The sequence below is a fragment of the Lycorma delicatula genome, chromosome 1, assembly GCF_047948215.1.
Source record: "Lycorma delicatula isolate Av1 chromosome 1, ASM4794821v1, whole genome shotgun sequence".
In the NCBI taxonomy this organism is placed as follows: domain Eukaryota; kingdom Metazoa; phylum Arthropoda; class Insecta; order Hemiptera; family Fulgoridae; genus Lycorma; species Lycorma delicatula.
The window spans coordinates 100,140,502-100,267,577 of NC_134455.1; the positions used below are offsets into that span (position 1 = coordinate 100,140,502).

Here is a 127,076-nt window from a genome sequence, read left to right on the forward strand (position 1 = left end):
CGATCCCCAGAGAGAATTATGAGCATTAAAGTCACCCATCAGTAAAACAGGTGGGGGGAGCAAGATGAAAAATGAATCTTGCTATTTCATCCTTATTCCAATCAAAATTCGGCAAGTATATGCTGCAAACAGTGACCTGAAACGGACGCTTCATTCTAATGGCGACCGCTTGCAGGTCTATTTAGATCAACAGCTTCGGCGGTAGCTCTGGTCGATGTTAGTATCGCTACTCCACCTCTAACTCTAATATTTGGCGGTTGATCTCGCTAAAATATATCGAATCCTTTTAATTTAAAATTTTCATTTCGGCGGAAATGCGTTTCTTGCAGACATATACAAATCGGGTCTACATCATGTACCAAGCGTTGGAGCTCATGGATGTTTGAAAAACATCCATTAATGTTCCATTGTACTATCGACTCGCTGATTTTAAATTATATTATAGCCTAGGTTTTCCCTTCGGCCATCCTTTTTTTCTCCATCTTACGAACAGCATCGTGTTCGTGGAGAAGGTCGTCGCCCGTAAAGCTTCCGGTCTCCGAATCGGAGACCGCCGACGACGACGGGCATGGATCGGCACCGGTTACAGGCGCCGATTGTGGGGCGGCAACTTGGCCGACACCAAACACGGGGTCGCACCGGTTACCGCCTGTGGAAGGGGGGACACTCGTCCCCCCTGTGAAATTTTTTGTGGCCCCTGAGGCTTAGAGGCCACTTCAGTTACAGGAGGCTTGGGAGCCTCCATAAAAGACTCTGTAGCTGTCACTTTCTTTTCATCAACTAAAATCTCACTAAGACGGACTTGGATTTCAGGTTTAGTGTCCGTTTTCTGCTGTACTGGAGCGACTTTCTGTTTTGGAGATGTATCTTCAGGAGGCTGTAAAATTATTCTTGGCTTAACAGGTTCTTTAGTGCTGAGAGGCTTCATTTTATTTTCAATTATCCTTTCAATTAAGCCAGCTAAGGTAGGTGCGAGTTTGTTGATGATTGCACTCTCATCAACAGCATATATAATTTATTTTTTAATAAAGTCAATCTGCCATCTTGTTGTTATAATTTAAATATGGCGTTGTTAAATAAACGAAATACAAATCGAATAATTTATTTTTTTAAAGTCAATCTGCCATCTTGTTATAATTTAAATATGGCGGTGTTAAAAGAAACGAAATAAAAATTGAATATCTAATTTTTAATAACGTCAAGCCGCCGCCATATTTTTATTATTTAAATATGGCGTTGTTAAAAAAACGAATTAAAAATCGAATATTTATTTTTTAATAATATCAAGCCCCCATCTTGTTATTATTTAAATATAGCGTTCTTAAAAGAAACGAAATAAAAATTTAATATTTAATTTTTAATAATCTCAAGCCGCCATCTTGTTATTATTTAATAATGGCGTTGTTAAAAGAAACGAATTAAAACTCGAATATTTACTTTTTAATAATGTCAAGCCGCCATCTTTTTGTTATTTAAATATGGCATTGTTAAAATAGACGAAATAAAAATCGAATATTTTCTTTTAAATAAAGTCATCCCGCCATCTTGTTATTTTTTAAGTATGGCGTTGTTAAAAGAATACAATTTAAAATTGAATATTTACCTTTTAGTAATGTCAATCCACCATCTAGTTTTAATTTAAATATGGCGGTGTTAAAATAAACGAAATAAAAATCGAATATTTACTTTTTAATAATGTCAAGCCGCCATCTTGCTATTATTTAAATATGGCGTTTTAAAAAGAAACGAAATAAAAATCGAATATTTAATTTTTAATAATGTCAAGCCGCCATATTTTTATTATTTAATAATGGCGTTCTTAAAAGAAACGAAATAAATATTTAATTTTTAATAATGTCAAGCCGCCATCTTGTTATTTTTTAAATAATGGCGGTGTTAAAATAAATGAAATAAAAATCGAATATTTCATTTTTAATAATGTCAAGCTTAAAAGAAACGAAATAAAAATCGAATATTTACTTTTTAATAATATCAAGCCGCAATCTTGTTATTATTAAATGTGGCGGCGATAACAGAAACGAAATAAAATCGAATATTTAATTTTTAATAATGTCAAGCCGCCATCTTTTTATTTAAATATGGCGGCGATAACAGAAACGAAATAATCGAATATTTAATTTTTAATAATGTCAAGCCGCCATCTTGTTATTATTTAAATATGGCGGCGATAACAAACGAAATAAAAATCGAATATTTAATTTTTAATAATGTCAAGCCGCCATCTTGTTATTATTTAAATACGGCGTTGTTAAAAGAAACGATTAAAAATCGAATATTTAATTTTTAATAATCTCAAGCCACCATCTTGTTTTTATTGAAATACTGCGGCGTTAACATTAACGAAATAAAAATCCAATATTTACTTTTTAATAATGTCAAGCCGCCATCTTGTTATTATTTATATATTTTGCGTTAACAGAAACGAAATAAAAATCGAATATTTACTTTTTAATAAAAAATATAGTTAAAAGAAGAGACAGACTTATAGGCCACATATTAAGGCATACTGATTGCTTTAATATAGGATGAACAGGTAGAAGGGAAAAATTGTGCAGGTAGCCTACATTTGTAAAACAAATTGTTAGGGATCTAGGAAGTAGGGGTATACCAAAATGAAACGACTAGCACTAGATAGGGAATCTTGGAGAGCTGCATCAAACCAGTCAAATGGCTATCTATTTACATAGTGTATATAGGCAGCAAATTCAAAATGACCCTTACTTTAAAACATATCTCATATGTTTTCTGTTTTTAAATTACAAAAAAGTACTTAATTTAATTATGTAAAATTTAAAAGCAATTTTATTATGAAAAGTTATACTGGAAGAGATCCTAGTATTTAAAATTGAAATATCTATTTAAAAAAAACTTCTCTTTAAATTACATAGCTGTAAGATAACATAACATGCATGGTACATCTACAACACCATACATCCACAATGTATTTGCATTTGTGTTTTTGACTGAGTTCTGCAAAGATTTGTCATTGATAAGTCAGTTCTATAGTCACAAAAATAAAATTAATAATGGCCACTCTGCTTTCCATTTGTATCGGAATAGCAGCGTTCAGTAATCTGGTTTTTCTGTAGCATTAAGTGTATCAGGGATGAAATATTTAGGTAGAACACATTTCTACCTAAATTTGTTAGCAACATGGAAACAGGGTTTACCACATCAATGTCTATGAGTAGATTGAAAGATTGAAAAAACCACAAGTGTTATGTATGAAGAAGGTGTAATGACAACATTGAGCGAGTATGTAATGTGACTCTGAAAGAGAGAAAAAGTGAATAGTGATGAAGTGGCAAATGGTTTATAAATTAATCAAGTTCTGCCTATGAAATGACCCACACTAGAGTTAAAATTCATAGGTTCTTCAGGGCGAGTCCTAAAACAATTGAATGCTACATAATTAAGTGAACAATGAAGGTGTGCCACCTTCATATATTTAAATATATATTAAAAATATATATATATAAATATATATTTGAATCATCACTGGTGATGAAATGTAGGTATCTCAAGTCTCTGAGTACATGGGAAATTATGGAATGGAAACATCCACAATTATCAATGAAGAAAAAGTTCATAAGTTTGTTGTTGGCGAATAAAGGTAGGACAAAAAAGTAAAAACATGAACAAAAAAAAGAGGAAAAATACTAATCATATCAAAAATGGGGTATCATATTTTTTGCAAATTTTCATGTTTTAGGGTTAAACTAATTCATCAAAAAAAGCAAAATAACATATGTATATTTTTAATATACATAATTATTGATTTTTCACACATATGTTGACTGCTTTTGGGTCTTACATCTCAGGACTGATGAAACTAATTCTTTTCAAATCTGGCTTTCAAGCCAGATAAAATTAATTTTTTCAAAATTTTTTAATGTGGTGGAGTAAACCCCCCCCCCCCCACTTAAAGCTAAAATATATTTTTTGTTCTTTTGCACTGCCTCCCTTCGGTTTACATTTTCAAAAAATTTTTAACATGTTTTTCTTTCATTGTGTAAAAAGGGTCAAACCTGAATATTTATATTTGTATTTTTGTGGTACTTGAATTTTTCAGCCGCCATCTTGAAAGTAAGGGTTTAACCAATTTTTTAATTTATCTTAAAAACTATAACTCCTTCAGAAATTTATTTTAAAAGTGCTTTTTTGTAGATAATATTATCTACAACTTTTATTAACTTTTTGTTGTTACTTTTTTTTTAATAAAAGTCAAACGAAAATAAATAAAAACTTAAGGGATGAATGCTATCAAAGCATAACTTTTTTCTGTTTACCTAGTGAACAATTTATATCACAGCTTTTTCATATACCTTTTCTTATCAAATAATTTCATCTACTAATGTTTGTAATTTTCTTTATTTTTTGAGATATTTTAGCACTTTAAAGTGAACCAACTAAAGGGTCATTGAGGTACATAAGTGTATAGAAACTTTATTTATATTTATTTTACATGTTATTTTCTTATATTTTAGTCAATTATTTATTTATAAGTAATAGTAAATAATCTATGCTTTCTCTAGCTGTGATACAACTTACAACAAAACTGAAATTTCTTTTGATTTTTGAAAAATGTCCTCAATCAACATCTGGAGTAGAACTCTTTCTAAACAAACAAGTTAATCCAGATCTACTGAGCCTGACTTGGTGGTAGTGGTGACAGCAGCAAAGGAGCTGCTGTCACAGCTACTGTGTTGCACCTAAGTTCGCTTCGCTGATTTAAGAATTTCCTTTTTAACATTCTCCCATTCTTCTTCTACATTTTCTACCTTATCTTTTTTACTCAGACTTCTTCAAAAATCTTCTTTACCTCCTTTTCTTTAAATTCCACCGATTCATCTGACACCTTTTCTTCAGGTTTTTAAACACCAATCTACACTTCACTATCACTAAATTATGGTCGCTCTGCTTAGCTCAGTTATTTCAATCATAAGTCAGGTGTTAGCAATAGTAGTTTAGTCATCTTGTTTATATTTATCTACTTACAAGTGCTGCAATTTATGATCCCTTCAAGGGCGAAGTACAAGCAGTAATTCATTTTTTTATGCCAAAAATCAATTCTGTGGCTGAAATTCATAGGCAAGGTAAATTTTGATGTTTATAAGCCAGATGTTATGAGTAACGCTAAAGACAAATGAACATTCATGATAAATAAAGTAATAGCCAGTAATCAGTGTGAAAATGGATGATTTTGAGAAAATTGGCACTTCTCCATGTCACAATTGTCTAATATTTACTGATGGTTCTTTGATTTATGAGGTTTTGACTGAAAAATTGTGTGCCAGATGAGTGCCAGAGATGTTAACATTCACAGACCCACCTTTACTGAGCCAGCCTATTGAGATCAGTCTGAAAAGAATTTGTCTAGAACATACCTCTTGTCACTAACTGGTACACTTCTCAGGATATATATACTGTACAGATATATTTGAATTTTTCTTATCCAACCATTCAAGCTAGCTAACGTCATTTATTCTCGTTCTTCCTCCCATTATAAGTTACCATGCTCTAGAGTAAGGAGTCATTTGCAAAAGCATGAGTATTGCTGCCTTCTGGTGAAAAAATTGAATGCTTCACCTAAAGCTAGACTTTTGCACAGATTTAAAAATGATAATATATATCTGCATATTTCATAAAAATGTCAGTCTGTATGCTACAAAACGTTTGATGAATTGGATGTAATTTGTTATTTAAGCAACAGGTCGATCTGCACCAATGTGGTATTGTTGAAGTTTAGAAAGCTCATTTAACATGCAAGATGAGAATAGATATCAGAACCAATGAGTGGTTTCTTGTAACCAATACCATCCTGTCTTAGTTCACTATCCCTACAATGTACAATTAGCAGCAATGATGTACTAACACTACATCAGATAACCCAGGTACAATTGTTAGACATCTATTTGTTTGTACTTTCTAAATTTTGATGAGCAATACCAACATACATGTTGGTAATTTACAGCTTAAAAGTTCACATTATGATAATGATATATAAGGATATTTTTGGTAAAAAATATCAATTTCTCAAGTCCACACCATACAAATAGAGCAGTTGTATATATGAAGTTCATATAAACATGCCCTAAAATTTGTTGCTCTTTTTAGTTATTCAGGCCTGTCCTTAAGTTAATCAGCCACATCCATAATGCAGACATTTTAATTCCTCACAAGAATGTATTTTTGTTTTGTATACAACATTTCATCCATCCAGACGCAAAAATCTAAAGGTGTTAGATCAGACAATCTTGGTGGCCAGAAATTTAGACCCCACGATGACCCATTTCTCAGGGAAATGATGATTTAAGTAATTGTAAATGGCATAAGAGAAGTGGAAAGACACACCATCATGCTGAAAGTATACTTTGCGTCCCAACGCTAGAGGAACATTTTCAAGCTTGGAGAAAGTGCAAGTAGACCTCAGCATTTAAGTGGCCAGGAGGAAATATGTATGCCCATTGCCTAAATTGTTGATGGCATCTCAAGTGAATGCCTCATCAGTAAACAAAACGTACTTGTAGAGTCATCGATTTGTATTCCTCCAGCTGTAGAACTTATTCAAAGCATATTCCACCAGCCGCAGAACTCCAAACAACGTGGACCATCTCATCTCCTGGGTGTAGATATTGAACTGGCTGTTTATGATAAGGATAAAATTAGCTTTGTTTAAGTGTCCTCCAAAATATTGAATGCAAAACTCTGATCCAGTCAGAAAGATGTCATGTACTGATGCATGGAGTGCATCAATAATTTTATAAATAACAGCGTTGTATTTGGCAGATCATTCATTTATTGGCTATATTATTGATTATTATTTATTGATTGGTTTATATTATTGCATGCATATCAATGCAATACACATTGCTTTTTTGTTTATTTTCATAAATAAATATAATTTAGTAAGTTTATTCACTGGCTCATACACATATTTAGGTAGTGAATCTGTTTCCTGAAGATTGCGAAAAGTCATACTAATTATTTTGGAATCTGGACTCCTGCGATTTGAAAAATGTATCTCATACTCTACTGTAGCATTACCATTACACACCAAAAATGAATACCATATCAGTGTATTCCTCTGTTGTAAATAAGTATGCCATTACTTCAGTGGCAAATTTGATCACATGCATACAAAAATTCACAGAAAACCTTTTCTAATGACAGCATATTACCCAATGCACTTAATTTACCTCATTCAATGATTTAAACACTGATACAGTATTGTGCATTGCTGTTCAGCTGTTCAGCTGTTTTTTTTGCCTACTTTTTGATTAATTTCATTAATCGAAAAACTACCCACTAATAAAAACATTATCAAGTAATTTGTATTTATTTTTATTTTACAATTGTGTAATTCTTTTTAAATTTTTTAACAGTAAATTTTGTTTTTACAAATTACTTAAATCACCAATAAAAGTTTGGTTTTGGTTTACATTAAATAAGTACTTTTATAACAAATGTAGGCCTACTGTTTCTAAATAATATTTGAATTTTTCTAACTATTCTTTGTTTTATTCAACTTGTATAACAACATTTTGTTCAGAATTAAATTCTCTGTAGGTTCTGTTAAATTTTTTTTTTGTTTTTATTAATCAATTAACAAAGTTATTGTATGTCAAACATAAGAGACAGGGTTTTTTACCCCAGATTTGTCAAAAACTACTGTAGTCGTGGTTCTGGAACCTTTCAGGTCAAAAACCATAAAACCACTAATTCTTTCCCTTAATTAATGTCCTAAAAATTGACTTTCTGTATATATATAATATATATATATATAATGTGTGTGTGTGTGTGTGTGTGTGTGTGTGTGTGTGTGTGTGTGTGTGTGTGTGCATACTAAACAAAAAAACAGTACCACAATACTAATGTAAGTAATCATTTTTATTCACACACCAAATATAAAAATATAAATAAAATTTATTCAGAATACCAAATACAAAAATAAATATAAACATATTTTTAAAAATTTAACATTATAAATTTTAACATTATAAATTTTAACATTATAAATTAATGAAATGACCATAAATTCTTTCCTTTCTAAGTTATTCAAGTTATTCATTTAATTTTTTATATTGCATTTTCACACAAATAATACAATTGCCCATTTTTGACAAAGGGCAGTCTTTTATATTTACATTTATTAACATTGTTGGGCTACTTATTTTTTACCTATCAAAATTTAGGAACCACTATCTTCAACTGTGTTACATCACTTGCTGATTTTTTTTTATCTTGCAGTTTTGGCAAGATCCTATTTTTATTTATGTTTTTGTTTGTTTTGTTTTCTTCCATTTTATCTTTTACTTGCATCTTATATTTATTGAGATCTACTTTGCATTTGTCTACCTGTATTTTCTGTAAAAATAAAAATTTTTTATTGTTGCCACCAATAATTAGTAAATAATACTTGCTATTTATATAAAGTAGGATAATGAAGTGTTTCATATAATGGGTAAAATTACCCATTAAAATTTTGTGAACAGTTTCTATGAACAGGAATCTATATTTATTTTTGTACTTATGACCTTGCATGATACTTAAATATTTTAATAAGCATGAAAATGTTAAGTGGCTGTAAAAAATAGCAAACCCTTAACAGTAATCGAAATTATGACCAGCTTGCATGCTGACCTACTGTCTGGTCAAGGATACCTTTACTTAAAATTTAGCCTTATGCACTTATGAATTATGGTGGATATTTAAAAACCCTTTTTACACTCGTAATGTGTATCTCTACATGTATTTTACCAAACAAAAGATGAAAACAACAAAATCATTCAAAATGGTCCCACAATTTTTTAATTTATTGATTGCAAATAAAAAGAGTTCAGTTGCATATTGTTTGCATCTTTCTTATTCTACATATTATATTCACATGTAACAAAAAAAATTATTTAGGGTTTTAAAAGAAGATTTGATATTAAATAGACATTACAATGAAAAAAACCAAAAAATAAACCAATTTTTAGTGGTCAGACATTTTATAATTTTTTGAGCCTCATTGTAGTAAACGTAAGTTTTTGTAATTGTGAAACAAAACTTTTAAACTATATAAAGATAATATGAAAACGTTATCACATAAAAAACCATATAAGTTACCGGCTATTTAATTTTGGTTGCACAATTAAATGAAAACTATTAAATGATTAGTTTTGACAAGCACTGGAAATTTTGACTTTCAGAGCTAATTAACATCTTCTTCACTGGAATTACTGGTAATGTTCTACTAAAGAAGCAATTGCCAGTGAAACAATTACCAATAATTCCACTGAGAAGTAATGCCAATTAGCTCAGAAAGAAAATGATTTTAAAGTGTTATAATGTTTTACGAATTTATGTAAAGATCTCTTTGTTATTAAAGATGAATGCAAGTATTCATCTGCAACAAGATCCAACAATATCGTTTTGATTTATGACATCTAAATAAAATACTGAGCATTAATAATAAATCTTATAATCCCTGTGCACATAGACATCATAAAGCAATATCACTATCTAAATAAAAATTTTACTTGGGGAGCTGAATTTATTTATTGGTTTATTTCGTCATGGTGATCATACTAGTCAGACTTTCAAATTAGCCCACTAGATGGCTACCCAAACTGTTCCTTTTAAGAACCTCTACCAAGCTGGCTCAATCATTGCTGTTAACTCTAGGAGCTTACAAACCACACCAGCTCTTCTGAGCCGACCTATTGAGATCAACTTTCAGAGCTCTTAAATACACCAGTTTACAAATGCCTCTTTTCTCTAACTGGTAAAACTTTTCAAAAATATATATGCTGTACTTTAGATAAAGGTATATTTGAATTGTTTTCTTATCCAGCTATTCATGATGTTTAATGCCATGTGAATGTTCAAACTTTTGAACCAGTGGTCAAATTTTTTAACATTGATGATTTCTGCCTGACTTTTGCACAAATTTAAAGTCATCCTGCAGTTTTTCACAATCCCACATTGACAAGGAGGATTTGAAATAGTCAAATTTAATTTGGGAAAATGAAAAGTTACTTCATTATTAACAAAAATTTCATATAATAATAGTAATCTGAATGATATGAAAGTTAAGAGCCACAATTTTGTGGCTTGTCGAGGTATTCCTTGAGTCTTTCGTGATCAAATATTCATATAATTTGTAAGAATAATAATTGCTTATCTTAATCAGATACCTTCCATTTATTGAGTACAGCAACAAGCATAGTCCTCTAAGCTGAAAGCAGCCAAATCAAGGTATCTGTTAAACAGTATACTGAATTTATATACTCTGTGCAATAAAAAATAGATAAAATGCCAAACCTTGACACCAATTAATGAATTGACAATTCTATCAAGAGGAAAGCCAAATCAGTGTTTCATTTAACTATCTTAATATTATTTAGAATTTTTTTTATGGCAATTACCTACTTTTTAATTTTGTGAGACAGTTTTAATCAACATTGCCAATAGTGTTCCTTGATCCCTCCAGGTAATTTTTGGCAGTTCCACTGGAACAGCTGCTAAGTTGTTTCATGCATGGAGTAACACATGACATGATTTGTCTGGTATATAATTTATTCACTGATTTAAATAAAACTATGCACCTGTTTCATGTTAAATCTTAAATAAATCCTACCAGTCAGATAAGTTTGAGTAAATTATTACATAAAGTTTTCACTATTAGACAATTAATATAACTACTTAGTACTTAAAATTACTGTACCTTCTCTAAGTACATTTTCTTTAAATCTTTGCTTTCTTTCTCACGTTTTTCTACTTCTATTTTCATACTTAAGACTGTAGCTTTTAAAGCATTCTCTACGCTTTTTTGAATCTGTGGAAAACACCATGATTAGCTGATTAAAGTAGTACATAGTAGTGCTTATATTTTTTTAACCAATTAATTATACATGTTTTATTTTTAAAAATTAAGCATTTTAACAATCTCAAGGCTAGCATGCAATAAGCATGATAGGATACCCAGGCCAGTATTATTATTTGAAACCCTCATGAATCAGTTCTGATTCATGAAAAGGCTTTAAAGTAATCTCTTTCTACTGTAAAGTACTTATTCCAGTGTTTAGGAAGCTTCTTGATTACAGAAGAGTCTTTGGTTATATATTGACAACCCTTGCTAGATTTAGTGATCTTAAAGAGGGAGAAAATTCAACTCGACTGAAGCATTCTTTCTCTTGTAAATATTCTTATGATGGCTGGCAGAATAGACAATATTGTACAGTATTACATTTGGGGAAGATTTTCATCCAACAATGTGGGGCAAGCATTGTCCTGGAGAAGAAACAAACAAGACTTCCCTTGCAATGGATTGCAAGCTTCAATCTGTCTTTTTAAATTATTAAATCTCTTTGAATGCATGAAGAAGGTTGCTGTTATTTCACCAGCTTAAAGCTAGAAACTTAAACTTCATTAAGTGCCTCCTGTAAGATATAGTACTTCCTTAATTGCATATTACCAGTTTTTTAAAAAATCAGTACAAGTATTAATTGATAAATTTACATCTCAACTGCTAGGTGGCAAGCAAGGTCGTTCATTAAATTTCCTTAAAAATTATGTTTTGAGCTATAAACAAAATCCTGACAGTAAGAAGAACTTTCAAAAAAAAATGTAGGTCTGCTAAACTTTTCGCTGAAAATATCCATAATCTGGCAAATACAAACAATTTAGAGGGAATATCTGCTAGATAGGTAGAAATAATGTAATTAATGAACATCAAGCAGGCTTTAAGGGAATTACATAAAGATATGCAGGTGTTTGTGTAATCAAGGCCTAACAGAATTTTAAGACCTTTTGTGGTTTAGGAAGGATTTTTTTTGTTTCACTATTAGACAATGTAATTACTTAGTATTTTTTTTTAACCTCTGTTAGGTATTGCTTCAGCAGATGAGATGAATGACAATTTTTGTAGCATGTGAAAATGCCAGGATTCGAACCCGGGACCTCCAGATGAAAGGCTGAGACACTACCACTCGTGTCACGGAGGCCAGCCAATTACTTCATACCTAAAATTACTGTACCTTCCGTAAGTACATTTTCTGAAAAGTGTGTGGATAGATTTACCCTTGCTGTACACCAACGATCTGGTACTTTAGCGTCAACAGTTCTTTAGGACTGCAAAAGAAATTTAAAGGATTATTGCGAAAAATGGAGTCTTTCTACAAATCAGGATAAAATTATTTCGCTTAACTCCACATGAGAAATGGTTTTGGAGAAGGGAAAAAATTCAAGTGATGATTATAAATACTTGGGTATTACCTGATCACCTTTTATGCATTTTGGAATGATTGTAAGGTAATTATTACATTTTGTACACTTGGAAGTGTAAAAGTTACCTAATATGTGATCTTAATATATAGTTGTTTTTGTTATGAAAGAGCGAGCATCAACAGCTACGGTCATTAGCCCGCTGAAAACTGTAGCATATGAAAAGATGCCATGCCTAACCGGAATTCAAACTCAGGACCTCTGCATGAAATATTAAGTAAATTTGAATTTTTTTATTCATTATCACGAGCAATAGGAGGTGAGCAGGTGTAGGGGTACAGTCTTTAGAGACCCTATAATGATTTTATAAAAAAAAAAATTTTTATTTTGTTACATTCTTAAATTACGAAGGATATCTCTAAAGTAAAGACCGCTGGGAAATTTCTCTCCTTAAGGTTGGCGAACCTGTATCGTTCATGGCCACGTTGGTAATGTACACACTGCATTGTTGTCTCTAAGTTATCACATTGTAGTATCTTTGATTACGTGTTAATTATTACGTTATAAATGAATAGGAAAATCGATGTTGCCGCTGACTGAAATACGTGGAGTCATACGTTTTTTAAACCATCAGAACGTTAAGCCGGCTGAAATTGATACAGTCGGTTGCTGTGTACGGTGATAATGTAATGAATGAAAGAAACTTCCGAAAATGGTGTGAAAGGTTTAGAAATAACAGAATTAATGTGCATGATTAAGAACGTTCGGGGAGGCCCTCGATAAACACCGAGGACTTGTTGAAACGTGTCGATGATGAAATCAGAAAAGATCGTCGCTCAACGATTTCCGACCTGGCCCTTCTTTTTCCTGATGTTTCAAGAGCTGTTATCGGTCGCATTGTTCATGACCATTTAGGTTTCAGAAAGGTTTGTGCACGTTGGGTGCCGCACGTTTTGAGACGGAAAGTCACAAAAAATCCGAATGGGACTGCTTTGGAATTTTTGATGCGATGGACAGAAAAAGGTGACGAGTTCTTTAATTCGGTTGTTGCCGGCGATGAAACGTGGATTTCGTATTACACGCCAGAGAGAAAACGGCAGTCAAATGAATGGCGTTATCCTTAATCGTCAACCAAACCAACGAAGGTCAAGCCACAGCCATTTGGACGCAAACTGATGGCCACAGTCTATTAGGATCGGTTTGGCATACTGCTGATTGATTTCATTCCAAATGGAACGACTATAAATGCAGATACTGCGTAATTCTACATACGTTACGGCGCGCCATTCAAAATCGGCAACATGGACGGCTGACCGACGGGGTCGTACTTCTGCATGAAAATGCACGTCCACATGTTGCGTGATTTACTGTCAACATTTGGATGGGAAATTTACAATCACCCACCATATAGTCCGGACTTAGCTCCTTCTGATTACCATTTGTTTGAGAAATTGAAATAATTTTGAATGGTAAGCAATTCGCGGGTGACAATGAACTTAAAAATGATGTTCATGAGTGGCGGCAGCAAAATGCGACGAGGGTATATTGAAGCTGGTGTATCGCTACGATAAATGTCTTAATTCGTGTGGCGATTATACAGATAAGTAGTACAAGGTATGTAGTTAAAGTGAAATAAAACATTTCATTTTACAATGAAACGGTCTTTACTTTAGACATAACCTCTCGTACATTAAAGCTATGTATTGAAAATATTAGTCCTACTAGATCATCGACGGCTACATATTCCAGCTATGAAAACTACTGAGAGCTGGCTGGATAGGATGGTACTAGGAGTAGATGTCTTTGGCTGAGAGGTATAAATGTGAATCGAGTAATGGTATAAATGGGTGTTGGGCAGTGTATAGAACTGTTATACCGGTTGATTAGATGTAAGGAAAGTGAATTTAGAAACAGATGTTATTCACATGCAAACAGAGCACACTGTTTTAGTTAATAAGCAGAAGAAGGGCTTACGAGACGTCATTATTTTAAGGTTAGGTTTAGTAAAAATGTATTTTTTTAAATTCTTTAGTAGATATATTTGCCATTTACATTTTGGCCCTGGTTGGGAAAATGTACATCTTCAACGCTTGCAGTGTAATTTTTGGGGAGAAAGAAGATATTGTGTATTTTCTTGGAAAGTACCCAATACTTAATGGTGTAATAGCAGAACAGTGGGTGCAAGATCAGACTATTGCTTACTAATTTCTTCGGCTTATGTTTTTTAAGTTTAAGTTAATTTAGTTTTTGTGTTCAGTTATTAAGCCCATCCAACTCACATGCTGAAGAATGATACACTTCCACATATCTCAGGAATGTATGTTAATCCATGAGGTCATTATTAGTAAATATTGTGAATTTATTTGTCTTCTCCTGTGAATCAGAGCTGCATTCTTTTATCTTTAACATGCTATTAATTCATTTCATTTCCATCATACTAGCCCTTATTTTGAGAAAAAAGCAGGTGTGATGGTCATCGCAGATTACAATAACTGTGCTTAGAGGTATCCTTCTCTTGGCATATAAAAATAAATATGAAGTTCACTTATTAAGTTAAAGACACTATAAGCACTTTTTTTCAAAATATTGCTTAACCTGAATCAGATTATTTGATAGATAAGCCTGCTTACACAAGCAAACTTTCTGATTCAAAAATTCTGCAGCAATGAATTCTGTTAAAACAGCAGTGCAACAGGGATTAAAAACATTTAATCTAACTACAATTTATGATTAGTTTAAGTTCAGTTCTGTGTATTTAAAAAATAATAATTTTCTAGTATTACAGTTCTGCAAGTCAATTACTTTATAAGCTTTATTGTTTTGGAGTTATTTTACCCTTTTATTAATAAAATTCCGGGCGATGATAACGCCCAGGTGTTTTTCGCCCACAAACAAAAAAAAAAAAAAAAAAATTGAGTCGATAATTCATTTCTAGATTACTTAATTATAAGATGATGAATGCCAAGTTTTACTCATACCTGAAGGGACTGTGAATAGAATAACTTGAGCATAAAGTTGACCTATTTTTGGTTTTGCTTTAAGAAAAAAGTCATACAAATGTAATAACACCTACAATTGTTTAAACTTAGTTACCTATAGGAAACAGATTATTAGATATGGTACAGAAGTCTATTCTAACTTCATGTGCCTCAAATTTTATGATACGTTCTTCAATGTATTTCAGGTGTTCTGCATGCAAGTTATCATCATACATGGATCAATTTTTCTTTAAATAATTACTAATTATATTATTATTGTTATTGATGTATTACTACAGTAATAATGTACAAAGTACAGCAACTCCTACAGTAAACAGAGTGAAAAATGACTCTTGTAGGACTGATATACCTGCATTTTGGTCCGATTAGTGACCTGAGACGTTACTATTATATTTAGTAAAGAAGGCAAAGAAAAGGTTATAATTGAATGATAGTTTGTTTGTTATTCCTAAGACTGGCTTTGCCATTTTCATAGTGAATTGCCTTATGTCAAGTCATTTACAACCAATCCATTGATACATAACTTGCCAATAGGCATGTTTTAATACATTGATATTACTGGACAATTTTATTGTGTCATTGTTCAGTAGAAGATCATTAAATTCTTTTTTAATTCTACTAATAATTTGACCATCATTAATTTATGCTTTTGAAAACAAACTTGACATTGTATTGCAACTCCTTTCATAGTTCATCACCACTTGCAGAAAGGTTTTTTTTACATATCTTAAAATTAAAAAAATCCAGTGGGTATCTGGAGGTATTTCAAGAGAAATTATAAATATAATCTAACCAAACTTAACCTACTCTCGCTAGTCACGGTTAGCGAGCGTAGGTTAGGTTTGGATATATTATTTTAAAATTTCTCTGCAAATATACACTGATTTCGAAAATTTTTTTTGTTACGACTTTTATGCAGGCCGTCACACCACACACAAAACTGATAAAACAGTACGCCATGGCCGAGTGGTGAATATGTTTTAAGTGAGTAAGCTGTGGTTACGAGAATACTTTAAATTGCAGTGCAATACAGTGCAATGCAGTGCAATGATCGTCACCGACAGCGTCATTAGCTGTGTCTGCAGTTGAGCGAATGGCGCCGCCGGCTGACCATTTCTACAGTATCGGGTTGTAAAGACAGCATTAGACTTCTTACAGTATCTTTTTACCCGTCTCAATATCGCACGATCAGAGTGCCGTGTTTAGTTGTCATACTCGTTTAAACGTGTCTTTTTTTCCTTATGTTAAAGTGTCCAGATTTCCGTGTCTTAAACAGTACCCAAACTTCATTGTTTTTAGTTTTGAAGATTCGAAACCACAAAAACAAACACATCACGCTAAGTATATTTCAAAAAGCAGAAATTCTTTATATATTTGACAAAGGCGAAAAAACTGACGACGAAGCTTCACTGTACGGAATTGGACATGCAACTATTTATGATTTGAAAAAATCTGTAAAAATAGAAAAATTTGTAAAAGATAATGATAATGGCAAAAGTGATCGGCAAACATAAAAAACCGGTTTCTTCGTCCCTCCCACATGCTAGCCATGAGGTGTTTCGCCATCAGTGAAGTTGTATTTTTGTTGTGTGTTGCGAAAATGGAGCATCGGAATTTAGAGCAACATTGTGCAATCAAGTTTTGTGTTAAACTTGGGGAATCTGTGAATGTGACCTTTGAAAAGTTGAAACAGGCCTATGGGGAACATTGCTTATCAAGAGCACAAGGTTTCCGCCGGCACAAATCATTTTTGGAAGGCCGAGAACACGTTGAAGATCAACCTCACGCAGGGAGACCTTCAACTTCAAAATCTGACGAAAACGTTGAGCGTGTGAGGGTTCTTGTGAGATCAGACCGTCGTTTAACAATAAGGATGATGAGTGAACAGTTACATTTAAACACTTTCACCGTACATCAAATTTTGACAGACGATTTGGACATGCGAAAGGTTTGTGCGAAATTGGTGCCGGAAACCTCACAACGGAACAGAAGGACAATTGAAGAAACGTGTGCGTTGATCTTCTTGACAGGATTGACAATGACCAAGAATTCTTCAATCGTGTGATCACAGGTGATGAATCCTGGATATTTGAGTACGATCCTGAAACAAAGCGGCAAAGCGAAGAGTGGCACACTCCGTCACCTCCTCGACCGAAAAAATATCGAATGAGCAAATCCAAGATCAAAACCATGCCGATTTGCTTTTTTGGCAGTAGGGGTATCGTGCATAAAGAATTTGTTCCTCCAGGACAAACTGTCAACCAAGTGTTTTACAAAGGTGTCCTTGAAAGGCTCAGGAAAAGTGATTCGCGTGAGACCAGACATTGCAGACAAGTGGATGCTTCATCATGACAATGTCCCGTGTCACACAGCCATTTCCATCACGGAATTTTTGACCTCAAAAAGCATTCCTACAGTTCCTCAACCAACCCCCCCCCCCCCGCCACCAAATTCACCTGATTTGAGTCCTTGTGACTTTTTCCTTTTCCCGAAATTGAAACATGTCTTAAAAGGACCTCATTTTTGAAGTCATTAACCTCATTTTGGGAGAACATTCAGAAGACTATGACCGATTAGTTAAAAGCCCTACCAGTTTCCAGCGCTGCTACCAAGTGGGAACAACGACTCTGCCAGTGTATAGCTGCCCAAGGGAATTACTTTGAAAGGAATAATATTGTTGTAAAAAAAAGTAAAAAGTAAGTCTCATTACTTTACTCACACACCTCGTATGATCTCGCACAAGCATGAGAAAAAATTCCCACAAAAATAATAGTATGCTCTTGGAAAATTTGTGACCAACTCATCCTCTATTACATTTATACGAAAAAACAAAAAAACCCATTGAAAATTAACAAATACCGACAACATCCGAAAGTAGTAATTTCAGTCCTGATCCTGAAATAAACATTAGAGAGTCGCTAGCCCAACTTTGCAGTCAGGATGACCAGAAGCACTGACAAGACGATGTGAATGAATCTGACTAGAATTGAAGATGAAAATTATCAATTGATGACTGACCGGGACATAATTGAAGAAATGCTGGAAAAGGGTGAAGAAATGATGACAGAAAAAACATGACACCTTCGCCATCGATTAGTACAGTCACGAAAGTGCTCTGAGTGCGTTTAACGTGTGTATCAAGTGAGCTGAAATAAAAAGAAGTGGCTCCCTCCGATATTTTATAACAATAAAACGTTTGGGAGAAAATAATTTTAAACTGTCCATTAAAGCAAAAAATAAAAAAGAAGACTATTGACCACTATTTTTCTGTTTAGCAAGTAGTTAGTTGTATGTAATATTAACAATTAATGAAATCCACCTTACCAGCAGATTGATATGAACTCAAGATCTTTCAGCTTACTTGAAAGCCATCATCAGCAGATAAAATTATTGCATTGAAGTAAAAATTTTCACAGTTAAAATGTAAAACTGTCATGAATGCCCGGTCCTACCAGTACACAGAAGGAATATGTATTCTGGTGGATTAAAATGAAATCAAAGAGAACCATGTTATCAAAGAGATAATTATTAGATTAAATTATTACTTCTTTATATTTAGTATGTTTTTAAGTAATATATAAATTTTTAAAGATTTTTGTTAAATGTTCATTATTACAGTATATATTATGATATATTTCCAAATTACAAGTATTATAATATTTGTAAGAAATATGTAAGATTTTCATGAAATTGATTTTATTGTAGAATTTATAGTACCAAGATTAAAACCGTTAGCAACAGCAATGCTTTTAATTATTTCTATTTAAGGAAATTTTATTATGTTTAAGGTATTTTATGAATGAATTAAAAACGGCCATCTTTTGGGACCAAAGATGAAATGAATGGTAATTAATATTGTGTTATTTAATGTGTCTTTACGATATATTTCTACTTTTATTTTATCTATTTTATTATGTATTTTTATATTGAAAAAATATATAAAAAAATGAATTAACACCTCCATATTCTACTAATAACAAATTAATTAAATATATTAATAATAATTTTAATTAAATGTCATATGATAATGATACCAAATTTGATAAACAGTGAGTACAGTCTTGTTTGTGAGGATTGTGATGTGATATACGTGGGCATGAGCAATCAAAAATTTTCCACACGTGCAAAAGAGCACATAAACAACATTAAAAATAATAAAATAGAAAACCCCATTTTTGTCAAACATATAATAGAATATGGTCATACATACAATCATAACAATTTCATGAAAATCTTACATATTTCTTATAAATATTATAATACTTCTAATCTTTTCTTTTTCTTTTCTTTTTCCTGTTTAGCCTCCGGTAACTACCGTTCAGATAATACTTCAGAGGATGAATGGGGATGATATGTATGAGTGTAAATGAAGTGTAGTCTTGTACATTCTCAGTTCGACCATTCCTGAGATTTGTGGTTAATTGAAACCCAACCACCAAAGAACACCGGAATCCACGATCTAGTATTCAAATCCGTGTAAAGATAACTGGCTTTACTAGGACTTGAACACTGAAACTCTCGACTACCAAATCAGCTGAATTGGGAAGACGCGTTCACCACTAGACCAACCCGGTGGGTTAATACTTCTAATCTGGAAAAATATCATATATGCTATAATAATAAAAATTTAATTAATGAACAAAAATTTTTTAAAAACGTACTAAATGTAAAGAAGTAATCTAATAATTATCTTTGATAACATGGTTCCGTTTGATTTCATTTTAATCCTCCAGAGTACATGTATATTCCTTCAGTATTCTGGTAGACTGGACAGTCATGACTGTTTTATCTTTTAACTGTAATTTTTTAATTCAATGTAATAATTTTTATCTCCTGATGATGGCTTTCAAGTAAGCCAAAAGATCTCGAGTTTATATCAATGTGCTGGTAAGGTAGAGATTTCATTAATTGTGTTAATATTATTTATTTAACCGTGTTCGAGAAATTAGTTGCATGTATAATTGTTATTTTTTAATCAAATTACACCTGTTACTCAAATTAATAAATGTATATGAAAGTATCTAACATTTTCTGTTAGTTATTCCATTGAAATTTGGGTAATTCCAATAATCTAACAAATTCCAGTAATCCATTTTATTTATTACATGCATTTTTTATTTAATATCACACTACCTCAAAACCAGTTTAAACTCGGTTTCAGGCTGGTAGATATCCTCATCCAATTTCAAACCTAACAGATTTGAAATTATGTAATTTAATTTAAGTATGCTTATTCCTTTTAATTTTTTACTCACTCACTGCTTTATGCATCACATTATTAAAAATAAGAAAAACACATTCAAATACATTGGATTTAGTGCATACTGATCTTAAATCAACATTTTGGATTTTCGGTTACAATTGATTTGAGGTTTCATCTTTAGATTTCAGAGTAGTCAGGTACCATTTTTACGTTCCATTTTTCCTTGCACCATCGTTTTCATGATGAATATTGCCTGGTGAAGGATTCACTTTCTTAGTCACTGATAGTACCAAAATTGTTGGGAAAAAACCAAATGTGAATGTTAAGAAATTAATTTTGAGAGTTACATTACATTCAAGCTCTAATTCTGAAGGAGCTCACTCACATATTTTCCATAGTTAAAACACTTTATAATTTCCCAAGAGGTTGTTTGTTACATTTTGAAATTATTTACATAAGCCAACCTCAACTTACACGAGTTGAGGTTGAGGTACGCTGCAGTAGATGTACACGACGTCTACTGCAGCGTATGAATGTTGGCACTCCCTCGTTCTTTCCAGCATGTCCGTGCTCGAATCCCCCGTGGAGAATAAACCATGTAAATTTTACGTTTGATTTTACAACGTATGATAAACAATCAACGCCACCTATTGTTTACCAGCAGGTGTTCCAGTTTCTCTTCACAAAGTCGAACCCAGACGTGGTGGTATACACTGATGGGTCGAAGCATGACGGTAACGTTGGTTGTGCTTTTGTTTTCAATGAACAGACTTATATGTTTGGCCTACCCGGTGTTACGAGTGTGTTCACCGCGGAACTACTCGCTGTGGATAGAGCTAGTATTGTAAAGTATCGTTGGCCCTAAATATAGGAACATTCTTATTTGCAGTGACTCATACAGTGCTCTCCAGGCGTTGGAAAACCTTTATTCCGGACATCCTGTCGTCACTGGCATTTATGATAAAATCGCTGAGTTAGAAAAACGAAACAATGGGGTAGGTTTTTGCTGGATCCCTAGCCACGTTGGGATTCTTGGTAATGAGAGGACAGATTCTGCTGCGAAAGATGCATGTATTCAGCCTCCTTTCACCACCTGATTTACTACCTTTGATTTTATTAATCATATAAAGAAATCACTGCGAGCAAGGTGGCAAAGTGGCTGGACGGCTGCCGTCGATAGTAAACTTTGACGGATTAAAGACTCAGTGTTGCCGTGGGGCTCCTCTTGCAGGAACTCTCGTCGTGAGGAAGTGGTCCTCTGCCGGTAACGGTTGGGACATACGAGGATCACACACGAATATCTAATGTCAGGAGGAGACCCACCCCTGTGCACACGATGCAACTGTCGCATGACTGTGCACCACATTCTCGTGGACTGTGTATGTTATGCAGTGTTGCGTCGTCAGTTTAATATACCCAGCAGCATTCGTGATGTCTTGGGCAATGATGGCAGGGTTTTGGAGCGAATGTTTCTCTTTTTGCATAGTACTGGGTTACTGCAAAGGATTTAATATACTTATATATGTTTTTCTGTAAGGAGAGTTTAATAATTTTAACCTTTATTTTTGACTTGATTTTTTAGTTCTATGTGTTTAATTTTACTATCCAGGGTGGGGATTTTGCACAACCCATCACAGTTAGGTAAGTTTTTATACTTTCTTTATTCTATTATTTTATCTTTAATAGTTTATCAACTTTGTCTGTGATATTAGTTTTGGGTTTATTTTGCTTTCTTGGCTTGTTTAAGTAAATTTTTATTTTATGATTAATATTACGTTTATACCTTATATAGCTTATAATTTTGGAGTTATATTACCCTTTTATGTATTCTAAATGATAACAATAGTAACTAATGTCTATCACAGAATATGCCATTTGATTTATCACTGTAGTTGAAATGAAATAAAAATATTTATTTAATGACATTTAAATTCACTAAATTTTACTCTGTGGAGTGTATGCATGATATTTGCTGATTAATACAAATAAAAAAACAACCAGAAATACATAAGATAATGCAAAAATTAGCTTTTGACAAAATCATTATTGACCAACAAAATAATAGGTTACAAACACTTCTGCTTCTTTGTTACTAAATATTTACAGTGAAATAGTTAATCACACATTCTTATACAAAGAGTAAATAATGGGTTATTCAACTTAGTAATATGGCTATCTCATTAGTGGTGTAACATCTCATCCCATTTTAATCATTTTTATATTATTTTGATTTGAAAACAAAACAATTCACATTATTATTAAATTCATAGTATTATATATAACAGACCTGTACATTTCAATAATACTTTTTTTAAAGATATTTTCAGTAAATGATGCATTTTATAATTGCTTTAAATGTTAAATCACATTCCATTTATAATAAACATTATGAATTATTTTGTCAGAATCTATATTATTTTATAGAAAATTTTGATTTTACTTACTTTTAGTTCTTTATTTTTATCCGCTAGTTCACGTCGTATCTTCAAAAGGTCTTTCTGTACATCAGGTCCAAGCATGTGAGACATCTGCTGTCTAAGTGAACTTAATTTCTCCTTATAATCTTCAATTTCCTCATTCTTTTGTTTAATAGACTCTCTGCACTGCATTAATGTTTTTTGCTGGTATCGAACCTTCTTTATCAAATTCATTCTAGTCGGATCAGAACCCTGTTAGTTATAAAATCATAAATAAAAGATTTCATTTTATTTGGTTTAAAATAGTTTATTTTTTATTCTTCCGATATTTCTTGAAGCTTCCTGAATACATTACAATAATGTCTGTGTTGTAAAATAACAAATTTTAATTAGTAGTGTTAACGAAATGGATTATCAGTATGCAAGAATTCTGAGAACCAAGTGTTCCTTCAGTCATATTTACATTTCATAGAAAATAATATAGAAATATTAAAAAATATTTTTATCATTTTAAAGTTATCTACTTTTCCTTACCTCTAACTTTCTCCACCTATGAACATTCAGTGGTGTTTGGATCGTTTGTTCCAGTGCCCTGCATCTTAATTTTTCATTCAATAACTCTTTCTCTAAATAATATATTTCTTTACGCAGGTCATTAATACTTTCAGAGCATCTAATATTCTTTACTCGTTCGTTTCTGAAAACCAAAGATTTTAATAAATATCTAATGAAATATAGAATGTAATGTTAACTTTTAGTAGCAAACTTAATTCTGGTTTTAGTTCTATTTTTCTTTTCTGGATATCCAAAATATTTAATATTTCTTCATTACTTCTTCAAGACAAATAATCTGGTACCAAACTGATTGATCAGTAAGTAAAATTCTTTTTATTTATGAAATTTTTTTTTCTTTTTATTGTTGAAAATCACTTCCTTTTCATAATAATTTTATCTAGTACAGTAGAAGTTCCCTATTTCTTTTCCCTTCAACAAAGAAGAAGAGGGAACGAGCCCAGCAGCCACAGACAGCATAGAAGAAAGAAGAAAGCTGCACTTTCCCCCGTTCAGCCCTTCGAGGCCACGGGAATATCAAGGGTAATGGTATATAATTTCGGTTACTACCAAGTCTCGGAAAGTGCAGGCCAAAGAAGAACAAAGAGGTCATCTGTAGAAGAAGAGGAAGAAGATGAAGAAGAAAGAAGACCCTCTACGTGACCCGACGTCACGGACAGGAGTCCGGAAAAGAGCCCAGCAGAGAGCATCGTTAAGGGCAACCATTAAAGAAGTGGATGAAGATCTTCTCCTATCCATTCCTAAAAATACTTACAATTAAATAACTTAAATTAAATCAGCAATTGCGACTTCCTCCGGTGACGAGGGCGCATTGCTCCCTCCAAACAGCTAGTGCCCCGTTGTGGCATATTCCTGCTAGCCTATGAAGCGTTAGCACCGAAAGGACTTTAGTGGACGGTCTGAAAGGGAATTACGTCGGGAGCACGGGTTCTAAAAGCCTAGTCTCCCGTGGTCGGACCCAGAAATGGGTGTGAGAACGCTGGACTCGTACAGATATGGAACGCTGTACAAAAAATCAGTCCATAAAACTAAAAGAAACCTTTAAACTCAAAACCCGACATTAAAATAAACCCCTTAACACGCCCGATTAATAGAATCATACAGCAGCAAGGGACACTGTCCAGGCTCTGCGATTTCAAAGGGAGAAATTTGTGAAGCTCCTGCCACTTTTGCGTTCCGTTTCAGTACAGTAGCATGCAAAATTAATCCAAACACAAGAAATGTTTTGTATTTCTATCTTGTGGCTACACGCTTGACCATACTGATTATTTAATCTGTCTGTGTAATGTGAGGTCATTGTTCTTTGGTTATTTGGCAATTTTCATGTTACAGTGTTTTGTGAAAGTTTATTTCACTTTTTATTACATCATATTTCCATATGTCACGTGTCGTTATGTTTTTTTCTTAAATTTTAAATAAATAATAATAGAGAGAATTCCAAGAATGCGTTAAATTCTTTCTCTTTCTGAGCATAGCAGTGTGACACAATGGCAAATAGCTTCCAAGTGTGGCATTGGATTAGGGATAGTGAATGCTACTTTAAAACAATTTAAAGAAACTAGTTCCTTTACACCTCAAAGGAAAGGAAAGGCAAATGTGGCTGTGAAAAAAGCTACTCCAAAACAGGATCGATTATTAGTTGAGAAAAAGTAAACTTGATTCAAAATATTCTTCTGTGGACTTAAACTGAGAATTAACAACCAGTGGAACAGATTTACATGTGACAACTGTTATATGCCAGCATCTTACTGCAGTTCATTGGCTAACTAAAAAGCAGCTTTTAACACCAGTAATGTGCAAAAAAAGGTAGGCCAAAGCACACATAACCGGTCCAAAGAAGAATGGAAAAATTTTATGTTTTCTGACACGTCACATTTTTATTTCACGAGCAACAGGTTCTATACATGTCAACAGGTTCCATCACCAGCTCATGTCCAACAATCAGTTAAACATTCACAGAAAAATTTTTTCGAGGTTGTTTCATGTTTGAAGGACCTTGTTGATTACTTCCAGTAGATGGTATGTTAAAAAGTAATAGATATAAAAATTTTGAAGGAAAGGACACAACTTAAAAGCAAATTCTTGCAAGGCAAAGGGTTTTTCCAACAAGATTTGCCACACTGCCAAAATGCCAAAAAAGAGTAAAAATTTTTCAAAGAACAAAGCCTTAAAGTGTCTCCATGGCCAGACAATCCCCCAGACTTAAAACCCAAGTGAAAATCTCTGGGAAATAATTTAAAAAAAGAGTCAAGTATGGATTGTACTACAAAAACTGACCTTATTAAAGCAATATTATCAGTATGGTTTCATGATGAGGAAATAAAAAATAAAATGTATGCACTTGTTAAATCAATGCCAAATTGTGTATGTGAAGTGGGTAAGAATAAAGGACATATTAATTGCTAGATATTCACAACTTGTACAACAGGTATTTTTCTTTCTAAATATAGTTATTTTTTATTAAATACCATCTGTATTCAGATTAATTTGCACGCAAATTGTAGCTGTCTTTAAATTTACGAAGTCGTTCTATCTTAGTTTTTTCTTATATCTGATGTGCCATGGTTATTGTTATCTCAATATCCTAATATTATATAATAAAAATATATATATATATATATATATATATATATATATATACAGAAGCCCTGGGTAATCCGAAATCAAAAGGAGAAAATTTAAAAAAATTAATTTTACTTTTACAATTTTCCATGTAGCAAGAAGCTGTTTTCAATTTTTTTCATCTACAAGAAGCCAGAAGCCGTAAGTTTGGCGTGTGTTATCACGTCTCTCTCTATATTGATTTTTTTTGACTAGGTTTTTGATTGTAGATAACTCCTATTTATTTATAGTACAGTAACAAATTATTCCCTCCATAGAATCTGTTAAGCATTCCATACCTAGCAGATAAAAATGTTAATCTTGATCGGTGTGACTCCATTAGTCGGTGTGTTGTATTTCTTCTGTTAAGTTGGATGTGCGATTGTTTTTCGTATGAATTGAGTATTATGTTTTAATCAAATTTAACATTTTTATCGTGCAGTACTTCCTGAAATTTCGTGACTTACTTCATTTTAATAGATCAGAATAGATCAAAATGGCTTCAAAGAAAAAGCAAGTTAACTTTATCATTTTCGGATAAGTCTAGTATTCTTGAAAGTCTTGAGAAAGGTGAATCGTCTATTAAACTGGCAGTTGAATTTAACGTTTGTAAATGAACTATCAGCAATATAAAAAAAATAATAAAGAAATTCTGTCGTACTTACCATCAACTAAATTGGAGCCTAACAAACTGTGAACACTGAAATTTAGTTGCTTGACTGCAGTAGCTGAGATTGTGAACTTATGGTTTTTACAGGAAAGATCACGTCATACTCCAATCTCCGGAGAAATCATAAAATTTAAGGGAAAGTTTTTTCAAACCGAACTTTGATCAAACAAGGAATTTAAAGCCAGCAATGGCTGGTTGGAAGGATTTTTAAAAAGATACAGGATACGCAATCTATCAATTACAGGAGAAAAACTTTATTCTGATCCTAATGTTGTTAAGCCCTTTCAAAATAAACGTCTCAAAAAAATTTAATTACGACGGTAGAACAAATTTATAACACAGATGAAAGTGGTTTGCTGTGACGAGTCCTGCCTTATAAAACATTCGCTCATCGAGCTGAAGCTTCTGTTCCAGGTCGAAAAATATCAAAAGAGCGTATTACATTTGTGTCTAGCGCCAACATTTCTGGTAATCATAAATTACAGCTTTTAGTAATAGATAAAGCTAAAAATCCAAGGGCGTTTAGACATTTTTTATCGCCAGTCGAGTACAGTAATCAGGTAAGTGCTGGGGATGAATGTTGACATATTTTACAAATAGTTTCACAGCATTTTTGTGCCGTTTGTGAAAAATTACTGAAAATTTATAAATTTGGAAGAGAAAGCTCTGTTCTTAATTGAAAATTGTCAAGGACATCCGGACGTAGAACAGTTGACTAGTGAAGATTGAAAAATAACCACTATGTTCTTCCCACCAACTTGCACAGCCATTTTATAACTGATTAACCAAAACGTGATCTAATCAATTAAAATTAAATACAGAAAAGACCTTCTTTTCCAAGTCATTTTTCAAAATGATCTGAAAAATGTTGTGATTTCTCCTGTTGCTGTTTGGGATTTCATTGACAAGGCTTAATTCGACCTTCATGGAAAATACTTTTACAGTCTATGATTAAATATAAAGAAAATTTATGCAATAGTTTAAGTGAAAAAATAGAAAGCGTGGTAGAAACGACTAGAACTGTTAACCTTGAATTGGAGATAACAAAAGATGCTACGAACTTGATTAACGTAGACGCAAAGAATGTTTCCAACTTAAATCCGACGATAACATTATTGAAGCAGTACGACAAGGGTTAGATGAAAATGTCGAAGATGAAATTGAAGTAGGAGCGAAGAGAATAAAGCATGAAGAAACAGTAAAATGTTTATCACCTATATTCAGTGGGCACAAATGTTATACGCTCTTGATATTTTTCTACCTGGAGCAGAACCACTCAAACTTCTAAAGCATAAATTTCTTTTATTGACTCATATACGAAAAAACGCAAAAGAAAATTTACTAATTTCATTGAAATAGACAAACCACCAACTTTTTAAAGAAACGATAATAAAATCATTTTTAGAATGTAAATTATCAATACATTAATAAAAACTTTGTTAACTAAATGAAATAGTTTCAGCACTCATTTCGACTTCCAAAACTTTCCTTGATGCCTTATCCTGTACCTTTAAGTTGAACCCTCGATAATCCGAATTTTTTGTAATCTGAACAGCCGCGGATTTTTATTAGCTTGGATTATCCAGGGACTTTTGTGTGTGTGTGTGTGTGTGTGTGTGTGTGTATGTTAAAAGAAAATTATTTTTTTATTTAAACTTTTATATTCTTATTTTAAATGTTCTTGTTTATACCATATTTGATTATTATATTTTTCTTAAACATATTTAAATGATTTTTTATAAAGCTTACTTTTATTCCTGAACAGTAACAACTTACGTTTCAGTTATTTTGTTTTTAACTGTGATTATTTTTCATTTTTTAATTGTGATTATTATGTAATTACTTATTTTTTTATTGTGCATTAGCTGAAAATGAATCACATAGTTAAATTGTTATGGTATTACTTTATGGTATTCTATTACTCAATTTTTTTTTCTTAATGAGTTGTACAAGTTTTACTATAGAGCTTCTTTAAATTGATAAAAATCACTAGAAATTCTTTATTTAAGGGATTTTGTGTACTCTGAAATTGAGAAGGGAGAAAGATTGAATCACTGGAGTGGCTAATGAATTCATTATATTTGAATCAGCTAGATTTCTTTTTTAGGGGAGTATTAAAAAACATTGCTGTATACTCAAAAATACGTAACATTTATTCAGTCTAAAAAAAATTTCTTGTTTTAAATTTGTGTTTTAATGGCTGATAAAAATATTAAGTAACTACTACAATAACATAAGGAACATTAATACATTTTGAGTTCTTTAAAAACCATATTCTATATTCTAAGGAAGAAAAATTATGATTAATTTTACCTCAAATTTTGAATTTCAACTTTCATCAATTGAATTTTTTTGAGTAGACAATCACATTCATCTTTGTATTTGTATTGCATACATTCCAATATCTTTGACTTTGCATATGCAAATTCAATTTCATCATTACGACGAACTAACCGAGTACCGATTAAATATTTTTCTTTTTTTGCCTGAAAATATCAAAAAATTTTTAAAATCCGGTAAAAGAAGTATAGCCAAGCAGTTAAAGCAAGTTGCTTGTGAGGGGAGAGTAGTTATATGCATGTAACTAGAGGAAAAGGGCCTTGCTAGAACTGCTCTGCTATAACTTTGTAGAAATAAGATATTAAGATGTAATAATATAAGAATACTATAAATAGCAACTTAAAATTGAAGACATAAAAATCTATTCACTACAACAACAATCAGTACTCAACAAATAAAATAAAAACAGCTTATGTTTTATGACAGAAACAATATTAATCCATAAATACAATTATAGAAAAAAAAGCAGTTAAATATTTTAACACTTGCATTCAGTGGACAACAGATAAAATCATTCTGTTTAACATACCGTATAAACTACTTTTATTGGCTTAAATACAAAAAGACCCAGTATCACCAATTTCAATGAAACAGACAAAAATGACTCAGGGAAATACCCTATTTCAATAGGGTATTTATTATAATTCACTAAGAACTAACAACAAAATGCTACGATCAACAATATGTACTGCATACCTAATCAATCAGAAGCATAAGAGCACCAGAACATCATGCTGAAGAGAACTGGATATAATTCCAAAAAGAACAATAGAAAGTGACAGGTGGACAAAAATTGAAGCTATTTTCAAACAATTTAGTCATTTAAATATTTATATTAACTCCTGTAAACCTTGTAATATTTTTTCCTTATGTTATTAATAATTAACTATTCTATTGTCTAAGGGAGTAATATCCTAAGATGAAATTTTGAATGCTTGAAATACATGAATTAATTTATAGTTGATGTATATTTACTGCATTGTAGTATAAATATGACTACACAATAATGTTAATTATTCATTTATTTACCTAAAGTACATTTATGAAATCTGCTGTGTTTTTGTCAATGATGGTTGACAGTGAAACAATTTAAAAACCATCAAATCAAACCAAATTTTTAAAACAATGTTTTCTAAAACCTTGGATCATAAATCTCTCACTTGCTTTTGCAACCGTTGTTAACACTATAACTACTAAAGATGGTTGTGAAATCATTATGATGTGAAGTTTTTAAATGTTTAATAAATATGATTGCTGAGTGTTAAAATGTTTTTCATTATATATATTTTCATGATGTTGTATAATACCATCTGGTAGTTCTAGCTTTTCTAAGTAAATTGTTTGACTATTTCATAGAACACCAAATAAACTCAGTGCCTAGAGTACAGAGATTTTAATTTCCTAGACAAATCCAGAATTATAATAAATTTGTTGATATAGAATAATGCTGAATATAGAATAACACAAGGTCATCCTTCTGAAAAATTTTGTTAATAAATTTGTATTTTTTTTTTTTAATTTTTACTTGAATAACAAGAAATTATAACGTTTTATTGAGTAAACATTCAATTTTGATGAAATTCCAACCTCTATCTTAAAAGAAGTTGTAAATACTACTACTTAAAAAATTCATTAATCTTTCATCATCCTGACCCCGTAAGGAATGACACCCATCTTGTGATAATTTCGGTAGCCACATCACCCCCTCCATTCCTAACAATAATAATAATAATATAGGACAATTTTGTCCTATAAATACTTTAGACGCATTTCTTAATTCATCAAAAACAATAAAGAACAATTTTACAAATAGACAAACTCTAACTTACTTCAATCTGGTTAGCTTTCAGGAGTGAGATCAATGCCTTCACCCTTCCACACACACACAGCTCAATCACCGAGGAATGAAATGAGCAACTAAACTATCTGGTGCTTGATGCCAAAATGCCTGCCTATCTTGTAAGCGCTCAGCGGGCTCCTAGTCTCCTGGGTTGCTACTCTAGCTGTTAGAGTATCAAACCCCTTCACCCACCCTCTGCATGGCCAGAAAGGTAAGAAAGCCACCAACTATTATTACATTCCCTTTGGTTTTCCAATCCACAAATGCAAGTGAGAATTAATTCTTCCAAGTTACCTAATTAATCTAGTACATTCTGCTTTGTACTTTGGGAAAAAACAAGCAGGTCATAGTTTGCATTACCATCACTGTACATTCCCATCAAAATCCTGAACCAACCAAGCCAAACCTAGCCAACTTGTCTCTGAACGCACCATGTTCAGAAAGGAACTGAGTAATTTTTTCGATTGGGGAAAACCCACATAGCATCTTGTAAACCTTTAACATCAAGGAAAATGCCTTGTGTGTAACAATCATCAAAGATTCATTTCATTTAACCTACCACGATTAGAAGCCTTTGTACTTGATCTCTTCCATGCACCCAAAAGGGAGTTGGCCTATCTTTTTAGCATTGTAGCACAATTTACACTCAGTGGCAGGGATATCAATCTGTTTAACACCTGCAATAAAAAGAACTGCTTCACGCAATTCAATTCTATAACTAGCACAATCACTGACAGCAGTAAAAGTTGCTGGGCTCTCAACAAAACATTCCTGTAACCTTTATATCTCATTCGTTGAGCCAGACAGGCACAGCACATAGCATTATAGCCTCACACACACCTTTATAAAGAAGATGCATAGTTCTGAAATTTAAACCCCAGTCAGGATGGACTATTCTACAGACACCAAAGAAAGCATCACAAGCCTTTTTAGTGATGTATTGAAAGTGCTCCTTGAATTGAAGATTCTCATCTATGGAGTACTCCCAGTATCTTTAGGACTTCTATTATTTCCCTCTATAACAAAAAAGGTTCTGCACTTGATTTAAAAAATTAATTAGTCGGTTTTGTTATTATTCCATTTTTTAAAGTATATTTGTCAAAAATTATGGAAAATAGACTTAAAAAAATGTCTTTGATAGCTATAAATGTATCAACTACCTTTCAGCATCGTTATAAAAAAAAAAAATGATATGGACACCACATGACTTCCTTGTATGCCAATTAAATTGCATATTCACATTTTTAAAAGTACATCAAATTTTATTTCACTAATAACTAATGTTTTTTTTTTATATTCTATTTTTTTATTATTATTAAATTATTATTTATTGTAATTTTTTTTTAATCAGAGATTAATTATTAATAAATCAATATATTTAAATTTTTAAAAAATTAAAAAAAAGGATATGAAGGCGGATTCAAACCGATGTGTCTTCCTTCCCCTTGTACGATCCAAATATTTCATTATTAAAATTTTATTAGGCTATAACTCTGGAACCAATGAAAAGAATTACCACTTATGATGTATCGTTGAAAAGCTCTATTTTTTTAGATTTTGAGCTTTTTTGACACTTTTCGTCCAGTTGATTGCAGTCAAAAGGGGATGTGCGCAACTAGATGTTACAACAGTCCTAAATCCAACATTTCAATATCCTACGACTAATCGTTATTTTTAAGTTATTCGGGATACATATTTACATACGTACGTACAGACGTCACGCCAAAACTAGTCAAAATGGATTCATGGATGGTCAAAATAGATATTCCGTTGAAATCTGAAAACCGAAATTTTTCGCGATCTCAATACTTTCTTTACTTCGTACAAGGGAGTAAAAATTGACTGAATTATAGTACTATGAAGCCATCTCTCACATTATACTTCTCACATGATCAAAGCTATGGTATACTCGATTCACAAAAGCATCCTATTGTAAACAAACCGCATGACATTGTAATAGACTGTCTCGAAAGTTCTCTCATACAAATTATGTTTTGATGTTTTATGTTTGATTTATGATCTGCTTTATGTTTGAAGTCTTCATTTGGCGTCGTCTGAATCGAGTTATTTACGAATTAATTACATGGCAACTACATTTAAGGTTATGCTGATAAAAACATGATAGACGATAAAGTATTATATAAAAAAATGGTGAGGACTAACATGAGTCACCGTACTTTACTGTTACTAACACAACTGCACAACAATTTTTTTTTTTTAATTTTAAATTCTAAACTCTCTAACTTATGTACCTTTGTAAAAGATAGAAACAAATCCAAACTAAAGTACATCGTTATAAGGTTTAAGTTTAATATTTCACAATTTTCGTCTAAAATCAATACTTTCAAGATATTTTCATGCTGATTTCTAATATGAAATCAGAATTATTCTATCAGGCTTAGTTTTTTTGTAACTACCATTCTTATTTTCAGGTAATATCATGCATGAATTCCAGAGTATAGCATTTTGTGAACGTAAATACGTTCACAAATATTCTCTCTGCCATGAGGTCAGTGCCACATAGCCAAGAGCTTCCAATTCCAGTACCACCAGATACATGGGACTTAGATTAAGATGAAAATGTCGAATCTTGTGCTGATTTCTTTCTTCACCAGGGGATGAAGAAAGAAATCCAAAATATTTAGAAAATAGATATACTGAACTCCATTTAATTAATCGGTCAGAATTAAGCAGAAATACGTACGTTGGCATCAAGACTGAAAGGATGGCATTTTTTACAACCAAATACATTTTTTACTAATAACTGTCTGTCACGGAAATGCTTTCCGTCACAGAAGTTAGAAATTGAACATTTCTCTCAGACGAAAACTTAGTATACTGTAATGATGTGGACTCTTTACTGGAACATATGCACCATCCTGACAAATGAAAACTTTTTATTGACTCGTCAAAGCTTAGTTTGTAAGCTGATCTACTTCATATTGGAAATAAATACCCATCAATAAGCTGTTTACAGGAAGTAGTTTTATGAAAATATGAAACTTGTATTGCGCAGGATTCAGTATGGGAAATATTTATGGCATATTTGTGGAGATCTGGAGGTAATAGCGTTTTTACTTGGATTGAAACTTGGATACACTAAATTCTGTTGCTTTTTGAGCGACGGACAGCAGGGATAGGAAAAATATTACATAAAAGAGCAGTGGCCAAAGAGAGAGGTACAGACTATAGGAGAGAAGAATGTTATTAGTCAGGCATTAGTAAAACCAGAAAAAGTTTATCTTCCACCAGTAGACATTAACCTAGCTAGGTTAATTAACAAAAAATTTTGTTAAAGCAATGGATTATAATGGTGCAGGGTTTCAGTTCCTAAAAAAAATTTCCCTAATGTAAGCAATGCTAACATAAAGGAAGGTATATTTGTTACACCACAAATAAGAAAACTAATGAGTGATCCAGCATTTGAAGAATGTTTGAATGACTTGGAGGTTGCTGCAAGGAATCATTTCAACATTTGGTAAGCAACTTCCTTGGAAAACATTCGGCCAGTGATTACAAAGAACTTGTAAGTGATCTTCAAAACAACAAAGAACTTGGGTGTAACATGTCACTCAAAATCCATTTCTTACATTCACATTTGCATTTTTCCTTAACAATTTCGGTGCTATCAGTGATGAACATGGAAAATGCTTTCACCAGGAGATGTCTACAATGGAAGCACGATACCAGGGAAAATGGAACCCAAAAATGTTGGCCGATTAGTGTTGGATTTTAAAGAGGGTTCTACCTACAGCAAATTACAGCAGAAAATCCAAAAGGAATAGACTTTAGGTGAGTAGAAAATGCATGTAATATATTGTCATGTACATGTGTTGTAATGTATTATGTTCACCATACATTTTTTGTTTCAAAAGAAATTTCAATTACAAAACTGAGAACGATAGAAAAAATTTATTAACATATATGAAACCAGCATAAAAGCACTATAAGAATTAGCCGTTCACTCTCATTTAACAAGCAAAAAATTAAATTTTGTTGACTAGTGAAACAGTGATAACATACAAAACAGAATTTAAAGTAATCATCAGGATTTATTTACATGTAGTTAAATATTGAAAACCAGAATTCAGTCCCATTGACAAAAGATATTAGCATGACCGCTAATCTTAACGCATTTAACCACTAGTCTTGTATTAAAAGCAATAGATAAAGACAAGTATAAAGTTCTTTTATTGAAAATACTTTTGTTACTCACAAATAAAACTACCTAACAATTTATGAATGAAATTTAGTACATTATCTCTTTCACTTACAATCTAACAGTAACTCACTGAAACATTTCTTGTTTTCATATACTGGAATTATTGTGACATTACCTTAACTGCATCAAACCTGCACTAGAAATTCATTCTTTCACTGACCCCCTTGCAGAATACTTCCGCTTCAAACTCGTATAATAACTCCTTGAGAGAAGAAGATTAACCCTACCGTAGCACTCTCTCGCAGAATTGATTTCGCAGACTCTACTCGCATAATTGGTCGTCAGCTGGTCTTCCCCAGAGTATTTATACTCTATAGCTGCAGGACCGGACCCAATTCGAAGCGCGAGAATGATCATCCGCTCTCACATACTCCCATGAAATTCCAAACCTGGTCCGGTAACATTTGTTTAGGTGTGTCAGTGGGCAGTATTACTAAAGACAATTGTTAAACGGACCTGTTAGCTTTACTAAAAAGGTTTCTTTAGCCCCTTTCTGGATTCCTCCCATTATTATATTTTCGACTAATTTCTTCTTAAATGGCAGGAATCCGTTAGTCAGATCTGTTACAATATTTAAAAAAAGAAGCAAAAATGGGCATTTTCAAATACTAACTTATTAATAATTAGACTTTTAATAGTTCTTCTGGGTCTTAATACTGAATTTAATTATGAAAATGGCATGAATCTGTTTCTTTTAGAGTTTAAAGTAATTTCTTTTAAGATTAATAGATAAGTACAATTTTTTTTTTCTGCAGCAATTCATGCAAACAAGTAACCTCAAACCCATAATGTTTAATTACTTAAACTACATGATTTAATTTCAGTTTTGTAAATACAATTATATTAATTATATGTAACAATAATTATTATTATATAAAATATTACCTATATCTAAAAATATTCATATATAGTTTACGCTTAACAAATTTGCCACAGTAAAATTTTTTCTAGATCTAACACCCTCTTCAGTAAAAGCTAAAAGAAGAAAAAGAACATTTTCAAAAACTTATGTATTTTTGTTCTGAGTCCTATTTTTAGACACTTGATAGCTTTGTATTTGTGAAGATTTTATTTTTTGTTTGAAGATGTTAATTTTTGAAAAATACTTAATTTAAGAGGTTTGGAATAATGTTTTGAAAAAAAATTATTATTTATATTTGCAATGTAGGTAATAAATTTGCTTTGATATATAGTTTTCTCTAGAATTACTATGAAGAAAATCAAAATTGTTTTTTTCGCGATATCCCTTCACCCCTTAACGAATTTGAAAAAACAAATATGTTTAATCTCCCAGAAATATATAAAAATATTTGAGCCAAATTTGAAGAAATCGATTCGGTCAATATTTACTTTTGGTAATAACATCGTTGATAACATATGACCAACATATGATTATTATGATATTTTATGTTAGTAATTATATGATAAATTAGTATAATTATATGTTAGTAAAAACATAAAATGATTATGTTAAATTCATAAAATGATTATTAAGTTAAATAATGACAACAAACTTAAGATAAATAAAGTTAAACCGTTTATTAATAAAGTTGAACAAAAATATCGAGAATAAATTTTTAAAAGAATTTCATAAAAATGAACAGATTTTAAACCAGATTACTCCTTGAAATATTTGTAATTACTTTGTAATAATTCAGTTTTGTAATTATTTGCAGATTAAAAGAGGATCAATAATTATTTCTACTATTTTAATAAAGCCCTTAATATTTAAAGGGAGTCTCAGATGTGTTAAATAACGTTATTAGAACTTCGGCTGTCGGCTGATGTTTGGTGTCTCAAATGAGTAGGAAACATTGAATATAATTATAAAATCGGAGGAATGTTCACAGCTTATTTAAATCATATCTTCCCGACCGTAAGCAGAGATTGACATTTTATTTTTCAATAAAAAGCACTTGTATAAAAGGTATAAAATGAATGGTGTCACAAAAATATGGACTCAGTTCGTCGTTATTATTAATCGATAATAATCTTTCAGATAACAAAAGGTTTTTCATCAGGGCTATTACTAACATTAAAAGGCTTCTGGTTAGTAATTTTATGGGGTTTACTTAAGCAATATATTGTATTTCATAAAGATAGTCGCCTTTGCACTTGCAGTACACTGATTTTAACAGAAGAATTAACGAGAACATTAGAGTTTTTGAAGTAGTGAAAAAATGAAAATTTAGATCTTAAAAACAATAACAAATTAATAGAAAATTATTCTTCATACTAATGATTTATTTACTAATTTTTAAAGAAAAAAATGAACAATTTCAAAGAACTGAATCCGAAGTACCTCAATAATTAATCGATTTTAGGTAGACTTGTACACTAAATGGTAAGAGCCTGTTACTTTATACTTACTCGAATTAAATTCTTTGTTATTTTGTGGCATGTAGCGTTAGCTACAACTAATGAAATTTTAGTACAGCCCACTTCCTTTTGTAACGTACGTATTTCTTTTCTAGCTTTTCTCTCCGTGTTGTTCCGTCTTTCTAATTCGTTGGTCAATCCTTCATTTACTTCCTTTAACTTTTTTACACCTGTAAGAAAATAATTATTTAAAAACTCATATTTTTTCTGAACGCCGGTAAATAAATTCGTTAAACAATTTAATAAATTCGTTAAACAATTTAATAAATTCGTTATGAAAAACCCACATATAACTCTGAACCGGCTGAAAGCACTTATTAGATTTCAATTAATCTAATCTTGTTAAGTTTCTTAGAAGGATTAAAATGTTTTTTAATTCAAGTATTCAAAAAAATTTTTTTAGCAATAAAAACATAAATAAAACAATTCGTATGCGCGAGTTTGATTAGATGAATACCCAAACATATATGTATATATGTGTTTATGTATTCATCTATTGTATAACTGATAGCATTGAACAAAATACAATTTAAAATATGCAATACAAAAACAAGCTTGTCACTAATCTTAAATAATTATTATTTGTAATTAGTATATAGTAAAACGATACATTTTTTTATCTACATTAGATAGAATACATTTTACCATATCTATTATTAAGATAACGTAGAAATAAGCTTCAGAATGCTGTATCTTAATAATAACAGAAACTGTTATCAAAGAAAAATTTTGTTGTCACTGTTATTTTTATATTATTATTGAAATTTTAGGAAACTCCTTTTGTGTGGGTCAATTCCCGAAAATTAAATATTGTAAAATAAAAATAGTTGGTTTTGTCAGACTTAACGTTAACAATGCTCTCTAAAAAATAAGAATTCTGGCTACATCCATTCCATTTTATTGTTAGTGATTATGAAGGATGATATTTGATGATAATCAGCCAAGATGTGCCGGGTCTGCTGTTAATTCTAATTCAATTAAAATGTATTTTTGAATATAAATAAAATAGTTCGTTTAAATATGTAAAAATTGTACTTCCAAAAGATCTTTAGCCAAACTGATACTTCACCCTCTGAACTCAGTGATGTACTTGAAAAATGTACACATATTTGTTTATTCAGCTAATTGTAAATAGAATGTTTCGCTGTCTAACGTAAAGAAATATGCATCCAGAAGATCTTTGTAGACTTTCATTCAGCTCCTTTATCGGTGACATGAATAATATAATATCTATGTATACAGGTGGGCTTTTTAAAAAAGATCTATTATGAAATTACCGCCGACTGCAACAACGAAACGAGATACCGCTTTGCGCCGTATTTCAGTATGATAAAATACTGAGGCGTCAACGAAATAATCGGCATCAACTACATCATTCCTTTGATGTCTAGCGATTTATTAGGGATAAAAAATTTACTCTAAAATAAAGACCGCAGGGAAATTTCTCTCCTTAAGTTTGGCGAGCCTGTGTCGTTCATGGGCACGCTGGTAATGTACAAACTGCATTGTTGTCTGGTCACATTGTAGTTTCTTTAATTAGGTGTTAGTTATTACGTTATAAAATGAATAGGAAAATCGATGTTGCCGCCGACTGTGAAACACGTGGAGTCATACGTTTTTTAAATCATCAGAACGTTAAGCCGGCTGAAATTCATAGGCACTCGGTTGTTGTATACGGTGATAATGTAATGAATGAAAGAAACTTCTGAAAATGGTGTTAAAGGTTTAAAAATAACAGAATTAATGTACACGATGAAGAACGTTCGGGGAGGCCCACGATAAACACCGAGGACTTGTTGAAACGCATAGATGATGAAATCAGAAAAGATCGTCGCTCAAAGATTTCCGACCTAGCCCTTCTTTCTCCTGATGTTTCAAGAGCTGTTATCGGTCGCATTGTTTATGACCATTAAGGGTTCAGAAAGGTTTGTGTACGTTGGGTGCCGCACGTCTTAACGGAACCTCACAAAAAAAATCCGTAAGTAGAAACTCTACGTAAGTTACGGTGCGCCACTCAAAATCTGCGACATGGGCGGCTGACCGACGGCGTCATCCTGTTGTTCGATAATACACGCCCACATGTTGCGGGATTTACTGAGAACATTTGGATGGGAAATTTACGATCACCCACCATATAGTCCAGATTTACCTCCTTCTCATTACCATTTGTTTGGGAAATTGAAAATCGTTTTGAGTAGTAAGCAATTCGAGGGTGACGATGAACTTAAAAATACTGTTAATCAGTGGTTAAATGGATTGGCGGCAGAATAATATGACGAGGGTATATTGAAGCTGGTGTACCGCTACGATAAATGTCTTAATTCATGAGGCGATTATATAGAGAAGTAGTATAAGGTATGTAGATTAAGAGAAATAAAAATTATTTATAAAGTTTTCAGAATAAATATATTTACAATGAAACGGTCTTTACTTTAGAGATAACCTGTCAGACAATCACGATAGCTAACCTTACAGACTCTAATGTTCGCGTTGTGATATACTCGTATATTTCTTAGGAAAAAACAATAGTGTTATTAAAATTTACGGGCAACTTTTTAAAGTTTATAAGCCAAATATTAAAAGTGAATATAAAATTAGACAATGATATCATTAGTTAACAGAAAGACAAACAGATCTTCACGTTGAAGAACGTACGGTCGCCCGTCAGTGATGACAGGTCAGTTATTAAATTAGTAAATGCGAAATTACATGACAGTCAGCGACTTCCTGAAACAATTGTCTATTCAATTTCCTAAAGTTTCATAGTTCTTTTGTGACGTTTTGAAAATGAAGGGATTGGGCTGTTTGACCGCATATCACCGGGGATGAAATCTGGATCTTCTATTCAAATATGAAGTCTGAATAACAGTCGATGCGATGACGACACTCATCACCTCCTGAATCAAAGAAGTTTAGAGAGCACCTTCCGTTTCAGAAATCATGACCGGCTTTCTGAGATACTAAAGACACCTTATCAATTTTTTTTTTTAAACCTTTTTTTAACAAAAACCAGGGTTTTTGTTAAAACCCTGCTGAAACTTAACTTACCTGTGTTCTATTCAAAAAAAGGATGTGAAATTTTAAGTGGTTCTGCATAGTAACCTCGCACAGTACCAAAACTGTTTGCGTAGTTAAAAAATTTGGTTGTACACGCTACGGATCATCACATATTCATGCAATTAAATAAATGGCTCGGATTGCAGCAGTTTGAAAATGACGATGGACTTAAGAACGGCTTAACTAACTGGTTCCAAATACTTTTACAATAGTTACGGTTTATGATGTTTGTTTTTTAAGTAAGTGCCGTTTTGAAATTCCGCCGCTGCTACGCTGTGGTCGGCATTCCACATATGCGCACTGTGTACTCCCATCTGGTGGCAACCAACAGACACCATTAAGGAAATATTCGACATTGTTTACGTTTGTGAGTCTTTAAAATTCCTCCACTGTTCGAGAATCCCGCAGACTGTGAAATACGTAGTGTGATTCGTTTTCTTAGTGCTAAAGGTGTGAAAGCGGCTGAAATTCATCGTCATATCAGTAAAAGTACATGGAGAAAAAATTATGAGCGATGGAATGGTACGAAAATGGGTTAGAGCTTTTAAAGATGTCCGCCATGTTCATTAGGAACGGAATCGACGACCTTCTGTCATTTCCGAAGATCTGGTGCAGAAAGTTGACGAAAAAGTGAATTAATGTTTCCCTTTTTGGGTCCTGTTTACACAAAGGAATTTGCAAATTATTAATTTTGTGTGTGTAGTTCCAACACAATTATGTTCCAAGTACCCATACAATTCAGTTTAAATACCCTTCAATATAAGTCACTGTGTGTTTTGATAGTTTGTTGTATGATCGGTACTTTTCTTTATTAGTATGTTATAATATATCATTATTATAAGTCATTTTGTTCTTTTGTGGCTTGTTATATTGTTATGTTATATTTTCAATCTTATGTTCTGGTAATGTGTTTTTTAAGCAGTTCAAGAGGTTAACTGATCATAAAATGTGGTTTCTGATCAATGATTTGGTTTCTTGAAGTATAAAACAAAAAACTAGACTCAACCAAGCTCATTGTTCATATATTTCTTGTTTGCTGTTCAAAGTATTTTTACACTTCAAAAACATTCACATATTTATAAATGAATGTTTTTCAAAAAAAAAACAAAACATTATGACATTGAAAAACAATATCAATTCCTTACAGTCATTAACAGATTATATACTTATTTACCCCTTCATTCCAGAACATGAATAATACACAATGGGAAACATCCAGAAAAAAGTTATACATAAACGTTTGCATCTTCCCATAACTTTTTACAAGAATATGTAATAATCTTTCTATGTAGATTATTACATACCTTCTTCTCTATGCTTCCTTATTGATTTTAATAACTGATTTTTTTTATTTGCCTACTTATGATAACATTCTATTGTTCCAAATATAATTCCTTTTCAGAGACTGAACAATTTTTTACTTGCAAACGTCCTATGTAGTGCAATTCATTATAGTAATAGCAAATAAGTCACTTTATATGCACCTTTATTTTTTTGAGAATATGAATTTGGGTGATGTTAATATTCACTGAGAGATTTTAAACTAATGAACTATAATATAGCATTAATACATATGTAATCTTGTTTAGAGAAACAAGATTACTTCAACTCTGAATTATTTTGCTTGTGCCGTCCACTACATAGTCATTCCCTAATGACTAGTAATGCCCTCATTACTAACTGTTTTTGCACTTGATAAGTCTTCTTTTATTTGCTCAATCTCTTGTAACGATGTAAACTGGTTTATAGTTGATATTTGAAGTGCCTTTCTGGCAGTTTGCTCTCATTCATCCTATTAATAAACTGATGCCATGTCTCTCTATCTTCAGATATCCTTTTTAATTTTTGATGCATTATCTGCCTGTTTTTTACAGTAATTAATAGTGTCACTAATATGAATTTTAGAAAATATGCAAGAGATTTTTTTATAGTGTAAATTTTTTGTGCCTTTATTACCTGCATTGGATGCGGAAATAAGTATTTACAAAAACCTGCTGTTATACAATCCTTTCAACTACATCAAGGCTTTCTGAAGATGAACAAATAATAAATGGGTTTTTAAATAAAACACCTTGGATTTTTCATTTATGTTTGAAAATAAAATCATTAATCATGGAAAACTAAAACTTTATTGTACTTCAAACAGAAGCATTTCTATTATTCTGTATATTCTTACATAAATTATTTTACTCTAAACCTTATAAGCAGAATTTAGTAAATTAATCTCTTGCAGTCATCACAGTTGCTGCTACTATCTTTAATTTTTAATGTTGATTTTATAGTGGAAAATTTCTAAAAACTAAAATTTGCATTTAATCCAGTAACCTTATGATTTCTAGCTTCCTTTAGAGTTCCCTCCAGCTTCTGAATGAATATAAACCTTTGCCTCGTGAATCATCCATTAATGTTTTCAACGAGGTAAATCTGGTACCTCTTAATCCCCCTTAATTTATAATGATTCTTTCATCAGAATTACATTATCTAAGCCACATGGTTTTTTTTTTTATTGAAATCTTTTATTTTGTAAGCTACTTGCTGCCATCCTAACAAATCTTCTTCCATAAAATTTTTTTCCTTGAATCGATGTGCTTCCTTAAAGAGCTTTAGAAATATTCCTTTTAATTCTCTACAATTCTCTGGTCTCATTGGTATTCCATTTGCAAATGAATCTTAAACAATTCCCTTTTTCTGTAATGTCTTTCACCATATTGATTACTCCACATCTTCAGTCCCTCCATATCTTCAGATTTTTTTCCTCCCTACCATCTTAACTGCTGTTTTTTCAAAACTATGTATAGCTGTCTGTTCATCATTGATATCATCATACTGAAACCAATTACTCAAACAATCTTGCAGTGCTAGGATAGAATAAATTTACTTTTAAACCTCTTCCCTCAGCTTTGGTTCATTCTATTTAACTGTGTAATAAATTATTTTAACTATTCTCTAATACAACTGCTTAATAACTACTAACATTTTAATTCTGCATGTGATAGACCCATCATACAGTAAAATCAGTAATTCTTATCATTATTATAGAGATATGATATGTTAATTACCTCCAATGAATAACTCTAGTAAAAAATATCATTTTTTCCTGCCTCTTCTACTAAACTGGCAGCTAATTTAATAATATTCCTGTGAATTATTTAAATGGGATTTTATAGATTTCATAATAAATTATATTAATGCTTATATAAAATAATGCTTTTATAATTAGAAATTTCAAATGGGAAAATGGCATGTTACATTTCTGACCTAGCACATTTTTAATTATGTCAAACCTGTAAATTTTTTTTTTAAACTTCTAGCTGCTCTCTCCACTTAGTAAATCCAACACCACCTGTTGGTCTATGCTAACAAGCACACCTTTTTATCAAGAACGCCAGAAACTACACTAATAAATTCAATATTAATATTCTAGCTCAGCTTAATAGCAACACAATCACACTATAATCAAGCTGCTAAATTAATTACAGTAAAATATCAACTAAGACACTGTCATTTCTAAAAATTAAGTATTTTCAAAAATTTTCACAAAATACTGTTACTTTGTCACTTTTCAAAAGGCAATCGAAGTAAACAAATCAATCAACAAAACATCAGGTAAGCATACTGATCCAGTGCTACATAAATAGGGTTACATTGAACAGAATGGTTACACATTAGTCCACAGTTGTAGAAAACATTTGCTTACTACTCACACCAGAATCGCATGTTTATTGCAGAAAATAAGCATTACAGTATGGTAGGACATCCACCATCCACCAGTTGGGTGGTGGATGTATGAAAAACCGCAACATCTTGTAAGGTTTATACGCATTATTTATAACAAAGTGCTAAACAGTTATTGGAATAAAAAAATTAAAACTATCTTTTTTTTAAATTTGCAGAAAGTAAAAATAAAGAAATAAATGTGTGTTTTGACTGTTAATCAATTTTGTTAAGTTACAACAGATTATAAAAAAGCAAATCACCAAACAATACAAAAACAGAAATACCTATTATCGTTTTTCAACTCAGATAGTACTTGACCTCAGATACTTAATATGAAAAATTTTATAACAGACACCTTAGAGAAATAAATTAATTTGCTTCTTGTGGGATACAGTACATTATTCTCAAAGCCTCTACTGAGTAGAACATTGGATATAAAAGAAAAACTGAAAGCATAAAAAACAGTAGTTAATTTTTGAAAACAATAATTGATGCCAAAAAGCATGTCATTGAATACAGATTCATTTTCATGACTTCATTACCAGCTCTCTCAATAAAACATTTCCCTATTCAAATTCATTTGGAGAGGCGACTGCTGAAAGCTTGCAGCAAAAAAGTCCTTAAATTTCCTTAATTAAGCCCCCAAATGTCTTATATCTGAGTGACTGTGAGTAGTTGGGTAACTTATAGAGTAACTACAGCAGTACAGCATATAGCAAGGTAATGGTATAAGATGCATACAATTATAGGGCTCCTGCAGTCCTAAGTTGAGTCCTGATATTCAAATTTAAATTTCAAATGTAATATTGATTTAAGAATTGAACAATATTTTAAGAAACAATGATTCTTACTAAAGCGCGTGTATCCATATTTCATCACACAGTTATGGAGGTACTAGCAGCCACTTCAAATACTTTATTACCCTTTAAATATTATTCATTTATTTAATTTTACCACTCACTTATGATGTCAAAACACAGCAGACAACTACAACAGTTGTACCTCAGTGCTACACTAGCGCTCTTTGTGGTAAGAGGGAGTACCAATAAGGGAGTATAACCACTTTGCCGCTAGTTTATTTAGATCATTTTTGGGGTGTGCAATTTTTCAAATTTTTTTTGGAAATATTTTGTAATTGTTAAAAAATGTGCCTAAGAAAATAAGACCTTAATTAGGCGAAATTTCAAGATACTGAGGGGTGACCTTGCTCTACAGCCTTGACCTTTTAAGTTGAAAATTTAATGACATCAATGTTACACATATCGAAGTAATCTGACCAAGTTTGGTCAAAATCAGTTGATTAGTTCTGTTGATATAAAGTGATTTAGGGTGCAACACCAAACACACACACACACACACACACACACACCTACACCCAACCACACACATACATACAAACATCTGGAAAATTTCCATCCGGTTTTTTGGGTTCCTTAGTTGTCACAACAGAAAAATCCAGTGAAAATTGCATATGTCCAAATTGAACCAACAAACTGGACACCTTTACTGAATGTAGTGTTTGAAATGCAATTATTACTATTGATGCAACAGATTAATTAAAAGTAATAAATATTAAAAAAAAAAAATTAATATATACCTGTTTGATTTCTGAGTATTTCAGTATTTTTAGATAATAATTCTTTTTTGTAGTCCTCTATCTGTTTATTCAGATTTCCTATCTTTTCCTTTATTTGTGACACATGATTCTAAATTCATAAAAACATACATAACATTTAACATTGTACATAATGACTCATAAAGTTTTACCCTAGTTATGGATCTAGTAAGGAGTAATGACAGTAGAAAAAACATTTTTTTAAATAATCTTATTGTAGAATGGTTAGTTTAATATTAGAACTGCATAAATCCAATTTTTTTCAAATTGTACAATCACCGACATGCAATTTCATTATGTAAACCTATTTGATGTGGAAACATCACATTCCAGTCTCACCAGTTAGTATCCCCACCACCACCAGTAGTTTCAAAATTACTTTAGCTTTACGCACAATTAAGAGCAAAATTTTCACTCATCATTAACAAAAAATGAAGTATTTCCAGACATATTTATACAGTCGAGCAGCTTGCAGAGGGGAGTAGGTGTATGGCTGTGAGTAAACAGGAACGTGCCTTGCTAGAATGGCTGTACTATACTAAATGACATTTAGTTGAGATTGATTAAATGGAGATGACTTGAAATATTATTCTTTTTAAAAATATTGCAATTTACGATCAGCCTTGGGAAAAGCAAATGAAATATTTACATTTGATATCGCTTATTGTTTAATATTTCCATGTGTATTTATTTATATACGTCTGGATTTTTAATCACAATTAATTGTGATTAATGACTGATTATAATGTTCTGATTCATACAGAAATCTGCAGATAATTGAATGGAATGGTTTTATTATGAATAGTACTTATAAACTCTCATAAGAAAGGCACAGTGATGTGTAATCTCTACTGTTGGGTAAAGTTACTAAAAACATAGCTCGTATTTGCCAAAAGAAATTGGACTTTAATGAGAAAGAAAAACAACTGAACTTATGTTAAATCATAACCTTAAAAACTAAAAAGAAATTGTGAAAATAAAATTAAGAATATCAACTGAAATCAGCATCTGAACAATGATGTTAAATGAAAAAAAAAATACATGAATATACACTGTTAAATACAGATTTTGACAATATACATTTTTGACAAAGCCTGAAAAACAAGAGAACATGAAACACCTTAATTTTAATTGTAAATTTAGAAAAACATAATATCAATAGAAAAATGTAACTGGCAAACAGTTGTACTACTGACATATACTATAATGTGACAAATAGCAATGAACGGATGTCATTAACTTAGATAAACGAATTACAATAAATATTAATTAGCACTGGCCTTTTCTGAATTAAGAACATCAACAAACTTAACGTTAAATAATTAATACATGTAATTCTAGTTTAATGTAGAAAAAAAGGCCACAATGATATTCTAGTACAAAAAGAGTTAATAACAATAAAATTGTGATAAGTAAACATAAAAATAAAGAGTTATTTACAATATAATCGCATTGAAATTAATTGAGCACGGAAAATAGGTTGCAGCTGAACAATTACAACCTTATGTAAGTAACCTGTCGTGACTGTACTTAAGTGAAATTGAAACTTGAAAGGCATAGGTATGATGAACTGAATGTTCCACAAATTTTAATGATAACATAACGGTTTAACGTAATAAGTAATGAAAAACTAAACTTGCCTGTAGCACACAAATATTTGTAAGAGAGGAACTCATGAATGAAGGTAAAACAAATACATACAGTAATTCCTGGGCGTAGTCCGCCGTGGTGTATCAGGAACGCAGGGGTGAGACGTGGTGTAGAGTTAGACTAATATGTAGCAACGAGGTTGGAGATTCTGGATCGAGGTAAATGTAATCTGCGATTCGAGAAGATTCGACATCGATAGAATTGACAGCTTCTAATGATTGAAGCACTTTCCACAGAGAAGTAATGTAGAATGTAAGAATAACTTAACGAAGAAACGAGGCTGGACGAACATAGAAAACTTTGAAATCACGAAAAACCGACGAGTAGAATTAGAAAATATTTTAACAGAGAAATACCGCAACGTTTATAAGTGCAAAGACGACGAAAGTATTAACATTAAGTGAAAGAAAGAAAACATCGAAGCCTGGCCCTCCAAGAGGACCAGGATCCGCAGAACGTGAAAGTCCGAACTAGAATGAATAAAAAGCTGGCGTGGTGAGAAGTAGGGGAAGCGAACAAAGCAATGGACAGTGTGTGTTGACAACAAGAGTTGTGTCTTACTGTTAGTATGAGAACGATTAGAGAAACGGTGTGGAATTCGGGAACGAAGATATAACAACAAATAATTTAAGCGAGCAGTCCGCCAAAGAATTACGTAAGACTGATAAAAATAATTTCTGAATACGCAAGTTGAAGAAATGACATCAGGGCAGAAAGAGAAATAGACTTCTAGGAACTATGACAACATTGAAATTGGTTGAGAATAAAAAAAAACATTAAGCCTAATATATACATTAAGACTAAACAGCAATGAAAATAATGCGTGATATAAATAAGCTAACACCAATACGATGATGCAATAGTCATACAAGCTGGAGCCTGAGAGAAATTTAAAAATACACGTAGAAAGCCTTACAAAAAAGCAAAAAAAATTACCAAGCCTGTAAATTACAAGACTCGACCATAACCTTGAATTCATTGGAATTAAACGACTTTACGCCAATGGGGTAAACATGTTATTGAGTATATGTAAACATTTTACTTTAAATTACGGCCAGCAATGTGCTACATGAGTAGGAGGTAAAACTTCAGGTCAGTTTTTTTATTATAAAACTTTTATGTTGTTTTATGTTTACAGAACAAACTGTAAATAAAAGAATTACTTGCTGATAAGAAGACAGTAAATGTAAATCAGGTTGGAAAATATATTGTTAATCAAATAATTATTTGTATTTTTATGTAATTATACAGATGTTCTGAATAATTGCATGTACTTTTACAATTCCATATAAGTGCTTTATGGTTACAGACTGTTGGCTGCAGAAAGTAGGTATCGACTTTCAGTGCTGCATTTTAAGACTACATTTTTATTTACTTTTTTCTGAGCTCACAATGAGTGCCCGGACATAAAATTACTGTAGTAAATAATTAAAAATTAACAAATAAAATTTACCTTAAAAATTAAAAGAATGTAAATGCCTATTCGGTATGCTAAGTGCAAAATAAAAAAAATAAAAAAATACTAAATAAAAAATAAAAATACTAATAACATAAAACAACAAAATTGCCATACATCAAAAAAGGCACTCATTACAGTTTTAATCAAGTATTTGAATACAGATGCCTTAAGAAATTCTAAGACATTAGATAACATCAATATATTGTTGCCTGAGATATTTTGGATATTAGCCCCTAGTGTAATCTTCCAATGCAATGCCGTGTAAGCCGTGTAACAGACACAGTTCACAACGATGTGGTGTACCGTTAGTTGGCAGTTACAGTGAACACAGACTATAGTTTTATTTTGAGATTAATGTTCCAGAAGATAAGAAAAGTATTATTTTTATATTCCCTGATTTTATAGTAGGTCAGAGTTTATATGTATGATAAAACTTACTTTGCCAAGTATAATATCCATTCTTTATTCAAGTCTATGATTAAGTATTTGGAGGATGTGAATAAAATAAGTAAAAGAGATCATTTCTTTGAATATCACAGGGTTGTTAATACACAGTTCTTGAAAACCACAACATTTGTTGCATTTTCATCTTACACATGAATGCATATTTAAGAAGTAGTTTTTTAGTAACAAAAAATCATAATAGTTATAAAATTATACAAGCATACTATTATTATTTATGCTAGTTTCAATTTTCAGGATCTTACCCTTTAAGAAGTCCCAAGTATTGCATTATCATCAGGTTGTAAGAATGCATTCACTGTCAAACATTTTTTTTTTTTGAAATTGTAAATAAGAGTATTAAGAGTACTTGTAATAAGAGTATTGTGAATTAAAAAATAATTTTAAAAAAAGTAATTATATGCCAGGTTAAAGGGACGACAGACTGGTAACAAGATTCGCAAAGCTATTTTATAAGTAATTTATTTTTTCAATTATCTCATCAGTTCCATCATAATAATAATAATGACTTTTAATTATTACATACACCTTTTAATTCAGCTCTTCAAAATGAACAAGCTAGTAATTTAATTTAAAAAAATAATCATCCATGAGTAAAGCAGGTATTACTTGAAAAATGGACAATAACTGGTAACCTGAGCATCTAAAAACACCTTAATTTAATAATTTGTATTTTCACAATTCTTCTTCCGATTTGTATAAATTTGTATTATATTTAAAAACAGACAAGTAATTTTTGAAGACAAATTCTAGTAATGAAATAAATTCTCCAGATTAATAGAAATCAGATTGAAAAAATAAGCTAAGAACACTTGTGATGTTTTGTCATTATGAAGCAAGTCATGAAGGTAAAAATTCATTGCCAAAATGTCCCAAATATAAAGCTGTTCATACTTTCCACCAGTCATGATATATATTTGTGTATATGTGATAAAATGCTTACATGAGGAGACTATTGTTTAAGTTAAAAGACGAATTGCTAATATACTAAAGATATTTCAATATCTGTAAAATACCTTATTTTTGTTTTAGATGTTTAAGACTTGAGAACTGCTTGGTAGATCTACAAAATTGATCTTTATTGAATTTTAAGGAAGACATAAATTTATTCAAACGCTCTTTATGACTAATAAAACTTAAACCAAGAAAGAGCTTTATATTTAATTTTATGTAGTTGAATTACGAGTCACTAACCAAATCACATTCTCTAAGAGTTAATTATTATTTACTTTCTGGGAATAAAATTTGGGAACTTTGCTTAATTTTATTTTGTTACTTTAATGGTCAAATCTGGAGAACTATTCTTGAAAGGTATAATTTTTTCATAGCTAGTCAAATTTGTTGTGGCAATCTTTCTATTAAAATTTTATATAACCACTTTTGTTTCTAAATTATTAAGAATGTATTACATTTTCATATTGTACCCACTGCATTGGCAACACATGTAAACAATGTGAGCAACTACAAAGAACACTCCATCAGAATCATCTTCTTCAACCGATCAATTGTAACAAATGGCCTATGTTGGTAACATCCTTGCATGGAAGTTATGACAATTGGGAAATCATGAAACAATGTTTATTACAAGCATTTTTCCAACTTTTTGAACTAGTTCATCAGTCATGACTGAATGTTGTAATTTCTCTCTTATCTACATTGTGCAGTCCTCCATGGATTTTAATTCAACATTAATGCCATAAACATATAAAATCATTGATGTGATTGATCTTTTTTTTAGTGAAAGAACAAATATCCATCACATACCTGCCATTGGACAGGATTGATGATGACATCAAACATTTCATAGACTGTTCTTTACCATCAAAAATCAATTTTGTAATAGAACTAAGAGTTTATTATTGAATTCATTTCACTGTAAGGCAGTAATGTAGTTTTTTCTCTTTTACAATATCTAGGTAAAACCAATTATCAATAAATTGATGATACTATTAATACTATTACCTGAGCTTGAAGTACTTTCTTAGTTTTAGAATTTTTTTGGGCTCTAAAACCATCAGCTAACTTTGTTTCATGCTGAACAATTAAGTTTAATTTTTTTATTTTTTTCATTAGATTTTTATTTTCGATGTTTTTAGTTTGCAGATGTGATATAACAATACTAAGTTTGTAATATAATTCCTTATTTTCTTTTAAAACTCTGTAAAAAACAACATTAATCATAAAAATATTTTAAGGTTATTCTATAATCTAAACAAGCTGCAAATCACAAAGTTTATCTCTATGTAATATTCTCATAAACTACTGGTTTTTTAGATCAGCTCAAACAAATCACCTAAAGACTATACAGAAGAACTCAACACTATAAAATACTAGACACACCAGTAGCTATTTTTTACTACCACACTCACTGGTATACTCATACTCAAAATAAATAAAGATAAAAACAATAATAAACAAAACAAAAGAAACAACACAATCTACACAAAGATTCAAAGAAAATAGTACACAAAGTTAAAAAATGTGGATGTAATATGGCTTTCAGAACAACAAAAAACAAATCGCTAGGCACAGAACACAATCATTAAACATGTACATTGTCCTGGAGTAAAAACAGAATTGTTCCAATTATACATTGTTTCAGGCTGGTAAATGCAGTTTCAAACAATGATTCACTGGACAGTAAATTGTCAACTATTCACTGAAATAAATCACAAATTCAGCAATAGTAATCTTAAAATTCTACATATGCACATAAAAAGGACTGCACTTTAACATACCTGAAATGTATGAAATATCAAATACAATTTAACACAATTAAATGTGAACTTTTAACACAACTGGCACATATAACAAATAAATGTGCAGAGGTTGAAAAGAGTTTTATTTTTCTACATTTATTTTTTTTTTTTTCTGTAGATGTTTCTCAAGCAGAATGACTTGACTATAAAATTTACATTGATACCAAATATGCAAAAAGATATTTATTCAGTGTATATTTTTAACAGTAATTATATCAACAATAAACTCACCCATTTTTTAATTGTCTAGAAAACTTATTTTACTGCAAGCACCAGTTTGTGTAAGAATGTCTAAATCCTCTTAACCATTGACATTCGCATCAGTGTTTATATTATGGCAACACACATATGCCTTCAAAAAGCCCCATAAAAAATTACCAGACAATTAAATTTGGCAATCACAGAGGTCATTTCAAAAGTTTACTATCCTGTCCAGTCCAACAACCAAGAATTTAATGATTTAAAAACAATTTTTGTAGTTTTCATTAGAAGCATTGGAAAAAATCATATAATTCATCTAAGTAAAATGTGATGATTTAACATTTAAATATCTATTAGCCGTTATAGTTTCATCAAATATGATTTAAGACAAAATATTATCAACAGAAAGAGCAATCGAAATTGGCTGCAGAAAGAGCAGTCTAAATTGTAATTCCTTTTAATTTGAACCTTTTCTGCTCCAAACATAGGGTTATAATGTAATAATCATGGTTCGGGTTGATTTACCCTACCCTTTATGGCAAAAGACTCATCGGAAAATACAACACCAAAATGCCAATCAGGATCAGTTTCATGAAACTCAGTAACTCAAGAACAAACCACAGATGGTCTAATCAGATCATTTTCAAGAAGGCCATAGACTGTTTTACTCATGTAGAAGTTGATTTTGAATCTTAACTTGATGAATAGTTATAATAGTCTCACATATTTTTGTGTCTGAAGATTTAGCAAATTTATTTTCTATACTAACTGTATCCAACATCAAAGATTTACACTTTAAAATTGAGCTTTCTGATGCATGATAGACATCATTTTGATGTAAAATATGTTGATACTTGTATTTTAAAACTCTTATTGCCTGTCTAAAACACTAGCACAAGCACAGCACTTCATTTATTGCTCAACTCAATAATTTATATTTTATGACGATAATTTCATATGACATACAATTAATTTTACTTTTTGTAAATATGAAATGGCTGTATAAAAATATAACATGATTTTAGATTACCATAACCTGATTACAAATCTAACCACAATGAAAACAGATGACTTTAGAAACTTAGTGTTAGAAAACTAGAGTTTTTACTTGTATTTTGAAAGGTTGTTATTTTGTTCTTATATAACAAAAAAGGCTGACAGTTTATAGTTGTTTATGGAATAACTACAGCTAATCAGAGATGCAATGTTAACCTGTTTGTTAGTAGTTGCAATTAAAAAATTTGATGTGGACATCACATCATGACTTCCTTGTATACCTATTAAATTACAGTTTTTTAAAATTATTATTATGTAACCATCAACAAAATTAAAGAAAGAAAATCAGATGTTTCACCAAATGTGATGTAGACACAACTTGACTTACTTGCTTATTACATATACACATTTCTTTTTTTTAAATGAAAAGTGCATAAAATTTTATTTCATTAATAACTTAATTATTAATACATCAATATATTTAAATTAAAAAAAAAGAGATGAAGTCTGATTCAAACCAATGGGCCTTCCCCTTTAAGATCTAAATATTTCATTAATTAAAATTTAATTTGACTATAACTCTAGAACCAATGAAAGTACTCTATGATATATTGCTGAAAAGCTCTTAATGAGGGCTTATTACTGCAGTTAAGAAAAATTCCAAATTCATTCTTTTGGATTTTGAGCTTTTTTTGGGCACTTTTAGTTCATTTGATTGCAATAAAAAGGGGAGGTGCGCAACAGTTGATGTTACAACAGTTCTAAATCCAAAATGTCAACATTCTACGGCCAATTGTTTTTGAGTTATACGAGATACATACGTGGTCAGACGTCACATCAAAACTAGTCAAAATGGATTCAGGGATGGTCAAAATGGATATTACCGTTGAAATCTGTAAACTGAAATTTTTCGTGATCACCATACTTCCTTTACTATGTACAAGGAAGTAAAAAACTGTAATGGTTGATTGCAGATTATACATATTATAAACTGTATGAATGAGTTTCTGTTTGTAAGTATATGAATTTTCAACTTCAAACAGCCATACTCAGTCAAATTTTACCATACCTTTGAACCATCCATGTAAATGTAGGTCCTTTTTAACTTTGCAGTAGTGCACCTATTTTGTTGCTGATATGATCTGTTTAAGTATTGGTCTGATTAACGAATGTATTTATTTACTATTTATACTCAATACACTTCGCATCCAAAAATAACATTCCTAATATGATGTGTAATTATTATTCCATTTTATCCAAGGCACAAACCACCTAAATAGCCATGTCTAGTCACGATTCAACTAAATTTTAATAAATCATTAACCTACTAAAACAAAATTGATGAGAATATAAATTCGTTTTTCATTTATCACAAATAAAGAGTAAAAATATCCAAGATGGATATCTTTTTTACCCTTCACCAGTGTATTTTAATAAACAACAAATAAAAAAAAAATGTTGTTTTAGGCAGCAACTTGCCATTCATCTGGAAAGTTCTGGGCTCAAATGCCAGTCAGGCTTGGCATTTTTTTATTTGCTACAAAATTCAGTTACCTTAAAAAATAGTAGATACCCATAATTGGGTGTTATTACTTCAGAGAGAAAAAATAAATAAAAATTAACTTTAATTTTAATAAATTTTTACTACTAATAACAAACTAACCTTTGCTTATCTTTCAGAAGATTATAATTGATACGCTTTATTTCTGCACAAAACTTCTCCGCTTTATCAAGATTTTCTGTTTGCTCTAATGCTAACTGTTCACAAGTATTAAATTTAGTAATATTTTCTTTGATTATTTTTTGCTGTAAATTTAAATCTTTTAAAGCATTATCGAGTTCGGTTTTGACATTTTCATTATTTAGATCCTTTTGTACTCCAATCTCATTTTGTAACTGATTAATTAATTTTTCATACTTTGAAATTTTTTCAGTAAGAGACTGTTTATCTTTTTCAATTATTTTTTTCGCTAATGTAATTTCTTTTATTTTTTTTGCAGTTACTTTCGTTGATGTTGAAAAATTACATTTTTCTCTTTCAGTTTTTGTTATTTTTAATTCTTGTGTCTGTAACAATTGATTTTAATTATATAATATTATTAAATATTAACCATTTAAAAACAAAAAAAAAACCATTGTTCAAACTATTCTATTATTCTAACTGTATGTGCATAAATAAGAGCTGTTGAACAAACAGCTTATCATAGTACAACTGATAACATCAGTATCAGTTTTATATATAGCTATTTAAATGATTGAGAGACAGGAAGTTCATGCACTACTGTCTTGCATGTTGAATAGAATATATTAAAAAGTTTATATACTCATACATCAGGAACTGCAATATATTTAGTGCCATCTTATGTGAAATAAATATGCTGTACATTCATCTACCTCTACATTATAAAGGAAAAATCTGTTATATTTATATTATTGATAAAACAATATTTTACTTTCATAACTTATTAAAAAGTTATAAATACAGTGTTTTTGTGTATTATTCAGTTTGTGTTTAGTTTTCCTTGTTTAGTTTTCCTGATAGCCATATAAGGAAAACTAAAGATATTAACTCAGGCAATTAGATATTAACTTAAATATTGTGACACACAGTAAAAGAAAAAATCATTTACAAAAATAAAATTTAATAATAATAATAAGAATGTCAGGAAAACAGAAGCGTGTCTGTCTGCTGCTATAGACATTACTTGCCTGTAATTGTATAACATAAATAAATTTACAACATAAATAAATTTTTAACAACCTCTTAATATTTCTCTGTATATATTTCTTACTGCAATACAGGCTGGACATACAATTAAGTAAAGTTTAGTCCAGGGGAGTATCCTTCAAACTCAAACGAGCCCCCAGCCTATCGACCCCAGGAAACCCCGGCTCATTAGAGCCAAGACACTTCAGCATGCTAGACCTCCCAGTCGAGCCTGTCTGCCCTGCTCTAAACTAAAATCCCCTTCAACGTCCTTTGTCATCTTTTTCCCTCAAAATCGTGTTCGCCAAACTGTCGACGGCTCTCCAGTTTGCCACTGAAGTCAGCATATAATCTACTAGTTCTTCTGGTGTTAGGTCAGTGACTCCCACCCTGACCCAACTGCCAGAGTTCTGGCAGTGTACTGAATCTTGCTCGTGACAGTACATACACGTTGGCAATTCCCTTCTCCATGTTCTATACAGTAGTCCTCTAGCTCTCTTCGCCAAATAATGGACAATCTGGCATCCTCCTTACTCACTCCCGCAAACTGCTCCGTTTTCCCCGAATGAGCAAGTCCACCAGAGAAATCCCAGAAAGAACACACGTGGCATCATATGAAAGTATCCTATAACCCTTAACTCCTAGTAATGTTCTCCAGTGGATCCTTCGAAGCCTGTTGAGATTTCGCTGGATATTAATTGTCCTGTCCCAGGCCGGCACTGCATACAGAAGAACTGAGGCTACAGCCGACATGATTACTCTTTGTTTGGCCAAGCCAGGAGCAGTCCGCAAAGGCATAAGTCTATTTAAGGCATTCACTAACCTTTCCGCCTTATTACAGACTTCTTTGACATTTGTCATTTGTTTTAATCAACCACACATCTCAGGAGTGGTCAACCTGAGTCTATTCAAGACTACATGTTTACTGGTACATTTGCACATACATTACAAATACATCAGGCCTCGTAAGCCAGTAGCACTAATTGCATTTGCCTATACATACCTACACCCAGACCCAGCAGTAGCTGGAAAACTGGTTGGAGAAAAAAAGTGTGTGTGTGTGTGTGTGTGTTTCTAAATCTACCTTTGATTCTGGACTAAAAAATTTTATTTTTCAAGAAATTAATTTGTGAACTCCATCATAATTTGTCATCTATAAATGAAATAATGTTCTCTAATAAATTTTGTTTTATCACAAAATTTATGTTATTGTCTTTTGGTGTGGCAAACAATATTATTTGCAATTACTTTGTTGTTATGTTGTTCTCCATTCCTTCCTTTTCAATACAATTCATTCAACCATAACATATTTACTGCATCCTACAATCTAGTTATCTTTTACATATTTCAATAATTTCCTCTTCCTTTTCAGTTACTCTATAAATTCCTTTATTAACCAAATTAGATAAACTTGAATTCTTAATGCTTTGCCCAGCAACTTAATTCATCTCTAAAAGATTCTACCACATTTTCCCCTCCTGTTAATTTTAAGATCTCTTCATATCATATCCAAACTTTATCAACCCATCTAATTTTTAGCATCTTCTTGCAACAATTTCTATTCTTTACCATTCTGCTTTTAACATTGTCATACATTTGAATATTCTATGATGTTCACAATATTATGCGTTCACAATAATAATGGAATTGTATTAGCATGTTACCTTAAAATGCAGAATGATAGGTAATAATATGGTCAGTTAAAACCCCTTAATGATAAAAATATTTGTGAATTAATAAAAATTAGTTGTATGCTCTTGATAGAAAATATTATCCATTCTAAGGTGAGCAGTGCTTGGTGTTATACAGTGCAAACTAAAGTAGTAATACTGTCTAAAGGCTGTCTAAACTAATTTCACATTAACATCAAAATGTGGTAAACCAAATTCAGTAACTTTATATGCAGCTTTGTATACAGTCTAGTCTTATTTTTAATCTGAATTTTTCTCTTATCAATAAATTCTTATATTTGTTTTTATTCAGCATTATTATTCAGTATTTTAATTCATTTTTGGTTTCCATCGAAAGAACAATGTTACCTCAGTTTATTTTAATGGAATATGGAAACGGAATTTTGTACTGTATGAAAAATTATATGCCTGTCGGTTTCAATCATGGGACTTCAATATAAAAGGCAGAGACACTATCATTCCACCACGAACATCAAACATTTTACCCTGTTTTCTTCACTAAAAAAGCAATTATAATTTTTTAAATCTCAGGGTACTTCTATCTCATACATTCTGCCCAATAATTTATATAGTTTATTCAGTAATTCTCTGAAATAAGGTATTAATTTTAGTTGCATAATATTCATACAAGCTAACACCTTATTAAATCATAGAATTGAGCAGCACTGTACTGCCACTCACTGCCTGCAGCTTACATAACAGCCACATCTTTACAATAACAAGAAGAATATTTCTTTACTTTTACTTTCAGAAAAAATGTTAAAAATAGTGTGACTTATCTAAAACATTATTAAATTTTACTAATCATTAAGTTTAGTAATTATTGTTTAATAATCATTGATTATTAAATTAAATTTAATTTGGTTTGCAAATTTTGATCTCAAAATGCTACAGATTACATTTACATAAAAGAGGATTTGGTAAATTTTTTAATTAAAAAAATTAATTTGGTAAAATTTTAATTAAAAAAATTAATTTGGTAAAATTTTAATTAAAAAAATTAATTTGGTAAAATTTTAATTAAAAAAATTAATTTGGTAAAATTTTAATTAAAAAAATTAATTTGGTAAACTTTTTAATTAAAAAAATTAATTTGGTAAATTTACCAAATTAATTTGGTAAACTTAGCAAATGAATTTGTTTAATATTAGTAATCATTCTTTTTACCATCATATGACTTCCTAACAAATTTAGAAAATATGAAATTTTTTTAAATTGAATTGCTTGTTCCATAAAAATTTCTTTACTTTTTGTATAAAAATCAGTAACCAGGCTATTTTTCTTTACCAAATCTTCTTTTTCATCCTAGAAAAGCAACAGAAATAACTTTAATTCTACACTTATTTACGAGGGATATCTCTAAAGTAAAGACCGCTGGGAAATTTCTCTCCTTAAGGTTGGCGAGCCTGTGTCGTTCATACACTACATTACACACACTGCATTGTTGTCTCTAAGAAGTCACTTTGTAGTATCTTTGATTACGTTGTGAGTTATTACGTTATAAAATGAACATGAAAATCGATGTTGCCGTCCAGTGTGAAATACGTAGTCATACCTTTTTTTTAAACTATCAAAACGTTAAGCCGGCTGAAATTCATAGGCAGTTGGTTGCTGTGTACGGTGAAAATGTAATAAATGAAAGAAATGTCCGAAAATGGTGTGAAAGGTATAGAAATAACAGAATTAATATGCATGATGAACGTACGGGGAAGCCCTTGATAATCACCGAGGACTTGTTGAAACGCGTCGATGATGAAATCAGAAATCGTCACTCAACGATTTCCGACCTGACCCTTCTTTTTCCTAATTTTTCAAGAGCTGATACCGGTCGCATTGTTCATGACCATATAAGCTTCAGAAAGGTTTATGCACGTTGGGTGCCGCACGTCTTGACGGAACGTCACAAAAAAATCCGAATGGTATCTGCTTTGGAATTTTTGATGCGATGCCCAGAAAAAAGAGATGAGTTCCTTAATTCGATTGTTACCGACGATGAAACATGGATTTCGTATTACACGCCAGAGAGAAAACGGCAGTCAAGCCAAATTTCAGTTCCTACAACCAATTCTATGACGGTTGGTGGTCCATCTAAAAAAACTACCACTTTTAGTCTGGTGAAAAGGCCTCGGTCAGCTTCGTCTGACGAGGATAGTTTTGCTACAGCCGATGAAGGTGGTGTTAGGTGCAAGAATGTTCGCTTTGTTGTTGTTAAGAATAAGCAGGATGGTGGCTCCCTTCAAAAGGTCTCACCTTTCTTGATTAGTAAATGCATCACAGGATGTATTGGTTCTCCGAGGAACATTAAAAAATTACGTGATGGGACAATTTTGGTAGAGACATATAACGACGAGCAGAGTCGATCATTGTTACGTCTGACCAATATGGGCGGCATAATCGTAAGTACGTCATGCCACAAGACCCTCAATACCAGCCGAGGAGTGATTTTTTATCGTGACCTTCTAGAAATGAATTTGAGGGAAATTGCTGATGAACTTAGTACTCAAGGTATTGTAGAGGTGAAACCTATGATGATACGGCAGAACGGAACAGAAGAACCGACGCCGTCCCTTATACTGACGTTCGGTCTTCCTGTTCCTCCAGAGAGGATTAGAGTGGGTTACCTCTCACTTCGGGTACGCCAGTTCATTCCCAACCCACGGTGGTGTTTCAGGTGCCAAAGGTACGGTCACACTACAACATCTTGCTCGAGGTCGGAGATCTGTGCTCGATGTGCTACCGAAGGCTACAGTGACGCTAACTGTGAGGAAAGAGAAAGATGTGCGAACTGCAATGGTTCGCATACGGCTCGCTCCCGAGATTGCCCAATTCTCAAGATCTGTACTGAGCAGAAACTATCTTTCCCGGCTGCACGCAGGGAGTATAGGAAAATGGTTAACTCACGTAATCTCGTTCAACCTGATGTGTCCTTCGCCACTGCTGCGTCAAAACAGACTGCTACACCTGTTCATGCTCCACAGTGCGGATCCTGCACGGAACTTAAGAAGCTTGTTCAGATGCTTTCTGATCAGGTTACTTCGCTTACGGCCACTATTTCCGGGCTGGCAAGGATGAGTGAAAAGTCCTGCGTCTCAATAACGGAATCCAGCAGTGTGGTCCATACAAACGTTCCTACTCCCAAAGTGCTGCCGACAGCCACTATTTCCGGGCTGACAAGGGTGAGTGAAAAGTCCTGTGTCGCAGTAACTGAATCCAACAGTGTGGTTCATAAAAAAGTTCCTGCTCCTAACGTGCTGCCGGTACGGGCAGAGGCTACCACAGACGGCGGTAAGCCGACTAACAAGGTCCCCAGGAAAGTGACCCGCATGGCCTCCCCCTTTGGGATGTCAGTAGCGACATCCCGTTCTCATAAATCTCCTCCGCCGTCACCCCCATATACTGGAGGATATGGTTGAGGAACCTCCCGACCCAAAGGCGTCGTAGTTATCTAAGGTGAAGAACACAAAAAAGAAAAATAGAATCACGTACAACTGAATTCTATATGGTTTCCTGAGTTTATTTATTATATTTATATTTTTTACTTTATTTTCATTTTATGAACATTATTCAGTGGAATGTTCGGGGTGTATGGTCCCGCATTGCAGATATTGGAGTACTGGCGCAGCTGCATGATCCGATTGTCATGTGTTTCCAGGAGACTCATCTTCTGCGACATGACCCAATCGCACTCAGGGGATACTTTTGTGAGAGATTCGACTGTGTAGTGGACGGTAGAGAGAGTGGTGCTGTGGCTATTTTCATGAGGGATGAGGTATCAGCTACAAGGATTCGACTGACCACTCTCTTCCTGCTGTTGCAGTGAAGATCTCTGTCCCCTTCAAGTTGCATATCTGTAATCTATATCTCTCGCCGAACACTCAGTTCAGTGCTCTGGATATCTCAGACCTCCTCGCACAAATACCATCTCCATCATTAATAGTGGGAGACTTCAATGCCCACCATGTTTCTTGGGGCTCGACTTTCTGCTCCACTCGGGGAAATATAGTACACGATGTGAGACAGGATTTGGACCTTTGTTTGCTGAATGATGGGTCTCATACATTCATGTCTTTAACATCTGGTACTGTGTCTAATATCGATCTCTCCATGTGCTCGCCGACTTTACTCCCTCGTTTTGATTGGTCTGTTTGTGATGGTTTTCATGGCAGCGACCATAAACCAATTGTTTTTCGTTTCGGTGTGGACCACGAGCTTCGGAGAAGGCCACGGAGGTTGATTGTCGAAAAGGCGAATTGGGATGGATATCGTATGGCCTTCCAATCGCAGTGTGACGTCGGTGCGGACATCCTTGAGGAACTTTCCTCTTTTACGTCCAAAATACTTGAAACTGCAGATATGTCCCACAAACATCGGGTAATCCTAAACGTCCTTCCGTTCCGTGGTGGAATGATGATGTAAGTGTTCTATTCGGAATCGACGGCGAGCACTATGCAAATTCAATAATAGACCTACAACTGAACATCTAGATATGTACCGCAGAGCTAGGGCGGTGTGCCGTCGGGTCTTCTTGACCGCTAACAGGAATTCATGGACGAAGTATGTGAACTCCATCTCACGTACTACTCCCACGTCTACTGTGTGGAGAAAAATCCATGCAATTTTCAGGTCGCCAGGGCAATCTATTCTCGGTCTCATCGATGAGGGAGAACTCCTTACGTCATCGTCGGCTGTAGCAAATACTTTAGCGAAATCTTTCCGTTCGGTGTCTCTCACCTCGTCATATAGTAACGACTTTCAGAGGTGCGAAGCACGGATGGAAGTATTGAGGTTGAATATTGGTGTTTCGGCTGGTGAATTGAACACTCCATTCTTACTTAAAGAATTGTTGCACGCACTTAGGAACTCACGTGACACTTCCCCTGGACCAGACAACTTTCGCCTTTGTATGCTTTCGCACCTTCCTGACTCAGCACTACAACATCTTTTGAGTATTTACAATGGTTTATTCTCCGGACAAGTCTTTCCGCCCGACTGGTCGGAAGCATTTATAATACCAGTACTAAAGCCTGGCAAAGAGAAAACCGATCCCTTAAGCTACCGCCCTATTTCTTTAACAAGCGTGTTGTGTAAAGTAATGGAGAGGATGGTGAACCGCAGGCTTGCGTGGTACTTAGAGAAACATGGCTTTCTTTCTTCGGAACAGTGTTGTTTCCGACATGGGAGATCTTCCATTGACCATTTGGTGTCGATGGAGACAGCCATACAAAACGCCTTCCTGAACCGCCAACACCTCGTTGCTATCTTTTTCGATATAAAAAAGGCGTACGACACGGCCTGGCGACGTGGCATTCTTAACACTCTTAGGAGGTGGGGATCACTGGCAACATGCTTGCTTTTATCCGGGGATTCTTGAATCACCGGACGTTTCGTGTTCGTGTAGACGATTCACTTTCAGACAGTGTCGTCTCAGAAAATGGGGCACCGCAAGGAGTGGATTAAGTGCCACCTAGTTTTCTGTGGCCATAAACAGCATTACCAATTGTGTACAGGCTCCTGTCTCTTGTTGTCTTTTCGTTGATGATTTTGTTATTTACGTTGCGAGCCGCTCTACACCCACTGCGGAGCGACTGATGCAGAACACTATATTTCGCCTTGAGGCTTGGTCACGGACTACTGGTTTCACATTTTCACCCGACAAGACGAAATGTGTAGTCTTTTCTCGGCTACGGAACCCTTCTAATCCGCGGGTTTTTCTGAACAGGGAGCTTATTGCTGTCTCTACTTACGTCAGGTTTCTGGGTTTGCTTTTTGATAGCCGTCTTACTTGGGTCACACATATGAGGGATTTGAGGACAAAGTGTTCCAAACTTTTGGATATGATGCGGGTCCTAAGTAACACCAAGGGGGGAGCCGATCGGTCGTGTATGTTACGTTTTTACTACTCCCTTGTTCGTTCCCGTTTGGATTATGGTTGTGTCGCCTATTCGTCAGTTTGCCAAACCGTACTTAAGATGCTGGACTGTGAGCATCATTCTTTTCTTCGGCTTGCCACGGGTGCGTTTAGATCGAGCCCTATCGCAAGCTTACTTGTAGACAGTGGCGAGCCACTTTGGGATAGACGAGACCAGCTTTTGTTATCTTATTTTGCCCGTCTCAGCGGACAGCCGAATCACCCAGCTTTTGACCCAGTTCTTAAGAATCCTGATTTGAGGAAGTATGAGGACCGTCCACGTTGTACTGCGCCAGTGGGTGTCCGTACACGACGTCTGCTGCAGCGTATGAATGTTGGTACTCCCTCGTTCTTTCCATCATGTCCGTGCTCGAATCCCCCGTGGAGAGTAAACCATGTAAATTTTATGTTTGATCTTACAACGTATGACAAACAATCAACGCCACCTATTGTTTACCAGCAGGTGTTCCAGTTTCTCCTCACCAAGTCGAACCCAGACGTGGTGGTATACACTGTTGGGTCGAAGCATGATGGTAACGTTGGTTGTGCTTTTGTTTTCAATGAACAGACTTATATGTTTGGCCTACCCGGTGTTACGAGTGTGTTCACTGCGGAACTATTCGCTGTGGATAGGGCTCTAAGTATCGTTGGCCCTAAATATAGGAACATTCTTATTTGCAGTGACTCATACAGTGCTCTCCAGGCGTTGGAAAACCTTTATTGCGAACATTCTGTCGTCATTGGCATTTATGATAAAATCGCTGAGTTAGAAAAACGAAACAATGGGATAGGTTTTTGCTGGCTCCCTAGCCACGTTGGGATTCTTGGTAATGAGAGGGCAGATTCTGCTGCGAAAGATGCGTGTATTCAGTCTTCTTTCACCACCCGAGTTACTACCTTTGATTTTATTAATCATATAAAGCAATCACTGCGAGCAAGGTGGCAAAGTGGCTGGACGGCTGCCGTCGATAGTAAACTTCGGCGGATTAAAGACTCAGTGTTGCCGTGGGGCTCCTCTTGCAGGAACTCTCGTCGTGAGGAAGTGGTCCTCTGCCGGTAACGGTTGGGGCATACGAGGATCACACACGAATATCTAATGTCAGGAGGAGACCCACCCCTGTGCACACGATGCAACTGCCGCATGACTGTGCACCACACTCTCGTGGACTGCGTATGTTATGCGGCGTTGCGTCGTCAGTTTAATATACCCAGCAGCATTCGTGATGTCTTGGGCAATGATGGCAGGGTTTTGGAGCGAATGTTTCTCTTTTTGCATAGTACTGGGTTACTGCAAAGGATTTAATATGCATATATATGTTTTTCTGTAAGAAGAGTTTTTAATAATTTTAACCTTTATTGTCGATTTGATTTTTTAATTGTGTTTAATTTTACTATCCGGGGTGGAGATTTTTGCACAACCCATCAGAGTTAGGTAAGTTTTTATACTTTCTTTATTCTATTATTTTATCATTAATATTTTATCAACTTTGTCTGTGATATTAGTTTTGGGTTTTATTTTGCCTTCTTGGCTTGTTTTAGTAAATTTGTATTATATAATTAATATTACGTTTACACCTTGTATAGCTTATTATTTTGGAGTTATATTACCCTTTTAATAATAACTACCGGCCGATGATAACGCCCAAGCGTTTTTCGCCCACAAACAAAAAAAAAAATTTTTGGACGCAAACTGATGGCTACAGCTTTTGGGATCGGTTTGTCATACTGCTGATTGATTTCATGCCACGTGAAATGACTATTATTGCAGAAGCCTACTGCGAAACTTTACATAAGTTACGGTGCGCCATTCAAATTCGTGGGCGGCTGACTGACGGCGTCGTCCTGCTGCACGATAATGCACGTCCACATGTTGCGAGTCGGACACGTGATTTACTGAGAACATTTGGATGGGAAATTTACGATCACTCACCAGATAGTCCGGACTTGCTCCTTCTGATAACCATTTGTTTGGGAAATTGAAAATCGTTTTGAGCGGTAAGCAATTCGCGGATGACGATGAACTTAAAAATGCTGTTAATTAGTGGTTAAATGGATTGGCGGCAGAAGAATACGACGAGGGTATATTGAAGCTGGTGTACCGCTACGATAAATGTCTTAATTCATGAGGCGATTATATGGAGAAGTAGTATAAGGTATGTATTTTAAGAGAAATAAAAATTATTTATAAAGTTTTCAGAATAAATATATTTACAATGAAACTGTCTTTACTTTAGAGATAACCTCTCATATATAACATACTGCAAAAAACAAAAAAAGATAATTCTTTGACTCAAAATTATTTTTCTGGGAATAAAAATCACACCTTTTTATTAATTTCCTTTAAAAGAAAGAAAGAGAAATTAATTGAGATAAACACTAATTTATCTCAATTAATTTTTCTTTCCATTACCATTTTACACAATACATTATAATGTATTGTGTAACGTAATACATTATACAATAATGTATTTTGTAATGTATTTGGTTTACATTATACTAATAATGCATTGTGTAAAATGGTTAGATTTCATATAAGGAAGTATGTAGCAAATTACAAAGTAAGATTAGTAAAAGAGGCTGTTAATAATAATAGACGAACAAGAAATATGAAAAAATGATAGTACAAATTAAATGGAAGGAAATAATGTAGAAAAGATGGATTAAAGAATTGTAATAATTAGTACTTCAACCAAATATATTAGGATCTTTATAACTCTGAAAGATTCTTTAAGTTTATTTCAAGCCACAACCATATTGATGAGATCATCAAATTTATTAATTGTCAGATTGCCACTGTTTAAGAATTTAAAGAATATTAGATTGTGTAATAACAAAAGAGTAAAGTGTTGAAAATAACATTCATAGTATTGAAGGAACTCTGGAAATCTTTAATATAATTTTGGAAAGGGAAGTAATTATACCATCCCAATGGTTATCATTGGTATCATTCTTTTACATAAAAAAAGGTAAAAATTAGAGGATGGAAAACTGTCACCTTCTTTGGATAACATATTTATACAGTTTGTGCAAAATAGGATTAGGGAAGACTTAGAAAGAGATGCCAATCATGTGCACAAGCAGGTTTCTGAAATGGTTTTAGCACTGCTGACCATTTTTAATCCATTTGAAAAATCATCTGAATATTAAATTACAGTGTTTTATTGCCTTTATAGACTATTGGAAAGTGTTTGGTTCTTGAAATCATCAACTTTTGTATAAAACCTAGAAAATGCAAAAAGTTAATAGGAAATATGAAAGCCTAATTAAATATATTTAACAAAAAGTAAACTTAGAATATTGTCAAAAAGGAAAGGGACTTCAGGACTTCTTTGTCATACAAAAAGAAGAGTAACAAAGCGACTCATTTTCCCCACTTCTGTTTTTAACTGTAGCTTGTAGAAATAAATAAGAAACTATACTACAAAATATAATTATTTCTATAAATGGTAGAAAACTATTTCACTTAGGATTTGCAGAGAATATGTGATTTTTTCTAAATGTAGTGAGATGGTGAAAAAGATGATAGTTCAACTAGATGGAGTTAGCAAAGATGCCGTACTATTAATGAATGCTAAGCAATCAGATACTGTAATGAACAAGCCAAAGGGTTAAATGAAGGTGGTATATCTCAGGATAGTTGACAGCTTTGAAGACAGAATTAATAAAGTGATAGAAAATAATGTTAGCAAGTAGTAGTACTGCTTAACTGAATATGGACGTTGAAGAAGAATATTAATAGGTTACAAATCACACAGACAGCAATGGAAAGAAGTTTAAGGTTAAGGCAAAATGATAAATTAGAAAATCTGTATTATTAAAAAAAAAAACTGCAACAGATCAAGTCAATTGTAACAATTGGGAAAGCCCAATGCCCATAATGAGTCTGATTTATACTTAAAAATTACAGTAATAAATGAAATATATATATATATATATATAATATAATTAAACATTTAATCGGAGACTTTATTGTACAATTAGGCAGAGAAAGAAGGTATCGCAACATAATCGGAAAATGGCCTGCCCAAACGAAACCAAACAAAAATACTCGTCGATCTCTACAGAAACCACAATCTAATCTCGAAATCCACATATTTCAAGAGGAAACGTCCCAACTACACCAAAGGAGAATGGCCACTAGACCATGTTTTCATGGACAAACACCACCACAAGAAGATCTACTATGTAAAAGTCCTCCAAGAAGTAGACATAGGCTCAAATCACTATGTAGTCAAAATTAAAATTAAATTTACTCCTCAAAGAAAGCAACAAAACCAAACCCCCTAAAATTAAAAGGAAAGTGGACCCTACCGAACTAATCATTATGAGAATTACCAGAAAGCCACTGAAAAAATAATCACAGATAAACTTGAAGATCTAGTCAATAGCTTAAACAAATTGCAGAAGAATTAGCCCAATAAAATTCTGTAAAAAACAATGGTGGAACAGCGAATGTGACAAAACAACGGAGAAAAACATCAAGCATGTCTATTTCACCAATAACAAAAATCATAAACATCCTTCCAAAATCTAGTAAAACGAAGACAAGAAACCACTCGAACCCTAAAGAGAGTAAAAAGATGACACCATAAAGACACAGTGAAGTCAGTAAGTCAATAGAAGAATAATTCAATAATACAGTCGACAGAATAGTACAAAACCTTCAAAAATCAGTTCCAAAAATATGAATCCACTACCCTACTAATAAAGAATGAGAACGGTAAACTGGCCCATAACATTAAAGACAATGCAGAAATCCTAGCTAAATATTTTAATCCCTAAATTGCAAAGAATTGACAGAACTCCTAAACTTTAACACTATCACCCCATTAACAACACTACCAGGAAATATCAACTCTCCCATAATAAAATAAGTCCCACAATAATAGAAGAAGGTGAGATGAAGAATTACAAAACAGCAGGAGAAGATCGGACTTTTGTAGAAATTTGAAAAGATGCAGGAAGATCACAAAAATTGCCCTTCATCAGCACTTATTTTATTATGTATTATGCAATACATTTATTTATTATATATTTATAATATAGTATGTTATGATGTCAGATAATTATGTTTGTTGTAAATTATTACTATCACACTTGGCATGTCTTAGTAGTAGCATGTCTTAGCTGACCTTTAGTAGCGTTTTCACCTCTAGAATCGTCGTTTCCATTTTATAAACTAGACATTTTCTGGAATGGCAGCTATGTTGCTCTCTACACTTGAAACAAACAGGAAGACCTCTACACAGGTCTCCATGATTTACCAAACCACACACCCATTTTTCCTGTCTCTCACATCTGACTGCAGTGTGTTCAAAGCGTTAGCATTTAAAATATCGCATAGATTGCTGTATTAAAGCTCTTACATCTAGACGATGTTTGCCAGCACACATCTTAGTGCCACCACGTTTCATACGTAGTTGAATGTCAAAATGAGCATTGCACCTTCGTAATCAAGGAGGAAAATGCAAGATGTTATGTACATTTATAAGGCAATGTATGGACTTTTAGATTTTGACATCTCAGGTGTAGGCATCAGGTTTCCATACATGAATAATAAGAGGCATAATTTGTTTAAATATTCAAACTGAACTACCTTATCTTCAATCAGCAAATTCATTGAAAGCTTTAATTTAGTTAGTGATAGCGGGCGGATAGATGAGTTTCATGAAAATTTAACTTCATTTAAAATAAAAATTAGGAAGATATTTTTGGATGACTACTGAATTGTGAATTTTTCATAACACCTTTGCTTTCTGCTTACTCAGTATTTATTTTATAGTATTTAATTGTTAAGTATGTAATGATTATATTTGTTTTAAACTATTATTATCACACTTGACATTGGGTATTTCATTTATATTAGGGTGTAGTTATTTTATGATTAGGCTTTCATAATCCTAATTTTTATGATGACAGTCGTGTTCAAGATAAACTTACTATAGTTTGTAGAAAAAGAAAAATATTAACTATTAAAGATAGATAACTAAAAGATAGAATAATTTTTTATTACCTGTATGTTCTTCTTTAGTATTTCTTTTTTTTCTAGTTCTTTTTTTAAAACGTTTTTTTCAGTTTCTAATTCTTTTATCAACTTATCTTGATTGATTAAAATTACTTTTAACTTGTTGAAATTTTCTTCATATGTTTTTTTGCACTGAAGTTCAGAATCTAGTTTGCGCGTCACTTCCTATAAATAATTTAATTAAAATTCATTCAAGTTTTTATTCAGTTGAATATATATATATATATATAAAACTAACAAAAACTAAGTCTTCTTAAGTCCAACCAATGTTAAAGCTCTGAGCTTTTTTCTTATGATTTTCTATATAGCCAGTTAAATTACATTATTGTATATATTACCCTAAAATTTTATAAAAGACCTCTGAAGATTATAAAGAGGGTAAACCACTCTGTGGATGTATTTTTAACTGTGCATTATCATATCTTCTACAAGAAAAAGTTTCAACTGCAAATAACATTGTCTGTGTCTCCAGTAGTTAGTTTTTATAAAACAGAAATTTTCTTTATCATCCTTACTTAAATACTAATTCCACAGAAAGATATGCAATTTTTTGAGGATGTCAATTTTAAACATCTATCAAACCAAAATGGGTGGTAAATTTTTATATTTTGTAGGTTGATCATTCACTTTTTCTCCTCTTCATAACTTTTCCAACTTCATTCTTAAATGTTCTGCAATTTATTCTGTACTTGCAAAGTTGATATTAAAAGTAACTGTGATTTTACTCACAGTTGGAACTAAGTTACATAGACCAAATACATACAAACTATAACTGATATAAGTTGTGTAATATTCACTTAACAGTGAAGTAAACTTTATGACCTTTGGTAATTTAATTTTCCTAATAAAATAATAACAGCCCAGTGTTACCACGTAATCAAATAACTAAAAAGTTTCATTAAATATTTATGCACTTTTTTTGATTTTTTTTAAATTGGAATATTGTATATAGAGCATAACTTCAATTGATCTGGTAGTAAAAAAATTATAAAAATATTGTCCATTTTTTTATGAATGATTATTAATGAAATTTAAATATATATATATATATATATCAGCGTATAGCTCAGCAGTTGCATTAGAGAGTGGATCAAAGAATGCCACTGCAAAAATATTAAATAATTAACTCAAAACATATTATACAAGTAATTAAGCAAGCAATCTAGCTTAAGGCAGAATTCATAAATGATCCAAACTGAGTTATTTTATACAAACAATAATTATTCATTTATTTGCCTGTACAGTCCTATATGATATATGAGTGTAATTAATATATAAACTTACATAATACAAAATAAAGAAATTATTTATTTGTAGTGATTATGGTCATGTATACAGAATAATTTATGAATTATTTATTAGTTGTTTTTATAATATTTACAGTGTTGTACTGTGACTAATAAAGTGTCATAATTAGATGGAATAAAAAATAAATGAGTAATCAGAAATATTGTAAATGTTTTCTAAAGTGATTTCTGTCGTAGTTGTCTTCATTGACGGTCAGGTTAAGTTCACCTGTTGAAGTGATTATTAAAACTAAGTAAATTAATTCATCTGCCACTAATCGATCTGTAGGTTTTGTATTATTTTAAAATTACAGAGTGAATTTTATTTTTTTTATTTTTAATTTACGTATAATCAATATTCACTTAAGATTAATTATATCCTTATTGCCTTTAATCAAAATTTTGAAGTTTTGAATACTCAAACAAGGGAAATGTTATAAGATTAGTAATAAAAGTTAGTTTATAAGTTTGGGAAAGAAGAGGCAGATAAAAATTGTGTAATTATTCCTTTGACTAAGGCTCGTAAAAGGACCACCCAAGACAGAAATGTCAATGCGGATTCCAAAGATCAGAATATTGCATCCTTTACTGTATTCGGCCACAATACAGGAAATTTGATCATATGGGAGGTAACTGTTATTTTAAGTGGGTCACCCAAAAACTGCTTCCCAATCTAGAACCCAATTCTTCAATTCATAGTATTGGTAACATTTCGTACCAAATACCCAGTCTCTAAAAGTTCCCGATCCGAACAGCATGATGGATTGGTTGTGTAACAATAAAATAAAAAGTCAATGAAAAATTACTGAAGCCTCAGCTGTATTATTTAATAAACCGAAGTATGTGCATTATTTATTTGATGATGTTATTAGAAAGAAGAGTCATGAATGATACGTTACGGTTATCACCGTACCATCGTGATTTAAATGCGATTGAATATTTTGTAAGTACAAAAATATATGCTTGAAAAAAAGCCGACAATAATTCTATAACTCTCTTAGCTCTATCGATCATTTTAAGCTCTGTTTGTATCTTTATTTCTAATTTTATAATACTCATACATAGATAAATAAATAAATACAAAAAAAATCTGACTATTTCTATACTTTATTTAATGATTTAATGAAAGCTGAAGGATGGGTTATTGTGTTTTTGTTTTTGAAAAATGATTTTCTTTTTAATTTTGGAAGCTCTCATACTCAAGGGGAAACGTTTGGGTAAAAAATTAATCTTCAAGGAAATAATCCTTAAGTGGTGATAATAAATTTAAAAAAGAACTTTTTAAAATTGTTTAAAAAGTACAAAAGTACAGCCATCATTTTAAATAAATAAAATTCTAATTTTCTAGGAAGGGAAAATTTTTGACTAATTTTTTTTCAAGAAATACTAAAGAATAATGACTATAAAAAAAAATTAAATATTTTTGCATTTTAAATTCAATGTATAACTTGCGAAATGTATTTAAATTTAAAAAAAGAATTAATTAAAAAAATTATGGTAATTATGGTGGTTTGAAGGGCTATTGTTGTAAAAGATATAGGTTCAAAAAACTCCCATTAACTCCTTTTCTGAAGCAAGATATAGTTAAAAAATTAAAAATATTCAAAGTGATTTTTTGGGAAGGAGTTAAATATTAAATAAAATTTTTGGTAATTTGTGATCTTGATAAATGTCAACTTTTGTACGCAAGTTTTTTTGCTAAAGTGCTCCAATAAGGATTTGAAATTTTATTTCGGCCATAACACCTCCACCCATTTATCCAATTTTGTAAAAATTTAATAGATTCTTTCCCTCCAATGATAATACATGTGTACTATGTTTGAAGAAAATCAGTCAACGGGATCCGGAGTTGTAAGACCAAATACAGGCGTACATACAAATGTTCAAACGTCCGTCAACAAAAATAGATATTTTGTAACGAGTGTTTAAAAAATGACGCAACCCCTTTTGACGACCTGAAATTAAGTTAATAAAGTACTTATACAGCAGCATTCAAATTATCTTTAGTAACTTTACAATAGATGTTAAAAATGATCGTCTGTGATCCCGATGCAGGTTCGTGCACGTTTCATAACATTTGCAGCCACTTTTCATAATGTTTGCTCAGTAATGTTTGAAATCTAACTTTCAATATTAGCCTTCAATTCGGCAAGTGTATGGTCTACGTGGTCTACTTCTTTCAGTTATTGAACGACACCGATGCGATAAGCATGCATTTGTAAATTTTTAGTAGCCCTGAAAGCTGCAGATAGTGAACGCCCAGCTTGTGAAGATAACTTTCCGAGAGATTTTCTGGGTGAACGAATCAAATGTTCTTTCACACCTTCCAGAACTTCTATTGTTAACAGTGATGGTCGACTAGGGCTTTTCCGATCATGTGCACTCCCAGTCTCACGAAATTGATTAATGAGACGCGATATTATCAACTTAATTAGGAACTGAAGAATTGGGAAATTTTATCCGAAACTCGTTTTTAAGATTTATACGCTCAATAAGTCTCAATAATAAACACACTTTCGTCCTTGGAAAACAACATAGTTAACACAATAGAGAGGAATTTATACTGGTATAGCACTAGTGCATAAGAAAGACATTTCTACTGTTACAAGCTGTTAACCTTTTGACCCACCGGGCTGATCTAGTGGTGAACGCGTCTTCGCAAATCATCTGATTTCGAAGTCGAGAGTTTCAACGTTCAAATCCTAGTAAAGGCAGTTACTTTTATACGGATTTTAATACTAAATCGTGGATACCGGTGTTCTTTGGTGGTTGGGTTTCAATTAACCACATATCTCAGAAATGGTCGACCTGAGACTGTACTAGACTACACTTCTGTTACATCCATACATATCATCCTCATTCATCCTCTGAAGTATTACCTGACGGTGATTCCCGAAGGCTAAACAGGAAAAAAGCTGCTAACTTTGAGTACAATGTTGCCAACTGGCACATAGGGAGAAATAAAATTTACCTATGCGTAACTTTACCTTCTTAATCTTAGGGCTGCGTCCTTTTTGAAACACCGTTACTTGGGAGCACTGAAGGGAAAAAACTTTCGCAGGTTTATAATTTATTTAAATCTATTTTTCTTTTTTATTAAGTTTATTTTTGAAATGTCATCTTAAGACACAAACTCAAAAAGAATACCAATTTTCTTAGACTTTTTTTACCGATGTATATACCTTTTCGTTGTAGTTACAGCAGCATACGCTACTATAGGAAAAGTAAAAATGAATTTGATAGGTCCAGAACATTGGATCTCTGGGAGTAAACAGGATCTCTGAGAATTTTGAACGGGAATACCTGTGTCAAGAAACCGAAGATGACTAATTTGATTCCAAAACGAACCAGTCGGTGAGTGGAGAAGAACTTTAGTTAATTTGTGTACACTACTGATAAGTGCACTACTTACGTTTCGTTAGACTTCAAAAGTGTTAATTTTTCTTGTGCTTGTTACTCCAAAAAATTTTATTTCTAAAGGAATTAATTAGTTTTAGGTTAAAATAGATTACCCTGTGTTTAGTCATTAACGTTTCGATAATTTTTTTATTAAAAAGCTTGGGTTGTAATAATAATAATAAAATGGAAACTAAATTTGATAAAACATTTTTAAAAAATGATAATTAAATCGTAAAATTACAAAATTTTCAAAATATAGTTAATTTACTATTATTAATTAAATTATTTTTAAAAACATTCAACTGAAATAAAAGTTGTATAATTTAAATTAGAACAAGTAATAAACAATAAAAAATTCTGTAATAACTGTTTCTCAGGCAAGAGGAATGTTTTTGTCATATATGTAGTACTAAGAGAATGAGCGCCACCGTAGTCGGCGGCCACTATTGATACTGCAAAAATAATTTTCCCGTTATACTGTATTAATGTAATTATTGTAAAATTTAAAATTATAGTAATAAAAGTACATTTGTGTTTAATTATTCACTTGTATTTTTTTTTTTTTTTTTTTTTTATTTATTCACATATAAAAATTAAAAATTCACAGTGTAAAGTAAAGGTCACAGAAAGGTTTATTTTAATATTACATTATACATTTAGTGAAACATAGAAACATGTTTTAACGTATACTTCATTTCATTCCCATACTAATTTAATGTATATCTAATAGTCCTATAATGAATGAGTCAGTTCTGTTGTGAGCAGAAATGTTTTAATGTTATTAATTTTATTATTACTACAGGATTTCTGATAAAGCAATGAAGATACTGTTAACAACTACTATTAGGCTGAAAACTGAAAAAAAAAATAATAATGATAATAGTAATAATATCAGCTCCCTAATGAGCTCACCTTAATTTCTGTAATGAGATTATTTATTTGTAAACTATCCTTTCTAAATTTTCTTTCATTTGTTTCCATCTCAGTTTGAGGAGTTTTTAATTTTCCTTTCAATTCATCCACTTCTTTAAACCATTTCTCAAGTACTGGATGTGCTTCCTCTTTTACACTATCACTACAACAATAAAAAAAACTTACTTTCAGTATTCCCATATACTATGTGAAAAATCTGAAGATTTTAAACTAAATTAAAAATAATTCACAGTCTAAAGTAACAGTCACATCAAGGTTTATTTTAATATTACATTATCCATTTAGTGTTGTATAGAAACATTTTTTAAGACATATTTACTTTCATTCCCATACTAATTTAGCCTATACTGACTATTACTGACTATGTTTTCAGACTCTGTGAAAAGATTTTAAATTAAATTTAATTTAAAGATCTTATTTTCACATGAAAATAAAATCTTTAAATATACTGTCTGAAATTAAACTTCTATTCGTTGCTGAAAAGTAAAAATAACATATTTAACCAGAAATTAGAATTTAATATACAGTTATGAGAGTGCTTACTGTTATTGAACAGGGCTGAGGAATGTAGTGTACTAGGTATAAATTATCGCTATTATTAATTAGTTATTGATACCTAACAAACTGTATTTAATACATTTAATTAGTTTTAATGCTTTTCAAATGTACATATTTGCATCATAATTATTTCAAATAATTATAAATATTTTTATTGTCAGATATATTTTTATAATTTGGAACCAATACTATTTATCAAAACAGATGATTCATGATAAGTATATTAATCAAAATTAAGGTTCATAAACTCCATAACTCAAGTTATGGACATAACATTAACTGAAAAGTATTTTCATAATGATTACGAATTACAAAAAACCTAACCCTTAAGGAGAATTGTGATAATCAGCTGCTAACAGAGATAAAAAGAAGATAAATTAAGTCACATGGAAATTAAGAACAATTATGTGAACAAGCTAAGTTAGAAAATTTAGAAAGAAAGATGAAAATAAACATAAGGGGTATAATTGGAGTGAGATTCAAAACAAACAGTAAGATTAAGCAGAGATGTTGCAGGATACTACTCAGAGAACCCATCAGATTGGTCTAGTGATGAGCTCATCATCGCAAATCAGCTGATTTTGAAGTTGAATGTTCTAAAGTTCAAATCCTAGTAAAGGCAGTTATTTTTACATGGATTTGAATACTATATTGTGGATACCAGTGTTCTTTAGTGGTTGGGTTTCAATTAACCATTCATCTCAGGAATGGTTGACCGGAGACTGTACAAGACTACACTTTATTTACATATTATTCATCCTCTGAAGTAATGCCTTACAGTCATTCTGGAGGCTGAACAGCAAAAAAGAGTGTACAAAAAAAAAGTGTTTACAAAGAGTGTGCTGCTCAGAAAATAAAAAATTAAATGGAATAGTAATTACTCTAAAAAAATAAATAGCAAAATGTGTACAACAAATGATAAGAGAATTGCTATCAGGACAAGAATGAGCCCAACAGATTTTTAGAAGAGAGAATAATGAGCAAGAAAGGTAAAATTCATCAACAAAAAAAATAGTAATGGTGGACTGGATTACTGTTGGTAGGGGAAGCACAGAATGATCAAGAAGTGAGTACGTATGAACTGGGTACACAGAATGAAAAGGGAGAAAAGCACATTGAATCTCGCAAGGAAGAATAAGATATTTGTAACAAATAATTGGTTTAAAAACCATTCAAAAAATTTGTGAATTAAAATACCAGGAAATGAATGAAATTTCAGATTGACTACCTAATTTAAGGAAGATAGATTTAGAAATTAAATAAAAATTGGCACATTGGTGTGAGGAGCTGACATTAATAGTGGCTGACATTAATATTTATATTATATAATAATAATAATAATAATGTTAATAATTATATAATTATTAATAATAATAATCATTTTTATATTGATAAGAGTTAAGAAATGAACTAACAAATTAATAGAATCTAAAAATAAAAATAACAATCGGAAAGAGTTAGTAGCAGAATTAGCTCAAGTGTGAAGAGAAGAAATATAGACAGCAGTTGTAAATGAGTTTTGGGGAAATATTTAGGTTGCTACAAAGACAACACCCATCAAGGCAATCTATTATTTTCATTTCACGTTAGAAGGATGAAGAAGGTAAGAGACTACAGAAAATTGAATAATGAATTAACAGGCGTAATGAAAAAGTAAAGATGATGGTTGCAGATGATTCTGAAGAATAGAATATTTAGAAAAAAAGGAACAAACTAATGTATAAAAGAAATAAAATCTCCTTTAGAGATAATCTTGACCAATTTTCAATTATGACAAGGGGCCAAGTCATGTTGAAGTATCCTGTCAAAAGTTTGCATGAATCTTACAATCATAATATTTCTATGTACTTGGTTGAATGGAGTATTTTTCTGTTTGCACCTACATTTTCCTCTCCTTTTTGGAGATGATGTTCCAGATTCTTTGAAATGTCAGAATTCTTGATTTGCCTACACCAACTGCATAAGCAATATCTGTCATTGTCATAGAAGTGTAATTAAGAGCAATAATTTTTGCATGCTTTCTCGGAGTAATATCCATTTTTAAACACACAAAAGTGACATTTGTTACACAGAGTGTAAAAACTTAAAGCATGCCACACTCAAAGGCTCACAACAGAAACTAAGGTGACTACTTCCACTTTAAAATCAGTCACTGCTTTTTTATTGCCAAGGTCAAACAGTCACACCACTTCAAGGCAGATAAAACTGGTTTAACATAGTTTCAGACATAACTGGCAAATCACATAACAATTTAGAGAATAGAGAATAATACAGCTTGTTAATTTGCACAGTATAGTATATATATTTATTTTAATATCATATTTTTCCTTTGAATAGTTAAATTATATTTTTAATTCTATTAATAAAATTTTAAATTAACAAAATTTCAATCTGATAAACCATCACAGTGTTTGAGAGAGACAGTTTTATAAAAATTGCAACATATAGCAGCACTCATATAATAAATTAATACACAATTTTCATTATAATATTACAGTAATATAACAAATATTACATATCATGTACATGGTTTATTTTATTATTTTTAACATTTTAATACACAGTTTAATTAAATAATTCAATCATGAATGAGGATGCTGGATCTGATGAAAATACTTTCATGAAAAAATTAAGGTAAGATATATTTCTTATCTCAATATTCTCTACTAGGTGGATTATATTAATAAAAATTAAAATATCTTAATTTACTTAACAAACTAGAATATTGAAATAATTATTAACAATAAAAATTACACTTCCAGATACAATTCATAGAGTAAGACATCTTTACCTATTTGTATGTAGTACTTTCAGAGATTTTAGCTCCATCATCAGCAGACTTTTTACTTTTTACAAATTACACAGTATGAAATAAAATATTTATAAAATATTGTTAATTATTATTTAAAATATTGATATATAAAATAAATAAATATAAATACATTAAAATATATATTTATTTATAAAATATATATAGTGTAAATATAATACACTGGATATTTTATATATATATGTCGGAGAATAAAGTACAGTGGAGTATCTTCCGACAAAACGATGAGAATATTCTTTAGAATATCTGTATTTTTAGTAGTATTTTTAAGAAATGTACTATTACTTGTAATATTTTGTAAAATAAGGTTTAAATTGTTTTATTGCGGTAGGCTTAGGCCTAGGTAGGCACATGGTTGTCAACGTAGTCGGGATCCCAGGACGATAGGGGTATCATAAAATTAATAAAGGAAAAGGAAATATGCAGTAGGTATATTATTTGAGAATATTGAGAAAAGGTAGTCTTGCTTTGGAACCCAGATCGAACAGACGTCCTGGTGATCGCGAATTCGTTATTTCCCTGAGCCTCGGTCTATCGCAAGTTGTTTTAATATTATTTGAATTCAAAATTGAATTAGTCTTATATTATGGTTCGTGTACTACTGAGTTATTGATGAGTGATGGTTATCATTTGTAATTGTTTCATTGTGCGAGTTGTCTGCTCATTTTTATTAATTGAACTTTATTATAATCTTATATATTCTCCACTTGTAATAGTAAAGATGAGTGAAGCACAAAACGTTGAATCCCTGACAAATCTCCTCGCCTCTCCGACATCAGAAGTGGGATCGTCTCCATCTGGTCCATCACCTGATCAGTGGAATACATTGTTTGAGTTTATGAAGTGTTGTATGCAAAAGCCATTATCGACAAAGAAAAGTGTTGCGTTACCACGATTTAATCCAGAGAGTGCGGGATCGGATTCTGTTGCTTGGTGCTCTGCAGCAGAACTGTGTCTATTAGAAAATCCTCTTCAAGGCAGTGAATTGATATCTGCGCTTAGCAAAGCTTTGGAAGGTTCAGCAGCCGTAGCGGTCCAGGGAACAACAAGGAGAATGGTAGCGTCGAACGCCGTGTGAATCTTTGCACAGTTGCAGCTCCTACTGGTATTCTAAACCATCTTGGTGAGTCGTTTCCATATTGTTTTGATTCAGGAGCGGAATGCTCATTAATAAAGGAATCGATAGCGATTAAGTTTTCTGGACGTAGAATTAATGAATTAATAATTTTGAAAGGCATCGGAAATGTTGTAGTAAATTGTAGCATGCAAATTTTATCTATTGTAATTATGGATTTGTTTACATTAGAGATTCTTTTTCACGTTGTCCCAGATGAATATTTGAGTTATAATATTTTAATTGGTCGAGAAATTTTGAGCTTGGGTTTTGAAGTAAATATTTCTCAAAATAATTTTAAAATCCGTAAATCTAAAGTAGTAAATGAATGTAGTAAATTCGAAATTATAAATTTTGATAATTGCAGATACGATAGAAGAAGCGTTTGAAAGACTTCGAGTGGTATTAAAAATTCTTATAGATGCGGGATTCTCATTTAATTTTTCAAAATGTTCTTTTCTCAAAACATCTGTTTCATACCTTGGGTATGAGATTGAAGAAGGACAAGTTCGTCCCAACCCTCGTAAAATAAACTCTTTAACAATGGTACCCGCTCCAAGGACCGTTACTCAGCTTAGACAGTTTATTGGCCTTGCATCTTATTTCCGACGGTTTGTCCCTAAGTTTTCACAAATCATGAAACCATTATATGCTCTTACCGCAGGTAAAAAATATATTGAGTGGACTGAGACACATGAAAACGCCCGACAAAAAGTAATTCATACTTTGACCAACGAACCCGTCTTAATTATCTTTGACCCGCATACCTTGGCATACTGTGCATATAGATATTACAGGTAAATTGAGCGGTAAAAATAATACTAAAGAATACATTATTGTTATTATAGATGGTTTTACCAAATATGTTTATTTACATCACACCAGAAAAATTGACTGTAATAGTGTTATTAAAGCTTTAAAGGCTTCAATATTTATATTGGGAGTTCCCGCTCGTGTGATTGCCGATCAAGGTAGATGTTTTACTGGGAAAGATTTTAAAGACTTTTGTAAATCTTTAAATATTAATTTACATTTAATAGCTACAGGTACTAGTAGGGCAAATGGTCAAGTAGAGCGTGTAATGAGTACGTTAAAAAATATGTTCACTGCTGTTGAGTCTAATAATCGTCCATGGCAAGACGCCATTGGTGAAGTTCAGCTAGCTTTAAACTCAACCGCGAGTCGTATTACCAAATCTAGTGCGTTAGAATTATTAATTGGTAAGAAGGCAAGACCTTACGGGTTGTTAGTTGATGACAACGAAAATGAAATTGATATCTCTAATGTAAGACAACGAGCGATTGAAAGTATAGAGGAAAATGCTAATTATGAGAAGATTAGATTTGATAAAAATAAAGCGAAGGTTAATAAGTTTAAAATAGGAGATCACGTTTTGATTAAGAACGAAGAACGTAATCAAACGAAACTCGATAGGAAATTTAGAGGTCCATTCGTAGTAACAGAATTACTTGATAACGACAGGTACACACTAAAATCTTTAAGTAGTAGTAGAAGTTATAAGTATAGTCATGATAAGTTGAGAGAAATTCCTGAGAATTATATTCCTAATGAGTTGGATGTTTCCTCGGACAATGAAAGTTGTGCCGAGGAGACTGTTGATGTTGGTCCTGAAACAGGGACTATGGTTTAAAAAGAGACCACCAATGACGCAATGCACTAATGGCTGGCAGCAGGTCGTGGACCTGGCATTTTTATTTTTCGCACATGCATCAGTGTGTAGTCGTAACTGCAAACTAAATTAGTGGCTAATGTTAGTTTGATCAGGGCGCGAAGGGCACCTGATGATGTGTCGGGCAGGTAGTTGTGGCAACTACAGAATATGTATGATACTGTATGTGGCATACAGGGTAGCCTAGAGATAGTGCAGAGGTCTATTGGTGGAGGAAATAAAATCTTATTTGACAGTTAAATGATAAGGAATAATGATTGATGGCTTTTCGATCTCTTGAGTAATGTACGATGACTATTTAGGATAATGAATAATTAATGGATTTCTGTTACTCGAGAGGACTTCTGAATCTATCTTTTGTACTTTAACTATTGTAAAATGCTTTATAATGACCGAGGTCAGTTGAAAACAAAAATTAAAATACCACTGTAACTCAATGTTTTAGATACACCCGAGGGCGTGTGATTGTCAGAATGGCCGTGTCGGAGAATAAAGTACAGTGGAGTATCTTCCGACAAAACGATGAGAATATTCTTTAGAATATCTGTATTTTTTAGTATTTTTAAGAAATGTACTATTACTTGTAATATTTTGTAAAATAAGGTTTAAATTGTTTTATTGCGGTAGGCTTAGGCCTAGGTAGGCACATGGTTGTCAACGTAGTCGGGATCCCAGGACGATAGGGGTATCATAAAATTAATAAGGAAAAGGAAATATGCAGTAGGTATATTATTTGAGAATATGGAGAAAGGGTAGTCTTGCTTTGGAACCCAGATCGAACAGACGTCCTGGTGATCGCGAATTCGTTATTTCCCTGAGCCTCGGTCTATCGCAAGTTGTTTTAATATTATTTGAATTCAAAATTGAATTAGTCTTATATTATGGTTCGTGTACTACTGAGTTATTGATGAGTGATGGTTATCATTTGTAATTGTTTCATTGTGCGAGTTGTCTGCTCATTTTTATTAATTGAACTTTATTATAATCTTATATATTCTCCACTTGTAATAGTAAAGATGAGTGAAGCACAAAACGTTGAATCCCTGACAAATCTCCTCGCCTCTCCGACATATATATGTATAGTGACATTTAATAATTTAATTTTATGCCATTATTGATCTATAGAGAGCATTATACACTCCCCACTTAGGAATCTTATTTTGGACACAAATATTACCCCCCATTGTTTATTACCAGTTTAGTTGTTGGAACTCTACCGATTGCATGAGTTCTGGACAGCAGTGGTGTCATAGTCATACCTAAATATTTATATTTATTAATTAATTCTATATGTTCATTAGCTTATTTCCACAGTTCAGTTTCCTAATTTCTTACCTCTTCTAAATTCCATAACTTTGGACTTGTTTAAATTTACCCTTAACTCCCACTTATCACAATACTGCTTCAAATTATCGATCATAAATTGTAAAGTTTCTGGACTAAATGCTAAAAGCACAATATCATCTATATACAGCAACATCCTGACAATTTTTGATTTATCTCCATATCATCCCCAACTACTCATGGAGATCATTAATAAATAGAACAAAAAGCAAAGGAGATGCCAAACAGCCTTGTTTGACTCCTTGACACATTTCTAATTCTGACAATAGACCCCCATTGCACTATATCTGGGATATTGTGCATTTGTACAAATACATTAATAAACTTAAATGATAATCCCATACTATACAACTTATAAAAAAGCATATTCCTACATATACTATCAAATATGTCATAAAATCTACAAAAAACAAAAAAGATATTATGTAGGTGCTGCTCTGTAAAACTCATACGGAATTCGATCCAATCCCAGGGTTTTATTTATCTTTGCTTTTTTAAAACCTTATTAGTTCACCAATACATATTTCACCATTCAACAAACAATCAGTATAGTTAAGAGCCACAAAAAGCATTGTTTCACACTCTATATTTACACTAAGTAAGCTCTTAAAATAGCCACCCATTTTTGAGTTTTTATTTTTGGGTCACAGTTAAACTAATTACTTTTAAAAATTCAAGCACACTCCTAGAACTCCTTAGAGTATCCCTTATGTTCTTAAGTTTTTTAACTGCCTCTTAAATGTATTCCTTCTTTTTTTGTTTACATAATGCTTTATAACTACTAAGCACACATTTTATTAATAACTTCTGATATTTTTTCATATTTTTTTTATTGTTATTATTGAATTATTATTTATTGTAACTAATGTAAGCTTGGTATTTATTTTTTTAAATTCCTAAATATGGTTGTCAGCTTACATGAATTTATTACAAGAGGTGATGTAACACACATGAAAATGTGGGGAGAATGTTTTGTAAATATTAACTGACATTATTCTACGTATTTTAAAGGATTGAAAATCTATTTTAGATGTAGTGAGGTACTGAAAGCTGAATACTTATGCTCTGCCGTGAACTATAATTAATGTGTTATCTGTTAACAAGTCTGAATATTTCTGAATGCGGCATTTAGAAATAAATTCTCGTGTCCTATTTTATAAATAAAAGTCAAAATGACAAAATCATGTATAAATTCATATTAAAAAGAAAACTTAATTTAATGTAGTTCAGTTCTCAAGAGAAATTGTTATTCTATCATCTCCATCAAATTTTGGGAAATTTCACTACCTGAACATTTCACAAATTTCTGAATTTTTTTATGCTTTAACACCTGCTGGTTAAACAGTAATTTAATTAAAAATTAAGAATTCTTTATTGAAAAAGTGGCTATTTCTCAGAAAAGTAAAAATTAATTTGTTTTCTCAAAAAGAAAACAATACCCAACCGGATATATTTCTGATTTTTGTTTTTAATTCTTTTTAAACTGTGCACAATAAGTTTAAAAAACTTCTTGTTAGTGATGGGGAATTTAAACACCCTCTTTAGTTCAGGAAATCTAGTTGAAAATGGAAGAAAATAATGTGATCTGAATATACACGAATATACGAGGGTAAGTCAATTATCCGCAATTTAGTTATATTTTTGTTTATGTTGGTAGCACTGTCGTGTTGCGTAGATGACCCATGAGTGGTTTAATTGTTTTGCAGGTTTGATGCTTCTAGGTTAGTTCCATTATCGCTGCCCTGCCGTTAGCCATGGCAGCTCCGCTTTCTGTTGGCACCAAAAAAGAGCAACGTTCAGTGATCAGTTTTTTGTGGTCGGAAGGTGTATCAGGGGCCGAAATTCATCGAAGACTTTCGGTACAGTACGGGAATAGTGTGTTGCCGCAACGGAGTGCCTATGAATGGATTGAAAAATTCAAAAATGGTCGCACAAGTGTAACGCACGACGAAGGAGCCTGACGACCGTTTACTGCCACAAATGAGAGAAACATTAAGCGTGCACGTGACATGGTTTTCTTAGACAGACGAGTAACTATTTATTAAGTGGCACATCGTCTGCAAATTAGTCACGGTTCTGCCTACAAAATCAACCACAGCAGACTTGGGTTTCATAAAGTCTGTGCAAGATGGGCCCCAAAACAACTCACACATTTGCATAAACAAACGCGCTTGGACACTGCCAAAAACATTTGGATCGCTATGGTAACGAAAGGGATATCTTCTTAGACAGAATCATCACTGGTGACGAAACATGGATCCATCATTACGACCCCGAGAGTAAACGGTAGAGTATGGAATGGAAACATCCAAATTCGCCCAGCAAAAAAAAGTTCAAGACCCAACCATCCACAGGAAAACTGATGCTTACGGATTTCTGGGACAAAAAAGGCCCAGTACTGAAACATTATGAGGAAAGGGACACGACAGTAAATAGTGCGCGTTACAGTGAGATGCTTCCTGCCAAGCTGAAACCTGCAATTCGAAGCAAACAACGAGGACTGCTGTCGAGAGGTGTTGTGTTGTTACACGACAATGCCCGTCCACATGCTGCTGCCTACACTGCTGAAACGCTCCAGAAACTCAACTTTGAAGCACTGGCTCATCTTTCATATAGTCCTGATCTTGCCCCTTTTGACTACCACTTGTTTGGTCCACTCAAAGAGGCATTAAGGGGCCGTCGATTTATCTCTGACGAAACGGTGCATTCCAGGCTCGCAGCTCAACCGAAAATCTTCTTTTATGAGGGCATCAGTTGTGCAACGATGGACCAAGTGCGTTGAAATGCAAGGGGACTGACTATCTTGAAAAACGATGTACATGTAAGTTTCCTATTTGTATTGCAATAAAATTTATAACTACATTGCGGATAATAATTGACTTACCCTTATATGATTTTGAAGATTTTTGAGTTTCTTTAATAATGGAAGTTTTAGAATAGAAACATAAGGTAACAACTTATGGTCAAGCCACATATTTAAAAAAAAACTGATTATTTTTCATTGTTATGAAGAAAAACTTAATTTTGTTTACATACACTGCAAATGCTGCTGCTACCCTTTCTTCTTTATCATCAAATTGTTTTTTAATTTGCAGTTTTTCATTTAACCTGCGTATTTCATTACGTAAATCTTCAACTTTTCCTTGAGCAATCTGCTCTCTTAAAAATGCTATATCTAAGAGTTTTGCTGAGTTTTCAATTTTCTGTAACAAAGTATCAATCAGGTTTAAATCACAGCTTGAATAAATTAATTTTTTTTTAAACAATGAAATTTTCAAGAACATTCTGCCTAATTAGACAGTCTTCTATGGTCATATTTTTTTAATTGTTTCAAAAAATCCTAATTCCATGAGTCATTGACTTTAGTTGTTCAAATGCTCTTCAAACAGCCCATAGATAAAAGTCCAATGGATTTAAATCTAATGAGTAGGAGGCCAGGCAACTGCACCATCATAACCTATCTGCTATTGAAGAAAACAATTATTCAGGAATTGCCTGAAGTTAATAAGAAATGCGGAACAGATGTAACTACATCTGTTATACATGTACTAGAGTATAATTTCAATGTATTTATGAAATATGTTGATACTAGTATTATAAATAACATTTCTGATATCGATGCTATATCGATAAGGTAACCTGATCACCATCAATAAAAGGTATATAACCTGCACAGATTATGAAAAATATTCCATACTGTGTGGAAGCAACAAATACCTTACTGATGACCAATACTTCTGCATGGCAATTTGGATCCTGTTCAGTTTTGTCCAAAAGCCATTCCTGTAATTCAGTGTGGAAGCCAGACTTCAATTTACCATAACCATTTGTAGTTACCATAACTATTTACCATAACTCAAGTGTTGTATCGATCTCATACAGCCACTGGTAGAGTTTGATGAAAAAATCATACAGGAAATTTTTCTATAATCTGGAAAGCTTGGCAATAACTGTGGGCTGCTTCTGCAGCAGATCCATTTGCTTATCCATGATTAAAATTAAGCTCAACCATTTCAAAATTGGTATACAGATATGTCATAGCTGGTATAAAAGAAGCAATGTCAAAATTTTTAACTAAATAAAAATCACCATATTACACAATAATGCATTATTATTCTGTTCAAAACACTTACATCAAGTGTAGTTTTAATAAAAAAAACTAAGTAAATAATATACCTGATGCTCAGTATTTTTGATTAAATGAAAGAGGTAACATCAACAGTTTAGTGGTATCTAATTAATATCAAACAGTTGAGTGGTAACAACTAATACTATCCTATAATGCTAGAAATAACTGACACTAAACTGTTTTTTAATCTAAACATGGTACCCACACCAACATTTTCCTTTTTAACTTGGACATTTGAAGTTTGGAAACAATATCACTTTGTTCACAATGAAATGCTTAAAATTTACCAAACAGATTATTTCTTCTTAATGGTAGTAGTCCTTGAGATACTGAAGAGTGAAATATTAATGTGACATTTTAAAATTTAAAATATATAATTTCCATATCAATTTATTATTTCGTACAGTATATTTATCAAAAATAAAGTCAAATTTCATTAAAATAGCTGAAAATTCACTCTTGAAATATAAATTTCTATTTAAAAAACACAACATAGACAGATAAAGAAATGATTCTGGGTCTATGTTTATTGGACATTTTTTCTTGCACACCTGTTAAAAATACACTATCAAAATACTGGACTGCCTTTTTTATACATTCTGTATACATATTTACTTTTGCTCAATACATAATACTATGGTTCTATGGCCTACTGCAGTTTTTCTCAAACTATGGTTAGCAGACCACAAGTAGTCCTTGAGATCTGCCCTTATGGCTTTCAAAAAAGACATTAGAAAAAAAGATTTAAATGTATTGCATCTCACACTACAGCTGAAAATCTCAGACAGCTGGGAATTACACATGGAAATTGTTTTTCTCTTTTTCTCTCAGTACTGACTTTTCATGAAATTTATTACCTTACCTGCCTATCGACCAACCACCTACTCTACTCTCAGCAACAAAAGAAGGATTTAAAGCACTATGTTCACAGTGTTTCTCGCTATCTTTTCCCTGTACATGTGGCAATAAACATGTAACCCAGCTAGGGACAACCCAAATTCATAACAGTGGACTAAAGTACTGAACCTTCTATTCATGTATTTATGACTTTCTTAATAGTTTTGCAGACACCCACTTTGAGCTATCTACATGTTGAAATTGTCGCATGCATCGTACACCAATAATTGAATGTGCAAATTTTCATCTTTACTTGTTGTAAATCGGAATTTCTGCATTAATTTTTTTTAATTTCTGTATTTCCAGATCATGATATGAGAAACTCTAGACTCCATCTGTTTTAAAATCTGGGCAAATCAGATTCAGAAGTTCAATGTTTTGAAGTTGAGACCATTCTAATTTCTGTAGCCAATAAAAAAAACTTATAGCAAATTATGTGCATTGTTGATCAATCCCTGTCTGTAAATAGTTAGTTTTGAAATCCTTCTTTTGAGCTACATGCTAGTAATTGTCTGTTATACAGTGCCCATTGTACTTAACGGAAAACTAACTGACTTTGATCCCAACCTTTGAAAAGAAAGGAACGTGATGATATGCTTCATTTAGCCAGAGGTAATAGCTCTGTATGAATATATCAATATCAGTCATTTTGGTGCCATTATAAAGAAATATCTAATGATAGCTGTTCAAAGAAAAAATACTTTTGTAAATATAACAAAAGTTACTTGGAACTTGAATTTACCTGGTGTGATAATGAGAGTGAACCAAAATCTCAGTGCATTGTTTGTTACAAAGTGCTTTCAACAAGTGCATGAAACCCACAAAATTGAAATAAACAAATTATTTTCAATGATGTGTTGAAAAAACTAATAAAGAAATTAAAGTTGTTGTTTCTAATGTAGTTTTAACAACTTAAAGGCCTTAGAAACTTCCTATGTTATAAGTCTTCATATCACGAAGAGTAACTCATCTCATTCTATAGATGAGACCTTAATACTTTCTTCAGATAGACAACAAATATATAGAATGAGATGAGCAGTTAATTTGTTATGTCAGGTATGAGTTTAACAATGCTAATTATGAAGATGTTATTATCAAAGTCTTTGCCAACTCGTACAATTGGAGAACAAATTTTTAATGAGTACATGTAAGAGCATGAAATTAGTTGGAAAAAATGTGTAGGTTTCAGTAGACATAGTGGCATTATAGCTGAAGTCAGGGATGTGACTCCTGATGTTACATGAATCCATTGTTTCATTCACAAGGAGCCTTGAGGCCAAAGGTATGTTATCTAAATTCAAAACCATGTTAAAAGACAGCATTAAGTTAATAAACTTTGTTAGGGCAATATTATCTCTGAATAGCAGAATATTTTCATTACTTTATGATGACATGGGTAGCAAGCACAAACAGCTTCTTCATCCTGAGGTTCGCTAGATATTTCACAGGGTAAGGTAATTACAAGGATCTTTGAATTAAGACAGGAAGTCCTATTATTTATAAAAAAACTAACAAAGATTTTATGTCATTTGTTGCTGATCAAATATGGCATTGATATATCTTTCAGAAGTATTCTCAAAACTAAACGAAATTAATCTCTCTCTATCAAGTTAATTCTTTGTTTGTTCTCAATGTCCATAAAAAACAAAGAGGTTTGAGAGGAAACTTGGTTTGTGGGTCAGTTGTGTAAAACAGAGGAAATTTTTCACCATTTCCAGCCGTAGAGTCTTTTTTATTTGTAAATGTACTCGTTACTGAAAAAGAATAATATATGACATATGTTGGTCTTGCAAGTCTGAAGTCACAATTTGAAACTTATTACCTAATAAATATGAGAAATTTTCATGGGTTGTGATCTTTTCAATTGCAATATTGAAATTAAAAACTTTCATTGAATGAAAGAGAAAAGTTAATTGAACTCTTGAATGACACTAGACTTATAATGAAATTCAAAGCAGAGGATATGATTAATTTACAGAGCTCATCACCAGTGAAAAGAGAATATACCTGTAGAATATGACCTGTTCAATGGTATTTTAAAGATTATTATTCAGCTTCCTTCTACAAATCTGTGTAAGAAAGGGTTTTCATCACAAACTCAAAAATGAAATACCGAAATCAACTCATTGTATGCCATTTTAAACATCGTGTGAAGACATCAGTACTATATTATGCAGCTCTGTAGCTAGCCATTTCAATATCTCTGAAAAACCTCCGAAAAATTGTAGTATTTAATACTTTTTAAACTTTCACTGAACTTATAGTAATATTTTTATATTCTACTTATAAAAGAAAACTTAAATTGTATAATACTGAGCAAAAATATATTATTGTTCAGTTTTATTAATTCTAATTTTTTTTCACCCATAATTATTCAGATCTACTATTACTAGATGGATTTCTTCATAATTTTCTGTATGTTTTTTATTTACTAAAATAGTAATCAACAGAATTATCATTTGTATGACAAACTTGCTTTTCAACCTTTCATTTTTTAAACATAAAAAATTTTCATCCTTGATCTTCTAAAAGAAAATTCAAAAGAAATTTAGGATTTATTTGCATTTCAACTGACCTATAAAAACTAGGTTATTAAAAGTTTCTTATAATCTGAAAAAAAGTAATTTTGAATGCAATGGTTAATGTTTAATGTAAGCGTTAATTCGTGGATACACATGTTGCATCTAGAAAATAGTGTGAAATGATTTGAAAATTTTTTACAGACAAATTTCTTTTTTGTCTTTCTTTTGTAGGATTTTTCATCATTTATGCATAAATTAGAAAGATTATGTGTATGTTTGTATGTTCCAATGTTCATTTAACACTTAGCACCATCAGTCAGATCTGACTCTTTTACTGTTTTTATTGAACTTTCTATGTGTTCAATGTGTTTCTATGTAGTTCTATGCGTAACTTGATTCATATAACTATTGTGAGCAATAAAGCTTAAAAAGAGGTGTGTCTTATTTTACAGCACCATTTTACATGTAATAATACTTAATATCATTTTTATTTAGAAATTGTCCTATGGTCCCAACAAGTAACACATACAAAAACAGACTGAATTTTATTTTCGTATTTTATTTATCAAAATTTTTTTTTTTTTGGTTGTTTGTGGGCGAAAAATGCCTGGACGTTATCATCGCCCGGTAGTTATTAAAAGGGTAATATAACTCCAATTAATTATAACAATTTATCAAAATTGTTTGATCTGTTCTTGAGATATCAGTGATTTAATAGAATATTTCAATGTTCCATAATTTCAGAGTGCAGGCAATGTAATATTTCATAGCGAGCATTATCTTTGTATTTATGAATAATTAATTATAGTTACATCTGCAGTCTGTTTAAAAAGCCAGTGAAAGCAAATAACTTCAATGGCTTTGTTTATTTAAAATTTTACCCATTATCTCTATTTGAGTCTGTTTTTTGTATAATAATGCATGAATGGAATAGTTAATTTAAACAAAGATACCAAATGTAATTATTTTAATCAGACAATTTATATGATTAAAATTGGTAATGTCGCTGTTACTTATGTATACTACCTGTGTATACGTTTCACAAAGGCAAAGTTTAAGCGATGAAAATTAAACACATTACTATTGTAAATAACTTTTAGAAAGACGTTTTCTGAGAGTTTAATCAGGGATTTTTTCTTTCATCTTAAAGTGACAGATTTTTGTGGGTGCATTCTAGTATGAGATTTCATAGGATAGAATTTAGGGAAAGTTAGATTTGAAATAGTTTTAATTTTTTTATAATTTTAACTATTGCTTTCCAAATAATAAGTAAAATGTTATCCAGTGGAGCAGTGGATAGTGGATTCACCATATATGGAAAGAATAACATTTTTAAATATATTAAATCTCCTCTAGTTCTACTGTTATTAAATAAAATCATTACTTGTTTGTATAACTCAATATCGGGTTCAAGCTCCATCTCTTTCAAGTCTGTTATATCACTATTAAGTTCAGCAATTCTTGATTTCTGATGTTTCATCTTTGCCACACTTCTACTTAATACATCTTCTCTTTTAATTACGGCTGCCCATAAGGCAGTAATGTCAGCAATATCTTTCATGCCACACTGATTTTTTTTTAAATGGTTAATAACCTGATTAAAAATTTAAAAAACATGATTTAAAATTATTAAAAGCAGTATAAAAAATTATAACTTTAAAATAATAATTATAAGCAATGACATAATGAATTTTTTTTATATAGATAACGTATGATCATTAACATCCATGTGGGAAGACTGCTCCAGTCTTCTAAGGGACTATGACAGTGATTCTCAATCTTTTTAGCTTCATGACCCCCAAAAAGTAAAAAAAATATAATGAATATTTCACTACCCATTCCAACCGCAACCCAATGAAACGTAGTTAAACTATTTAGCTGTATTGATAGTGACAAGTATGAACATGCATGCATTAAGAGTACAAACATGAGCAATTTACAGGTTCCAACTTGATGTGTACATGCTCCTTGTAGTTTGATCTGCTTGCATAATATTCGATGTGAGAGCATTATGTTCAAACATGCATACATATACTTGAATGCAAATGTGTTGTGTTAACAGTCATGCTGACAGCAGTATAAAATAGGCATAAGGGATTGCAGAACGTTAGTTTATTTTAAAATGTGAAGTATGTCTGGTGTCTTTATTTAAGTTTTAAAACTGTAATTTCATTTAGATTAATAACTGGATTTTCAGTTGCAGTCAAACGGAGAACTGTTTTTTTTTAATTCCTTGTATGAAGTAAAGGAAGTGTTATGATTGTGAAAAAATTTGGTTTTAGATTTCAACAGAAATATCCATTTTGACCATCCCTGAATCCATTTTGACTATTTTTGCCGTGATGTCTGTATGTATGTACATATGTGATGTATGTACATACGTATATATCTCACGTAACTCAAAAACAGTTAGCCATAGGATGTTGAAATTTTGGATTTAGAACTGTTGTAACATCTAGTTCTGCACTTCCCCTTTTGATTGCAATCAACTGGACTAAAAGTATCCAAAAAAGCCAAAAGTCTTAGAGAAATTTGGATTTTGGTTTTTTCTTAACTGCTTTAATAAGCCCTCATTGAGAACTTTTCAACGATATAAAATTACGATATAAAACTAGGATATTTTATATTATTGGTTCATTTTATAGCCAAATATATTTGGTTAAAATGAATTATTTTAATTGGTTCCAGAGTTATAGCCAAATATAATTTTTATTAATGAAATATTTGGATCTTACAAGGGGAAGGCAAAAAATAACAGAAGTTATTCGTGAAATAAAATTTTATGTACTTTTCATTTAAAAAAAATGTGTATATGTAATTTAATAGGCACACAAGCAAGTCATGTAGTGCCCATATCAGATTTTTTTTTCAATTAGATTCTTATGCAAAATGGATAAATTTATGGAAAAACGAAGTGAGCCATCTACATCCAGTGAATCAATTGGTAAAAAGACAAAATTACAATGATAGTTAATTAAATCATGGCCAAATTGGTTGGAAAAACACAGTGTGTACTTTCAAAAGTCCTCTCCAGTGAAAGCATGAAGCCATCAAAATTAATTTGACGCTTAGAAACTAAACATTCGGATCATAAATCCAAACCCTTTTAGAAAATTACATACTTTGAGAAATCAATAAACTTCTATTTGTAAATCAACTCATACTAATAAAAGTACACTTGAAGCATCTTATCTCATATCAATAAGAATAGCTGTGTCCAAACCTCATACAATTGTATAATAGGCATGGAAAAAGAAAAAAAAATCGACAAAATTCCGATTTCGAATGACGCAGTATCAAGGCGAATCGATGACATAGTTGCCGATGTTCGGGATCAGATAGTTCAGCAAGTAAATTTTTTAGTACTCAATTTGATGAATCAACAGATGTGGCAAATATTTAACAGTTTTTATGTTTTGTGAGATATGAATGCCATAGGGTCAGATCAAAGAAAATATGTTGTTTTGCAAATCAATACCTGGACAAGCAACAGGATGTTTTTTATGAAGCTACTAAAACCTATAACATAGATTGGACAAAATGTATTGCAGTATGTAGTGATGGTGCAAAGGGACATTAACAGGAAAGAACAGTGGAGTTTTGAAAAAATTGAAAAATCGTTTTATACAAAGGGCGGAATGGACGCACTGCTTCCTTCACGAAAATACTCTTACCATAAAAAAAATGCCGGAAAATCTCAAGTAAATTCTTTGTAAACCTGTAAAAATGGTTAATTTTATTACAAGTCGACCGTTACATTATAGGCTGTTTGCTAAACTATGCGATGAACTGGACTAAAAAAAATCTCTTCTTTTCCACACAGAAGTCAGATGGTTATCGCGGATAAAGTGTTAACCCGGTTATTGAAATTGTGATATGAATTAATAAAATTATTCCAGGATAAACGCCATTCTCAATGTTTTTACAGCTTAATAAGTGTATGTTGCTCTTGCCTACGTAGCTGCTGTATTTTCGCATTTAAACAACGTGAATGTGAATTTACAAGGACGTGAAAAAATATTTTATTAATGACAAACAAAGACCATTTTTTCATTTAAAAGCTTGATAACTGGATTATTGGCGACATTTTTGTAGCATGTGAAAATGCCCTAACCGGGATTCGAACCCGGGACCACTGGATGAAAGGTCGAGACGCTCCACTCGCGCCACGGAGGCCAGCACATGGGGGGTTACTGGGTTTGAACCCCCCCTCCTTGAAAGTTTAAGTACTTTTTAATATTAGGCCTATATAAAATAAACACTATAAATTTACACATATGTATTTCAGTATCTTTTTAAAAATCCATCGTATTCTCTCTTTCTCACAGTCAGAGTAACAAAATCTATCGACATGATCCATTCCTCCGCCTTTCCTTCATCAATAATTTAATCCCCGTACTCGGAGCTGCGGCACGTACATTAGGCGGCAGAACATTAGAAGGCGGCAGTGCTGTCACTGGTGCGGTGGGTGTCGAAGTATACACCCCTCCTCATATACTGAAAGAGAGGAACAACCATCACGGCCGTGACGTTTATTAAGAGGTAAGATAATAATACCGACCTTGTAATAAAATAAGGCCGACACCATATAAACTTACTTGTGAAACATAGTGTGGGGACAGCTCTACAGTGGCAGCAGTGCATATATTAAATATTGTAAGTTGTCAAGCGGTATTCACTCGTTAGTCTGCTTTTTGTGCATTTTGCAGTTCATATTTTTAAATAGAAACTTCACATTATCGTTCAGTGTTCTTTAATATGTCTAAGCGATCTAAAGTTCAATTTTACAATTGTTTAGCAAAAAGTCGCGTGCCGGTAGTAAATTTTCTAACGGTAGTGAAGATTTCACATTGTCAAATATTTCTTCGCTGCCGCAATGTGACGATGCTGTCGCAAAAGTTCTTTCCGAAACTAGTTTCACACACTGCTGTGAAAACTCGGCTGGTATTGAATGTACATCGACATCACGTCAATAACGTTGACGTGCCCGCTGAAACATTTAGAAGTGAAAGTGTGTTGTTCTAGTTCCGGAAGCTTCAACATCTTCAAGTTTCAGTGAACCACACGCTTATGATATTGGTATTTATGTAGGAAAAGACTTGTCTAATGAAAAAAAAAATACTGGATGTCTTGGACAATATCTGGAAACCAAATCAGTTTTTTCCAAAAAAAAAGAAGGAAAGAGAAATCTGTGATTTCAGTTTAAATCGCTATACCGCTGGATTTGGCTTGCATATTCCGAATTTAAGGGAGGGAGTTTCTGTAAATTTTGTGCACTTTTTACTCCAAGAAATGGTGTTCGGTCTGGCAAGCTTTTCAGTAGTCAACTTTTCAGTAAGAAATTTGACTACTGGAAGGTTGTTGTAAAGCGATTTTCAGAACATGAGAAGTGTCTTTATCACAAAGAAAGTTTGGAGGTAGCCGGTACTTTGACCAAAATTTCATGTGGGAAGAAAAGTCTGTAGATGTGCAACAACTCAAAAGAAACTGGAGAACAGGAAAAAACTTATTCGTATTATTGAGAATATTTTATTTTGCGGGAAACAATGTATCGCTCTGCGAGGCCACAGGGATTCAAGACGAATAGAGGTCGAGGTCAGCCAAGAACCAGAAGAAAATGATGGAAATTTCAGGGCACTTCTTCGCTTTCGAAGTAAGACTGATACTACATTAAAAAATATGTTGACGTGTAGTGTTGAAAATGTGTAGTACACCAGTCCTAAAATACAGAATGAAATAATTGAAGTGTGCAACGACCTGATTGTTCGAAATTTCGTGGAAGAACTTAATGCCTTCAGTTGCTTCTCTATTCTCGCCGATGAGAGGTCAGACATATCAAGGCCAAAACAATTATCACTGTGTGTTCGTTATGTTCATAGAGAAAATTTCACTGTGAAAGAAATCCTTCTAAATTCGTACCATTATATGATGTGAATCATGAGACCTTGCCGTTGGTGAGGGGGCTTGAGTGCTCAGGGATACAGAGTAGCTGGACCGAAGGTGCAACCATATCGAAGAGGTATCTGTTGAGAGCCAGACTAGGAATGATTCCTGAAAGAGGGCATCAGCTCTTTCAGTAGTTGTTAAGGGCGTGAGTCAGAATGACTTAAACGGCCATATCAACATCACTCAGTCCTCTGAGTACTGCGCAGCTGAAAGCAATGGAAAACTACAGCTGCTTTTTTTCCAAGAAAATGTGGCTCTCTGCATTTTCATATAGCAATGATACAGGCGCCTTCCTTGGTAAAATATTCCGGAGGTGAACTAGTCCCCCGTTCGGATCTCCGGGTGGGGACTACTAAGGAAGGGATCACCAGAAAATTAAAAAATAACATTCTACGAGTCTGAGCGTGGAATGTTAGAAGTTTAAAAAAGGTTGATAGGCTAGAAAATTTAAAAAGGGAACTGGATAGGATAAATGTGGATGTAGTAGGAATTAGTGAGGTCGGTGGGAAGAGGAAGGCGACTTTTGGTCAGGTGATTTTAGAATAATTAACTTAGCTTCAAATAATGGGCAGGCAGGAGTAGGTTTCTTAATGAACAAGAAGATAGGGAAGAGAATAGAGTATTTCAAAACGCATAGCGATAGAATCATTGTAATAAGGATAAAATCAAAACCTAAACTGACAACGATTGTTAACGTCTATATGCCTACAAGCGCCCATGATGATGATGAGGTAGAGTGTGTAGTCGAAGAGATTGATGAAGCAATTAAACACGTAAAAGGAGATGAAAATTTAATAATAGTTGGAGATTGGAATGCAAGCATTGGAAAAGGCAAGGAAGGAAATATAGTGGGTGAATACGGGCTGGGCAAAAGGAATGAAAGAGGGGACCGACTTATAATTTAGACGAAGTATAATTTAGTAATTGCCAACACCCAATTTAAAAATCATAATAGAAGAATATACACTTGGAAAAAGCCAGTCGATACTGCAAGGTATCAGATAGATTATATCATGGTTAAGCAAAGATTTAGAAATCAACTCGTTGACTGCAAAACTTACCCTGGAGCAGACATTGATAGCGACCATAATTTGGTGATAATGAAATGTAGATTGGGGTTTAAAAACCTGAAGAAAAGGTGTCAGATGAATCGGTAGAATTTTGAGAAGCTTGAGGAAGAAGAGGTAAAGAAGATTTTTGAGGAGGACATCGCAAGAGATCTGAGTAAAAAAGATAAGGTAGAAAATGTAGAAGTAGAATGGGAGAATGTTAAAAAGGAAATTCTTAAATCAGCAGAAGCAAACTTAGGCGGAATAAAGAGAACTGGTAGAAAACCTTGGGTTTCAGACGATATATTGCAGCTGATGAACGTAGAAAATATAAGAATGCTAGTGATGAAGAAAGTAAAAGGAACTATCGGCAATTAAGAAATGCTATAAACAGGAAGTGCAAACTGGCGAAAGAAGAGTGGACTAAAGAAAAGTGTTCAGAAGTGGAAAGAGAAATGAACATTGGTAAAATAGACGGAGCGTACAGGAAAGTTAAGGAAAATTTTGGGGTACATAAACTAAAATCTAATAATGTGTTAAACAAAGATGGTACACCAATATATAATACGAAAGGTAAAGTCGATAGATGGGTGGAATATATTGAAGAGTTATACTGAGGAAATGAATTAGAAAATGGTGCTATAGAGGAAGAAGAGGAAGTTGAGGAGGATGAAATGGGAGAAACAATACTGAGATCTGAATTTAAGAGAGCATTAAACGATTTAAATGGCAGAAAGGCTCCTGGAATAGACGGAATACCTGTAGAATTACTGCGCAGTGCAGGTAAGGAAGCGATTGATAGATTATACAAACTGGTGAGTAATATTTATGAAAAACGGGAATTTCCGTCAGACTTCAAAAAAAGTGTTATAGTAATGATACCAATGAAAGCAGGGGTAGATAAATGTGAAGAATACAGAACAATTAGTTTAACTAGTCATGCATCAAAAATCTTAACTAGAATTCTATACAGAAGAATTGAGAGGAGAGTGGAGGAAAGACCAATTTGGTTTCATGAAAAGTATAGGGACAAGGGAAGCAATTTTAGGCCTCAGATTAATAGTAGAAGGAAGATTAAAGAAAAACAAATCAACATACTTGGCGTTTATAGACCTAGAAAAGGCATTCGATAACGTAGACTGGGATAAAATGTTCAGCATTTTAAAAAAATTAGGGTTCAAATACCGAGATAGAAGAACAATTGCTAACATGTACAGGAACCAAACAGCAACAGTAACAATTGAAGAACATGAGAAAGAAGCCGTAATAAGAAAGGGAGTCCGACAAGGATGTTCCCTATCTCCGTTACTTTTTAATCTTTACATGGAACTAGCAGTTAATGATGTTAAAGAACAATTTTGATTCGGAGTAACAGTACAAGGTGAAAAGATAAAGATGCTACGATTTTCTGATGATATAGTAATTCTAGCCGAAAGTAAAAAGGATTTAGAAGAAACAATGAACGGCATAGATGAAGTCCTATGCAAGAACTATCGCATGAAAATAAACAAGAAGAAAACAAAAGTAATGAAATGTAGTAGAAATAACAAAGATGGACCACTGAATGTGAAAATAGGAGGAGAAAAGATTATGGAGGTAGAAGAATTTTGTTATTTGGGAAGTAGAATTACTAAAGATGGACGAAGCAGGAGCGATATAAAATGCCGAATAGCACAAGCTAAACGAGACTTCAGTAAGAAATATAATTTGTTTACATCAAAAATTAATTTAAATGTCAGGAAAAGATTTTTGAAAGTATATGTTTGGAGTGTCGCTTTATATGGAAGTGAAACTTGGACGATCGGAGTATCTGAGAAGAAAAGATCAGAAGCTTTTGAAATGTGGTGCTATAGGAGAATGTTAAAAATCAGATGGGTGGATAAAGTGACAAATGAAGAGGTATTGCGGCAAATAGATGAAGAAAGAAGCATTTGGAAAAATATAGTTAAAAGAAGAGACAGACTTATAGGCCACATACTAAGGCATCCTGGAATAGCCGCTTTAATATTGGAAGGATAGGTAGAAGGAAAAAATTGTGTAGGCAGGCCATGTTTGGAATATGTAAAACAAATTGTTAGGGATGTAGGATGTAGAAAGGGTATACCGAAATGAAACGACTAGCACTAGATAGGGAATCTTGGAGAGCTGCATCAAACCAGTCAAGTGACTGAAGACAAAAAAAAAATATTATGTGACCGGAAAAGGAATCGCAACGGCAATATTGGACAAGTTGCGTTCATTAAATGTAAACATAAAAAAAAAATCGTGGTCAAGGTTATGACGGAGCTATGTTCATGTGAGGAAAAGTAAACGGAGTCCAGGCACATTTAAAATTTCGTCAGCTTTATACGTCCACTGCTCAGCACACAACCTCAATTTAGCTGTATCCATTGCTTGTGAAGTAACTGCCATTAGAAACTATATGGAGTCTGTACAAATTTCTTAATACCCCTAAAAGGCAACATGTTTTAAAATGGCGATAAGTGAAGTAGAAACTACAACTTCACGCCATGAAAAACTTGTTCGACTTTGCGCAACACGTTGGTTGGAAAGGTACAATTCCGTGGCCGCGGTGGTGGAATTGTATGACCCTATTATTGCAACCCTTCAAAGCATATCAGAATGGAATGACAAAGACTCGTCCTCATATGTAAATTTACTTTTGTGCTTTAACTGACTGTCAATTTGTGATATCACTGTTTTGTATTCAGAGACTGTTTTCTTTAAGTCTCCCATTGTATAAATTCCTTAAGAATTCAACTACTGATCTCGTGGAAGCAGTAAACCTTGCTGAATATATTAACAGTAAAATGAAATGTATACGCAAAAATGTTGATGAATTTTCTAAAATTTTCATATGTGCCTTTAAAGTCTTGAATAGGTTGGAGACCTCCATTCAAATCCCACTCATGGCGCGCGAGCAAAAAACCGTGTAAACTTGGACTTATCATCAGTGATGCCAGAACTTTACTTCCGTGTCTCAACTTTTATTCCATTTCTGGATACCTTCATGACCCAACTACATTCGCGTTTCTTAAATCACAAGAAAAAATTGAAAGGTTTGAGTGCCTTTTACCTACGAACCCAGACCTTCTGCTCCTGCCGTCTCAAGTTTCTGCTTTCACTTCGCTCAGAATTCTACGCCAGTGACATAAGCAGTTGTCAGGAAGACCTGAATAATGAATTAAAATTATGGTACAGAAATATTGCACGTCTTGAGAAGGGAGATCAACCGAAAACGGTCGTAGGTGGGTTAACTTTGTGCAATCCCAACACAATGCCAAATATATTCACTTTGTTAGAAATACTAGCTGCACTCCCAGGTCCACATGTACAAATGAACGCTGTTTCTCAATACTATGCCATCTAAATACATATTTGCGTATTTCTACTGGAAATATACGTTTGAATGGATTAACATTCCGCAACGTATATAAAACTACACTCCAACTGCAGAAGATGTGTGAAATGAAATAATGAAAAAGAAACGTCGTTTAGACATTGTATTGTGAATGCTGAAATTTCCTAATGTGGTAACATAATATACCGTAGGCTACGTACATTATAAATACTAAATTATTATTTATATTAATAATAATATTATTAATATTAATTATTAATAATAATATTAATATTGCCCTGAGGTAGATAATCCCCACGTCCATAACACAACTTCTACGTTCCACGTCCAGGGCGGCAACAGCTGTACTTATGTACAATATACATAGCTGGCTAACGGGGTTCCGAGTAAATTCCTCGGTTATGCTTTTTTACTTTTGACCTGTTTCCAACTTCAGGTCACCAGACGGACTGGATTTTTCGGCCACCTGCAGGATATGGAAAGTATAAACGTTTTGGAAATGGATTCATACCATTTTTAGAGCTGGCGATGTGGCGGCCAGGGTCAATGTTATTGCAGGTATAACGGAGACCCTTCCGTTGTCCACATGCCCCCTGCGATGGCAAGTATGTAGCAATGGTGCCCATGTATGTCGGTGCATGGGAGCTCTGAAAGCTTCGGTGAGTAGTAGCCTGGAGTCAGTGCAGAGATTGCGCATCCGCTCTCTGCCAGGACATATGCCGGTTCCACCGGAGTACCGAATCAGACCTAAAAGGTTAGTAGCCCTGGAGTGGTGGTGTACCCCGGCGTAACAGAAGGGAAATATACGATGAATATTCTTGAACAATCGTGGCAGAGGATACACGTAAACACCCTCGTTTAGAAACCTCCGATTCGCCACAAGCGAAGAGGAAAAAGAGTAAGGAGTCAGATAAAATCAAGAAAGATGCTGACAGAATCAGTAGAGAATTGAGAAAGTCGTTGTTTGGAAACAATGTTCCCAAACCAAGATTTTTAATTATTACGAAGGAGACTGGAAACTTCCAAAAGGTCAGTCCATTCTTAATCGCTAGAGAGATTGCTAATTGTGCTGGTGGTCCCGTTAAAGAAATCCGGAAGACTTTTAATGGATTGCACGTCGAAACTATCAACGACAGTCAAAGCCAGAAAGTCCAGGCATTGAAGAAGATCGGTGAATTTGCGGTATCGGTGCAACCGCATAGCACCCTTAACACATCCAGAGAAGTTGTTTGGGGCGATCTTCTAAACTGTACAGAAGAAGAAATAGTACAGGAAATGTCGAGTCAAGGAGTAATTCAGTGTCGCAGACTAACAATGAGAAGAAATGGTGAGGTTCTTCCTTCGGCCTCGCATGTACTGACATTTAACAGGCCTAACCTACCTGAAAAGGTATGAGCTGGCATATATCGGCTTGATGTACGTGCTTTCATTCCATAGCCTATGAGGTGTTTTAAGTGTCAACGATTCGGACACACTGCAGCTAGATGTGAAGCGTAGGAAATTTGCATATGTGGAATGAAGATACATGAGGGTGATCCATGTAAAGACTCTCCAATCTGTATTAATTGTAAAGGGCACCATAATTGCTGATCCAGGAACTGCCCAGTATATAAAACGGAAACGGCCATTCAGGAAGTTAAAACGCTTCAAAAGGTTAGTTATCCTGAAGCTAAGAAAATTGTTAGTCAAAGAACACCTCAATCATCAACCACTTATGCAGAAGCAGCTGCTGCCCCTTCCTAATCAAAAATTATGTGGAGCAGTTGCTTAGTACAATGGCACCAAGTCTTGCAGCAATGATAGAAAAAATCATTGATACAAAGATTGAATCGACTTATCAAACAGAACCAACTAAACATGAAAAGGCTCATTCTCAGACTGACATCGTTGATAAAAGTAACGTACCAGCGCAGCATAAAAAACTAGCAAAACCTGTGATCATAACACCACCACTTGACGTAATAAATAAAAATCTTGATTTATCTGGAAAAGAGGAAAAGATCACTCCGTCGTCTAGTCGCAAGACTAAGGAAATTGTGACAAGAAAATCTGAGTCTACTGAAATGGAGGTGCAAGTCATTATTTAGAAAGCATCAGACACAGATGATATAAAAACTGCAACACAATGGAGCCTCCAAAAGCTCAAAGAACAGTTTCGGTGAGAGCATCTATTTCAACTGAACCCAGCACTCCCTTAGAGATAGAATCTAGCTCATCAGCCACCGAAAGAGCATCGCTTGCTAGTTTAGATTCCATAGCAACAATGCTAACAGCACCAACGAAGCTTTCATCACCTGATGTAAGCCGGCGAACATCATTGGCATCAGAAAGAGAAGATGCTATGTCCCAGGCCTCAGACACTCATCAGCAGTTGAGGCCATCTGAAGAATGGAAAAATGGTGCAAGAAAGGATGGCCAAAAGGAAAGCCTGGGAGGTAAACTTTTGGATTCGAAAGTTATCAGAATAAGAAATTGCAAACCTTTTTTTTAATTTTTTTTTGAAGTGGGACAGGGCTAATGACCAAAGTAGTCGATGCCCCTAAAAACCTCAAAAAAAAAATAATAAAATAACACAAAATTTAAAATACTGATGTCAATTGTAAACAATTTTTATAATGAACCCCCTTAACAAAATTCTACGTACGCCACTGATGACCATTGTAAAGAGTTGCATATTGTATTTTTTCTGCGGCTGATAAAATATTGGGATTAAAATCGATGAGAAAAAACATTGTTTCCGGATTTTTTTTTAATTTTTCAAAAAATACATTAAACAATACATTTCTGTAGCAATAAGTTATTAGTCATAAGTTCTGCATTTTGTTTAAATCGATCAGTGTACTTTCAAATTAACCTAAGCTTGCTTAATCAGATAAAATCTAAGTAAAATAAACAGCTGATATATTAAACAATACCCGCTTCTGATTGGTCAGTGGTTGAAAAGAGTAGGCTTTTGTGGTTGAACATCTGTATCATAATAAAAAGCTGTTTCTTAATGATCTCATTATGATACAATTTCCAACCACATAACTCAAACGTTATAATACAGACGTAGAAAAAAGTATTTATTACACGAGTTGGTAATTTACCTACTACCTGATGATAAATATTCATTGCAAAACTATAACTTTCAAGAATGATTGTTTTCTGAATTAGTAGTACCGCTTTCTCATTCATTACACTCTATATTACTGATTTAAAGTTTGATCTATCTTTTAAAACTTTTGCTGTTTTGCTCTTTTAGTCCTTTGTACTAGCTTTTCATATTGCATTTTTTATTTTGTAATATCTTTGTTTTTTGCAAAGTGATTCTTGTTTCTTTACATCAAGTATATCTATTCTCTTAAGTTCAATAAATATTTGGTTATCCATTCATTTCTTCATAGGTTTTTTGAGCTATAATAGATGTAAAATAATGACATTCATCAATAACCTTATATACATAGTGTCACAGAAACAGTTACAAGGATACAGAAATAATACATAAATCTGTCATAACAACAATACTTTTTTGTACAATAGACCTATTATTTATTAAGTGGTTTAATACTTAAGTTACTCACAAATAATAATTATGTGTGAAATTATTACCTTTCAAATGTATCTATTATTTATTTTCAATAGATAATAAATCCAAGGGCTGTTCTAAAATTGACACTTTATTTACAGTAAAAAAATAAAAAACAAAACTACAGAAAAGGAATTTATTATATTCATAATTATATAATGTAATTTATTTTGTATTACCCACACATTCAGGCACTTTATCATATTGTGATACCAGCTTTTAAAAACCCTGGTCTAAGAACTCTGTCAAACCAGTCCACAAGCCAAACTCCAAGCTTGTACTTATGATTGGTTTAAAGAGTGGGTAGCCAGTCAGATCTTCACCTTGGTGAAGAGATGATAGAAATCACTTACTCTCAAGTTCAGGCAAATGGAAAATCTTCCAGTCAAGGCCATATCCATTCTTTGAGTTTTGAAAACAAAATCAAAGCAGTTCCTTTGGTATTGCATAGAACTTGTGGAAACTCAGCTTTCTGTCATGATCCAAGTAATGAGCCATTCTCAACATTTAGAAATCTATTTAAAAGCTATTTGTGTTCATGAAACAACATTTATCATACATATTTCTTCAGCTTTGGAGCAAGTTTATTAGTCATTATTAGTCTTTTCTTTCTTCCTCATTTGCACATTTGTCCACCCCTCTCTGAATTTCCTGCATCAATCTCACAGTACTGTCATTCATAACATTATTGCCATAAAGAGATGTAACACTGAAACATATAGGTGTTCTATTTGGAAAAAACAAAATATGCCATGCACCTTAGAAGTAGCAGGAGCAACAACTGATTTTGTATTTTGTTGATCCCTTCTGTGTTGGTATTGAACAGATTGACAGTAAATGAGTGTAAACAAGATTTAAGGTTGCTCTTGGCTACATATATATCCTGTTAAACAGCTGGTTTATTTGCAGCAACTAATTAAAAGTTTTTTTTTTTTTAAAAGGACTTCTAACTTTGTTAATTATTTCTAATATGAATCAATCTAGATTACTAAGAAATATTCATGACATCCAGATAATTGCCTATAGAAAACAGATGTCAAATATTGAAATCTAAAGAAACTAATATATTTCTACAAAGAATACCTCTTGAATAACCATTTCAGTTAAATACTCATTAGCATGAGTGTGTGTGTGTGTGTGTGTGTGTGTGTGTGTTTTTTTTTTTTAAATGTAAATTGTACACTAATTATTTACCTCCTCAAAAACATTTTTTAAAGTGGGTAATTCACTCCGCAGCTCTTCATACTCCTTTTCCTCTAACAATTTATCATTTTCCATCTGAACAATAAATATTACATAACTGTGAGTAAAATTTGAATTAATTACATTTTTATGTATATTTTACACAAGTATATTTATTTAACCTCATGCCATTTCAGACGTAAGTCTAAGATAGTACTATAGAATGTCAGTTATAACAGCATTCATTCATTTACTGACAAGAACAAAATTTTCTAACATGAACTTTTTTTTTAGAAAATTCAGATTATAAATATTGAAGCCAATATAGAAGTTTAAATAAAAATAATTGTTTCAAGTTATTTCACAGTGTTTCATAGTGTATACTCATACATTATTATTATTATACACTTTAACTATATATACATAGTAGATTCAGTTATATTGAAGTCATAAGTTTAAAAAAAAATTATTTTAAAAGTTACTTTTATTGTTTTCTTTTTTTAGCTATTTTATGATTTTTTCATATAGTTTTGTTTGTTAAGATTTGGCAGTTACATCTTCATACTTTGTAATTCAATTTTATTGTTAAACATTTTAAAACAATTGTGAACATTTGTGAACATTTTAAAAAGGATTTGGAAAAGTTTTGGGAAACTATAAAACCCCCTCTACTGATTAAATTTATTGCTAAACCAGTAACTGATGAATTTTGTAAAACTTATTGCCAGTAGTTATAGTATGAGTCATTATACCATCACCCTATGGTTTTCCACAGATTCTGTAACTATTTGTGGAAATCGTAACATGTTGCAGTTCATACTTCGCCCTATAAAACTGAATGTTAACAGTTTCTTTGTGTGTGCTAAATATTTTGACTTTATGAAAAATGAAAAATGAAAAAAATTTATTCATAAAGTCAAAATATTTAGCACACACAAAGAAACTGTTAACATTCAGTTTTATAGGGCGAAGTATGAACTGCAACATGTTACGATTTCCACAAATAGTTACAGAATCTGTGGAAAACCATAGGGTGATGGTATAATGACTCATACTATAACTACTGGCAATAAGTTTTACAAAATTCATCAGTTACTGGTTTAGCAATAAATTTAATCAGTAGAGGGGGTTTTATAGTTTCCCAAAACTTTTCCAAATCCTTTTTAAAATGTTCACAAATGTTCACTTTAGAATATCTTCACACATACAAAGATTTTAAAGCCTGCTTACATAATACAACATTCTTTCACCCAATAAACATTTTCATGCCAACAGTGAAATTAAAGTAGAATTTTATCCAAATAAAATGGTCAATACAGTATATTGTATAATCACTAAAAGGTGATTCTTTTAGTCAATTCTAAATTTTTAAGGAGTACTTTTCTTACTGCCAATTCATTTCTAAAGCTCAGGAATGCAATCATTACTGATTGTCCCCAAATGTACAGGTAAACCTTTTTGCACCTTGATGGTTGAACTTAACTCTTATTTTGGAACCCTGCCTCCTGTAAAAAGAGTATGCAGACACTAAAATTGCTTATCTATTAAATTTGGAGCTTATCCAAATTAACAGATGAGCACTTTCCTTAATTTGAGATAAAAATCCATCCAAAATACCTTCTTCCTACCTGACCTCCCTCATTTGGAAAAATCAGGATGTTTTTTAATAACTTCACTTACCAAAATTTTTAGAAATAAATTTCAATTCTATTCTGATACCTTTCAACAATAAATTAAATCCTTCAAAGAGGACAGAAAACCAGTCCTAGATACTTATATTTTTTACTAATTTCGTTGGATTATGCCTGTCACTCTTTTTAAGCATCTCGTGAGGTATCTCTTAATTCCATCAAGTTTTGTGCTTTTCAAAGAAAAACTCAGTACAAATTCAAGAACAAATCTTAGATGACATGAGGCATACTTTGGTTTCTTTTTGGGATTTAATGGAACTGAAGTTGATGAGGTTTTGAATCTACCTCTACCCTATACTTCTTTAAATTGAACAAAATCATATTTTGCAAATTTTCCTTGCAGTTCAAATCAAATGCATGATAATGAGGATCATATGCATCACTTCAGGCTTCATTCCTATCCCAACTCTTAACATGGAAGGAATTCCCAGCTCTAGTTTTCTTCAGGTAGACATTAATGAAGGTTCTTTAACACTTTTTTTTTTAATTGTTAATGGTCAAACAACCAGAGAAATCAACATCATCCAAAAACCAGAAGCAAATCCATAATGACACAACAAGTAATCTAAATCAGTTGCATAATTTTTTTTTGAAAGGTAACAGCCTTATTTAAGATAATAAAAATATTCAAAAACAATTTTGCTAATATTTGCATTCAATCAAAACAAGGACAGTAAAGAGACCTTGCACATAAACAGCAATAAAAAATCATGATTGTGTTAAAATAAATCAATCAGAGTAATAAATCAACAAAAATATAATCGCAAAACAAACATATTGAGCTTAGGCAGCAGTACATGACAAAGGTACTCTATATCAAGAAGTGAAAATGTAGCAAAATTAATTTCTACATTGATTTTGTCTAAGCAGTGTAAGTAAACTAATTCCATGTATCTGCTAAGATTCTTTAATTGTCAACGTTTCAGATTTAAAAAGTCTGCATCCGCATTTAAGGAATCTGGTCTCTTGAACAGAAAATGTTAGACATAAGGAGAATGAATGCACTGAAAGTGACAAATATACCACCTGTAACAGTAACAACACTGCTAGGTGCAATCATCCTGTAAATTTCATTAAATGTAGTTTAATGTTATCTTTTTGCCGATTTAGACTGCAAGTTTGCAGTTATCTGTTTTTCTCATCACACAAACATAAACAGACAGATAGCCTTTCACCTTTATGAATACAAATGATGTAATAGTAACAACATTGCTAGGTGCAAGAACCATCAAGAAGAGAAGGAGAAATTAAAAGTACAGATAGATTCAAACTTTCTTCTCAAGAGGAGAATATAGTCAAGATTCCAGGAGATTACTATAAACTGGATGTATTCATTGCTGCAAGGTACTAATAAAACATATAATAAGAATGTATTTACTGTGAGAAACATCATTTTTACTAAGTTTTCTTTTATTATTATTTTTGCTTTCTAACAACCTTTCTTTCTTTTTTCTGTTTAGCCTCCAGTAATTACCTTTCAGATAATACTTCAGAGGATGAATGAGGATGATATGTATGAATGTAAATAAGTGTAGTCTTGTACAGGCTCAGTTCGACCATTCCTGAGATGTGTGGTTAATTGGAACCCTACCACCAAAGAACACCGGTATCCAAAATCTAGTATTCAAATCTGTGTAAAAATAATTGATTTTACTAGGACTTGAACACTGGAACTCTCGACTTCCAAATCAGCTGATTTGGGAAGATGCGTTCACCATTAGACCAACCCGATGGGTTTACTTTCTAACAACCTGAATAAAAATAGGAATTGAAAGTACTGTAATTAGGCAGTCCAAAGAATAAAATACTGGATTGTTTCATAAATAATTTGAGAAGTTTAAATTCCAGTTCCCCTATTGGCAATGACTACTAATGAATAAACACAAAGTAAATTAAATATAACTTGGATAGTTATAAAACCATCTCTGAATTAAATAGTAGTTTGGTAGGTAAAATTTATTTATTTTATTTAAAATTTATTTAAGATTATAAAAATAGATATTTCTATGAAATAGAAAACAACTCTAAAATGCAGCTCAGAGTGAAATTGGCAAAAGAAATATCAGCAAGCAATTTTCTCTTAAGACATTTTTTATCTTATCCAGTTTAATTTTTTTTTTTAATTGTACCAGTGAAATTCATTAATTTTGAATTATTAAAAAAAATCCTACAATTGTAATTGAAGAAATTAAGATCAATCATAGCTTAATGGTACAGTTAGTTTTTTGTTATTACAGATTAAGGTAATTTTGATGATGCAGATCTGGAAATGTTTGTTTTGAATAATTTTGAAAGTTTTTCTTCAATAAACAAAATCCAGCAGGGGCTGGAAAAAGCTTTTGTATTCAATGAATTGAGGCTCAGATAATGGAGTTAATAAACTTACATGACTAGTTTAAAATATCACTGTCTGAAAATGACAGGCTGAGTTTTGTTAAATGAATTTGTTGAGTTATTAAATGGATGTTAAATTTTTTAAATATTCAAATAAGTGAACAACAGAGAATTATTTCTGGCCAATAGGGGAGTGGCAAATCAGGTTTAATTTTGAAGTGATATATAACACAAGTTTAAACTAGGTTTAAACTAAAATCAAATCATCCTGTAAATTTCATTAAATGTAGTTTAATGTTATCTTTTTGCCGATTTAGACTCCAAGTTTGCAGTAATCTGTTTTTCTCATCACACAAACATAGACAGACAGCCCACCTTTATGAATACAAATGATGTAATAGTAACAACATTGCTAGGTGCAAGAACCATCAAGAAGAGAAGGAGAAATTAAAAGTACAGATAGATTCAAACTTTCTTCTCAAGAGGAGAATATAGTCAAGATTCCAGGAGATTACTATAAACTGGATGTATTCATTGCTGCAAGGTACTAATAAAACATATAATAAGAATGTATTTACTGTGAGAAACATCATTTTTACTAAGTTTTCTTTTATTATTATTTTTGCTTTCTAACAACCTTTCTTTCTTTTTTCTGTTTAGCCTCCAGTAATTACCTTTCAGATAATACTTCAGAGGATGAATGAGGATGATATGTATGAATGTAAATAAGTGTAGTCTTGTACAGGCTCAGTTCGACCATTCCTGAGATGTGTGGTTAATTGGAACCCTACCACCAAAGAACACCGGTATCCAAAATCTAGTATTCAAATCTGTGTAAAAATAATTGATTTTACTAGGACTTGAACACTGGAACTCTCGACTTCCAAATCAGCTGATTTGGGAAGATGCGTTCACCATTAGACCAACCCGATGGGTTTACTTTCTAACAACCTGAATAAAAATAGGAATTGAAAGTACTGTAATTAGGCAGTCCAAAGAATAAAATACTGGATTGTTTCATAAATAATTTGAGAAGTTTAAATTCCAGTTCCCCTATTGGCAATGACTACTAATGAATAAACACAAAGTAAATTAAATATAACTTGGATAGTTATAAAACCATCTCTGAATTAAATAGTAGTTTGGTAGGTAAAATTTATTTATTTTATTTAAAATTTATTTAAGATTATAAAAATAGATATTTCTATGAAATAGAAAACAACTCTAAAATGCAGCTCAGAGTGAAATTGGCAAAAGAAATATCAGCAAGCAATTTTCTCTTAAGACATTTTTTATCTTATCCAGTTTAATTTTTTTTTTTAATTGTACCAGTGAAATTCATTAATTTTGAATTATTAAAAAAAATCCTACAATTGTAATTGAAGAAATTAAGATCAATCATAGCTTAATGGTACAGTTAGTTTTTTGTTATTACAGATTAAGGTAATTTTGATGATGCAGATCTGGAAATGTTTGTTTTGAATAATTTTGAAAGTTTTTCTTCAATAAACAAAATCCAGCAGGGGCTGGAAAAAGCTTTTGTATTCAATGAATTGAGGCTCAGATAATGGAGTTAATAAACTTACATGACTAGTTTAAAATATCACTGTCTGAAAATGACAGGCTGAGTTTTGTTAAATGAATTTGTTGAGTTATTAAATGGATGTTAAATTTTTTAAATATTCAAATAAGTGAACAACAGAGAATTATTTCTGGCCAATAGGGGAGTGGCAAATCAGGTTTAATTTTGAAGTGATATATAACACAAGTTTAAACTAGGTTTAAACTAAAATCAAATCATCCTGTAAATTTCATTAAATGTAGTTTAATGTTATCTTTTTGCCGATTTAGACTCCAAGTTTGCAGTAATCTGTTTTTCTCATCACACAAACATAGACAGACAGCCCACCTTTATGAATACAAATGATGTAAATATGATTATTATGTATTTCAAGATGTAACAATGTTAGAAGGGATTTTTCTATTTTGAAATTTAAAGGTAGTTTTTAACATTTTCATTCAAAAATTAGAAATTAGTGCTAACACATTTAATACAATTGGCATCAATCAGAGTAGTTGTTATAAATTAATTTACCTTACATTTTTATGGAATATTCATAAAATAAATAAATTGTGGCCTGCAGTTGATCACACAGTTATTTCATTATTCACATGAAGTGAATAATTTATATACATTTTACCTGTTTAACAACTCAGTCTTCTATTTTTTTCTATTTTGTCTTTTACCAGTTCTAAGTGAGGAACAGGGAGACAAAAGCTACCACCAAAATAAAAATAAATTAATATTATTATTAATACTTTTATTTTTATTTTGTCACTTACCTTGCTGTTCAACTAATGTGATGGAAATACGTCCTATTTTGTTGATTAATATTTTATAAAACAAACAAATATCTAAAAAAAACAAACAAACTATTTTAAAAAACACATGAAATACTGAATTTTTTTTAGTAAATGATAATTTTGTTACATAGCAACTAGTAACTAGGAAACCTCTAAATATTATGTGATTTTTACGATTAAATTAGAATAAAAGTCACAAAAAATAATTCGTTTTTTTTAATAATACACAAGAACAACTGTAATAAAACAAATATATAATATAATTAGCAGCTGATCAGGCTCACTTCACTTGCCCTCCCATCTAGCCCCCTGGACCCCCTCTATTATATTCGTGTATTCTATAATTTCTCTGCTACGTGCAGGGCCGTGGAGAGAAATCTCAGGTCCTGGGGACAAATCAGTATGGACCTACCTCCAACTATTATAGGCCTATTTTGTATTTAATTTGAAACTTCTTAATATTTTAATGACAGACGTTAATTGTGGTAAATGGTTCAAAAACAAATAAATGACAAATACAAATTACTTTATAAAACAGTCAAATTTTAAATAAATTAATTCTCACAACACAACAATATTTTTATCTTGAAATCTCAAAAACCATTAGCAATACTTTAGAAGAATGTTCTTAAAACATTTAAGTTACTTTCTTCACATGTTAAAATACTGATCTACTTACCTGTTTCTTGACAAATGTGTCAATAAGTTCATTGGAGTTAAGTTGTCTGACTAGAAAAGGTTCAATGGCAAGACTCCTCAAACTTGATAATCGATCTTGAGCCATAGTTGAGCAGAGGAAGTTCTTCACTTTTGCAAGCATGCTGAAAGACCTTTCTGCTTCAGCTATGATTAAGGGTAATGTGTAAAACAAACAAAGAACAATAGATACATTTGGGAAAATGCTTCTGAGTTTCTGTTCTTTCAATGTGTTAAAAAGATTTACAGGAGAAAAGTCATTTTCAAAGATAGCATGCTGAATTAATTTCAAGTAGATAATTCTATGTACAAAGTCTTTGGTACATCACTGTTATAAGTATTTATTAATTTGTTAGTACTTTCAATCAGTTCTTCTTTTGAGAGTGTTGGAAATTTCTGTAAAAGCTGAATATTTCATCAATATTCTGGATAAATGTGTAACGTGATGTTATATTTACAATAACACAATCTAGCAATATATATAAAATGCCCTGCTTGGAACTTTCTTCAGGACTGGAATCATCTACTTCAGCTGTCCCAACAGATCCTAATGCCACATTTTTTCAGGAAAAGTTTTTGTAGGGTTGATGCTGGCAGAAACCAACTTACACCTTTAAAATGTTTTTTCCAGCTGCTTCTTAAATGTCGCAGATCATCCAGTTGTTTAAGTTATTCACTTCTACATCAATAGTATTCCTCACTGGTAAAACTTTAATTCTATAATCAATTGTGGTTAAAATCTTATACCAAGTAGATGCCATAATTACACTCTTAAAAGATTCAATATGTTTTGCAAGTTGTTTCAGATCATTTGATGTCTTAGCAATTAAATTGAGATTCTAAACTTCATTGCCCCTTTGACATCTGGTAGGTTTGTAGAAAATGGCTTGACACATTCAAATCTCAAAGACCACCGTGTATCGGACATGCTATGGGGTGAGCAATCTGTGTGTTTTTGCAAGATTTCTCACCTCTGAGGGCAAGAAATAAATATATTGTAGCATTTTTAGAGATTACCAAAAACCAATTGCCTGAGGACAATATTCTGCAGCTTGTACACCACACAGATTCAAACTGTGGCAAGTGCAAGGTGAAAAAAAAACCAGTCAAAAGTCAACTTTGTGCCTCTATATATTGTCTTGATACTTATGAGTCTACTTGTACTATACTGCTTTGACTACACGGTAGTCACTTAATTGAATATAATGTTTGGGCAGATTGTGTCGAATCAGTTCTGCTATTGCCTCTTCAGTTTTTTGTTGCAGTCAACACAAAGACAAGAAACCATTCTTGAATTTGTAGAATTTGTAGAATTTCTTTGTAGATAAACCGAGGTATGTAAAATAAAAATTTTCTGTTCTACATTGGACGAGTCTGTTATTGCATCTACAATGATAGAATAATATTTAGCATTTTCTCTTTCTTTTAAAACAGCTTGTGTGACATGATCAGAATAACATTGAATAAACTCATTTTTGCTATCTGGAGACAGATAACAAACATCAGTGGATCATAATTAGTTAACAACTCTAAAATTCCTAGAAAGTTACAATTCTATGGGTTTCCTATAAGGTGTGTCCAACTCTGAGGGCAAGAAATAAATATATTGTAGCATTTAAAATATCAGTGTCTGAAAATGACAGGCTGAGTTTTGTTAAATGAATTTGTTAACAACTTATTAAACGGATGTTAAATTTTTTACTCAAGTGATATTCAAATAAGTGAACAACAGAGAATCATTTCTGACCAATAAGGGAGTGGCACATCAGGTTTAATTTTGAAATGAGGTTTCAAATGTTTCATAACCTTGATGTTACCTTGAGGTTTCACAAGGTTTGTTGTTTCTTCTAAACAACAAACGTTGTTCTCCTAAGAACATCACAACATCTAAAATCCGGCGTAAAATTTGCTTCCACTTCTCTGCTTCACGCTTAATACTTCCTCACAACAACATTTCTGCACTTATTTTATTGGAAAGATGTGCCACCAAACTACGCATTCCAAATAACACAATTTATGGTTAGCACTATTCTCATGAAGTGTTATCCTATGATACATTTTTTCCACTGACTAACTACAAAACAACCTTCAGTAGTTGCCAACATTGATTTGCTTGATAATGGAAATTTACAAAACAACCAATAAGAATTGTTTGTTTATTATTTCATTATTTTCAAGGGTAGATATATCAGCACTGAATGGGGAAAAGCATGACCATATACATCTGAAGGAAAGTTAGATGGGTAAGGTGAAGCACCACAAAGCACTATTTGATTTATTTCATCATGATTTACAGTTAGATTTTCCAGCTGGCTTGTACCAAAATTCAACAACTTAAAATGATCTGGTTTTATGCAAGCATATGTTGACAAAACAGTTTAAGAAAGCTCACTTTCATTAAAACTTGTTCCCAAGCTTGTTTCACTTAAAACTACCTCTTAAGTGGTAGGGCCAATAATTTTTTTTTATTGGCCCTAACAATACATTAGTTAATGTAAAGAAACTAGCTCCTAATTTATTTTGGATGTTTAGTTGCAATGGAGTCTGGTCTGGCTGTGCTTTTCCAATTCATAAATTAGGATTAACAATATCAATGTTTTGAGTACTACCAAGAGGTTCTTGTTCCATTGAGATTTGTAGTTTTTGTAAAAAAAAAAACCATACTTTCAAAAGCAGTTTGTCTTTTAGTAGCTACATTTTCTCTTATTTCCCGCTATTTTCTTTTTAGCTCCCAACTTATGATAATAATCTATTTTATAGCTATAAAAGTTTTGAGTCTTATTTTTAAAAAAAATTTAGTACATTTTTCTCAACTTTATTTAATAGTAAGTTAATTTATTTATTTATAAACTTTATAAAAAAGTCATATCCACTTCATAAAACATTAAGTTCGTTTAGGCCTACATCATTCGCTGAATATCTAAAAAAAAATCAACATATAAATTAAGATTAATAATTTCATCATGATTTACAGTTAGATTTTCCAATTGGCCTACATCAAAATCAAACAACTTAGGATGATTTGGTTTATGCCTACATATGTTGATAAAACAATAAACATTAATCAGTAGTTCACGATTAGACTGCAAAAAACTTATACTAGAACAACTTCTTTGCATTATACATTAAATACAAATTTTGGCTGGATAAACGTATACTTTTCTCAAAATCAACACAAAACCATTACGCTGACACTGGCAAGTGACAACTACGCGCAATATGAAATATGAAAATGGCGGCTACTGAAGCGGGCTGTTTATTGTCGACAACCTGTCAGATTGACAAGTGCTGCCGTGGGAGATCGGGAAGATTTTGTCAATAAGCAAGAGAAAAGTGTGTGTGCAGTAATGCAGAACCTATCCTTAGCGCCCCAAGCGGCTTACTTCTCTATACCCATTAATGATGTTGCGTGCTTCGAGACTTAGGGAAGGTTTCTCAAGTGTTAGGAATAAACAATTCGGAAGCCTACGCGACTGGAAACGAGTCCTCCAATTATTAACCGAGTATTCTAAGTTCTGTGTTAACTGAGTATTTCGTTTTAAATTCTCTTCTGAATTTCTAATAAGCAGAGGTGGCTATATTTGTATTATAGCTAAATTCGCGGTGTACATTAGGAAGCGGTACGCAACAGTGTAGTATTCTCGGGCCCGTAAACACCCGGTAACTGTGAATTGTGCTACCGTCAATCAGGGAGACTAACCCTAAAGCTATTAACAACTTAATGATTTTGCTATAATCAACACAAGATAAAAATGTATTTTGGTAGATCTATATTTCAACTAAACAGTATGAAAGTATTCTCTAATATGTAAATAAGTTTTAGAGAGCATCCTAAATCAATCAATAAACTTGTATTTTAAAAAAAAGGTCAGGCCGAGACATTTTAGTAGTCCGATCCCCAGGGATACGACCCTGGCTTCCCTACCCTCTTGATGGGCCTGGCTACCTGTATATGGAACATAAAATTTCAAAACAAAAAATACTGCTAACAAAATTTCTTTGTAAACAATGTTTATTGTAATTCCTTCTGAGTTAAAATATTGCAGACACCAGCGATGTCGATCTGTTTTCTTCCTTCACCGTCTGCCCCTGCGATTTGTTGATTGTCATAGCGAAGCAAACGCTCACAGAAAACTGTACTCGCTTAAATTGAAACGGGAAATTGTTGGGTAAGAGTGATATGCATGGTATAAACCCTGTTTCCCATGTGCCACATCCCGTTGAAATTTCTGCCTCAATTCGACTTTCCGAGTCGATCATTTTGAGTCGAGTTCTATTATAAACTTTGGAGGAGTTAAGTTTCGGAGAAGCATGATCTGGACACCAACTTTCAGTACGATTCGATATGCAGGTAGGCCGTTTGCGGCGAAATAATTTAGAAATTCTACCGGATAATTAGTAGCATCATCTTGATTGACTACGGTGTTCACTGACGTGTATACCACATCATTTCCTTAAATTGAAGACAAAATGCAGCCCTTTGGTCGTTTTTAGGAGTTAAAATGGCTTGATCACACATCCAAGAATTCCTTTGATGTAGTATTTGTGAAACTTCTTCGTACACCAAACGATTGTGTTCTTCTATCGCAGGAAAAATCCTGACGAGCGTTTCTGATATTTTTACCTGGCCATTTTCAGAGGAAAATAGAGCTCCTTCACCAACACATCAAAGAATCCTTGATCATGTGAATTACCGCTAAGTCGTACTCCCATGCTGACTGTCAGACGCAGTCTCTGAACCTTAGACAATAGAAAGGATCATTTCAGCAAGGCATTTGCCTCGTCAGCCCTGGTATCTTGAGTCACTGCAGGTAATGTTTGTCGGAAATCGTTACAAAAGAGAACTATGACCTCACCCATAACCCGGTCATTTATGCGGAGGTCCTGGAAGGTTCGGTCAACAGCCTCTTTCCTGTTGGCCATCATATATTCATCCCATATAATTAGAGAGCAATCTTGAAACATCTTTGTCTTGACACTATTACGTGATACTGCATACACAAGAGTTTCGTTGCTGCCTGAGTAAATAGGGATCCTACACATTATATGCGCTATTTTTCCGCCAGGTTGTAATGTGGCAGAGATCCCAGAAGATGGTGCTGTAAGTACTATTTTTCCTCATCTTCTCACATCTGCCAGGGTAGCCGAAGTGAGGAAAGTTTTTCCGGTCCCACCAGGACCATCCAGAAAAACGTTCTCCCTTCATTTTGAATTACACTTTGGAATTCGGTGCCGTAAATCTGTCTTTACTCTGAGGTGAACTTCAGAGGTAGGGTATGGCTATCAAGCCATACCCTACACTACCTCGCTATGTACCATCCTCTTCCTCTTCAACTTCCTCCATCGCCTTCCTTTTCAAAATGTTACTCACCAACCTACCAATTAGGTTCCAGTTTCTAGGGTTATGCAACATTGCCTCTGTCACATTATCCGGTGTTATGACACCAACAGTAGCCAGCACTTCCCTCCTAGCCTCCTCCCATCTAAAACAGCTAAACACCGTGTGTTCAACCGTATCGCATTGCCCACAATACCTACACTCCGGCGACCTCCTCCTCTTCCTATCATAGAGGAACTTATTAAAGCAGCCGTGGCCAGTCAAGAATTGCGTCAATTCATAGTTGACTTCACCATGTTACCTGAGCAGCCATGGCTTACTCTGCGGCATTAGCCTCCTCGTCCAGTTACCCACCTGACTCCTGGACCACCTCTGCTGCCACTTAACCAACGTTTCCCCTTTCGCCTGCCCTTCTGCTCTTTCCACCATTACGTCCGCTACAAGATCCCACGGCGGCTCCCAGCTGTCACCAACGCCGCCTCGCTCAAGACTGTACGATACGCCCTTACTGCCCCAACAGCCAAGGGCCTCTGAAGGATTAACAATTTGTTCCGGGCCTTTTTCTTCTTCAACGCTCGTTTCCATGCCGGAACCGCATACATGACGACGGACCGAGCCACCGATGCCAATAGCCTCCTTTTCGCCAAACTCGGTCCGCCAATCCTGCTTATTAGCCTGCAGCAACGCAGCCACTGTTCGTTTACTTTTCTGTACAGCCTCGATCATATGAGGCTGAAAAGATCTCTTATTATCGAGTCAGGCTCCAAGGTACTTTGCCCTGGCTACCGGAACAATCTCCACAACTCCTACTACTAAACTTATTGGAGCCAACCGCCTCCTTCCTGCCGTAACTACAACTTGAGTCTTCTCTACGGCCAAATGAAGACCTCTCTCCTCCAACCAGGCATGTACCATCCGCATGGCTTCATTGCCCTTCCTCGCCAATTCATCCTCCGTTTTAGCCGATATAACCAGAGACAAATCATCGGCAAAACCGGTCGGGTACACGCCCTATGGATAATCCAAGCGGAGCAACCCATTGTAGGCTACATTCCACAATGTTGGCCCCAACACTGAACAGTGGGGTACTCCGGCCTGCATCTCAATCTGAATCTGGGCCCTCTCAGCACAGCCTACCACCACTCGTCCACTTAAGTAATCTTGAATAAGGCGCCGCAAGTATGGGCTAACCCCTCTTCTCTTAAGTTCACTCAAGATCCACCTGAATGGCAGTGAGTTAAACGCATGGACAACACCACCGCCGGGATGGACCTGGTTTTCGACGTCCCGGACGCAACTTCATCAACGATCTTCGTGATTCTATTTATCGCCGCCGTAGTTGTATATCCCTTCCTAAATCCAAGTTGGTTCGAGCTAAAACCCTCCCCTCGCTCAATCTCTTCGAAAATCCTCATACAATCATCCGCTCAGCAAGCTTCCTCAAACAGCTGAGGTGGCAGAGTGATCTATAACCACTCGGGTCATCCACTTTCCTTCCTGCCTTCTTCAGCAATGCAACTTTTGCAGTCTTCCAATCTCGCGGAAAAACACCATCCATAAAACCTTATTGAACGCCGATAATACATGTATTGGGAAGTTGGTTGCCGTCACCGCCACAACCTCATCCGGAATATCATCCAAACCCGGACTTTTCCTCTTGCTCTTTTTCATTACAGCACAAAACTAATTCCTCTTGTGTAAAAATAGGAATTTCCACAGCAGCAATTTCCTCCATCTCTTCCTGTTGCCTCCTCGGAAACAATTTCATCAAACACCTCTGTATCATATCATTTGATAGCACCGGCAGCTTCCGTCCAAACTTTCCACTAACAATGCGAAAGGCATCTCCCCACACATCTTTATCTAACTGATCGCATAGAGCTCTCCACTTTTCTCTCTTGCTATTCATTATCTCACCTTTACACCGCCTTCTCATTAACTTAAGTACTCTGCGTGCTTCCTCAATCTCCGCAGCTCTTCCCCTTCGGTTAGCACGTCGCAATCTCCTACGAGCCCGTATGCACTCCAGCCTGACCACAGCTACCTGGGGAGATCACAATAGACACCTTTTCTACGGGGCCTCTTCCTCTGCAAAGTGTCCTCACAGGCCTTCGCCACTACCTTCGTAAGGAACTATGGAGTAATCTCTTCCATATGTCCAATTCTTTCATTTATAAGACCTATTACTTTCAGCAGTCCCTCTCACTTATAGCTCTCCCAGCGGACTTCACCTCACCCAGCGACCACAAGGCACCAACTTCAAAATATATCGCCTCGTGGTCGCAAAGCGTCTCTTCTTCCTTCAGGACCGACCAACATCTAAAAGTCCTCGCAAGTCCCGATGAAACAAAGGACACTCCATTTACCTGGAGTAGGGTTGGTAACTCACCATCATTGAGAGAGATGAGTCCCAACCCAGCCATCACCTCTTCTAAAAGTTGACCCAGTCTATCTGTAACACCGCGCCCCACGCAACATTCTTGGCATTGAAGTCACCACGTACAGTTGTTCGTGGTGACTTCAATGTAGTTACATCCTTACACACAGCATTCCTCAGCCTACTCAGTTCATCCAGAGTCTCTTCAAAAACACCAAACTCAACATTTGGGGACACGTATACACTGCAAACTAGAATGTCTGCAGTCTCTAGCCATACGTGCCCCAAATCGGCACTACGTCTTACAATTGGAATATTACTATTGAAACTACATACAGGCGTACTTGCAAGCAGCATCATGCAGCCAACTCTCATCCTGCATCTTCCTAACATTAGGCTCCGACACAACCACTAGATTCACACCTCTCCTCCTCACAATTTTCATTATGGCATCGGAGGCTAAACTCTTGTTCATGTTTACTTGTAGTAATCTAACCATTTTTCTTGGCACATTATACTCCTCCGATTCTGTGCTCAACTTCACCACACATCAAACACGTAAGCTTCTTCTTACACTTCCCTGGCCTTATGTCCAGCATCTCCACAATTAAAACATAACCCTGACCTATCAGGACCAACACACAAAAACATCTCACCTCATAATCACTCATTGCCAACCGGCACAACACCCATTCAATCTGAATTCTACCTTTACGCACCAGCCTTTCTGCCTCGTGGATCTGCGGTTACACGACAGTTGCATTCCTCATATCATCGTATGCCATTCTAAGAGACACAGCCTTCAGGTCCACTTCCTTATTCTCCATACAGGTCCTCACAGCCGACAATATATCTCTCTCTCAGTAACCAGTTTACCTCTCATTCCTCTCGTAACGTTCACCCCAGCCAACATCTTTCACCACTTATTGTGCCACGTTAACCTTGTCCACCGGCCCTCTTACTCTTATATGCAAGGCCTCACCACCTCCCTTTTTAATTGACAACACTTCACCCAATTCTTCCTCACTAACCTCCTTCTTAACCTTTTTCAACAAGTCCGAATAAGAGGTACCCTACTCCTTTAAAATTATTGCACTTGATCCTTCATCTCTTATCTTCTGCTCACTCTTGAGATCAATCACTTGTGACTTATCCTTTTCCATAAAAATCACCTTCTTCTCATTTCGTCTCCTGGCCACATACTCCAAAACCTTTTTACAAAGCCGACCATTACTGTTACTTACAGCCCCATAAACAACATTTAATTTAAGCTCAGTGATCATCTTTATGGCTCGATGTAGGTCTTCAGCCACCAATCTCTCGCCCACAGAAGTAACTATGATAATTGTATAGCAGGCTCCCAACTATCCTTCCTCAAGCTCACCCAATAACACCCCATGTGGCCCTTTTCCACCACTACTTGCCTCGCTTCAATTTACCATTTCTCAGCAGTCTTCTCAACGACATAGTGCACTCTAAAATCCTTCTCCCATACTCAGTTCTAGAGTCTTTGGCAAGATCAAATATAACAATAATGTCCTCATTCGACACACCAAAAACCGATTCTTTCCTCTCCTCGCACTTCTCAATAAACGAGGCAGGCCATCTCTTAATCAGTAAATCAGGAATCTCCTGTTCTAGTACTCCCTCCTCTACCTGGCCAAGCAGCCTCCTACTCTCAATCTGTGCAGTCTGGGTAGCCGCGTCCACTCCACCACAACTTATAGAACCTCCACACGAATAGCCATAATCCCTCAACTCGATTCTCCTTTTCATTAGTTCAGTAAGCCAGAGAGAGCACTCCTTAATCTCCAACTTCGTGTTGGAATTCGCAGCCACTAATTTTGCCAACTTCTTAACCTGGACTTCGATCTCCTCTAACAGCTGTTCAAAATATGTAATTATTATGATCATCTTCTGGAACAGACTCCAAAGCAGCTCTAAAAGTGTTAACATAGAGATTAACTTTATGCAGCATTCTCTAAAATCCATCAATGAGAAGAGAGTCCAAGTTAGGTATGTATTGTCCCCTAACGTTGCTTGCTCAGCGTAATCAACTGTACAAGTTTATTGTAGTTTATTACAGTTTAAAAATGACAAATTACTGACAATTAATCATCTATAACTGAGCATTCATGAGAATCTCTTTAGCATTTCAAAACAGAACTTCGCAGCATAATGTCGCTTGCTCAAATGTGCACGGTTAGTCGAGTTAAGAGGATTCATCGAGTGAGGTGGTGTTTTTACTAAGCTCTATGATTTTCGAAATTTTGGTTTGGTTATTTGGCTATTTTTTAATTGGACTACACCGGGCAACTGTGGTTAGATTTTGGAGCGTGATAATAACTACTGAGTTTTGGTAAGTGGACTGTATTCTTTTTATGCTGAGTCTTTATTACGAGTATTTTATCATTTGTAATAAGGACTATAATCGCTTGATGTGACCCCCTTCTAGAGGCCTCTTGTTTACGAGCTAAAAGTTAGTTATTCTGCCTTTATCAGTGGTGTTTGTCTATATTATTAATAGACATTGTGTAGGTTATATCATTAGTTGATAACCTTGTGGTGGTTGTAATTAAGCCTCGACGATTGACTGGTATAAATTTTATCGGAGGATACTGGTTTGTGGAATTGATTTAATTTTAATTTCATTTGTCTTATCTTTACTGATAAGACTAAGTGCAAGGGGGCTTGCACTTAAGCGTAGTTTTAAACTGGTAGGAACCTTCTGTTTCACATAATTGTGAAGAGAAGCAGGACCCAGCAACAACAGACATTGCAGTACGCACACAGCTCCCGAGAGTCAGCCACTAGCGATTCTGCGGTTGGGGCAGCAAACGAAACGACTAGATATTGCAGAAAAGAAGTCGCTTCTCTAAAGCGGGTCATGCGGAGTCTGAGAAGGCGCAGAAACAGTGTGTTCCCGCATGGGAACATACATGAAAGAGCTTATCAGCATTAGCGGTACTCTAATGAAACATGCCGAAAAAAGTCATATGGCAAGAGAATTAAAAGAACTTGCTGGTGAGATGGAAAAAGTGGTCTTGGCCTTCAATGCGTACGTGGAGTCGAGGTCATTTGAGAGGAAGATGGAGGTCAAAGAGGTGGCGTGTCAGACCAGAAAAGATGTGGGCAATCAGGAAATGATACGGCCGCTTGGAGTTCACAATGATGAAATTGACGCCCTAGTGGCCGCCAGGTGGAGCAAGACTGGTTTCAGAGAACGAGAGAGTTGAAAGAGTCAGTACTTACTGAGAGAGAGAAAGACCTGGCGGTGGTCTTTAACTTAGCCAAACCAAAGATTAGGTTCTCTGAAACTGTTCGTAGAATGGTGCTGAGACTAAGGGACTTGGAGTCTGCAGGACTCTTGAAACTAGGTCAACTGATTGTCTGTGCAGAGACGGCAATGGTCCTTCAGGGTGACAACGTAGCAGATTTTGAGAAGTGTTTGCACTAATTATCGATTTGTTGGTGGGGGAGAGTAACATACCCCTTATAAGAAAAGGAATCGGAGAGACATTCCTCCATGCTAGGCACGATGTGATTTTGGTATCGTGGAAGGAGATGAGGAGGGAGAATCAATATACAGGATATTGATGCCCTAGCTTGTAAAGATGTGGTTATCCATGCAATGAAAGAAGCTACTGGAGTGGAGGAGGATTTGGAATAAGTGATAAAACTCAGAGTAGCCATTCAGGTACCCAAGTGGCCTCAGTAGTTATTGCAAGCAGAGAAGCTTCTGCAGAAGGGGAATTTAAGAACTGGAGTCATCTCCTGCAGAATCATGAAGGATATGGATGCAGAAAGGTGCTATTGTTGCTGGGACCTTGGGCACAAGGCATCCAAGTGTCAGGGTCCAGATCGGACAAGAAATTGTTTCAACTGTGGTAAGGAAGGCCACTTTAAGGCCGGATGCAGAGAGTCTCGATAGTATGTAGAAAATGTGGGGCAGAGGGCCACAGATCTGGCAGTTCGTTATGCAACTATCGATCAAGATACTATAACTAGATGTGAATCGGTCAAGGCACTCATATGATCTTGCCAGAGACAACTTGCCTATGATCTTGATCATAGGACATGGCCAGAGATTACGAGGTGGAACTCCTAATTGTCTCTGAATCAAACCTGAATGTTATTAATGGAGGTGGCTGGCATGCAGATGAGGAAGTTACATGCATGGTTCCAATGGTGCCTAGAAGGAATGTATCTGGTGGTAGAAATAGAGGTAAAAGTTTTGCCTGGGTCGAGGTAGCTGGAGTATGTCCATAGTTGCTACGCATCACCCAATATTTCACTAGAGGAATTCACTGATACAGCGGATGATTTATCAGCGAACATGAGGAAATGTAGAGATCCAATAGTTGTATGCAGGGATTTTAATTCAAAATCCCAAGAATTGGGCTGTGAATCATCTGACACAAGAGGACAAATATTGGTTGAAGTGATGGCCTTGTTATGATGCATGGTTTGTGTAAACGACTTTGGAACACACACATCCCACGTGGGTGGTAGGGACTTAACCTTTGTGAAAGGGTCGTGGGCGAGAGAGGTCCAATGGCATGTCATTGAGGATGAGACGCTCAATGACCATAGGTTTACAGAGATGGTCGTTGGGCATGGATGAAACACTGATTTACCAGTACTGAAGTAAACGAAGAAGAAAGAACCCTGTGTGTCATTTGCTCAAACATTTTGGCAGCAGACAGCATGAAGCCTAATGAACGACATTTGGAAGCACTTCATATGAGTACATTAACAAACCCCAAGAATTCTTCAAATTAAAATTAAAATCATATGAAAAGCAAACATCATTTTCAAAAAAAACTTTGTTTGTGAATGAAAAACTTTACTTGCTTCTTACAAAATTTCATATAAGATAGTCAAATGTAGAATGCCTTACACCGCTGGTGAAGAGCTTATTTTGCCAGCTGCAATTGCGATTGTAGAAACTATATTTGTAGATAATTTTGCCAAACAATTGCAGTCCATACCTCTATCAAATGATACTGCTGCCTGTTGAATTGGTGATTAGCTGAAGATGTACAGCATCAGCTTTTCAGGAAGTTGTGTGAACTGTTTTCAATTCAGGTTGATGCAGCAACAGATAGCAATAAAGATGTTCATTTCATTGCCTATGTTTGATTTTGTGATGGTATGTCAGCAGTAGAAGAATTACTTTTTTGCAAACCAGTAGAACTCAAATCAACAGCACTAGTGTTATTTGCTATCTTAAATGAATTTATGAACGAGATAAATATACAGTGGAAAAATTGCGTCAAAATATGGACTGATGGTGCTCGTTCAATGTCAGGAAGATTCCAAAGTATACAAGCACTTGTGAAATAAAAATCTCCGCAGTGTGTCTGGAAACATTGCACGATCCATAGAGAAGCTCTAGTTTCCAAAGAAATGAGTCCTGGTCTGAATATTGAACTAACGATGGTTGTAACCGTAGTAAATTATATAAAAATAAGACCCCCTAAAATCAAGAATCTTTTCTGCACTTTTTAAAGACATGGGTGCAGTACATTCAGCATTACTACTTTATTGTGAGGCATGTGAGAAATTTTTGCAACGTGTTTATGAATTAAGAGATGAAATCACTATTCCTCTAGAAGAGAAAAACTGACTGGAAGCTTAGAAATTTTGAGATGGTTTATTTGTGATGGAATTGAGCTACTTGGTCAGCGTATTCGAGCAATTAAATCAATTAAATTGAATCTTCAACTCCAAGGAGTAAGTACACATATGTTGGAAATGAGTGATAAAATGTTTTTTGTAGACAATTAAAATTGTGAAGCAGAAATTTAAAGCAAAAAACCTAGAAATGTTTGCAGATATTTTGCTGTATTTTCTTGTGAACAACTTGGTACCAAGTTACGAGTGGGTTAGGGAACCATTTCAAGATACTCCTGAAGGGCTGTCAACTGCCGAAGAATAAATCTTCATAGACTTCACAGCAAATGGTAAAATCAAAAGACAAGTTAGTAATAAATCACTCTTTGAATTTTGGGCAGGGGTGGATGATGAGTTTTCTGCACTGAAAACAAGAGCATTTCGTATACTATTACCATTTTCAACAGCCTACCTTTGCAAAACCAGATTTTCTGCAGTCGCTGCTTTGAAAACAAAATATAGATCTCAGCTAAATATAAAAAAGAACTCGGAATGTATATTTCTAATATTAAACCTTCCTTCCAAAAACTTTGCTCTGCAAGACAGGCCCAAGGGTATCACTAATAACTACTAAAGTTGTTTTTAATTTAATAAGTAATTATTAAATACATTGTGCAGTAGTGATACAATCCTATTTATAAGTGTATTATATCAGTGTAAATGTGTATTTTATTATTTATTATGTCAGAATATATTTCATTTTGCTTCCTTTCAGTAAATTAATAATTTTTTTAGTAATATTTTCTTTTCGATACGCTTACGCCCCCCTAGGGAGGTGCACCCCACAGGTTGAGAAACACTGCCATAAGGTATTACTTTAGAGGATGAATGAATGCAAATGAAGTGTAGTCTTGTACAATCTCAGGTCGACCATTCCTAAGATATGTGGTTAATTGAAACTCAACCACCAAAGAAGCCTAGTAAAGGCAGCATCCACGATGCTGCCTTTACTAGGATTTGAATCTTAGAACTCTCAACTTTGAAATAGCAGTGAGATATTCATAAAATCATTCTCAAATAATTTTATTTATTCAAAATTACCATCCTTGAAGTAGTTACTTTTCAATATA

The 127,076-nt window shown here is 33.1% G+C and overlaps 1 protein-coding gene across 1 annotated transcript; it reads right to left on the reverse strand.

Annotated features, from left to right (window-relative positions):
- Nucleotides 1-7,929: 7,929 nt before the first annotated feature.
- LOC142317579 (uncharacterized) lies at nucleotides 7,930-118,679 on the reverse strand. The gene is made up of 16 exons (XM_075354136.1): nucleotides 118,308-118,679; nucleotides 112,599-112,892; nucleotides 105,543-105,626; nucleotides 91,809-92,018; nucleotides 85,913-86,079; nucleotides 75,320-75,482; nucleotides 69,711-69,887; nucleotides 55,055-55,458; nucleotides 51,398-51,593; nucleotides 45,847-45,955; nucleotides 37,467-37,645; nucleotides 29,008-29,180; nucleotides 23,385-23,547; nucleotides 22,878-23,102; nucleotides 10,733-10,843; nucleotides 7,930-8,388 (listed from the first exon to the last, which is right to left on the reverse strand). Exons 1-16 carry the CDS (start codon nucleotides 118,677-118,679, stop codon nucleotides 8,206-8,208), a joined length of 3,210 nt encoding a protein of 1,069 aa, XP_075210251.1. The 3' UTR covers nucleotides 7,930-8,205.
- Nucleotides 118,680-127,076: the final 8,397 nt, after the last annotated feature.

Coding starts and splice junctions, on each gene's coding strand:
- LOC142317579 (XM_075354136.1), bottom strand. CDS start 118,679: ATGATCGAGGCTGTACAGAAAAGTAAACGAACAGTGGCTGCGTTGCTG. Junction 45,956..51,397: donor AGAAAGTACTTCAAGCTCAG/GTAATAGTATTA, acceptor TTATGAATTTAG/AATCATGTGTCACAAATAAA. Junction 37,646..45,846: donor AATACTCAGAAATCAAACAG/GTATATATTAAT, acceptor ATTTTCTTACAG/GTGTAAAAAAGTTAAAGGAA.